Source organism: Phoxinus phoxinus, assembly GCF_949152265.1.
Source record: "Phoxinus phoxinus genome assembly, chromosome: 16".
Lineage (NCBI taxonomy): Eukaryota > Metazoa > Chordata > Actinopteri > Cypriniformes > Leuciscidae > Phoxinus > Phoxinus phoxinus.
In genome coordinates this window covers 31,083,766-31,227,944 of record NC_136891.1, presented here as the reverse complement: position 1 = coordinate 31,227,944, position 144,179 = coordinate 31,083,766, and the positions used below count along the sequence as shown (strand labels likewise).

Below are 144,179 nucleotides of genomic sequence, written 5' to 3'. Positions count from 1 at the left end.
ATTAATATTTCACTAAACAGAATCAGTCATGTGACTGATGTTGCCTTCAAGTTGGAAACATAACACAGAAGCAGCCTAAACAACAAAAATTAATCAAATTGTGAAAAATAAACGGAAATCGTCTCTCTCTATACAGAGATAAATATATTATTATAGTTCAGTGTTTCCACCATGTATCCCATGACGCCACTTACGACGCGCAACTCATGTACTGTATCATCTAGAGTTATCCACTGTCATAGATTTGCTTGGAACTCATAATTATGATACAGTATCTCACTTGAAGAGCACAGGAGTTAAAACAGAAACGAGCTTCCCAGTCAAGAATGTGTTTTTGTTTGGTAATATTGCAACCATGTACGTTCCTTCATGAGGTGTGCTATTAATCAATTAGGACAGTTCAGCCTTGATAATGAGCAAATTACCATCCCTAATGCAATAATTGGTTTTAAACACATAGATGGCCTAGCATTTTTCATATTGTTACATCTGAAATGAGCCATAATGGTTGGTTTGCCCTTATCCAACTTTTTTTTAAAAATGAGGTGCAGTGCAGCATCATGAACATTTGCCAGAAATTGACTGAATTAATATCGTCTCCCCATTACAATTGAAAATAGTCCAATCTGAAAGCCCCTGATAATATGCAGCTGTGCTGGCATTAGTGTAAAAGAGCTCCGTTTGTCAGTTTCCTAGCAACCAAAAGCACTATATTTCCACTGCATGTTTTTCCTCTTTCCCCGTGATGTATTTACATGATATTTATAGTGTTGGCCGGACTACATATGGTATCTGCAAACCAAGCATTGCTGTTGTCAGACCCTTCTATACAAAAAGCCTTTCACTGCAAACAGCCTACATGCTGTATATACAAAAAGGTTTTTTCCTTGTTTTCATCAAATATAATAAGACAAATTATGCATGCTGTGAACAAAAAACTCACAATAAATATAACAAATAAAAGAGGAAATTTGTCAAAAATCCCATTTTGTGGACTGTTCATTAGTTTGAAAACTGCAGCACCTCACAGATTTCAGCATGACCTTTTGTCTATATTACTCAACAAGCAATCAGTTCCTTTTATTTCAGAGGCTCTTGAATGAGCCTTTGTCAGTGTGTTAGATGTTTGCTGATGAGCCTCCATTTATCATACAATACCTCCATAACGACTGAGGTCACATAGAAAACCCATTCAATCTGTTACGAATAAATTAAACCAAACTTTTGTTACGATATGTATAAATGTGCATTTATTATGTTATGCACATGTATCATGATCTCTAAAGTCGATCATGTGGTGGTTCGAACTCATCTGATCTGATTCAGCTTGAGATTGATGGATCCCCATGCAGTCACATTCGTCATGATGGCAGTAATGGAGGAAAGGGTCAGTCAACCCGTCTCAGGCGAGTCTGTCATCATCTTCATAACGTGGCTGTCCTCTACATCTCTTTAAAGCCACCGGGCAGCATGGCTGTACTTCACCAAATGCTTCCGTTTAGCACCTCATCATGGTTCACAGCCATCATGTAGCAAACCCGCTGGCTATTTCTGCTCCATCTGCCTTCTTCCGCCAACAGAACAGCTGACTCTTCAGCAACTCTATGACAGGGGGCGCATATCAAAATGTCAGATTTGTGTTTGGGTCTAGTATGCTAGTTTGACACATGTGTGGAACAAAGACAGTAAAACGGTCACCCTGCAGCCAGTAGCTAGTGATCACATTTATAGCATTGGCCTGATTATTTACTCAGCTCTAGCTTAGGGGGAGGGCATTGTGCGGAGGATAAATTTGACTTCTCCAGCAGGTGCTTGAGGTGAACTGACCTAAATCTGCTCCGCGAAGAGGCATTGGCTTACAATGAAATCACAACAAGCCCTCTTCAACTACCTCTTTGACTAAATCATCCTCAGCAATGTCAAGGGCTACACTGTGAACATGCACAAGTATGACAGCATCATGCAAATGAACCTCCACATAGAGCGGATACCAGTCTGGAGGCTGAAGTTTTGCTGAGTTGGTGCAACGCTGAATATCTTTTAGAAATGGCTACAATGGTAGAAATATTGAGAATTGGCTATTGATGCACTATTGGGAAACAACTAAAAGCTAACTACAGTGCATGACAGTTGCTCCGCTGTTTTCAAAAGTGTAGCATCTCCAGTAAAACCTATTCAATGATAAAAAAAAGGTTATTCAATAAAAGCTATTCATATACAATTATACAAAAGGTTATACAATAAGTCAGTGTTTTATTTGTCAAATGTGTAACATCACAGCAAACAGCGGTATTGATGACAAAATCTTTTCGCGCACATAGTCTTTCAACAGCAAGCTGAAGCAATTATTAAACACTCTCTTAACATTTCTTTCTGTCTTTCTCTCAAACAGCTTTAATCATTTTAGCACGGAAATCCCTAAAACGTATTGTACAAGAGATATTATAAGTTATATTGTTTACTCTTGAAAGCGCATAAGCACTATAATTAAAGAGTTTGTAAATGATTTCACTAAATATGACTTTTGCCTTCCCTTCTCCAAAACCCAGCTCTCCAAAGACATGTCACCTAACATGAAAACGTAAAGTTTTTTCTTAAAAAAATATGACTATTGTTTTGTGTAATTTATAGAGTTTAACAGTGTAAAATATATTATTTCTCAGTAAAGCTATTTATGTTCCAAAAAAATGAAATTATGCATTAATTTACCATTTAAAAGTTTGGTATCAAATCAGTTAAATTTTTTATAGTAACATGAACATTTTTAAAAAGACATCTCTTATGCTCAACAAGGCTGCATACATTTGATCAAAAATACAGTAATAAGTAATATTGAGAAATAGTATTACAATCTAAAATAACTGATTTATATTTAAATAGATTTAAATGTAATGTAATGTATTCATATGTAATCATTACTCAAGTCTTTAGTGTCACATAATCCTTCAGAAATCATTTTAATGCTATTTTTTTACTAAAAACTAATTTATTTTTTAAGATTTTTTTGATGAATAGAAAGTTTATATAAATAGATTTTAATTAGAAACATTATAAATGTGTTTAATGACATTTTTAATCAATTTTATTTACCTTAAATTGTTCAAATTCTAACTTTTAAAATGTCTTCATGTACTTGCTCCCGATTATTTATCTGAACTTCTGCACTATTATTCACCTCCTCGCTCTCTCCGGTCATCTGACTTATAACTGCTTACTGTACTTGGTTTTTACTTGTTCTTACAACAATGGGTGGATGATTCAATGCTGAGGCTCCGAAGCTCTGGAATTCTCTTCCTCTAACTCTAGTGACACTTCTACTATATCCTCATTCAAATCTCAACTATAAACCTATCTTTTCTTACAGTATGTCCAACCCTCCTCTGTTTAGTGTTCTACTGTTTTGTATTTGTATGTAGGCTACTATGTGATGCATACTAATGCGTGATGCTGTGTTTTTGTTATCTTCTTGTACAGCGACGTTGAGCTTGGGAAAGGCGCTTTAAATAAAACGTATTATTATTAATATAAATGTCTTAAAAATAAAATCTTACTGACCACCAACTTTTGAATGGTTGAATGATATAATTAAATATATTTTCTACTGAATTAGCCTAAGTCTCTTTTTGACATAGTTGATCTTTTTAAATTGTCAGTATAGCTTGTAGATACAGTGCAAGCTACAGCTTCCCGAACAATCTGTTGTGCTGGAACAGCATTGTGGGGGAAATTAGGTGTGTAAAGCGTTCCTGTCCATGTGTTAGGGACACAAAGGGTGCCAGGGGGTTAATTAAAACCACTAACCCACTGAGGAGGAAGAGGTAAGGGGCTCTTGGCATCAGGGCTGACCTGTGCAAATGACGCTCCGCCTGCCATGTTCAGAGGCAATTTACATTCCTTTCGAAACTATGCAGCTGTCATGAAACATCCCCGAGGCCCCTGCTGTCGCTTCAATTATCACAACCTAAGGTGCAGAGAAGCGCCCTCCCATTCCTGTCCCATCTGGACTGCTCCGGAGTAAGACATTGTACTGATGAACTCAGTCAGCAGAAGGAGAAGGACAGGAGAACGTCAGAGAGACAGGAGAGGATTTAGAGGAAAACAGACAGTATGTGGGCACAAATGTGACCACAGGGGGAAAGACGCTGCTCCAAATGATCACTGGCAATATTTAACTGTACCGCATCGCCTGTATGTTTTCTTAAGAATACAACACTATTACTGACAGTTACAGTATTTGAACAACTTGGCTTGATCTATTGGCCTCAGTATTTTCATTAAATAACCACAGAACATCCACTTGGGTTTATAAAATAGAATACTCTTTTTTTTTAAATAGCCACAGGAAAATAGCAAATATCATTTTAAAATCTCGTCTTGCTTGAAGCAAAATCATTTTGAACCATTAAACCATTTCATTTAAAAAAAGGTTTTCTTTAAATGGCTACAGGAAAAGTTCAAATGCCATCTTAAAATCTCCTGTTGGTTTCATAATTAAAGCAAAATCATGCAAACAAAAATGCGGTGGTAAAATTAAAAAGTACTTATTATAAATACATGCAAAAAATGATATAAAAAGCCGCGTGAATTATCTTTTTAAAGTTATTAAAACTTGAAACTATGTCATTGGTTGCAAATTATTCTAACTAATGATAATGTTGAGATTGTAAAGTATTTAAAGGGATTTCAATATATCAAGCGAAAAGAGGAGCTCATAATGTGAGTGGCCACCTCATGGGAAGGGGTCAAGGATGGATTTGATTGCAATCACAACTCATCTAGTTTTTCCTCATGCTTAGATATTTGTATTGCCATTCAAACTTCAAATGAAGTAACACACACTGACATGTGTTGAGGAGAGTCCTCGTGGGTTGTGCTGGTAAACATGCATATGGTTTTGTGGAGAGGAGGGACATGACCTAAGGGTCGAGCAGAAACCTTCTGAAGGGGGGGCAGTGGGTCAAGATGTACTTCACGAGTCTCCTCAAAATGAGTGTCGAATGAGTGATGCGGTCTCATTCAAAAAGAGTAAGTTGAGCAGAGAGAAGCACAGAGAATGAGAGATTTACAGCTTTTCATTTATCTGACATGGTTCATTTGTGATCTTATGATGGATCATTTGCACCTTCTGTTTTCGCCCCCTGGGCAGCGATTGAAGTGCGCAGTGAGATTTGCTGTGTGTCTGAATCAATACGCTTTGACATATCGTGATTCAACATTGAAGAGTCAATCTCTGGTTGGATCTGCCACTTTTGAAGCACAGACTCAATATGTAGAATCCACAATCCATCAATATATGATATGCGCTTGATTTATCTGATTCTTTATATTACACATTAGCTGTTGAGGGTATTGATCAAAATGCAAAGTGAAGTAAAAAATAGTATCTGTGTATATGTCTGCTGATCAAAGCTCTGCCAGACCAGCTGATGCCCTTCATTTATCCCGCTAGCTAAAAGGATAGATGCTTTGTAAGAGGAACAAACAGGATCTCTATCTCCAACACCATAGAACAAAACACAATTAAAATGGCCGGGGGGGGGGGGGGGGGGGGGGGGGGGGGGGGCTAGGGGCGACGACACAGGGCTTGTTCTTATGTGTTAGGGTAAAGACTAATAAATGAGAGATTATGCGGAGACAAACTTCACCCTAAGGAGAGCAGAGGCTGATGAATATTTTTCAGTTTTTGGTTATTTTTACACAAAAGTTTACAGCTACAATTATAACTTGAATTCAACATTTACTTCTTTTTATCACCTCTAGTGTTTGGTGGTAAAGTGTTTTCTCAATAGCAGCTCATCTGTGAGGAAAAACAAACCCTTGATTGTATACAGTACCTCAGTGGAAGCACTTCATGTTCTCATTTCCATGACAATAGAATGCCTACTTTGTCTCTTCTGTGTTATCAGAGGATTACAACGACTGGAGATTAAAATGTGCCTGTTTTTCAATTTTAGATAGTGCTTGATATGCATGTCTTAAAGTATTCATTTACTATGGATAATTAGAGTTATACGAAACTTTAAAAGCTTCTTAAAAAACACAAATCCATGATTTCTCGACATGTTTTTGAACATCCACTCATTCTACAGTTGTTTGCCATTTTATATGACCAAACAGTGTCAATTTCTGTTACTGTTTTTCTCCTCACATTTAAACATTCAAGGTACTGCTTACATTCTGCAGAGATGTTTTCAAGGGTATTGTGAAAGATAAACACGGTAACACTTTACAATAAGGTTCATTTATTAAACATTATTTAATGTATTAACTAACATGAACAATACATTTGTTACAGTATTTATGAATCTTTGTTAATGTTAGTTAATATGAATAAAGCTGTTCATTGTTTGTTCATGTTAGTTCACAGTGCATTAACTCATGTTAACAAGATTTTAATAAAGTATTAGTAAATGTCGAAATTAACATTAACAAAGATGAATAAATGCTGTGTAAGTGCAGTTCATTATTAGTTAACGTTAACTAATGTAGTTAACTAATGTTAACTAATGAACCTTATTGTAAAGTGTTACCATAAACACTATTTTTTACAGATTTATATTGCATTTCAGTATGATATTCATATAATCCACTGAAAGTGTAGATCAAATGAGACTTGTTGATGCCACACAGTTGTGCAGACAAACGATACTGTAATTCAAGCGTTTCATGCACTGGTGAGAGATCAAAGGCTTGCAGGCAATGGATTTATACTGTAGTAACAGAGTCCCTGCCCACTCACAGTGCAGTCTGAGCTGCTGTGGAATCCATTAGCACATTACACTGTGATCTGCAGAAGACGACCAGAAAAACCCATCTCACCAACTCCCATCTTTTCTGCCCTAATACAACAATAATAAATAATTCTGCTCAGATCAAGCCAATGTGAGGAGGGGGAGTAGAGGAGAATACGGAGAACAAGAGATCATTTTCCCTTGTAATGTGTCAACTACATGATTTACAGTAAGGCTTATACTAGACGCTTAATACAAGGAAGAGTGCTGCAGGGGGAATAACTGACCTATCCGCACACATATTTAATTGATTGTGGAGTTTAGATGAAGGTCAGGGTCTTTAAATCATTCATTGACAATTATCAAACTATAGATATCTTCTCTCTTATGTAGGCCTATCTGTGTATTTATAGATGTATATTGTGTTGTGTATATAGTAACAAGAAAAAAAAAAGATAAACTTGTTATCCATAAGCTCTTATTAAGCAGGCAGTGTCTACATTCATGCAATACATCATGAAGACAACCAAGATGAAAGGTCATCCCTGATTAATAATGACCCCGTTTCTGAGCTATTAGGCATTGGTGAATGATGACATCAGAGCAGGTAGGCGTTTCATCTCCCAGTGGAGACTATGCTTAACTTCTTCCCCTGTATAAATGAGTGGCCCTCCCTCTCCGCACCTGAAGATGAATGTGCCTTAGCCTACGTTTAGAATTAATAACAAGCTGCAAAGCACCGCAAAGACCCATTGTGCATGATGAAGACTTCAAAATGACTTTTAAATGAATGCCTTATCCATCAATGTGAGATCTCCCTAATACAGGATGTTTTCTGTCTTTCTTATTCTCTCACCCTTTCACAGATGGTTATTTGCTCCAAATTTGCAGAAGAGTGCTTTGCATGGCTATGAGGAAGGTTTATGCGCTTGATGCACCAAAGTAGGGTAATAAAATGGTGGAAAATTTTCCACTCCAGGGGGTGCCTTATACTTGAATTTCAAATATTTCATGCCTGAATGATGACTCCTGAATGATGATCCAATTTTATTAAATATATATATATATATATATATATTATGATATTGGTACTGCACCAAGTATAATTGTATTGTATTGTTGTTGTATTTTAATTATTAATAATAACAATAATGACAATAATATAAAATTAAGTCAGGTACAGTAATCTTTTTATAATTTTACAGAAAAACACCTGTGAACCGTATAGAATTTTACTGTCCAATACCTTCAAAGCTATGAATTACAATATCATTAATTCAAATTCTGACAGTTAAACAAAAGAAAGTATGCACGTTCATACTGTAACGTTTGTGTTCAGTTTTGGTTTCGTTTTCACTGTGTTTTGTTCCTATTTGTCTGTGTTCCCTTTGCTAGTTTGTCTCCATGGTTTTTGAGTTCACATGTGTTTCTGGTAATGTTAATTATTCCTGTATGCATTTAAGCCATGCTTTTTCCTATTTCATTTGTCTTTGTTCTACATGGTTGTGTTTTTCCGTATCTTGAAGAGTTATTATTAAAGACTGTTGTTAGATGACCTCCTTCATTGTGCCCAGCATTACAGGTACCCAATCGTGACAGAATACTGCACCTGGAGTATATTTCTTTTGCTGAGTTTTTCTTTATGTTTTCCCTCTCCCCCCTCTGGCCCGCGGAGAACATCACCAGCCCCACTCTGGACCTAGACCCCAGACAGCAATCACTATTCTGCACGGACATGACCCCAGAGCCCACAGCAGACAGAGACTTCTGTTTATTCAGCTACAGCGATGATGCCTGATAGGGATTTTCTGGAATGATGCGCGTTATTGTACTTCTGCGGTGGGGCATATTTGGCGTGTCTGCTTGAGAGCGCCATCTGGCGTTCAGATGGATCAACATTTACTACCGATCAGCCGCACTGCACTGACAAGCTGCGCATAAAATAATCGTAGCCTTTGACAAACAGCGTGAGGTTTCTTTACGATTAATTGTCAAGCCTTAATCCTCATTGGCACCATCCAGCACGAAGTCTCCGGTCTCCCTGCTGGTTCTGCCCAGCTTGAAGTCTCCCACATCCTCTGCCCTACCTCCACTGGTTTCCATCAGCCCCCCGACTGCTCTTATACCACTTGATTGTGTTGATTTTTCCAGCTCCGCCTAGTAAAGAGGATCCCTTGGCTCGACCTCCATCCGTTGATCTCCACCTCGGCCCATCAACCTGTCGGCTCGGCTTTAGCTTATTGCTCCCTCATCCCTCTGGTCAGATGTCACCTTGCCTGTGCCACTGAGTTACGGGCTTTCAGCTATGCTTCGTCCCTCCACCCCTTCGGCAGCGTCGAGCTCTGCCTTCCCTCCGGCACCGTCTTGGTCCTCAGTCCCACCGGCTTCCCCTCAGTCATCTGGCACCCTGGTTCCAACTTGGACGTTCATCACTGTGGATCCGCTTTGGCCTCCAGGACCATCGGTGGTGCCCGGTCTTGCTGGCTCTCCATGTGCACCCTGGTTTCCTCTGCCATCGGCTCAATCTCCATCAGTCGTCCCCTGGTGTCATCAGTCAAGTCTCCACCATGGCTCCTCTCACCATTGACTCCTGCTCCTGGCTCCTCCCACAATCATCATTGGTCTTGTTTTCTCCCGCCACCATCTCTTCTTATTCCCTGCTCTTCGTCAGCCCCTCGTCCTCCTCCAGAGGCCCCATTACCCCTGCTCAGTTGGACTGTTAATGACGCGAGGACACACCTTCCCTGGGATGTGGGGAGCATACAGTAACATGTGTGTTTGTGTTTTGTTTTCACTGTTACAGGCACTCAAACGTGGCACTTCCTAGGAGATGGTTTCTGTTAAAGATGATTTCTTTGTGACCAAAAATAGATTGTAGCACAAAGCACAGAAGCAGCACAGCTCTATTTTATCCCCTTCCATCTCTTGCAAGTAACTGAGGCTTGAAGCAGGAGAGTCTTTTGTAAGAGGAGCGGTGGGATTCATTAAAAATGATTTGTGGTTGAAGTCAAATTTCAAGTATCTTCGCTCTGGCAGCATATTGGACATTGGGGATGTTGCAGCCAAACTGAAGATGGTGCTGATGTACCGAATGAGAATGGCTGTGATACAGAAAGGTAAAGGGGGTCCCAAGTATACGTTTTATCCTTGATGGGATCTTGTTTGAGGCAGGTCCCATAAAATAAACCAGATGCATATATTGCAAAAATGATGTTTATATATGTGTGAGCAGTTTTGCCATGCTTAAGTGTTTTCGCCAATCTTGTTAATATATTGTTCTCTATATAATTGTTTGTAAGGAATTGAAGGAATATTCTGGGTTTAGTACGAGTTAAAGGTATAGTGGCGCATGCGCACTTTCAGGTGTATGTGTGGTGAGCTACGGTTTCAGCCATTCATTGAAGCTCGCCATTCTGACCGGGTTTTTTCAAAATGTCTGAGGGTCGCAAGAGAAAAAGTGTCTACGAATTGTATAACAAGAAGAGAAAGGCCTCTGAAGAAAGAAACAAGACCAGAGTGTTTTTGGGAGAATATTTCACACGCTGGCGTGCGTTAAAAGCAGAGGTTGGGCTTCCCACTGATGCCTCAGTCGCGAAGTTTATACTTGACAGGTAAAGTTTGGCATGCTATTTGGAGAAATCCGATTAAAATTACTGCTAGTAAAAGTTAATGTAAGCTATGATTAGCGATGCTAGCCCTGGCACAAGTCACGCACCGCGCAGACACGGTAAACATCTAAATTTGTCTAAAGTAGCCTTATGACCAAATGGTAAAAGGTATCACGCTGAAATGTTATAAAACCGTGTGTGTTCATTTTTGATAATTACAATGTGTGACATAGTGGAAAAAATGCAAATCTTCTTTTTGAAAGTAGGCTTGTATGAGCCATGCTGACAGCAACTTGTAAACAGAGCGTGCACGAGGAGAACTAGGCTCGTGCATGCTCTCTCGTGCACACGTTTAATAGGCGTTCCCTCTCGGGAGCAGGTAGAGTGTTGCGTATGTGCATTTTTTCAAAAAGTGGAGAGGGCGGTTCTTTTCTAAAATTCGGGAAAATCTTCCACAATACCTTTAAGGTTAATTGAGAGCATTTGTGGCATAATGTTGATTACCACAAAAATTAATTTCCACTTTATTTAAGAAGAACCAAATCTGAGTTATAATGAGGCACTTACAATGGAAGTGAATGGGGCCAATTCCTAAACGATACCATATTAATAGTAAAGCACCACCACACAAACGATGTTAACACGACTTTAAAAACAGTAAAAACTAATGCTTACAAATAATTTCTGTGTAAAGTTATATCCAAATTATATATATTATATCCTAAACCCAGAATATCCTCTCCACCTGTATCTGGTGTGTGGTGAGTGCACTGGCGCCGTTGTTCTGTGGCTGTCGTCATCCAAGTGGATGCTGCACACTGCTGGTGGTTGAGGAGAGATCCCCTGATATCATTGTAAAGCACTTTGGGTGTACAGTACATATGAAAGCGCATTCATTCATTCGATCAGATTAACTTCGTTGCCATAACATATTGACTAAACCCTCGTACAACAGCTTAAAAACAGCTCAAATCAATTAATAAGCCTCACATTTGATAATATTGTCACAAATGCTACTGGATGAACTTGAACTTGCACTGTCCTTCGACTAACCTCAATGGAACTTGCTACGTTCTTGTTTTTATGCCAAAAGTGTAAAGCCTACCTGGACTCAGATGGAAGTAATAATAATAGCACGCTTTGAAAATTATTAAACTAATACAGTTTCTGAACTAGATTTACAATGCATTCAGTTCTTCAAGGACAAATCTTTACAAACACATGGTGGAAGTGGTAAAATAGCCTACATACTTGACGTCACTCAAGAGCCACACAAAGAAAACAGCTTGAATTGGACAGACAATTTACACACCTCCTAAAATGTCTATTTACGGCACTTCAGCTACAGGGCCTCAAATTCACAACCCAAAGACACCTTGAATTTTCAAACAATGCAAAACTGTTTAAGTAACCTCACAAATAACCCCAGCTGTGGCATCCTGAAGTGTTTACCAAATGATGGCATGTCACCTTTCTAAAACACCCTGTTTTCAAACATCCACAGCAGGAAGAACAATCTCAATTGGCCCTCAGAAACTTCAGCCATGCTTCTGACTGATTTGAGCTTTAGTGTCGGGGTGTTACTGTGCCCTGGCTTCTCAAGGCAGGTCACTCACATCCATCTGTCTGAATGATGGTTAAGGGCTCTGTTCCTGCCACCGGCCCTTCATTTTCTCGTCTCCTCTCAACCTCTAAAACTCACAGTGGAGTGGAACAGCAGACACTTTATTTGAGCTGACATTTAAGGTCCCAAATTTAGCAGGTGAGCTTCGGGTTTCTCCTACACGCGGTGCAGAGCAACACAACCTGAGCTTTGTGCCTGAAGTACCTGTCTGAGTGAATCAATGGATTTCAATTGATTGGTTTGAAATTTGTGGTCACCATGAGCAGAAGGTGAGAATGAGAGTGTTTCTGTCTCTCTCCAGGACAGGTTTCAGATTTTTGGGTGAGCTGGAAACAAGCTAAAGCCTGTTGCTTGCAACACAATCTGCAGATACAATGAGTAAAACAAATGTGTTTCGAATAGGGGATTGGGGTGGTTGCAATATGGGTTAAGTTGTAACAACATCAGTTTGACCACTTAAGTAAATCTGACCAGACTACAAAAATAGAAAACAATTATCTAACATTGTAATATTATTCCACAGTGTTTTTCTATATTTTTAATTAAATAAATTTAGCCTCGGTGCGTATAAGAGACCTTTTTAAAAACATCAATACATTTGAATGTTTTCAAACTTTTGACAGGTACTGTAAATTAATAAACCTCCAATTTGTATAAATGTGGGGACATTTATATCTGTTCACCCAAAAATGTAAATTCTGTCATCATTTACTCACCCTCATGTTGTTTTTAAAAATGTCTTTCTTTCTTCTGCAAAAATTATTTAATGACCTATCATTTTAAGATAAACAACAGGATAAAAACTGTTAGAGATGAAAAAAAAACTGAGTTAGAGATGTTAAAGCAACAATTGTTACAACTGCCCAACAAATCTCCCATTCTCAAAGTAGAGGGGATGAAAAAGCAGGAACATTAAATGAAGTAGTACAATCTGAAATGGGCTTTGAGTTTTTGCAGTCTCATTTAAGGAAATGATCCCTTATGAATCTCCTCCATTTTCATCCAAATGTACTGTGCTTCCATGGCTCTGATGATAAATTCTCTCGTGAAAATATGTCTCCCTTTAGCATGGAATACAAGATGACAGAGTTTATGAACTATATGTTCTTTATTTCTTTCATTTGCATTATTCACTGAGGCTATAATATCGAATAAACGAGTGCTCCACTGATTTAATAATCTCAACAGGTGGTTGTTGTTGCTTCCAGAATGCACAGTGATCCCATTTATAACTCTTTCTATATCATATAAACTACGGCCTGCATATTGCAACTGATAGCGTTATTATTTATTTAGGATTTAGTCGGTCAGAAAAAAGTGACAGTGTATTCGCTCTTTTCTTTTTGGCCTTACGGAAATAGATGCAGTGTATATCCCTCAACACTGTAGCTGTGCGCTGTGGTCATAGCCTTAATCTCCTTGTGTTTGCTTCTTCTCAAAACGGATTAAAGGAACGGATCAATACAGAGCTGTTAACAGACTGAGAGGAGAAGAGAAAAACAGTATTAACAGCTTAGAAGTAAATATGCAGGATCACTGTGACCACCATGACGACTGGAATTGGGAGAAAGTAATGACCATCTTACTCTAAGACACACACACATTTCAGTCAGTCCTCGATTTTCTCTGATTAACAATAATAATTTGTTACATTTATATAGCGCTTTTCTCTGTACTCAAATCGCTTTACAAATGGAAGGGGAGATGTGCAGCATCCACCTGGATAACGTGACGGCAGCCATATTGTGCCAGAACGCCCACCACACACCAGCTTACTGGTGGAGAAAAGACCAGGTGATTGAGCCAATCAGTATACATGGAGATGATTAGGAGGCCATGATTATGGACCGAGACCAAGAGGCAAATTTGGCCAGGATGCCAGGGTTAAACCACTATTTTTTTCGATTTTTCACTAAACCATCTTTTTTTCGATGGACATCCTGGGATTTTTTTATGACCACAGTCAGGACTTCGATTTAACGTCTCATCTGAAAGGCATTGCTTTTTGACAGTAAAGTGTCCCAATCTCTATACTGGAGCGTTAAGACCCACACAGACCACAGGGAGCAACCCCTACTGGCCTTACTAACACCTCTTCCAGTAGCAAGCTAGTTTTCCCAGGAAGTCTCCCATCCAGATACTGACCAGGCTCAACCCTGCTTAGCTTCAGTGGCCAACCAGTCTTAAGCTACAGGGTGATAGCTTATGATCTGATCATATATTTGGGACTATTAAAGGACTATTAAAGGAGGCTATTTATATGTTTTCTAAATGCCACATTGAATTGCTTGCTGATGATCACCAAAATAAAATTATAGAGAACTGAAGGATATTTACTTTGATTATTTTTTCTCATTCTTAGCATGTGCTTTTAGATAAAAGTATACAAAAGACAAAGATGATAATCTTCTGAAAAGGTCATACAATAGAGAAGAAACCAATGTGAATCATTCTACTGTATTTCTTATTTTATTTTACAAGGAACAAATAGCTATTTTTGGTGAGGACAGCCCTTTTGTTTTGTTCTTTGGTCTCATAGTTTGAATATCTAACTTTTTCCATTCCCAGCACAAAGTGATTTGTATAATTTGCAGATGTATAGGGGCCGCCAAAGCAAATAAGCAGGACACTTACTGGGTGAAAAGGAGAGGACCATTTCCTATTGTGCTTCTGTCACAACTTAAACTATAGGGAGCCTCTGCGTACATTTAAATGAGAAATTTGAAGATAATATTCTTCGTCAAATGTCCATACCAGAACCTCTTCACATACCCTGTTGATTAAAACATGTAAACAGTAAGGTTATTTTTAACCTTTGCATTTAAAAGGTGCAGTAAGTAATTTCTGGTAAACACTGTTGATATTTGAAATTACCAAAACAAACACGCCTCTACCCAAAAGGATCACACTCCTGTTTTGATGCCTCCATTCCCACATTCACGCACACTATGCAACCCAGGCAACAAGTATGCCGGAATCTCATCAATAAGCGAAAGCAATTTGTGTTACCATGATAATTCAGGTCGAATGTCTAATTGTCATTTAGCTCCTCTACTCCTTCGATGGCAAAGTCATCCCTTCCATCCCAAAAAAACAAACAGTTTGCATGATGAAAAGCTCTCTACATAACACGACAGTCCAAGTAACTAATACCGGTGTATTACAAAAGTGAAAAGATTAAGGGGGTATACAGCTATCCCTAAAAGGGGAATCAAAAGAAAAAAAACATATTAGGAGTATGTTATCTCACGTTTCGGACACACTATCGGAGATGATGCTTGAAACGGGCGGTGGAGGAGGTTTAGACGTTCCAGGCTTACAATAATAATAATAATAATAATAATGAACAAACAACTGAAGAATATTTGTATTTGTGACATGAGTATATTCAAGCAAAAGACAGAATGTCTTGGTTCTGTAAAACACAGCAAAACCTAAGTTACTCATGTATCGAGAAGAAATAAAGCAACCTCTGCATCCGTTTTCAGGCCTTCCTGCTCCTTAAGGTCTCTCCAGCGCTGGAAAGCCTCTCTTGCCTCTTTCCTGATTGTAACCCTTCTTTTTAATTGGCATAATCCAATTCCAATATTTCATATTCCAATGGCATTTTCCTGTAATGTCCTATAGCCTATATTTTCTCTGCCATCTCTCTCTTTCAATAGTTTTTCTGCTAATGTCTGTCTTGTGCACTGAGCTCTCTCTCTCTTCTCCCCTATCACGAGTATATACACACCTTCATGCTGATTGGCTACAAGTGTATTTTGGTGCTCGGTCTAAACCATTTTTCAATGGCGTTTTTCAAAAATCGCTTATGCTCATTTAAGGATTACAGGCTCTCTGAAATATAACAATAAAGGGAAGGAAGTGGTCGAGGGAAGACAAAGGGACGAGTGCAACTTGATAGAAAACACTCAGATATCAAAGCTGACAGTCATTCTCTTTTCGCACTTCAGTAAATTCTTTAAGTCACATCTATTGATGATAAAAAAAAAAAACTGCATTGGGCTTCATAGAAACTAGGTGGAACACCTGAATCTGAGTTCTCATGAGTCTAGGTCCATAAAAACCTTCAACATCACAGATCTAGAGATCAAGACTGTTTTCTATTTAAAGCTGATACTTCCATTCAAATCACATACAGCCTTCCAGGATCAATAAAAGTTAGGACCATTAGAGAGGTGGTATAGCATTGATTACCAAAAAATAAATCTCTTTTTTTCTTAAAAGAAAAAGAAAAAACATGAAGTCAATATTATAAAAAAAAAAAAACGTGGGTATTATTTGATCTTTAACGTTGTTCCCAACTTCTACAGTCGTTTTACAGTTTTAGGTTTTACAGGTTCGCAACAACATTGTAAAATTGGATATAACTTAGGTTAGTAAAGTTAGTGGTAAGTTTATTTAATAAGTATTTACTTTAAAATAATGTTAATCAAAGACTTTAGATATATCAAGACGATACACTCATTACTATGAATGGGAGAAAGTGCATCACGAAATATTGCAGAAGTCCCACCTTCTAAAAAAAGAAAAGAAAAGCCAACCGCCAATTGGAAGTCATTAATAATCAATAATGGCAGCTGCTGTTAGAACAGGGATGTCCAGTCCTGCTCCTGGAGGGTCACTGTTCTGGAGAGTTTAGCCAAACAGGTTTGAACACGCTGGAGTAGTGCACGCGACAGGCATGCATAACCGCAGCAAAAGTTATGCATTTTAAAACGCAAACGCACTATTATAAACGGTGCCTTAGAGTTTGGAGAGCAGGTGTCTAAGAAGTGTACGTTTCACCATCATGTCACATCAGTATTTGCTCCTGACATGAGCTGGGTTGCAAGAAGTCTCAGGGAAACAGATTACCCAGTGTATTTCTTCTTTTAGAAACGGAGCTGAGAAAGCTATGAGCAAACATTACTCTTTGACAGCTGTAATGAGCCAACAACCAAACTCATCAATGCTGGATGAATCCATGGGGCAGAAATCCATAACTCCCAGCTACTGTGAGTTATTTGAATCCCAAAGAGAAGAGTGTGTAATATGGAGGAAATGACTATTGATTCGGCTCGGCTAGTGTGCATACCACTCCCTTCTGCAACACACAATCATTTATTGTGATGTTTTAGAAGTATAATAATACAGGACATTGACCCCTCTTGTATTTTGGACTTTAACGGTATAGTGAGACCTCAGGCTATTCTATCAATGCCTGGACCATTAAATTCTTCTTGAATTGATTGAAAAAAAAAAAAGTGTTTATATATATATATATATATATATATATATATATATATATATATATATATAGGACCCTAACACTTTGGAGTACTGTGAGTCTTTGGCCTATTGGTTAGCACAAGCAAGCAGAAAGTCGCCTACTTCAAATTACATTAAGACACTCTGAAACACAAGACTCTAAGCTATTTTGAAGTAGGATACAGTACATCTTATTACAAGGCACATTGCAAGAGCAACCATCTGATAAATATAAGTTAAAAAAACTAAAAAAAACATATGACAACATTACCTCTCCCATATATATATATATATATATATATATATATATATATATTATATATATATATATATATATAAGTACCTTGGTATGCGTGGACATGCAACATCAAACCTGAGTTTTTGAATTTGATAAACTTCCAGAGGCCAGATACATGAAGTAAAATAAAGAAATTAAAGAAGAGATTGTCAGTCTTATGTCAGCTCAGATATGATCTAAACAGCTTGCAAGCGTTTTTTTGCCCTTGTGTGTTGAAAGAAACCTTGATGATATCTTTTGAACTCAAATAGGTCTCCAATAAAATACCTCATATCTTACAAAAACACAGACATCTTTACAGGAAAACCTGCTCACATTTTGCTTTTAATCACAATAGATGTCACTTTTCCACATTGTGATATAACCACTCAAATGGAACTGTATTTCAAAAGTAATTTCAAAGTTCAAAGGGTCTAAAACAAGTACATAATCAAGCGATTCAGTCAAGTGCAACTCAATAACTACAATGTTTTGACATTTAATTTGACTTTCTCAGGCAGAAATCTTAGTTTTTCAAGAAAGAACAAGAAATTAAGAACAAGAATGATAATAATATACAGGCAATGATATACAGGTATTGCTATTGATCAACGTATAGGCTATAATCAAGCATTCAAGAGAGATGTGTAATAAATACAAGGTCTACACATATAGAAATATTTTATATTTTATAAAAATATAAAATATACTGTCTGAAATATAATGAAATATACTGTAGTGTGTACCTTAAAACATTCACAAAACAACAATGATTCCTTTGTATGTCAGTGGAACATTGGAAAAGTAAAGTCCTTTATGATGGCCTTGACAAAGACATTGGCAGTAACCCAAACTCAATGTCCTGACAACCACTGTGAGTTTATACACTCCCAGGTCATTGCTTCTGGCCTTGATTTCTTGTTTCTCTTTGAAAAAAAACCCATACAGACAGACCCAGAGACCCTTATTTAAAATTCAGCAGCATCTGAACATCAGAGTTCAACTTAACTTCAACTGTGAGAATATGATTAAGGTCAGTCCAATAACAATTGTTGAAAAAGATGGCACAGAAAAAAAGAAGAGTTAAGGAGGTGCAGCCAACAAATATGCAACAACTGTGTGATGCTATCATGTCAATATGGACCAAAATCTCTGAGGAATATTTCCAACACCTTGTTGAATCTATGCCATGAAGAATTAAGGCAGCTCTGAAGGCAAACGCGAGTCCAACCCGGTACTAGCAAAGTGTACCAAATAAAGTGGCCGGGAGTGTATACGTATACATAATCAATTATTTAAAATATTATTATTAGTATTATCGTAATAATAAGCCAATAACACATTACAGATGTGTGGTCTGCACAAACCATGCACATCTTCATTGCAAGTGAACAAGCATTTAAAGCAGTCTGGCAGTCTGGGTCATAATCGTTTCATGGTTTTCAAGGACGAGTAAGGCTAGTTTGACTTATTGATGGATTTACACTAAAATACAGAGTCTGATAGGATGCACTGCTTCTGATGTTAACAACAAAAGATGGGAATACTTGTCTGCTTCCTATTGATAAACTTGATTTACCAGACAGAAATAAATAAAGCTGAACAAGACTGCAGGTCTGAGCAGGTCAAACCACATAACACACACCATATATGTGCTGTCAAAGCTAAAATATTGATTTAGACCTTCATTTGTGACACTGTGACAACTTATTGCATGGAAAAAAACCTTGTGAATGGAGATATTACAAGGCTGTAAGACATTACAAGATTACTTTATTAGTAATCTTACTGTGATTCAGTGGCTTGAAGCTCTGATCATCACAAAACGAAGACTGACGAGAGAGAGATGTTAATTGACTTCAGCAATTTCAATATCATTGTAAAGCTCATTTTTTAAAAGGTCGACAAAACCAAAGAGACGTCATTTGTGTTTTGGCTTGATAAAGCTCAGTGGGTGTGAATTGGCATTCAAGTCTAATTCTTGCTTAGAGTTAATGCTGCAGTCAAAGAATTAACTTTGAAAAAGACAGTCATTTAAAAGGCCCATTATTATAATAAAACACTTTGTTCTACACATTCGCTCTTTGCATTACACTTTTCTTTTCTCGGACTTTAAGTACACAGACATGGTAAGCTGGATGATTCAGTTATGTTATGTCTAACTTCTTGTTTTGTAACTTGACGAATATGCTGGTCTTTGTACTGTAGTCCTTTCATGTTTCTCTTTTCCATTTTTTCCTTGTGCTTTTCTGGATATTTTTTTGTCCAACCTCAAATCCAATTGTTCTATTGTCACTGTAGATATAGAAACAATTTAGGTATACGATAACAATCCTCCCTATCGGCAATATACACTTATAATAATAATAAGATAATAATCATGTCCCTTTCATTTTAGATTGAGCTTTCATTTCTACAGCTAATAATATTAATTACTATTATTGATCTAGTTTCGATGTCTGCTCAGATCTAAACTATTCAGATTCTAACTTCAATTTTATTTGACTGAAATGGAAAAGTCTTAACCACCCACCCTTGTCAGAAAGATTGTCATTTCTGCAATTGGAAAATGTAATTGCTCACTGATTATCATACCAGCTACTTTTTCATCAGGAGCTCTCTATTTCCTTTGGTAATTCACTGACAGGATAATGTACAACAAAAAACTATTTGATTATTAATTAAAGTGCCCCTATTTTGTTTTTTCGAATATTCCCTTTCATGCAGTGTGTAATGTAGCCGTTTGTAAATGTAAACGTTCTGCAAAGTTGTGAAGTCAAAAGTGCATGATAAATAAAGTTATTGTCTCCCAAAAGAAAGAATCGAATATGAACCGCCTTTACGAGTAATTTGTAATTCAAATCCCACTGTGTGATGGTTCCATATCACTAGAAAATACATTTGCATATGCCTTGGCCCACCCTCAAACATAATTTTACTGAGGACTACTTAAAAATAACCCTTTCTTTGATGCATGTAAACCTGTTGTAGGAGACCTCCAAAACAAAACTAGGAGCCTTTAAAGCTGCAGTCCTGCAAGTTGCAAAGCTGCAAGTTTTTTTGTTTTTTTTTTATTTAAAAAAAATTATATAATGAGCGAGTACATCATGAGCGTTCATTCTGAAGTCTGTACAGAGACGCAAACGAGCTGTTTAAACTGGACGCGTCAAAGCGAACCTTTCATTTGTCCTCTTGTCGGCAGACTCAGTGAACGGGCATGTATCCAGCGTAAAGTAATGATCTTTCGGTGCTACTGTATATCCTCTAATATTTTTATCTAGAGCAAAACGAGCTTCATACAAGCCCTATTCGTTTCTTGTGTGTTGCTTCTATCTCCCGCTAAAGACGCTAAATCGCCCCATTAAGAGCTGCAAATGACAATTATTTAAAGCTAGAGTAGGTAATGTTGGAGAGCTAGCCAGATTTGAAAGTGGCACCTCTTCTAAGCTCCGCCCCCTCCTGTCAGTGCTCCGTCCAAAGCTACGCCCCCCCACAAACATGAACGCGCATCCACATTTGGAGTCAGCTGCATGTACCTACCAGTGATGCGCGGGTTGATCCAAAATGAGCGGGTGCCTGCGCCCGCGGTTACGAGTCATCCAAAAATATTTTTAATGATATTCGGGTCGCGGTCGGTCGGGTCGTTTACCTTTGTAATTTATATAGTACTAGACACAATGTTCTATGAAATACATAGGTCTACACTTTATTGTCTGAATGCGCGAGGATGACGCACGAGCAGTCTGAAGATGAAAGTGGGAAATCCTTATTTACCTTTTGAATGTTGAGCGCGTTATTAACTTTTGAATAAAAGCTGACGCCGGACAAAATGCCCGATTTCCCAACGCGTTGAACTGAGCAATGCCATTGTGCCATTTTAATAGGCTACTTTTAAACGCATATAGCTCAGTAATGTCAGTTTTATGTAGCCTATTTGCTGAGAGGGGGCGGGAAAGTCCGGGGAGAGACGCACACGTCGATTAGACTGGATAAACACATGCAGCATCTTAATTGTTAAGAAAATGAAACGAAGTAAATGAATAAATCAAGCCTTTATTACAAAACATTAGGCGATATCATACAGCATTCAGAAAAATGCGCACCCCTAGTTCCTCCGTCTATGGCCCATGACGCGATGAGCATTTACTATAGCTACTTTAAAAAACGAGGGTCGGGTACAATATTTTCTTTCTTTTTTTTGCGGTCCGAGTTGCGGGCGGGTTAGTTGAAAACGTCGGTCGGGTGCGGGTTGTTTATACATTGACCCGCGCATCACTGCTGTGCACGCAGTGGTGCTCGGGCACGATACATGAAGGCATCTGATTGGTTCTTTACATTCGCACCGAATGGCAGTGATTGGTCAGAGTTTTTACTGTCCTACAGCTGCTACAGAGGTCAGATTTGTTTCATTCCTTTTTCTGAACACATAATGTATTGACTACTATCAGAATGGAAGGACCATTTCACCCAGTATAAAAAAAAATGTTTCTGAACAGGATTACCAACCCTACCTTTAAGCAGTATCAAGGTGAGCTGTAAAATACAGATTGATGCTTTCACTGAAACACTGCAGAAAATAAGAATGCTGGAAATATAGTTATTTTTATTGGTCATACATGTATGACTCTGACTGTTCAAACCTTTGTGACAAGACATTTAACATTATTAATCAGCGTGTTAAGAGTATTCCATAATTAACAATGTTTTAAATGAGAAAATAATTTGTAGTGCAAGGAAAGACAACTTAAACTTTTAGCTACTACTCTAGGTATACATCCCACAATATTTAAGAAACAAATTGTGCACAAAAAGGGGGAACTGCAGACATAAGTCTGTTGTGTTTGAGCTGTACCTCAAAAGGATCTGGGCATTTAAGTTTCACTTTTATTGCTAGAACAGTATGTATATCTATTTATTTTAGTGTACTAGGACTGTTGCTACCCTTGGGAGATATCATTAGGAAGCATGGTGTTAGTTTTCACTGTTATGCTCATGATACTCATCTCTATTTTTCTTTGTGGCCTGAAGAAACATACCAATTCACAAAATTAAACTGCCCTTATTATGCTATTTTAAAGTTTCCTAATGTTGTTTTGGAGTCTCCTAAAACAGGTTTACATGCATCAAAGGTAAAAAAAAACTTAATTTCATTAACTGTTTCATTTCCAATTTAGTGAATTATTCATTAAATAATTGTGCACCAGTGCAGCAACTGTAAATAAACCAATAGCTTCACTAGCTTGGTAGACATGCAAAATAAACAGGAGTCTGACTCCTTCATTCATAGTCAAAAAACCATAGAATTATCTACAGCTCTATAATAATTGGGAACATTGAATCATCTTGGAGAGAGTTTCATCGTGTTGACTGTCGTAACCGAGCGCTGTTTGAATGCTGAATGACTGATAGCAGCAGCGGAGGGAAGCACTTACGTGAACTTGAATTTAACGACGGCCTACCTCACATTAAACTATGGAATGGCTTCAGAAAACGTGGAATATAGTGCACGAAAACATTATGGTGCTTTATAATGTTTTTGTGCCTTTTGTGTGGTACAACAATAACATATGCACAATATCGGATTTGAATCGGTCTCTCTGGCCGATACCCCATCCGACAAAAATAGGCAGTATAGGAACAATACCGATACGGAGTATCAGATTGTATTGTGTAAAGCGCTATATAAATAAAGGTGACTTGACTTGACAATGCAGTATCATAGTTTCAAAGCCAGTATTTACTTGAATTTGAGGTCCTTGGACTCTTGTTAAAGCAGCAACACAATGGAAGCACAGGGCCCTCCTTCCCATGTGGTGCACTCAAATGCATCCAGCAGAAACTTGCCTTTGAGCCGGTACTGTCCATCACCTCATCCACAGAGAAGCACCTCTAATCTGCCTCACCACATCTGTTTTGAAGAAAAATTCCTGCTATGCCTGAAAGCCCTCACCACTGTGGGTTCCTCTAGGGTGACCCGTGTCAAATTCCACCTCATACCACCTCTTCTGCTGGAAGCCTCCATGGAGCAGGGGGCAGAGCAAGCGGCAGAGATGCTACATGTATTTTTAACCACGCCATGAATATGGAAGATTTTAGGGAGCAAATGAAGAACAGGAGTTGGTGATAACACCTAGTACTCTAATGTGAACTGATTTCACACAAGATCTCAGAGAGGCCTACTGTCTGTTCATTTTATACAAAATCAAAGTTGTAAAACAATTAATTTAATCTGCTTATGTTTTATACTGTATATAGCACATCCTCCCAAGTGCATGTGAATGAGAAGTAAATAATTTAATGTTTTCAAGGTTTCAAGTCTTTTCATACAAATAGGTATCAAAATCTAAACACAGCAACATGATGGCAGACTAGGTTGCTGTTTATCAAAAGGGAAACAAATAATTTAATATCACAGAAAAAAAAAACTTATATTATTTTAAATATCTGAATATTTCCATGGGCATAAAAATATTAGAGTATTACTGGATTGGTTTGTTGATCTTAAAGGGATATTTCACCTCCCCCCCCCGTAAGCCGTTTTTGTCGATACAATGAAAGTAACAACACTGGACCTCACTGACTTTCATTGTATGGACACTTTTTTTGTCTTTCATGTTCCACAGAATAAAGAAAATCATACAGGTTTGGAGCGACATCGGCAAATGATGACAATTTTATTTTAATTTTTAATTTAATTTTAAACAACTTGAAAATAATGAGCATGTTATGGGCTTGTCAAATGAGCAAAAGTGCCCGTTTTTCTGCACCACGTCTACCAGTGAACCAGAAGCAGTTTGGTCACAGCTGGGAATTGGAGATATGCAGGAAAACACTTTCTGGTGTGACAGCTTCAAACCACTCTTACTTAAACCATGAGGTCTTTTTATCCTTTAGCACATGCACATGTTTGCCACCTTCAAACAGGGATTCTAGGACAGAAGTCCAAGGTATTTGTTGACTTTCAGTTCCTTGGTATGTTTCTTTTGATTGAATTCTTTTGTGGTTTATCTTTAAAATGTTTCATTTAGGGAGTAAAATAAATATAAAAAAAATAGTTTGAGGGAATATGAAAGAACAGTCTATATAGAAGCTAAAGTAAATCTCTCTACATGGAGATATTAATACACTTTTTTATTTTAGTGGAAGTTTTTTTATTACAATATTCCCAGTTTAAACCCAAAGAAAGTTATCTATTTTCTTTTCACACCATAAAGGTACTAGCTAATGAAGCACAATTTATGGCCAGCTGACTACACTGCCCTTCACCTGTGCTTCAATTATTGCGCTTGTTGCATTTCTTGATGCTACGGCGGATTTTCTGTTGGCCAAAACCAATGCACAATGCACCACATTTTGTGTTATGTGGAGGTCACTACAAATGTTTCACTTTCTGCTATTCTATCTTGAGTTCTTCCAAGCCCAAGGCAAACCATTCTAACCACTATCCTGTTAATACAATAGGTTATACAATGTGAATGTCAACAGCAGTCTTGTTCAGGACTCTTAAAGAGTTTGTCCAACTGTAATGGCCACTTCAATGCTGAATCTTTAGCTGTGTCCCAATTCAGAGCCTGCATCCTTCAAAGGCCACGAAGGTCGGACCGAGCTTTGTTAAATGGTCTAGCCTACAGAGGATTGTTCTTGTCACGTTGCAACTGTGACAGCTGCCGTTGATGAGTGGCAGTAACGTTTGTACTGGACTTTTTTTGAAAGTTATATTAAACTGTCTGAAAACAAAACAGGGTTCACAAACTGCCTAAATATGTTCACCACATTCCATTTCTGAATGTAAAGAGTATAAACTATATTTAATCGCATTTTAGTAGGATATAGCCTGTCAACATTTGAACCGCTTCAACGTTTTTTATTTTTTTACTTTTAAAGTCATTTAGATATTTGAGCTGAAACCAAATACTTGCGTTATAAAGTGTAATTCGGCAATTTCTCTCTCAAAAAAATCCTGTCATCCCTGGCGCGCAATGAATTCTGGGGTATGCAAGGCCGTGAAGTATCCTGTTGTATCCTTAATTCCACAGGAAACGAAGGATGCATTTAGAGGCCTTCGAAGGATGCAGACTATGAATTGGGACGCAGCTGTGTCCACAAGTTCCTGTTGAGGCACAACTGACCATTTTTCTCAAAGATTCTCTATCTGTCTTCTAGCCATCTCCAGATGGACCCCAAAGAAGTGTACCCCAAGGATATTAATTTGCAGCTCTAATGTTCTGTGGCAAAAGGACTGAAGTAATTTCATCTGAAATAAATTGAATCTCAAAGCTCATCGGAACCTTAAGTTAAGCCCGCAGGTACAACAGCCTCTTTACGAGCAAAATTGACAAAAAGAGAAGGTCTGAAATCACATATAAATGATAACGTAAACAGTGGCAGAAGGAAAAAGTGAAATGAGGCTTTGCCTCACTCTGTGCAAGTCGAATGTGCTGTGGGAGATGTTGTGATGGATTTCGGTTTAGAGCGTGTAGAGCAGCTGTTTGCTCGGAGCCTGTTTGTGAAGAGAAAAGCAAAGTGTGGACACATGCCACCACAAAAGGCAGCAGTCTATTAAATGGCATGCTTTCACCCAGGGCTTACTGCTTCCAACCACTGAATCAGAAAAGTCAGGTTTTATAACGCACATGGACATATTCTCCTTTGCACTTTTAATTACAGTCCTCTCTGCAATCTATTTCCCCCATGTTCTTGTTTCCTCCAGAAATGATTTACTGAGCAATGACATCAGCTGTTCAGCCGGCATCTACGTGTCACCACTTTTTTTGCCCTCCCCCTTTTACAGATCCGACGGAGCACATGAAAGGGGATTTTGAGGCACATCAATTCTGCACTCAGACACGGACACATCGGAGCATTTCCCTCCTGCTGTATCCCCATCAGACTCTTACTTTTTATAGAAACGCCACCTCCTCCTATTTTCTATTACATTATGTACATTATTTAGACAGCTGAGAATAGAAACTCTCTTAGAATTCTAGGAATAAAATGTAGTTTATTTTTTTATTTGAATTGATCCTTTTTAGTGAGATTACAAGAGCAATGATATTTATGTCTTCAGCCTTATCTTACACAATTGGGTCATTCCAAGAAATGGGTGGCGAGGCGTATCCGTTTTTAAAAGGTGATTTTTTTAAAGCAAATGTCTTTATAATGATAAACATTCAATCAGATGAAGAATGTTAATAAATTGCATTTTGCCATCTTAAGCCAAATTAAAAATAGTCCTAAATTTGCTATACTCAAGGTTAATCATTTAGGGTTGGAAACCTAACAAAATATAGGCTGATGAAAAATATAATAAAGTAAAAAAATAAAATAAAAAAACATATTGAAAGTATGGTGTCATCATCAATAAAATGTAAAGTAAAACATAGTTATCTATGTATACCATCTAATCTCTCTATAATATATACTTTTTTATATATTCTCATAGCTTCTCATTGTTGAAGTCATTGTTTACACATATTCATGAGCGACAGAAGTATCCTTTTTCATAGAATAACCAAATCCTTTTTGTTCCTCTACAATTATTTTCCATGGACACTCCAACTAGTGAAATAAATACATAAATAGATAAAATAAATACTTTGCAGTAAATCTTATCGTCAATATCCCCAGCAGAGCTTCCCTCACAAGATGTGAAATCAATACGCTTTAGAGCTCTAAGATCCTCGTCCCACGCAAACCTGCCGTATTATGTGTTTGTTTCGGCTAGAGGAGAGTCGACGGAAACGCATCGACGCACACAAGACTCATGGTACATGTTTCGTGTCCTTTTTGGAGAGACGCACAACGGAGAGTCCGTTCACTCTGTCACTGACAGCATTCTTACATTGTTCTCTCAGAACCAAACATATTGCCTTCTATTGAACGGGAATTTACAGCTTCACACAGCAATATTAGGTGACTTTATGAATCCATACAGTAGGCTAAAATCAAAGGGACAGCGACATATTTTGTAGCAGATATTGTGTTTTAAAAGCTGCGCGCGGAGATTCGGACAAGAAAGTTCGCGCGGTCCCGAACAGCTCATGATTCAACTGAAAGATGCGCGCAGACTCGTGCTACTATGAGGTGCGGTGTACAGTAAGACTGTTTTAAAGCTGTGCTGTGTTACTCTCAGTCATTTTACCGGCTTTCATCAGATATATTCTGCATTAGTCAAGTTGGATATCTGTTGCTCGGAAAAAATGACTCACGTTTAAGCAGGTTCATTGTTTCGTTGCTCGTGTTCATCCTTGGAAATCAGAGGTATTGTTGTTCGCCGAGTTTACCGGCGCCTCACGGGCTATTGCAATGGAGACAAGGATTCAAACCGTTTGACATTTCTGTGGAGAGCCAGTCGAATGCCAACTTGTCACTGAATCAAATCGAATGAGCCGGACACCTGGATTACTGGGTCGCAAGGTAAGACATGGACATTTCCGAATTTCAGGCTGAAATTTGTCATAAATATAGGTGCTTATAAACTGAATACTGGAATAAACAGATATTCTGACACTAAATAAGCTTAATTGCTACTATGAGGTATACTGTAGCCTACATAAATTATAAGGCACCATTTGGTCAGAGTGTATTACAGTTTGAAAACCTTTAAACACAAAAGTGCATTTTATGCTTTTGTCTGAGGCTGAGCCCTTAAGTGAAAAGTACACATATGTACTGTTACAGATATGCCATATGGATTTACTTATTTTATGTTGCATTAATGGGGCTAATTATAGTTATTGACACATCATGGATCTGATAAAATTGTTTTATGCACGTTTCTTAGTGTATAGTACCTAATCTGTGGAGTATACACTACACTGTCCAGTACAGTTTACAATCATACAGATGTATTATGCAATCAAAGCTATATATATATATATATATATATATATAGCTTTATATATATATATTCAGCTCTCATTCTCTTTTTGTTGATCTGTAAATTCGCACCAATTTTCCCTTCATCCACAAGGGTGCATGAGTCACAACCAGCTTGTATGACTATGAGTGAACAACATCAACAGATAATTAAATATGCAAATCAAATTAATACTAGAGTACAAATAGCCTCTTTATATTACAAGTCCACATTACTTCGTTCTTCCGGCCCTCTCTTGTATACCAGCATTGTGCACAGGGAGATTAAAGTGCATACATGAGTAGCAAAAGTTTCCATTATCCATTTTACCCAACACATTAACACTGCTGAAGTGTTTTCAGCCTCTATCCTATTAGAATTCAGAAGGGCCGAGACTCATAAGGCTTAATTGACTAAGGCAGGGGGATTTGATTGCACCTTAGCACAAGGAGAAAGGTGCTATAATCAATGAGGAAGGAATGGAAGCATGTTGCACCTCTCTCTGTTTTGGTTGCCTTGCTGTTATTGAAATGGAGGAGAACAGTTATTCACAAATTGTTAAGGACTGAAAATGTACTCATTTAAAGCTGCTTTGAAACAATTTTGCTGCAATGGACTGATCGATTCTAGTACCACACAAGGAAAGTCTATGAAATGGTTCTTCGTTTGTTCTAAATCACCGTGTCACCCATATGCATTAGTTATATTTGTCTTGCATGAAGAAAGATAATAATTTGCATATTCATACTAATAACTGAGGAAAACAGTGTTGTGACCCTCCTCATCAGCGACTTTTATAATCACTTGAACCCTGTTAAATAAGGGACACCTAACAAATCTGCTTTATTGTCTATTTATTTACCAATTATATGCTTACCTAGATGGATAAAAGGTCTGTGTTTCTGTATGTTGGTCTGATGGATATTTAATTTAACCACAATCATTTCAGTTTTGCTGGTTCTTGGAAGCTAAACAGCCTTTAAAAAAATGGATGCTATTTATTTAGACTCTCATTTAGATCTGACATTGACAAAAGATATTTGAACACTTAACTTAAATTAAACACTTAATGTAAATGCACAACTGTACACACCATAGTCATAATGAATAGCTAAATAGTGTTTGCCGTGATCACCATTTTAAAACAATGTTTCCCGTTTGAATTTCTTCTGGAAGGGGCTTTAATATTAATATTTCAAACTTCCTGTGATAAGGTTCCACACAAAACACATTCAAGGATCTAAAAAATAAGATAGAAGAGAAATACAGGTCTAAAAGCTTTAGTAGTTAAATGTGAATGTATGATTTGATGGACTCTCTGACTCAGCAGACAGTTATTTGTCCTTTAGAAGACACTTTTAATCCTAAGCTGAATTGCTTCCGCCTAAATGATGAAATGAATCATGAGCAATTCTACTGTTCAATTGTTTCAACATAACTGTTAAAAGTCCGTGCCCTGACATAGACTACGTTACCCATAATGCATGTGTTCGTTTGTAGTTTGATCGATCGCGGTTGCGCTAGGCACTTTCACTTTGGGGTGATCCAGTGACATGAGAGCATCATTAACAGTGCAGAAAATTGCCATCCTTTATTAATCCTGCGCTAATCTTGTGTGTATGAGTGCTGTGTGCGTCCTTAAGATGTAAGTATGTTTTTTTGCATAATTGACGCGTTTATTGCAGAGTTATTAGCTCTGTGGCGAAGTTGTCATACTCGTGTTATTCCCTAGTACTGTTATACTGCTGCGGCCCACTACAGCGCTCTACATGCACTTCTAAAGTAGCCATCTACTGTATATCCTTTAGTTATTGCCTTGGAAATAACTGTAAATATTATATTTCATTTATAGTTCGCCTGTTTCTGGCACTTTTTCACTATTTGGAGATGTATGGCATTTATGCAAGTTCATTTATAGCGTTAGAGCTCCACCTAGTGGATTTTGGTTGTACTGCGGGTGATTTCTTTATGCATCTGTATGTAACTATAGCATACATGTTTATTAATATACATTTTATTGTATTTTATGTTTCAGATAACCACACACACACACACACACACACCCACAAACACACCTATTTGTTACCTTTAAACCATCATCATCTCCATGTACCTGACTCTTCATTAATAAATTCTCAAAACTGCAACATGGGATTTGCCTATTCCTTCTGACCGAGGAAGACTCAGTTGATGAGCAATTCATAATCAGCCGCAGACGCACACGGTCTCTTACAAGTGGTCCTTCGAGCCGGATGTTTATTGGCTGAGTCAACAAGATGGCAACTCCACAAGATGAAGTTCCTCAGGAGGAAAGTCCAAATCATAGTTCCCGTCCAAGAAGGAGCAGAAAGCTTCCGGGACATCTGGCGGAGTATGAGCATGACCTACCTGATCCAGAGGAGACAGAGTCTTCAAGCAGCAGCAGTTCAGAGGAATGTGATAAGGAGAAGAAGAAGGAGAGGAGAAAATGGAAGAGAATGGAGGCAGCTTGGGGCAGTGTACTGAAAACGATGAATGAGATGCAAATCACTATGAAGGAGACCAGTGGTGCAATAACCAAGCGTGTGGAACGACTGGAGCGAGCATGTGAATCATCCAGTCCTCTCCCTACTCAGAGTGATGCTCAACAACAAGATAGAGCCGATTTGCTTCCTGCTCTACTCCAAACACCACAGCATAGCAGTGTGGGCATAAGCAGCATCCATACTACTGATCAGCTACACATCCTGGCACCAGCAGTGAGGCAGGACATTAGAACGCCTGTGAACCTGTTCAGGCCAGTAGAACCTATTGCATCTTCACCACTGCGAAATGCAAACCCCATTCTCCATTCAGCACCAAAGTCAGCTCCACTACCTTTAAGCACTATTATTCAACCTACTTCAAATATTCAGACAGTGCCGCTGTCACCGAACCCTGTAGCTCAACCTGCACAGCAGCCAGGAGCATTGCTAGTACCTCAACCTGTGCTTCAGCAGCCGCCAGCGACACCGCCTGTACTGCAGCCCAGGGTGAATACTGCATTTCAGCCCGCAGGTCAGTCTGCATCTTGGCCCGCGCCACAGCCGGCCCACCAGCTGAGGATCCCTGTGGCCCATCCAGGTATTCAGCCGGCAACGCTACCTGCTCCGCCCCCCAGAATGAGTCATGTGATTCAGCCTGCTCTACAACCTGTCAGTCAAGTAGCCCAATCAGTACAGTTTGAGAGGCTTGAACCACGTCAGGCTGAGCCCCTATACAGTCAGAGGTACCAACACCCGCAGCCTCCAGGCAGCTCCACCCAGGTACTCTCTGCACATTCCCACGACTTATCTGCAGTCTCAGCGTCACTGTATCAGCCACCACCGGGGGTATCAGCGCCGCAGAATTATAGCCAGCTTTATGCAGCTCCACCTCCTGATTCAGCCCGCTACTACTCTGCTGCATATCCATCAGTCTCTGCCTACCCCTCACTGCCTGCTGCATTTACTGCACAAGACGCAGTACGTCCTGCAGCTGAAGTCACCCAGCCAAACCTGATGGAGATGATCTTAGCATCTGCATATGGCATCCCGAAGCCTAGACTGGTGACATTCAAATCAGGTAGAGAGTGTGACTTTGTATTACTGAAGAAAGGACTGGACAGCCTACTTGGGCCACATGCTCATCTCACAGAGGAGTATAAATATCACATTCTGATAGATCAGTTAGAGCATCCATGTGCGTTACAAGTGGCCAGACGCTATATTCATGACCGCACTCCTTACACTAGTGCAATGAGAGCTTTGGAGCAGAGATATGGGCAACCTAGGCAATTAGTCCAGAGTGAACTGAGTGCTATACTTAACTGCTCTCCTATTAAGGCAGGTGACCCACAAGCCTTTGAAGATTTCTCCCTGGCGGTGTCCAGCCTAGTGGGCCTCCTCAGTACTATGGACGATGTAGCAGCCAGTGAGCTCCAGTGTGGGTCACACGTAGACAGGTTACTCACTAAGCTTCCGCCTAGCTACAGAGACAGTTTCATTGAGTACTGCATCACACGTGGTATCATACGCACTGGCAGCAGTTGCACCTACAATATGTACGACTTCTCCGGGTGGCTCGAGCACAAGTCTCAAGTTCTACAGTTATCACGGCAAGCCAGTCAGCCACAGCTCTCAGACAGACCACGCCCAGAGAGGGGCAACCCTAGAGCCTCTGCCGGGTACAGGGCACAGAGTAAGTCTACATCCATCTATTATGGCTCAGATCCCGATCGATCACAGCCAAAGATAGACACTAAGGCACACATTACTAATCCTTCTTCCTCCTCTAAGAAGAAGCAGTTTAAGCCATACTGCCCATATTGTGAAGGGACAGAGCACTACCTCAGTGGCTGTGTAGATTTTAAGAAGCTAGACCTTAAAGCTGTAGCTTCATGGATAAAGGAAAAATCCAGATGCTGGCGCTGTGGCCGTAAACATACCCCCGAGCAGTGCACTCTTAAGAAGATGTGTAGCACCTGTGGAGAACAGCACTTATTAGTGCTTCATGACCTGGCTGAAGCGAAGAGGAGGGACCCAAATATCCTGACAGTGAGCACCAGCCGAGTGTTTTTGGCTCCTATCAGTCACTCTGGCCGTGTAATGCTGAAGGTTGTGCCCATCCAGTTACACTATCAAAGTAAATCTCTGGACACATATGCTCTTCTTGATGATGGCTCAGAGAAAACCATTATACTCCCTGCTGCTGTCAAGTCGTTAGGCTTAATCCAGGAGGAGGAAACTCTGTCTCTGCGTACTATTCGTCAAGATGTGATCCATATCAAAGGAGGTTATGTCTCTTTCCAGATGTCCCCAAAGGCCAAGCCGAAAATACGTTACAAGATAACGCGTGCCTTTACCGCCCAACAGCTCAGCCTAGCTGAACAGTCATGCCCAGTGGAGCTCTTAAAGGAGAAGTATCATCACCTACAGCGAGTGCAGCTTGAAGGATTCAATCAAATACAGCCACTTGTGTTAATCGGCTCCGACAATGCTCACCTCATAACTCCTGTCCGTGCTATCCTGCGAGGTTCAGCCCAAGGACCTGTCGCCGTCTGCACCAAGCTCGGTTGGGCTATCCAGGGTCCGAGCTGCAGTATGCCTACACAGCAGAGGGAGGCTCACTGCCTGAACATATCATGCCTTTCTCCTGCCATTGCCCTTCAGCAGGATGTACAGCGTCTGTGGCAACTAGATGCTCCCATCCATAGACCTGGGAAGGAGGTCACGCGCTCAAAGGAGGACAGAGAGGCCATAGCCATGTTAGAAGCAAAGACCATCAGAGTACCTGTGGATGGTGTAGAGCGATATGCCACTCCTCTGCTCAGGAAGAAGGACTTCCCACAGATGCAGGTCTCTTCTGAAGTAGTTAAAGGCCTTCTGAGGTCCACTGAGCGTAAGCTAGCTAAGAATCCTGACCTGGCACTCACATACAACCAGGAGATCAAGAGGTTGATAGATTCTGGTTATGTTGTAAAGCTGACTCCCGAAGAGATCCATAGCTCTGCTGAATCTTGGTATGTACCACACCACATTGTGCATCACAACAACAAAGCTCGTGTGGTCTTTAACTGCTCCTTTGAGTTCCAGGGGACCGTTCTTAACCACTACCTCCTGCCAGGACCTCCCCTGGGGCCTACACTGCTGGGTGTACTCCTGCGTTTCCGCCAGTATCCTGTAGCAGTGAGTGGAGACATAAAGGCCATGTTTCACCAGATCCGCCTGCTCCCTGAAGACTGCCCGCTGCTGCGGTTCTTATGGAGGGACTGTGAAACAGAGAGGCCCCCAGATGTATATGAGTGGAGAGTCCTGCCCTTTGGGACAACATGTAGCCCCTGCTGTGCTACCTTTGCTCTTCAGAGCCACGTAAGGGAGCACAGAGACACCTATAAAGACATCTACGACTCTGTACACACAGCGTTCTACGTAGACAACTGCCTGCAGTCCTTTTTTGACCCACAAGAGGCCAAATCGCTCATCGACAGAATGAGAGAGCTGCTTATCCAAGGTGGATTTGAGATACGCCAGTGGGCTAGCAACATCCCTGAGGTGGTCGCTCATCTGCCAGGTACGGCCAGGTCAGATAGCTGTGAACTGTGGTTAAACCTTAAAAACCTTGATCCTCAGGAGTCAACACTGGGTCTCAGCTGGCACTGCACTACTGACGTCCTGGGATACAAGCACCGCCCTGTAACCTACACAACTGTGACACTGCGCAATGTTTACAAAGTACTGGCCAGTCAGTATGACCCATTGGGTTATATCTGCCCCTACACTACAAGAGCAAAGCTCATTGTGCAGGCCCTGTGGAACACAGAGAGAGGATGGGATGAGCCCATAGAAGGAAACCTGCTTCAGTTCTGGCTCGAATGGGAAAAGGAATTGTCTTATCTCCAGTATATCACCATTCCCCGATGTTACGCTCCTCCTCACAACAGCAACTGTGCGACATATGAGGCTCACATCTTCTGTGACGCCTCAGAGAAGGCGTATGGAGCTGTGGCCTATCTCAGAGTCACAGAGCAGCAGGCTCACATCTCCACCTCCTTCATCATGGCACGTTCCAGAGTAGCGCCCCGCAAGCAGGTGTCGATACCCCGACTGGAGCTGTGTGCTGCGCTCACTGGAGCCCAACTGGCCAAGGCACTCCAAACTGAGCTCTCACTACCCCTTCACTCAGTCTACCTGTGGACAGATTCCACTACAGTGCTTCAGTGGATCCAGTCCAGCTCCTGCAGGTACAAAGTTTTTGTGGGGACTCGGATCTGTGAGATACAGGAGCTGACCTCTCCAGAACAGTGGGGGTATGTGAACTCTGATGATAATCCAGCCGATGACATCACAAGAGGGAAACCACTGTCAGAGCTCACAGTTTCCAGCCGATGGTCACAAGGCCCACAGTTTCTCACACAGACTCCTGACACCTGGCCGAAGCCCCCGACAGAGTTCCCAGAATCTGGCAGTGAAGAACTCAGAAAGACCGCCTTCTGTGGCCTTACAAATGTATCACCAAGTCTGCCAGATCCAGCACACTACACATCTTTAGATGATTTGATTCTGGCCACTCACCAATCCCTGCAGGGGGCGGCTACCACCCCCTACACTGCAAGTGAGCGCCTGGAGGCAGAGACCCAGCTGCTTCAATCTGCGCAGAAGGACAGCTTCCCAGAGGAGGTCCAAGCCTTACAAGCAGGTAACCCTGTTCGCCCGAGCAGTCGTCTCAGTGCCCTTTCCCCTGAGTATGACAGCCCCAGTGGACTAGTCAGAGTGGGAGGCCGCCTGCGTCAAGCTACAGATGTAGACCCTGACAGCATCCACCCAGTTGTGTTATCACCTGATCACCCTCTGACTCAGCTTATCATAAAGCACTATGATGTTCAGCTGTTTCACCCTGGTGCAGAGAGACTCTATGCAGAGTTACGCCGCACCTACTGGATCCTCAGAGGTCGCCAGGCCATTAAGAAACATCAGTACCGGTGTGTGGACTGCAGGAGATGGCGCGCCTCACCCTCCACACCAATGATGGCTGACCTTCCCTCATCTCGGCTGAGACTCTACAAACCGCCCTTCTGGTCTACAGGCGTAGACTGTTTCGGACCATACCTGATTAAGATTGGGCGTAGGAGAGAGAAACGCTGGGGAATCATCTACAAATGCCTCACCACTAGATGCGTCCACTTAGATCTCATCCCTAGCCTTGATACTGACTCTTTCTTAATGTCATTACGCAGGTTTATTGCACGCCGGGGGAAGCCTTACGAGTTATGGTCCGACCGGGGCACCAATTTCAGGGGCGGTCATAAAGAACTACAGAGCGCTTTTGAGAGCATGGCACCAGAGTTGCAGCAGCAACTGGCTAAGCAGACTATCAACTTCCACTTCAACCCACCATACTCTCCTCATTTCGGGGGAGCCTGGGAGAGGGAAATCCGTTCTGTTAAGTCAGCCCTGCAAATCGTCCTGAAAGACCAAGTTGTGGCAGAGGAAGTGCTCCTAACAGCTCTCATAGAAGTTGAAGGGCTTCTTAATTCTAAACCACTCGGATATGCCTCCTCTGATGTGGCTGACCCGGACCCCATCACGCCAAACCTGCTGCTAATGGGGCGGCGCGACGCTACATTACCACAGGCAGTATACGGCCCTCATGATGCCCTTTCCAACAGAAGATGGAAACACAGTCAGGTGATCAGTGATCATTTCTGGAAACGCTTTGTCCAGAACTACCTCCCAGGGCTTCAGCTAAGACATAAATGGAGGAAATCCACTGATAATGCTACTGTGGGACAAATTGTGATGATCATTGACTCCAACCTTCCCAGAGGACTTTGGCCTGTTGGGACCATCACCAAGGTTTTCCCAGGGACAGATGGTGTTGTTAGAGCTGCTGAGGTGAAGGTTAAAGACAGTATCTACATTCGCCCGGTAACCAAACTGGTGGAGCTCCCTGAAATGCCTGAGGATTCAAGCGGCACTTCTTCAAACTAGTTGACTTTTGAATGAGTGTATTTGCCAGGCAAATACAGGGGCGGCTGTTAAAAGTCCGTGCCCTGACATAGACTACGTTACCCATAATGCATGTGTTCGTTTGTAGTTTGATCGATCGCGGTTGCGCTAGGCACTTTCACTTTGGGGTGATCCAGTGACATGAGAGCATCATTAACAGTGCAGAAAATTGCCATCCTTTATTAATCCTGCGCTAATCTTGTGTGTATGAGTGCTGTGTGCGTCCTTAAGATGTAAGTATGTTTTTTTGCATAATTGACGCGTTTATTGCAGAGTTATTAGCTCTGTGGCGAAGTTGTCATACTCGTGTTATTCCCTAGTACTGTTATACTGCTGCGGCCCACTACAGCGCTCTACATGCACTTCTAAAGTAGCCATCTACTGTATATCCTTTAGTTATTGCCTTGGAAATAACTGTAAATATTATATTTCATTTATAGTTCGCCTGTTTCTGGCACTTTTTCACTATTTGGAGATGTATGGCATTTATGCAAGTTCATTTATAGCGTTAGAGCTCCACCTAGTGGATTTTGGTTGTACTGCGGGTGATTTCTTTATGCATCTGTATGTAACTATAGCATACATGTTTATTAATATACATTTTATTGTATTTTATGTTTCAGATAACCACACACACACACACACACACACCCACAAACACACCTATTTGTTACCTTTAAACCATCATCATCTCCATGTACCTGACTCTTCATTAATAAATTCTCAAAACTGCAACATGGGATTTGCCTATTCCTTCTGACCGAGGAAGACTCAGTTGATGAGCAATTCATAATCAGCCGCAGACGCACACGGTCTCTTACAATAACAATTCTGACAAATTATATATCGGATAGCTCTCTCAAATGAATCTAAAGTAACATAACTATGATATCGTCTACAATAATATTGTCATGTGAAATTATGTAAAGATCTACTACAGTATAGGCTACCATTAAAAACAGAATCTGTTATTTTATTTCATCTTTGCTCTGCAAAGTAACAGTTTATTGCTGTGTCAGTTGCATTACAAGTAGTCCTTTTCATTCAATGTAAAATTCAGCAAAAAACAAGTGAACACTCTTAACTAGGGATGTGCGTAAGGACTCATTTCATAAACGTTTGAATGGAAATTTTGCAACCGACTAGTCTGCTTGCTAAGCGTTCACTTAAGCAACATTAGTTATTCTAGATATTTATTCACATCAACTGAATCAAGACCAATAAGTTCAAACCTAAAAGCCTATTATAAATGGATTTTCTCAAACAAAAGTTAGTCCACATAAGTCAGCATATTAAGGTATTGTTGTTCGTTACCATGGCAACCGTGTCCGTGTATTTTCACGTATGAAAAGTATCTGTACACATGACAGGTGGCAAAATCACAAGAAAAGCTTGAAGTGTATTGACAACTACATTATTTAAGCGTATTCTCTTCGTTGGGATGTTGATATAGCAACTGTTCAAGTGTCAAGTTTCATTCATAAAGTTTCTCTTGACTGTCTCCGATATAACATTTCGTTAACACTATTTCGATAGTACACCTTACACATTCTACTAACTATGAGTAACTTTGCAGCTACATGTCAACTACCTCTCATTAGAGTATTATAGAATGCATGCTTAATGTTTGCTAACACTTTTTTATGTTGGTAACTTGGCAACTACAAGTCCACTTATTCTCCAAACCCAAACCCTAACAGTCTACTGACAGTCTACTAATACTCAAATGAGAGTTAGTTGACATGTACAGTAGTTGAAAAGTTACTTATAATATGTAAAGTGGACCATCGAAATAAAGTGTAACCAAAATTTCATATCATATTGTCCCTCTCAACCGTGAGTATAACAAGCCTATAAGCAAGCTTTACTGTTATACTAGTTTGATATGACAGAAGAAAATTAAGTTTTGTATAGGCTTTCAAAATACTGGTGGTGTATCTCTGAACGCCACCATGAGTGACACAGAGAAAACCAATGCATGCACAGGAATGGAATGAGAATTAAAATTCCACAATGATTTTCCACCAATGAAAGAGTCCTATACAAACAAATTCTAAAACTATCTATATCTGTAACACAGTTTCTGACCCCTCAGCTACAAAAAAACAGCATATGCTTGCATGTTTCACAGGCCAAGGCTTGTCTCTTTTTGACAAGAAAGGCTTTAAGGCCATGTGAAATTTCACATTTCCAAGATCCCAATGGCAGTTAGAACCTGGGGGATTTTTTCTTTTCTGTTTTCAATTGCCAGAGTGGTGCAGCCTACAAGCATAGAGTAGCAGAAATGGAAATTAGGTCTGCTGTGACATCCTACTGGCACTTGGAGTTTAGGCAATTTTAGCATGGCCTCATTTTAATTACGAAAAACAACACTAATTAATGCTTTTAGATGATTAATGACAAAAAAAAAAAAGAATAGCATTTTTATTAGAAAACAAAAGACCATAAATAATAAAAACAGATTAATTGATTTTTAAATATATTTTATTTAAAGATTATTTAATATATTTAAAAATTTATAAAAAATTAATAAAAGCCACAGCTGTTTTTGTTGTTCTTTTTGACACTATACAACTTAATTGCTATAGTTAGGACCAGCCTTACATAAGCCACTAATGCACACACTCTTCATCCGCTACCACTAGTCTCTTTCATTACAAATAGAACCTTGTTTTAAATAGGCGGTTTGAGAAATGATGATAGGAGAGGAAGCTAATGTGAGGAATGGATCTGCAGCAGGACACGTTGTTGGAGATGCAGGTCGAAACGGTCCAGGAATCAATGCAGCGAGAGCGAAAGAGAGAGATTGACATTCAAACTGGGAAGGCTCGTAGAATAACTAATCATCAATCTATTCCCTAATTCATAATTTGATCCCGACAGCATCTTTTCATTAGTTAGCTCGGATGGTGTAGTATTATTGCACTGGGAGAATGTGCTCAGATGCTGACTGTGTTGAAATGCGTATTGAGAATTGGTGGAGCTCAAACAATCTGTCAAGCATGAAGTCAGCATTCCTTGACGCATGATCCTACATTTGACGATCCCCAGAGGCACCGGCACAATCAAATCAAAAGCTCTGAAATATCACAGATTAATGAGGAGAAGGTAGGAGAGGGCACACACACCACTGTGGCCACATTTCATTTTCTCCAATCAAAGGAGAGTTTTGACAGGATTTAGATCCGAGTACAATTGATGTGCTCAGTTAAAGAGCATCAATAACCTGCTAGACTATTTAACTTCACATCAGTCGAACATTAAAGAAACTGATACATATTATTCTCAGCCTCAGACAGCACACCTACAGACCACCCACTGATCGTCTGATGCACACGGCACACAAAACTGGAAAGCAGTTTCTAGATCTGACAAGGGCTAATCTGATTGGCTGAATTTACACCGCTTCCCGGAGTAAGGACACGCAAGTATGTTTTAATCCGTTCACTATTATTCCAAGTCATAATGCAATGAGCACATTTGAGGAAAAACAAATCATTAGTGATATCAAAACTTGAAAGATACCGTTTAAACAAGATTTCGGTCAAACACTTGGGTTTGCAGTAAAGATATTTATGATTAGTCACTAATAATTTATTGATTAAATCCATCTATTTAAGCACAAATGTGTTTAGTAATCAGGAGCAGATGGTGAAAACACTGCCTTATTATCATAAATAACGTCATCGGAAGCTAGAATCCAGAACACGTTGCATGTCATGACACAAACGTCCACTAAAGAAACTAATAAAAAAAAGAAAAGAAATGTGTTTTGTGGTAATACTATTAACAATTGATTGATAGATAATTGACTCTATGCACACTGACTGCCTACATGTTCCACAAAAATAAGGTTTAGTAGTTTCAGAAACTTATTTTAGTGTGAAGGTACTGGTAGATTGTATCAATATTGCTTTGTCCTGTCACATAACAGGCTAAATGTGGAAGCAATCATGCATAATTCAAAGTCCATATAATTGCAATCGAATATATAATATAATAAAAATTGACAATGCTAGTTTTCTGAGATATGGCTGAGAAATAATTTCGATTTATTAGTGTTTTCTGTACAACCACCGTCCCATTATTATTTTTCATGCCAGTCTATTATTGTGAGATAAATATTTTCAGACACAAAATGACATAAAAGAAAAGATAATGACAAAAGAAAAGAAAAACTACACTGTGGTGGACCAGAATGCCATTTAGTCAAAGGTCTGCCTATGTAAGACTAACTACATATTTCCCCTTCAATTTAATTCTGGATGGCCAGTTAGGCATTAGGATGGGTCATTGGGCATGTTTTGCCTTTTTAACAAAGATCAAAGTCTACTTTACCTTCATGGGCATTTGAGGCAAGCCCATTCGGCAGGGTTATCAGTGAGTGTCATGGGGCAGAAGAATAAAGTTAATTAAAATCTGTCTGATAACCACATTTGATCAGTTAAGTGGAGAGGAATGGGACATGATGACTTTTTTGTAATCTGAGAGAAAAAAGCTCTCTCTCAGACTGACAATGTACAGTCACTCACTACTTAGTTGCAAAACTCTTCAATCTATACTTTTTAACTCATAGCCCCCACTAAGAGTCTTCACAGATCAACTGTAGCTTAAGCCACTCTTGGTGCCACAGACCTCATTGTGTTATCTGCATGGATGCCTTTCCATTGCCCAGCACCTGTCCATCGTGGCAGTTCGGTCTTATTAAACTTTTCCTCTGCATGTGCTCAATAGTCCATGTCTTTTCCTCTCTCTCTCCCTCACTTCTCTCTCCTCTCACTCCTCCTACAGCTCACGGCCTATTGAACACATTAGCACCTGTCACATCAGTCCAGGCAAGGTCATCGCTCCTTCCCTTCATTCTCCATCCGGCTGTTAAACACAGAGTCCCGGCGCTCTGCTCTTCAACAATGGAGAGCCTAAGTGAGCTTCAGAACCCTCTTCTAGATAAAAACAGCAAGCATATGGTTATGGCCGACTATGGTTATGGTGGCGACTTCCACAGCAACCAGTATCAGGAGAACATTATAAACTACTTTGTGACTGGTGGAGGAGGTGGAGGAGGAGGTGGCGGCGGAGGTGGCGTTGCGGTCACAGGAGGAAACGGCAAGGCTAAAGCCCAGCTATTGGACGCCACCTCGCTTCACCTGGCGGTGGAGGCCTTTTACAAGCCTAACTTCATCCTTTACAAGGACGACGTGAGCAGCAAGGGCAAGGATTACAAAAACGAGTGCTGCGAGACCACCTTCATGGAGAAGAAAGACAAGGACGTAGCGGTGGAGACCCCCAGTACGGAGGACCCGCAGGCTAAACTGCTGGACGAAAACGAGGTGAAAATCCAGACTGTGTCTTATGAGGTGGAGGAAGAGGAATATGTTGAATATGAGGTAAGTTTGCATTTTAAAAGTTCCTTTGAAGACGCTGAGCCGAACTCATGTGGTTTTGTATGGCTGGATTAATTCATCAGGTCCTTGACAGGTGGCCTTAAAGCATCGCAGCTCAATTCTCCCAGGGAACACCAGTTTCTAGTTATAGCCTACACTACAATATAAGACCCTTTTTGGAAAGGCTTCACATTTCAAAAAGCTGTCCTCCAAAGGTTTAATTTTCTATTTGGAGGTTGAAATTGCTGTAAAACATCACTTTATGCTCTAGCAACATCTGCTGGCTCTACTGGATCATGTGTGACAACCACCACTTCAATTTCTCAGCAGATAGGCAAGGGCTAATGAGAGGGGCTGGGCAATGATCAGTGCTGCTGATAGGATGTAATGGTGCTGGATGGGGGTCCGTCACCCTCAAAGCTCAGTGAGAGGAATATGTATTCTGGTCATGTCCTGGATTCTGAGCCTTTCAGCGTCTCACAATGGATGTAGCTCCATGCTGGGCTGCACCGGTACTCGCTGCGGTTGTCTGATGATATTAAAGACATCCTCCGTGTGTGGGGCTCTGGACCTCTGCGGCCCATATGGTGTGGTCTGTCTTCATGATATGTTCTGTGGCTTACAGTACATTAGAAAACCTACAGATTAATTAACTCCCCAAAATGTAATACATATATCTGCATATAATGTGAACAGAACCAAACTGAGTGACTAAATAAATAAATAAAAATACAATATTAAAACCAAATATCCATTGTTTTTAGATGCTATAAGTATAGACATCGCAGCAATACAGAATATTTTAAAGTTTATAAAACAAAATAGAAGAAATGAGCATGCACAGGTAAATATAAAGTATCGACTGATGCCGGTAAATTTTCTGCAAAATTATACAGATTTTCCCTCAAAAAGTGTGAATGTAAATAAACGATCTGGGCGTGAGTTATGTCAAGTAAAAGTCATTGCAGTGAGCATGTGTGAAATCAGAACGATTCATGTGAATGCCTAATGATTCATCCGGTTCACAGTCTTTATATCTGATAATGGGATATTCATGAGCATCCTTTGAGAGATATTTCTACAGTGCATTAGTAACATCCCTGTGACATTGAGGCTTGTGTTTCTCATTTGTATTCTATAGCTTTAAGATCCCTCTTTTCTTCCTCTGTGGCAATGATAAAGTGAACGCGGGAGCTTGCCTCTAGAGACACCTCTGTTGTTCCCATTCTTGTTCTTTATTCTGAGTGTTGTGAAATATATTTTGTGTGTAACAGAAAAGTGTGAACTGTGCCTTCCCACTCTTGGAGAGTGCACACACACACACACACACACACACACACACATCTGTCAGAGCTTCTCGTTTGAAGGGGGATTGACGGCAGATCTTGGTTAGCCAACATCCTCTAGTAGAAAAGAGCCACTAATGGTCCTAGTGTTTTTGTTTGGAAGTCACAGGATGTCATGAAAGCAGTATTTGATGGCTTTAAAGCCAATTTAGTTCCTTCTCAGATTGAATCGTCTGTTAGAAAGAACGCACAAAGGATAAATTATCCAGAAAGGATTAAAAAAGAAATCGTTGCATCGCCTTGAATGGCGAAGTGCCTAAATGTCTTAATTGAGATTTTAAGAGATTCTCGTCAGTGGATAATAACTTAAGAATCCTCAATGAGCCTCCTTTAAATGAAAAGATGATGACAATGATTATGTTGATGGAGATTGTCATGCTCATTATCCCTGTTGGTTTTTGAGAAGCTGAACTTAAATGGTATAGGAATATTTGTAATGGTGATGTAATCTTTTATAAATATCAAAATGAATATCCATTTTTTTTTATAGATATTATACACATAGCATTTCATACATTTTCGTACAATGTACAATATGTAATATTGGCCATAACATGAAAATAATTGTCAGCTTATCAGTGTTGGGCAGAATTTTAATATTGGTTTTAATATTGGCTTTAATTGCATATTAAGCCACATGCTGAGACCAATGGAATGCTGTGATGAAAAATGTCACTCACATATCATAGAAATACAGATACTCCAATATTAAACTTCTGTCTGTCTGATACTGGCCAATATTTATTTAACATTAATGGATAACTGATAAATGACACTAAAAACTCAAATTAAGTGAATTTGGGCAACATTATAATGTACCGTATGAAAATAATAATGAATAATATAATAATAATGGATATTTATTTTAGAATACATTTAACAGTGTTTTAACTGTACGTGAGCATTGGATGACAGCAATCTAAATATAAAAATAAGGAAAATTAGCATTAACAATGAAATGTCCAATATAATCGGACATACTAATAAAATAAAAAAATAAAATAAACAGCCAATAACCAATATTATACCAATATATTGTGCATCCCAGTGAGGAAACACCTTATTTTATAATTATTTGTATCAAGGTATTGTAAAAGTTATGTGTATCTGTGGATTTATTTACATCATTGGGGCTTTTTATTCAAATTTAGTATATGTTTTCTTTTCAATATGATCAATTGTAGATGGCCTAAAGCTGGAGTGTTCTTAATGACTGGAAATATGTACTGTTGAACTTTATAGTCAATAATGTAATTTGTTTTCTTTTTCCACCCATTTGATAACATCTGCCATCATCACACACGATGTGTTTACTGTGCTGTCAAATAAAAAAACATCTTCCAGCTGTCAGTGCATTATGTATGGGCAAAAGTTTTCAGAGAATGTCCATATGTCCAATTGATCAAACTTATAGAACATCATCCAATAATTAGTTTATCTCTCAAATTCGAGAACATTACTGTTCCGAGAGCTGTTTACCACTAAGTGCCACAGGGACACATTTCTGTCAGTTGTGGAGATGTTTAAATTGAATTTACTAGGCATAGAAAACTTGGATGATTGACTGCAAAAAAAAAAAGCAGAAAAGGCACTGGGTTTTTTTCTGTGTACAGTTGTCTACTGTCAAACTGTCTTAATTTCTCTCCTTCTCCCTTGCTAACAAACTCTCACAGCTGAAATGTGGCTTCACAAATATGTCCTTTATGACAGAAAGAAAGACGAATAAGTTCTTCAACCCCTAATCATATTCCGCTGAAGCTGTGATGCACCTGCAGTTTCCAGCATGCCGGATGCCAGTCTTAAGTTGAATTTCTCAGGGCCATGCCAAAACATCAGCCGCCTATTTACTGTTTATAAAGCTGCTAAAAGACACGATAAAGCACACTTCAGGGAGCACGCTGAAATCAGAAGGAAAAATTCCTTGCTAAATTCATTTCAAAAACATAATGCAAAATATAACTTTGTGATTATTTTCGAGCTAAAAGGCTGGATATCAGCTAAAAAAAAATCTAAAATAATAATTATAAATTCAAATACTGCTATCAGTTATTTAAATTCAACAAAATTTTCTAACAATTTGATCATTTAATATATTAAATCAATTACCAAAAGCATAAAAAATGTAAGATCACAGCTGGATTATAAAGGCTGCATTTGACAACATTTTTTGATTTACTGAAACCAACATGTTTTGATGTGGAAAATAAAATCTGGTTGTACTGGTTCTACTCATGTTTCTACTCAGAGCCAAGCGCAACCATTGAATGGTGTTTCTCTTATGCCGCTCCGTAGCCTAAATAAAAAGCTCTGGCATCGGGCAATTAATTAGTCTTTAAATTATTAAGACCCACAGAACTCTCTCAACACTAACCCATTCTTAATCTCATTACTGCTACATTGTGGGCGAGAGGGTGCGCCGAGTTCCCAGGTGATCAAAGGCTATTTACACAGATTGAAGATAAATGAGCTTGCTGTGTATTCCACAGAAAAGTAATTTATCATAACTGCTGATGGATAGGTAAGCAAGAGTAAACATCGCAAAATGTATTACTTTACTAATGTATCTCTGTTATGAGGTTGCAGATATCAATTACAAGAGCTTAACCCAAGCTTCGATAACAAATCGAGCCCAATACCCATAAATTACTGATACAGCCTTGAGCTTTTAAAAAAGTATATTCTTTTAGCCTCTGTCAACAAGCATTTGAAACAGAAACAGAAAAGTAATGCATTTGAAAATATAGTTTGGTAAAAATACAGAATTATTATTCTTTTCACTATTATCATGCACACGTCATCCTGAATATTTGCTCAGTGATTGAGAATCCCATTGTGGTCCTTGAACGCGGGTCATGCCATACGCAAGTGTGGTCCTGGGGTCTATAAATCAGCCGGGCTTATTAACAGCTCAGTAAGTCAGTATTTTTTATTTGTCTGGCGTGCGCTAGACGTTAATCAAACCCCCTGATGAATTATATCCTCATGACCCGTGCCTGAAATGCTGCCAGCACCTGGCAGGACACAACTTAACTACTCTCTGCCATGAGACTACCGCTTATAATCTCTGAACAGTCCCATTAAAAATGCATGCGGCTGTTTTCAGCAACGCCATGACACCTGCCGGGACAATGACCTCCCAATGACATCTCTGATGCAGTTACTTGCCCCTTTGTAGGAATATAATTGCCTCGGAGAGCTTTTCACCTGACAGCTCTTTTATTCCATGACCCCCACCACCACCCTCTAGTTCCATCAGTTTACTGGTTGCTGTTTAGATCGCCTCATTCGCTTTCCATCCTCAACATCAGATTCCATTACAGACTGCTCGAAGTCAGAGCGATGTGGAGGGAGACTGCGGCAAAGGAAGCATTCATAAATCCTATGTTTGTCCAAGTTGAACTGCATCTCGGAATAAAACCCCACAAGTTGCGTTTAGCTTTATGAAGGGACAAAAACAAAGCCTGCACTAATTTCAGTTTAGTCTTGCGGCGGAAAGTATGGTCTTTTATTGTAAGACTGCCTGAACTCAGAAAAAAAACAGAAAATATAGCTTTGTTCATGGTTATCTAGTTTATTTGAAATGAAATGCCTCGAATTAAATTATGATGCTACTAGCCTATACAACAAATACAACAGTTATTTATTCATTAAATGCACTCGTTATATAAACCCGCTACCTCCTTGTTTTCAGGCGGACTTGGATACAAATAATTAGCCAGCTCTCCGACATATTAATAGCCACAAACAACAATTATGTAAATTCAAGGAGTTTAGAAAAGTGGAGTTAAGTAACTAAATTGCCAAATTTGAAAGAATGTAATTTTATAAAAAACACTTTAAAAAAGAAGAAGAAATTATTACTTTTGAGCCAGGATCCACAAAATTGATAAAAATTGACAGTAAAGACATATATATTAATGACATTACCACCCGCCAACCTGCCAAATGCGGGTGGATTTCAGCATTGGCATGTAACGCAGGCCCTCCTACTCGCCACTTTGGCTGAGTTTGGTTGAATTTGATATATAATCAATATTTTTTTCCCAAATGTCTTTTAAAAAGCCATCTGAAAAGTGCAATGTAGTGTGTCAAAAATATAGATTTTTCGATATATATCGATTACTAATATTCCGTTAAATAGATGCAAGACACCAGCTGCATTTTTTTGCTCTCTCAAACAGCGAGTTGACACACAAACCCGCCTCCCCTCACTCACTCGTTTCATTTGCGCATCATTTTACTCATTCCCGCAGATTGTGTGCGGACATAAAGTGCGCAAACTAAGCCGACTCTCAGTACCGAACTGAGTTCTTTTCACTGCTTATTGCACTTAAACAGTCAAATACACACAACATAATGTCAAAATGCAGGCCTTGGCGTGTATTCACGTCAACAGTCAGTTATGTTTTAAGTGAACGTAAACAGTTGAGGAAGAGCCTAATACACCTGCTGCCAAATTCTGAGATCATTTTGAAGGTAGTTCCCCATGGCATCAATGTCTAAATTGTGGCCAGTGACTTTGGAAAACCACTAGCCACTGTGGCTGGTGAGCAAAAAAGTTCATGCCAAGCCCTTTGTGTAATATTTCTAAAGATTTATATTTGGAATAAACTGTGTTCTTTTGGATTTTCTATTAATCAAAGAATCCTAAAAAATATGCATCACAGTTTCCACAAAAATATTCTCTTCTTTTAACATTGATAATAATTATAAATGTTTCTTATAAGCACTAAATCAGCAAACTAGAAAGATTTCTAAAGGATCATGTGAAACTTAAGACTTTTAACTATTTTAATTGTAAAATTAACAACAACATAATATTAAAATAGAACATTTATTATAATTGTTAATATATTTCTAAATATTTTTTATTGCATTTTTATCAAATAAATGCAGCCTTGGTGAACATACTTAAGAGGCTTCTTTCAAAAACATTTGAAAGATAGTGTATAATTATAAAATAATAGAAAAATCTGTACAAATACAATAGGTTTCCTGCACCATTCCTTGCCATTATTTTGTGTGTTCAATTTGCATCAGATGTTCAGCGAACAGACTTTGGGAGGTCTGTGGGGCATTGCCATCTGAGGCTAATTTCAGTTTGACATGAAGCTATTTTACTCCTGTTGCATTGCGATGAAATCGTGTCGGATAGAGTAACTGGAATTTTGATAAATATGATTAAGCAGCTAATCACAAATGTATATGGATTCAATTTCCTCTCCGCCAAAGGAGGGCACTCATCCAGAGCCCTCACATGACACATACATAATAAGTTTGAAAGTGTTGACATCGATCACCTTGAAATCGAGATGAAGTTCTATTAGCGGAGCGATGGATCGCATAAGAACAGAAAAGACCAAAAGGGGAGAAGGAAGAAGGACAGGGCTCATCGTGCTCATGCTGGGGGAGGCATTTTGGTAACATAAATTACACGCTTTCCTTCCTGTGCCTCCTGCCACCCTGAAAGGATAAAACCATCCATTAATCTGTCATTACCTGTCAGGAAGCTGGCAGGCCGGCAGTGACAGCATCTGCCGTCGCCCCCCCGCACACCTGAGAAGCAGAAGCAGGGGTGGAGGAGGGCTTATCGGGGGCCAAGCTGTGGGTCTCTGGCTCTGGGGCTTAACCATTTGACACTGCTGGCAGATTATTCACATACAGCTTAGATCAGTAATAACATAATGCACAAATTTCATGCCTTTCAGCTAAATGTGGAGATGATGAGATTGTTTTTGGCTTATCTGTTTTTATTCCATTTTTTGGACAGTTCAATGCATTAGGCATTTGAATCCATGCAGGATATTGGCGGAAAGATGTTTGTACATGTTCTGTTGCATGATGCTTCTGCGTTTTTTTCTAAACATGTTGGGGAAAAAAAAAATCAGGTGCTGTCGTTTTGAATTTGTTAAGCGTATGCAGATGCTCAACAAGTTAAAAAGTATGAAAATTCATGCGATTGCCATTGGATTCGCCAGATTGTACAGTCATGTACCACTATTACTGTACAATATTCAGGAATACAGATTCCTAATTTGATCAGATCCATCTGGCCTAAATTAGTTTTAGCTATACTACCTTTTTATTGGTGACAAGAAAGTCACGAACACTATTTACTAACTACCCCAATTCAGCTTAATTCGCAAACACGCCTAAATCTGATCAAACAGTGCTGCAACTTATTCACTATTACAAATTATTTTTGATTTATTATGACCGATACTCTCAAATTGGGCAATATCCAAATTATTCTGTACTATTTTGTGTACATTTTTTAATAAAAAACAATACAACAATAATTCTCACATTGTCATGGAAATAATAATGTGCCCCCTGAAAAAATAGTGCACGACACCCCTGACCAATATAACCAATATATACACAATATTAATTAATACAGATGAAACACAACAAATAATAGTTTCCAAAAATCAACCGATATAGTCATAATATATTGTGCATAGTCACTATCATTTATTTAATGCTGCAGATGCTGTACAGTTTTAAAAAAACAATGCCATATGGCGCATCCTCTAAAACATATAGCACTGATTTTGTGTGCGCATTTGCACAGTTACGCAATAATGCCACTAGCCTTGCAAAGTGAATCGGGTGCGAACACGCATACAAATGATGCCATCAACTGGTGCAGTTCATGTGTAAGTGTTTCAGTTTAAAGCACTAAACTGCTAGTCCACAGCACACAGCAGAATGGCTAACAGACACCCAATGAAAATATTTATATCCTCTTATGTAACGTCAAGGTGTTCAGATATAAGCAATGAGAAAGAGTGTTGGTGTGACGATTTGTTATGGACTGAAACTCACCAGGTTTCTTTAGCATTAATGACAAGGTAAACTGAATTTTGGTTTTTGCCAAGAGATGTACTTCACCATATAGCAGAAACATGACAATATCCATGTGCACAAGCCACTTCACCCCGTCCTTACAGAGAAATCCAATCTAACACCTCGTGTTATTTTACAGAGAGGTAGGCCTATTATTTGCACAGATAAAATCCCGGTGACAGAACTATCCTTCACCACTGATGATTGCAGCTTATTGCCGGGAATCAGTACAGAAATATTTTCCTAACAGCTTTCCTCTTGGCACACTCTACAGGCGGAGTTATTTTTAGTAACTCCAGTGAATCACTGGAATCAAAGGAGAGAACTGACAAACAATGCAAAATTCACAAATTGTTGTAGAAATGCTGCACAGATTCAATAAAAGTTGTCATTATAAGCCCTATGAACAGTATGTGATGCTTAATGTTCATTATCACAGAAAAGAATTTTGACTTGCCCATCCTAAAAAAAATGAAAGTAAACTGGACCAGTGTAGTGTAGTAGTAATGTGGGGTTTCAGATGTGTTCATAATGGATAAGTATATATTATATATACTGGATTATTATTAGTTATTTTATATTTTGTTTTTCATCATTTTAATTTACAATACAATTCAAAGGTTTGGGGCCTGTAAGATGTTTTTTTATATATATATATTTTTAATATATATATATATATATATATATATATATATATATATATATATATATATATATATATATATATATATTAGAAATTAATATTTTTATTCAGCAAGGACGCATTAAAGTGATTAAAATGGACAGTAAAGACTTAAATGCTGTTCTTTTGAACCTTGAATTATGTGACATTGAAGACACAGTAATTTACATTTTAAAATATATTAAATTATTTATTTAAATTTATACTAATATTTCTCAATATTACTTAGTCTCTGTGTTATTATTTGCATGATTTTTATTATTATTTCTTATTATCACCTGTTAACAAACTGCAGTGATTTTAATGAATCTTCTCTCTCCCTATAGACAGATTGCTCCAGTGACAGTGAGAGCGAGGACAACTTTATCGTCATCCCTCCTCGTGATCACCTAGGCCTCGCTATCTTCTCCATGCTCTGTTGCTTCTGGCCTCTGGGCATTGCTGCTTTCTACTTTTCTCAGGGGGTAAGTGCAGAGCCCACCAACCAAATCCATTAAGCCTGCTAAAAATCTGCTACGACACAAGAGAAAGAAGAGATGAATTCTTCAACACTTTTTTTTTTATCTGTGCCCTCCAAACAAGCCGGTAGTCTCCTGAGAGAAAAGTGTTTGTGATCTCTATCAGCTCCCTCTAATAATACAGAACAGCTTCATTATAAAACCCATCATACGAGCAAACAGCTCTGCTTGCGTGACTGCAAAGATGACCAGGCACTCCTCTAATATGAATGGTGTAAACATGAATGCACTGATCAAATGGGTGTGACTATGATGATGTGTTATGATTTCAGCTCCAATTTCTCATCCAGCACAGTACACATCAATTTTTCTACCTCAGAATGAGCCTTTTTATTCTTATCTATAGTTTCGTTCGTGGCAGACACGGGCAGAGTGAATTATTTTGTCAGGAGCTAAGTGAATTCTCCCAGAGTAATTATGATGATGGTGGTGTTGTTCAGAAAAGGTTCTCCAGTGTGTGTGTGTGTGTGTGTGTGCGTGTGTGTGTGTGTGTGTGTGTGTGTGTGTATGGAAATGAGATCTGGTGAAAATGTGAATGTTTTTGCCCTGTCTCCTGGCTGGGAATATTCCTCGGAGAACATCCTGAACGGATTTTCTCACCTTCCCCGCGGCATAAGGTTGAATGTTCATGAGAAGTGTCGCCAACCATTTGTCTCCTTCCTCCCAGCTTCCACCTCTGGTTTACTCTTACTTACAACTAATTAAGCACTTTGGATTGTATAGGACTTAGAGTATGTTAAAATCAATATCAATATTAGTTCTACACAGGCCATACAGAGCCCATGGATCTAGAGCTGGGCGATATGACAATATTTTTCGGCTGTATTTTTTTTTTCACTCTAAAATGACTGAAAGGGGATCCATCATTCTTTAGGTGCTACTTTACAATCAAAGTACTTTACAGTCTACTTTACAATCACAGTTAAAATTAATCAGTTTTTCACATTCAATCATTTTAATTTAAAAGCATCAATATAACAATTACATAGAAATAAAAGCAATATTTAGTGCATTTAAACGTGCATTTTTGAGTGAGGAATATAGAGAATACATAATAGAGGTGTAAAGTGTACCTGAAAATCATATTTAAGTACAAATACCTTACAGCGAAAATGACTAATAAGTCTAAGAGGATCTTAGAGTAAGTATTTTACTCACACTCGTCCTCAACACCTAAGAGACATGCCAGTGAAAAACAAGAGACAGTTGATTTGTGCAATCACGTTTATTTTCTTAAGTCGAAATAAAACACCTCAATACTGCAACCGACAGAACCTCTTAAACGTCTAGACACGCAAGTCTCAGTTATGCTCAAGTGCACAAAAAGGATATAAGTAAACAAATATCTTTGAAGTCTAAAGGTCTAATGTTAACTATAATTAAAGCCTAAAAAGAAAATTTCACATGTGGTTTCGGAAACTTAGAGCGACGAGGATTTGATGATTTTGAGTCTCGGCTCGATTGGACTATTGGCGTATCAAAAGTGATAAGACTTCTCGGTTTTATGGACGTCTCCATCTTTGATATTACTTTGGCCACTGTCGCTTTGCTGACTGGTAACTTAAGAGAATATGATCATTTTAATATACGGGCTTGACTCCCGTTGCACGTTTATACAGACAGTATTCGAGAAGCTGCGGTTTGAACGGGACATTTTAAGACTCACAACTGTAAGTAAATGCGGTTGTCAATCCCAAAAATCGACAGTATGAACGTATTCTGTGTTTTCCAAAATGTCTTGAAATCCTTAGAGACATCTTTATCGTTTTGTTGCTGAAGTAATCCTGTGTTTGTGTGTGTCTCATATTTACTTCTACATTACATGCGCAAATCGGTGTGCGGGCTAAAGAGGCAATGATGTAGAAGTAGGCGTTGATCTTCTGCAGAGGCTGTCTTTTGTCACACTATTATGTAATGTGACAATCCGAAACGAGTTGTTTTTTTAACTTGGTTCCAATAAAAGCTGCTTTTGGACTAATAAGGATGTTTTGAGTTCTGAAACTTACAGGATGTTTTTTTACAATGACCTCTTAAATGCTAAAAATTCATTTCTAAATTCATGACCCCTTTAATATATCTCCCAGCCTTACAGGAAATGTTTGTATAAGAAGATGTCTTTAAATTAGGGCTGAACGATATTCGATTTTAACATCGACATCGCGATGTGCGAGTGAGCGATAGTCACATCGTCGGAACATGCGATGTGAAGGGTAGTAGCACAGTAGCACCAGCGGGAGATATTACGCGCTTCATGAGGCACGCGCGGGGTCTCTTGCTTTCTCTTCCTCTCTGCCTCTCTGCCGTGCACGCGCTGCGCGGTTTGGAGCACAGTCTCTGTCTCGCGGGCGCGCTCGCTCTAGATTCCGGGGATTTTAACTAATTCGCGGGCCATCAGTGAGCCGCTATCAATATGCGGGAGACTCCCGGAACTTCCGGTAGACTTGGGAGGTCTGTATCTATAATAATATCGGCATTAGATTTATTGATTTTTCATTAGGCTATTTTTTTGGTGCTCCCTCAGCTCTTGATGCGCGTGGTGGGAGTGGTGACGCTGACAGAGGCGGTAAAGCTGCTGTTTAAATGTGTTCGGCTTTTCTGTTTACAGAAACATGTTCTCTAATCTGTTTAGAAGATTTAATACAAAATATATTAAAGTTTTATATCATTTTGTTTATTTCATATGATTATGATGACCAACACCAACACTGTTTTACTTTGGCTAAGAAAAGTTGACTTAAAAGATTGTGAACCAAAATGCTTAAGTTGTTTTATAAAAAATATATTTATTTTAAGTTATATTGTTGTAAACCAATCAGGGGGTTGGTGTAAAGCTGCTGTTTTATTTAAAAATGTGTTCTGCTTTGTGTTTACAGAAATGTTCTAATTTTGGAATAAAATATTAAGTGACCTTTTTGTCACTTGTAATGAAGCTTGCTTATTAGTGAAATTATTAATATCATGGAATGGTAATTATTGTCTTTAGACTGGAGTTATGGCTCTCAATATCGCAATATATATCGTTGGGGGAAAAAATATCGCAATGTAATTTTTTTCCAATATCGTGCAGCCCTACTTTAAATGTAAAGAAAAAAAACATGTTAACATGGCAACTCAGCTGGTGTGTCCAAGCAACCCATTATTGACTGTCACGAAGCGTAGGAGTGAAAATCAATAGTGTTTTTCCCTGGACAACCGGGTCGGATGCAGTGACAAAGAGAGCAAGACACCTCCCACAGTGACAGCCATGTGTGACTGGCAACTCTTTCCACTTTCTCATGAGGATACTAAAATAGACACCAGATTCGGAGGGGTCATGAGACAATCACAAAAAGCAATTGTTTAAAGTATATTTGCTTGCTTACACATTGCGGACACCACGCTGTGGGGAAATAGAATGTTATGCATAATTGTGTCGGTTTAGTTATATGCACGTTCTACAACCCCCCCCCCCCCCCCCCTCCCCCCCCTCCTCTCTAAATTCATCCAGCCCTTGAGCCATGTTCTTGGTAAATGAGCATCATAGTAGGACTTAATTATTAATTTGAACTAGGAAATGGATTGATTAAACTATTACACATGGGGCTCCATAGGGCTTGCTATTAAAGAAATTAAAGCAGTGTGATGTTCCCTTTTTCAGTCTAATAGCTCTCAGCACAGCGTACTTCCAGCATGGGGTTGTATGGAAAGTGAAACATTAGAGAGGGCCATTCATTGCCATTTCAAGTCACATGTCATTCCTTTAAAACGCTCAGTTGGTAATAGTATAAGATTGGGTGTTTTACTCCATCAAGCAACCGTGTTGTTGTTTGAGAATGTCGAGAGAACAACAGATGAAAATGTATTTTCTTCTGATCTCTGCTTCACATTTGGCTCATCTCTCCTGACACTGGCCATTATAACAATAAAGAAACAATGCAAGAAGTTAGTTGCTGACAAACAGAACGCCCTGTGCAATGCTGGCTTTCCCTTGTATCTCTGTTGCATCATTGATCGTGGCTGAAACCTCATGTGTTTTTTAGGAAGGTTTACAAGGTAAAACCAATAGGGACAAAGCAAGTGACAATTATATACAGTACAGTATATAGATAACACTATATAACTGACTGCTCACAATTCATGCATACAAAAATTATAATTATTTATAAACTAGTATTAGTTAAATGCTTATTTTTAAAAGATTTGATACACGATTTTGCAACAAAACAAAAATAGAGAAAAATGAATGAGTTGCGATTAAGGCTAAACAATAAAGGTCTTTTTTAGCCTTCAGTGGTATTCTTAGATTAATTAAAAGGGTGATTATTTTTTCAGTGGCAGTTTGCATATCAGCATGGCATTAATCATTAAAAAGCAATACAGAATCTGAATCAGTGTAGAATCAGTGTACCGAGAAGCACAGTCACAGAATCACATTTTAAACGTTGACTATTAACTTTCATGGACAAATAATAAAACAAAACCAACTGAAAGATGAAAAGGTGATAATTCTTTCTTTCGTCAACAATGACTAACCTAAAGACGGAACAACAGAACCTTAAATGTCTTTGTTCGTCCTTTGTTTCCCGTCAGATAAACTTGACTTTTTATGTCCTTCGTTTTTTTAAATGTGATTGAAGAAATTGTAATATTTTTTTAAGGATCTACGGACACCCTTGCGTCCTGAATGTGTCCAGAATTTTATTTTTCGTTCTAGATGCATTCAGCACATCAAATGTGGCCGTCCACATTTCTACCTAAAAGGTTGCTTGAATTTTTTATACATTTAAAAAGGTACCATTCTTTGTGACACTGCCCTGCAAAGTGGGTCGAATGGATTTTTAAAATGTCACGTGACTAAGCGTAAGATGTCTTGCCGACGTGCGTTAGAACACATCTAATATTCCATTGAGCCCTCAGCATCATCAAGGAAACACTATATAGTTCAAAGCAATTTATCCTTGAATGGAAAACAGGTCAATGTGTCCTTTGATCTTGTTCTTTCTCACCATTCCCCTTTTTTTGTTCCAGACCAGCAAAGCCGTGACTAAGGGAGACTTCCCAATGGCAAGCATTGCATCTAGACGAGCCTTGTTCTTGGCCGCCCTCTCCATCACCATTGGGACGGGGGTCTACGTGGGCGTGGTGGTGGCCCTCATCGCGTATCTGTCCAAACCAGGCCACATTTAGCACTGGTCAGGGGAGGACTACAGAACTCCACGATACTACACAGCCACCTCTGAACGTCTTTTTTCTAAATGTCTCATTCTCACCCCTCCCCGTGGACCGCCTGTCCGCCCAAATCAGAGACAGGGATGAACCAGAAGAGGATGAACCAGAACAACTGGGGACTTTATCACCCCAGTCATAATATATAAATGTAAGTTTCACCTCGTGTCACACCACACTGGATAAAACTTAACTAAGTCTGAGAGCAGTTCAGGTGAAGAATATAAACCACAGTCAAATAAGCAATCCAATTAACCGAACCCAAAGGGAAGCTATTCCAAAGGACACCCGTAAGGATCAAAAGGACCAAGAGCCCTTGGATTTGTTTTTCCCTTTATAACTGTGCTTCGTTCGGAACCTGAAAGAGAAGTCAAGCTGCTCTCCGTTTCTCTCTCGTTACTTGCGTAGTCTGGTAAACCCTGTATGTGCGTGTGGCCCAATTAAACCAGCACCGCTGAATACACCAACTGCAGTCTGTAAGCTCTTTTAAAAAGGATAGAATGTTGTCCACCCTATTTAGGAAAAATAACACAGCTTTGTATGTTATAAGCAAATGTGGAGTTCAGATGATACAGAACTACAGGACAAGAAATAGCTATCAAAGACATTTCATCTCTAAGAATTGAAATGCATCTGTGAAATTCTGCTTATACACAACCTCTATGTAGTTCCCACTTCTTTAGGGCTCTATGCTTTGTGTTGTAAATTCTTTGTCTTTTGTTTTGTCCAAAGTCTAAATCTTCATTTTTGACTCAACGAAGGCTGCAAGGTTTACGTGGACGCAGAAGATAGCAAGTAAACACGGATGGAAAACAAGGAAAATAAGCGTTCATTTTATATCGGTAATGATTTGCTTGACTTTAACAGATTCTCTTTTACACCAGGATGTCTGAACTGAATATAAATGAAACAACCGTGCACGTGGATGATATGGTGGTGTGTCCTCTTATTCCCCAAATGCATCACTTAATGTCTCATATGACTGGAAAAATTCAGAGGTGGCAAAACTCGGCAGATGGTGAAAAAAAAATTACAATATACTTTCCTCAAATCCTAAGACGGATGTTTGAACAAAAAGGCAGGCTTTGTTTTCAGGTGAAAGGGCCTCAGATTGAATCGATTAATAATGTATTGGATGTCTGTACGCTCACGAGCATGAGAACGAACACATGGGATGTTGAGTTAAAGGTCGACCGGTCTATTTCAACAACAATGGAGCCTGAATCTGGTTCACACAAGAACTTCAAAACATGAAAACAATGGGTTCCTTGATGGCTAGTGATTCGAGGCTTGATTTGAATTCCTATGATTATGAAACAGAACTTAGTTGGAAGCTGGTAGAAGTGAAATTGGCCACATATTGAAGTATGTTAGCCAATTGTGCGTAGCCTCCTAATTGCTTCCCATGGTGATTTGAAATACCCAATAGTATTCAATAGTATTAACATTTGCATTATAATGCCTTTCAGGGGCTGGACTGACAAAACATTCATAAGTATAAGTTCTTTGTGCTATTTTCCTTTGTTAAAGGGATAGTTCACCCAAAAATAAGGAGGAGGAGGGGAGGGGGGGGGGGGGGGGGATAAATCGGAGTCAGTATTTTAACATTTCTGCGTACCTTCTGTAAAATTACAGTCCCGAAAAAATTAGAAAAAATACTGGTTACATTTTTTTTCTATATATACTTTGTACCAGAGTTTAAATATAACTATACCAAATAGCTTTATACTAGAGCTTGTGAATAAACCTCGTAACTCCAGTGGATCCTCAAACTGTCGGCAAAACCTCATACAGTATACTGTATATCTCCACCCGCCTCAATCGTGAATGAAGTGCTGCATACATTTTGGAGACCGTCTCTGCTTCTTTCTGCTGAACACAAAAGAAGATATTTTGAAGAATGTTGGTAACCAAACAGTTGATGGACACTATTGACCTACATAGTATTTGTTTTTCTCCATACTATGGAAGTCAATGGGGTCCATCAACTGTTTGGTTACCAACATTCTTCAACATATCTTATTTTGTGTTCAGCACAAGAAAGAAATCCATACAGGTTTGGAACAACTTGACGGTGAGTAAATTATGACAATTTTATTTTTTTTGTGGGGTGAACTATCCCTTTAGGATTGTTCATAGGACACAACTTCTTTCATCATAAATCATCATACGTAACTTCTTTAAGTTAGGATAACCTTCAACCTCCATTAGACAAGTCAACCTCATGAACATGATACAATCAGACAGCATCAAGTATCATTTTACTAATATGCTCTTGAGAAAATTCTTAACGCACATTTTCTTAAACGTCTTAAGAACCTTCTTTTTCCTAAGTAGATTTTCATGAGTCCTGCCCCAAAACATAATAGCTGACATGATGGTACCTACAGGTTGCAGATGCTTTTTGAATTCTGGAGAAACTAATTCACAGGGACTTAAAGTGTGTGGAGATGAGAACTGTTCATTGTGAAAAGAGCACTATGGTAAAGGTCATGCTTTATGTCTTTATGTTAAAGAGTGAGTACTGAGATACAGTAAGGAACAAGTTTGACTTGAGTTCTGTTGTGAAGAAGCCTGGAGTTACGCATTATTGTTATTATACTGATGAATTATATGAATGTGTAAAAAGTGTTACCAGATACAAATAATTACAATACAATAATTATATCTCAAATAAAAGTCAGGGGGATTAGGATTTTTTTTTCCAGGAGGACAAGTTTCTGTTGGTGGTGCTTTTGTCAAGGTTAGCAGATTTACTCATTGCCAGCACTGTAATTGGAAAGACAACGTTTGTGAGAATTAATTCACTGAATCACCAAGCTTTTATTAGACAAGAATGAGCTCAAATGAAAAACGAGCGTACAGTATGGATGAAGATTTTACAGTTAATTCACTGTTCATATCTGTGCCGTAAGAACTAATTACCCTTAATGTTTAGTATATGGCACCAAAATGAGATTTCACTCCGCAATTAAGCGCCTGATAATAAAAATGAATTTGCATACCAGTCATATTAGAACTTTTGGAGGTTTTTTATGCAAACACACCACCCTACATTCACATAATTGAAGTAGTATGTAGCAGAATGCACAACAGGGAAGAATGATGCTTGGATGGCTAAACACAAACGTCTGCTGCTTTCTCAGAGCCATGATGCACAGCACACACTCAAGACCCTGCTGGTTTTGTTGCGGTCTTCTGCAAATGCATTTTCACTGCAACCACCAGAGCGTTGAAAGCCAACATGGGACACTTGCAGTCTCTCAGCGCAGGTCATGCATTAGTCATACCTGACATTTACGGTTCACAATTAGCTTCCCATAATGGCTTTTTCTGAGGAAGTGTCTAGTCTCCAGAGCATAGCTGGAAATAACAAAACTGAATTGTTTTTACAAATAACACTCTATGCTACTTTGCAGTCACTGAAGCTTGACCGAGCAAATATTTGCTATTTTGAAGTGCAGCGAACATACAACTACAAATGAGGGTATAACACTTGCAAAAACTAAAATTGGCTGTGATGAAAATGGATTTCAGTCAAGGTCTCAAGCCGTTCACGTTTTTCCTCATGTGTTTGCGTCATTAATTTCTGAATGAATGTCTGAACAGTGTCAGTGTCTGCCCTCCCTTGATTATGTCAGCCTGGTCCCCCCCGGTCCGTCCGTCCCCCCCCCCGGTCGTTTTCTGACATTCATTTTATGCCAGTGCTCGCAGTGTTTTGCTGTTAGTGTTTTGTTAATATTGTGATATTTGAGTTTTTCTCATTCATGATTAGAATGTGCTTGTAAGACAGTGACAATGTAAATACTGCAAATGAAAGACAAGCAGCAGCGGTATAAAATAAATAATTTGAGACAAAAATGATCTTGTATCTATTATTGCAAATGCTGGATGTGTTTTTGCCTCTTGTGAAAATATGATACACTGTGGTCCTTATGTGTGAATCTTTCTTCTCAGGAACAAAACACTAGTCAGACTAAACAGATGGATGAGTCATATTTGAGCATAGCAGAGGAGCGTGTATGGAGGTGTAAGTATGGAGCTTCACCACCCCCCCTCCTTATTTCCATATATCAACACCCACAAAATCCTTTAGAGGAAATAAAAAGAGCAATGTTGACATATTTGATGTATCTGCAATTTGGTTTGATACTGTATTTGCTCAAATGCATTTGTAACGATGGTATAGAGACCAGGAAGCCAGTCTGACAAATACAAAAGGTTTGTTTTCTGAATCACTTGTGGTTTTGTAGGCAATACAGCAACATTCATTTACAAAGTTGGATGAATTGATTATTAAATGAATGGTCCGCCTCAAGAGCAGTATCATCTACAGACCACATGCAGGAACGCATTTCATTGTTTGATTACAAATGCAATCAGCCAAACAGAAGCTGTTATGACAAATGGGATTACTGTATAGCATTCATGATAAAATGTGCTGGAGCAAAACATTTAAAAAAAAAAAGTATTACAATGGAAGGGAAAGTGATGGTTCATCAGTGTCATTGATCTACATCATTAGTTCTCATACCTGGTACTGCAGCTCTCAAACCCCTACACCAGATGTCTTTTGTATCCCATTTACACCTGGTATTAATATCTATCTGCAATAGAGCCTGGCACAACTGAACTGATATCTGTGATATCAAATGCATCTTGTAAAGAGGAACCGGAAATTAATTGCATTATTCTGGTTGTAGAAGATTTTTTCAACGCTATATCATGACCAATTCGTATGAATTAGTACGAGTGATTAAAAGGTGGCTAATTTGTCTAAACCCACGTGATGGGTAGGTTTAGGGGCGGGGTCAGGGGTAGGTCATTCGTACGAATTTGGCAACTCGTAAAATATGTAGGATTTACCAAAAATCGTACAAATTCGTACGAGTGAGGTCGTATGAATTGGTACAAATTAGCCACCCCATAAAATTCGTACGAATTGCCGTGAGATCGGGTTGGAGTTTTATCACTACTGCGTATGGGCATGTGTAAACATTGCAACAATACATACAAATATATACTTTTTTTTTTTACATTTGTGATTTATAGATTTAGAATGCATTTTAGGTGGTAGGTGGGATAACATACTCATAGCTTGAGGTGAAAGCAGCAGCAGGTACTGTATATCAGCTCCTTTTTTTTTTTTGCAGATGCCTGAGATGCAGTTGGAAGTTAGTGCTGCTGTTAGCAAGTTACACTTCTACAATCTCTGCAATACACGTTTATGTTATATAAATAAATAAAAATACACCCACCAATACACAATTACATCTTACGTCATTTATATGAATTGGCTTAAAGTGGAATAAATTGGTTCAAATGAAAATCCGTCCTGTAATTTAAAATTGTTATAAAACAAACAAACATGTAACCTCTAACAAAAAATTTGTGATTTTTCCATCATAATTCCTAAATTATTTTATATGATGCTTCATTAGAGGTACGTACGCACAAGAAACTTATTATACTGCTGCATTAAAAAAAATAAAACGTTTATTTTTTTGCTCATGCTTTTAGTTTCACTAGCAAACATAAATAGACTGAAACTTATTTCCGATTTCTCTAAAGAGAGTGCATATTTTACGGTGAACAATGTGATTTCACCAAGTACAACGTGTTCCTAGATCAACATCTTATCAACCAATCAGATTTGAAGGACAAGTTTACAGTTTAAGGCTTATAACCATGGTTAGGTGCTTCTAGATACGTGTTATTCACCTATCATTTTCCTTCTGATTTCAGAGATAACTTATGGGTAGGGTTTGGTTTACAGTAGATGTAGGGATAGGGTTAGGACTACATTTTCAGACAGGATTGTTGTTCCAGGTTCAACAAAATATGTTAATACAGGAACATGTCTTGCCTGGCAAAATCACGGCGACCCAATGACTCGGATCATGTAAAAGCGCACACACCTGAGTTCAGTTACCGGTAATACAAGTATTTGACTAAAATATGCATTCTTCTAAAAAAAATGTTGTGTAGACAATAAAAAATAAGTATTAAAATAAGCAGCCACAAAAAACTTTCACAACTGGTCACATGAGATTGGCACTTGAGATGCATGTAAACACCAGGTGTAAATGGGTCCTAACACACTTTAATTTATACTTCAACAAAACAGTAGAATACATTTATGAACTGGGCGTGTTAAAGCTAAAGTGTGTCATTTCTAAAGTCACCAAACAGAATTGCTAAAATAATGATAGTTTTCAGGTTTCCCCAACAATTCCCCATCTGCCAATGGTCAGACAAACAGATATTCCAGGCCCAGTAGTTAAATTCACATTTTAACTTTAAATAGGAGAGACATTCATAATCCACAGTGTCACGAGGCCTCCAGACTAAGACACGGCGGTCTATGATGAACGGTGCATTCTATGATGCCTTCGGATTTCAGGAAACTATTTAGTTTTCTGCCTTTGTACCACCAGACTCTTACTTTTCTGCAGAGATTAGCATGCCGTCTAACATCTGTCTAATTATGTTCATATCTAAGTATCAATTTGCCTTTTCCCATTTTGCCAATTCGAGCTCGCTACAACAGGAGGCTGCATGACAGGAATGGCTAATTGTGCCAAGAGAATATTGGGCAGAGGTAAAAGGCAGATGGGTTTCAAAGCAGATCCGCCTCTCGAACGGCATTTTCAGAGACACCTTCAGGGCTCCTCCCAGCAATCTCACAGAGCGGCTGAAGTTGATGAGAAAATCTGAAACATGAGGAGTGTGGGTGCAGAAGAGTGTCTCTTCCACTCCCACTCAGGTCAATATGCACCACAGTAGTTCATATCTGCTCAATATGAAACTATGCAAATCGTTGTGCATATTTCCCTAAAGCACCAGTTTCACTGATTATGTGCATATATTGGGATTGTTTCATTTCTTTGCACCAACATTTGTTTTTCAACTTCTATTGTGGAATAATAACTGCAAGTTTGGTTTTGCGCTTAAAGCAGGAAGTGTTTCTGTTACGAGGCGCTGTAGACATGCTATTCAGTCCTCATGAAATTATAATCAGAGATAGAGTATGGAAATCAGCGAGTGCTGTTTTCATGGATGAAGCATGAACCGGTCAGGTAAAACGATGCCAACCCTAGGGGAATACGAAGAGACCCAGAGTCACATAGGTGTGTGAATCCTCAGGAAGTGAGATGCCTGCTGCTGACAGCTCTGCCTGGATAGCTGTACTTCCATAGATTGCCCCTGTAACCCTAATCCATTAGAGTTCCCATAGTGCTCTAATGATGAGAGTGGCCCCTCAGGCTCTCAGTCTCTGGAGCAGCGTAAAGTCCCTTGAGGCAACAGATCCACTCAGTTGACATACACTGCTCTTCAAAAGTTTGGAAACGCCCCCTAGATTTCAGATAATCTTTTCTTAATAAAAGAATTATCTTTTCTTAATTTCTTAATAAATGCATTAAAATAACTTGCAATTATGATTGAAGAAGAGCGATAATGTTTTTTTCATTATATATATACAGTTTATTTTTTGAAGATAACTGCACACCTTAGATTAGTACACAACAGAACACTTAATATACAGTTGGAGTCGTTTATGATTACCTTTAGTACTTCCCAGCTGAAAAAAATATGCATAAACTAATCTAAGCTGGTTTGTTAGTTTTAGCTGGTTTAAGTTGATTGGAGATTGTCTAGCCTGCCTAAACTGGTGTTAAGCTGGGCTTTTAGATGGTCTCCCAACCAGAAAAAAACAGAAAACCAGCTTTATTTTCAGCAGGGTTTCCATGTTCTGAAATCAGTTTTATATTTGTTTTATTTGTGTTGCCACTCATCAATGTAAAAGCATTACAAAATGATAAGAATTTATGCTGATATTATCCAAAACCAGACTTTGCTAACAGTGTTTCCAAACTTTCAGAGACACTGTCTCATGAAAAAATGGTGAAAGTTGAAAAAATATGTCATTACTGGTAGACCTACAAATTATATTTTTGAAAAGATTGTAACATCCACAGAAATATGTTTGAGTTGCCCTTTACATTATATAGATTGTAATTGCAATGCACAGTAAGTCATTTTGAACATGATTTCATAATTGCTTCTTGATTACATCGTTTAATTAACGACAACCTTCATCGTGGTAAATTAAACCTCCTACACTGTTGCATTTCATTAAAAAGGGATTTTTTTTTAAGCAAAATTTTTTATCTCTTCCTGAGGCGAGTGGCTCTGACAAGCTGTCCTTGTCTCATTGTTTACACCGAAAGAGGCAAAAAAATTTAAAATAACAACTAAGGATCACTAGAAGCTTTTGTTCTCACACCTTTTTTTCCTTCAGCCTTTTCTTCACTCTGGTATGCACATTTCCTGAGAGAGACAGCCATGAAAGAGTCAGATGTCTATCTCCTAAAGCCTCTCATGTGGCCCTGCTATGTCTATGAGGATTTTGTATCGACTTTAAATCGTATGAAAAGGGAAGAGCAAAACTGGAAGAAAGAGAAAGTTACACCATGTACCCTGGTACACAAGAACATTTACAAGCTGACTCGAATGCAAAATGGCACCTTCTGGAAAATGATACACTGCCTTTTTCAGCACATTCGGGTGACCAAATGGACAATCTTTCCATGTCAACAAAGCAGAAATCAGTTGAAACTAAATGCCTTAAACATCAATGATACCATTAGAGAATTATGCATTTTGAACAAAATGTAATAGCAACTTTTATTAGAAAAAAATAAAAGATGAGTAAGATGAAATCTAAAGAGCACAGACAATATCTTACCTAAGAAATATCAGGCCTCGCTTTGGAACGATATAAAAACTGCATTGATGAAGCATCTGCCACACTGTCAATATCCATGTCTACTGACAGAAATCAAAGCAAATGTTTGAATGCCGATTTTTGGGTAACTGCCTAAAACAGAGCTTATATGTAGTAATTTCAAAACATTTCTGGAACATACAACCCCTGTTGCCATGGTGCAAAATCAATTATAATAATATAATTAAAATATATAAATAATATAATTTAGAGAGAAAGAAATTGAGTCTCCATTTCACAGTTTCTTTTTTTCCCCCTTTTTTTTTCAAAGTTAAACAGCACAACTAGCTGGTGGTGGGTTTTAATTTCATACTCTGGTTGTTTCTATAAAGGCTGTTTTTGAAATAAAACAAAGCAAATACATGTATTTGCCAAAACAAATCATTAATACTTCCATGATTCAAGTTTGCAAATGGCAAGAAATCAAAAAATAGGATTAAAATGATCCCTGCACACAAATTCTTTCTGTTCTGTTGAACATGAAATAAACACTAGTAGCTCACAAAGCTCACTTCCCTCTCAGTCCTCAACCTAATAGCTTTCTCCAGGCCCAAAATCTCGTCGACAGGTAACATCACAGACTCTGGTCATTAAAAGCAGCACTCTCACCTGCGTCCTTTTCAGGGTCACAATTGCGAGCCAGCTTCCCAGACAGTCTAATGAGGCTATTCCTCTCTTCCTCCCTTTCTCGTGTAATGACATATCTATCTTTGGCCCTTTCTATCTGTATGTTTCATTATTTCTGTTATAACAACACCAATGTTCCAACTGTGAGGACAATATATTTTTGCCTTAAAAAAAACTGCTATCATTTACTCGCATGCATGCCTTTTCCAGACCTGTGTGGCTTCTGAAAAAAAGTCAGTGGGGTCCAATGTTTTTTTTTTGAACCCCCTTGACTTTTACTGTATTGACAAGATCAGTTAAACATCAAAATATCTTCTTTTGTGTTCCATATACTGGATGTTTGGATTGGAACAACATGATGGTGAGTACACGATGTCAGAATTGTTATTTTTGGGTAAACTGGTATTCCTATTTGTATTTGACAGTGTAAAGCTTTTACATAATGGGTTTGTTCATATTCTGTAAATCAATATAAATGTGACTCAGAGCATGAATGTAGGAGATGACTGGCACATGTAAGAAGTAATATGTTCTAACAGGATTAGCCATTAAATCTGGAACATTTCTTGATTAATGCAGGTGGCTAGAGCACCTCTCCGTAATTCAGCAAAGTAATTAACTTTCGAGACGTGTCTAAACCAAAGCAACGGTATTAATTCCAACTCAGAGAAAGAGATAGAGCAGTTGAGCTGTGACATTTTGCCACCAAAACCAACTGGAATAACAAAGTCTGAGAGGAACAGATGATCCTGGTTTGACAATTGACAGTGAATTATCACCATGACAGCAAAATCCAATGCCGTGGTGAAGCTTTCCTGACATCCCTGTAGAGGAGGTAGGTTTAGGCATGTCCACTAGCAACAAATTCATCTCACCTGTAACTTCTCTTTCAAAGAGCCCAGTATAGGAAACTGTGTAAAGAATGATGAAAGAACAGAGACTGGAATCAAAGACAGACAATTTGGTGACAACAGATGGACAAGTTCATGATGGTGGAGTATTGATTCCACTCAAAGACTGAGGATAATCTAAAAGATAGAGGCTGTTTTTGGTGTGATGAATGACGATTGAGGTCTTACCTCTGTATTTGTCACTATTTTTCTGATCTTTCTCAATCCTAGTAGGTCTGAATGTGACTATGCAGAGATGAAATGGCTCAGGTGGGGATTCAAAAAGGACCTGTGAGGTATTCACAGCCTGATCAATTCTTAATTAGACAGCACCAGCCAGCTGTCAGGGTATTTATAGAAAAACACTTTCCATCAGGTCAGAAGGTGGTGCTGACAACAAGAGTTGCAGCAGAAGCAAAACAGAGTTATATGCAAGCTTGATAGTGAGATGAGTGTTGTGGTTTCTTGAGTTTGAAGGCCAAAGAGGTGCGTCATACCTGGAGAAATCGATCTGCTGGTATTCCCGTTTAGTTAATGGCATGTGACTAAAGGTGCAGTCACATTAGCGATTCCAATGTCTGTTGTCAGTAGTGTAGAGATGTGAATCACAGCTTAATGGTGCATTCAATTCAACAACAACAAAAAAATCAGGCAACTTAGAAGTTTAAGCAGAAAAATCCCCATTTTTTGATGGGATGCAGAATTAATCCTCTAGTCTAGAGCCACAGGAAAATTACATTATGTCAAAGGTGATTGGCTGATGGCTCGCATACTGTACAGAACAGTCCCAAACTGCACTAGCAACTATCCTGAACCACATCCTGTTTTTGTATTACATTTATGATAGCTGTGACCTTGGTTCTTTGAAGAGGAAGAAATCCAGTAGTATGAGGGATTATCGTGCTCGTTTTGTTTTTGACCAGTGCTGTATGACAAGGGTATGATGTAAAACAACTTTACAAAGTAACTAAATCAACCTTCTCAGGCAGCAAAATGCATTAAGCCTTCTTAAACTTTGAGTCTTTGTGGGATGAGTGAGAGAGCTGTAATTGACTTTTATTTGTTCCTTCTCTTATCATTGTCTTGCTTTCATGGATAACTTCAAACTAATTAATCATGAGGATGATGGAAACGGTCATTGTACCCTCTTCCCTTGTCTTTTTCTCTGAACATATCTTGTGCTGACAAAGGCCTTTTGAAAGACACTGTGTTATGAGCAGATAAACTGTAGGGGGAAAAATGTGAATATTCAATAAATATATCTTTATTAAAGATATTTAGTGTGTTTCTTTCCACAAACGCAGTTACATTAATGTTGTCTTGCACTGATTTTGTTTTTGTATTATCTCCTCCAGGCCTCAAGCTGTCTAATTTTAAAGCACATTTTCAAAGTGTTTGATTTCCTTATCACAAAATTAAAATAAATGAATAAATGAGCCTCAATTTGCACATCAATCAGCATTTAATGTTTAATTCTGTGAATTTAATTTGATCATATTGTGCAGTGCAAATGCAGGGAAACAAAACATTATGATTTGGCCTCTCTAACTCAAAAAAAAAAAGAAAAAGCCTCATTCGACTGGAGAACATAAGAGCGATTAAAAAACATGCAACCCAATTAAACCGCCTTAGAGATGAGATTTGCTCTCCTCAATCAGCCACTCTGTTAAGAAAACATCAATGTAATATGCATGTTTGACACAAATATAATGCCAAGGGATTCACATTCAGATGTTAAGTACCCTAAATGACCAAAAGTAAGTGGACACCCTCTAATAAACAGATTTGGCTATGTCAGTAATTCCAGTAGCAGAACTTCAATGGCAAGAAGTGTCTTTCTATTGAGTTGTCCTCACTCGCTGCACAAAACATACAACACGACCAGTATATTACGATTTACAAATGAATGACTCTCTTATAAACCAATTATTTTTAAAGAATATAAAACATACAGCAAAAACAGTATAGCTTGATTCCTGAAACAAATTACTCTTGTGTGCTGATTCAGAGAGAGAATTTCTTTTAGGTGTCCAAAATATACATTATGACGACGGAAATAACCACGGTTGTTACTGATGACGAATGATAAGATAAAACTGGGTGTTTGTTCACACTCCTTACAAGTGTGACTGATGCAATGCAAGCAGTGAGAATGCGCACCTTCAGCAGAAATGCACTCCCGTGTTCTTTAGAACATTTGCAGTACATTTGCGGCAGATATACACAAGTGCTGTTATGTGCCAACGCTTTTTTAAACGAAACCAAAAGTTAAAAAAACATTACCGAGCAACAAGCTACTGCTTTGATGATGCAAACGTACCGCAGTCCAGTCCAGGGGGGCAGGGGTTAGGGCTGAACGATATGGACAAAATTTCATATCTCGATATCGATACAATACGATAGGACTACGGGGTTCGGTGAAAACCAAGCATTTCTCAGAAAAATAAAAAGATCATAATACAAAAAAATGTGGAAAGTATAGTTTTATTTTTAATAATAATAATCCTTTCCATTATTATTCGACACGTTTTATTCATATCAGATACACATTGTGTAAGTAACTTCAGTGTTTACTCTATTCTATTCCCAGTTCACCAGCCACTTACTTTTAAGTATTTCGGGAGAAGTGGATGAATTCCCGTGTTGTAAACATAGAGGTTGTAAATCCAACAGATCCGATTCTCTGAACTGCGTCTGCGGCACAAACTAACACGGCGGCGCCCATCGCGCATACAGCTCAACTAACGCGATCGTTATAAAGGTGTTTAAACAACAATATACTTCCACTTGTATGTATTTGACAATCGGAATATCAGATATTTCATGCCATAGCTAACACATTTGTGAATATTCTGAATAAAAAAGGAAAAATGTCATAAAAGCAGATCATCATTCATTCAGCGCTGTTGCTGCTGCGGTGTGTCACGTGACAAGCAATGACGCATATTACAATATAGTTCCCACATCCCTGGTAGTGTGCGCGCGCTGCCAGAGTTGTATGCAGGGCGAGCGCGGAGAGGGGGAATCTATATTGTCGATATCGTTGCTTTTTTCGATAGTAGGCTAATATCTTGAAAGTTCATATTGAGATATAGATACGATAACAATATATCGTTCAGCCCTAGCAGGGGTGAAGACTCAAACTTGGGTTCGGACCAGGCAATGGAATCAAGTGTGAAAGAACCCTAAATGTCACCGCAATTAAAAACTGTGAGGATCTAAAAGTATTTAGCCCTAAAAAATATTATAAAAAGACATTTAGATTTCTCTGATCTGAGTGTGTGGTGGTCTCTTAAATGAGGCCTGCTTGCTGTCAAACTCTTAAGTGGATCTACGTGGGCTAACTTCAATGATTTAAAAATCCCAGACAAAAGTTGTCATTATCACAGCATAAATCTCTCATTTGATGCAGTCACAGCAGGCTTTGAGACATAATGACTGCTGCTGGATTTACTGCCACTGCATGCTGCCCCTGTAAAGTGGCTTAACTGCTGGCTGCTTTTATAGCCCCAGTGGTTTATTTTAGCAGGATATTAAGGTAGCAAGAAAGGCACACAGGTCTAAAGCAATAACTCTTAAGTTTATAGCAGTGGACCATGACCACATAACCTAACAAAAGCTAGGACAGGTCTTCCACAAATCCACTGAGGAAAGAAAAGGCCATTTCATTGTGCCCTCTACAGTTATTGAGTTCTCCTATTCATTTTACACATCAGGGATACTGACTAAAAAAGAATAGCAAATATTCACATGACAATTTGATTTAAATAAAAAAAAACAAGAAGGGCAAAATCACAAGAATGGATGTCACAATCTCAGACAACTAAGGCAAGTCAGGTGTTCATCTGCAAAAAAATCTCTACAAATTCTCGGAGAGAGCATCTGTGAGGACTAACTCATTTGTTATGCTGTCTGAAATAACCAGGAGGTAAGTGATAACCTGGAACAGACTGCATGTGAAAGCAGCTTTCTCTGGTTTCCCCGAGCTTAAATTTAGTAAACATCAGAGTGACTAAACGAGCAGCTTTTTACAGAGCTTTGCTTTCTCAATGGGGCTAAGAGTAGCAATGCTTGCAAGACCTCAGCAAAATGTCTGGATTTCTTGCTAGAAATAGCAGTATTCGATTCCAGAGGGTATAGTGCAGCTCATGTGCCCACTGACAAATGGCAAAAAACCCACACACATTACAGACGGAAACGAAAAGCGAATATGGAGGACTCCACATACCATTTGTATGTTGTTTTTACATTCAATTAATATACTTAAAAATATGACATGAGGCAATACAAGACATGACATGCACAATAGTTTTCACCAACTGCATGCATGATTAATCAATGTTTTTTTTTTTCTGCTGAAGTTAATATTCAACAATCAAATTAGTATTTAGATCAGTATTTAGTATCAATCAGTATTTTGAGATACACCAATATACAAATTCTGGCTGATACCGATAAGCAAAATTATTATTTTCATGTTATGGCTGAAATTAAAATTGCATATTTTTTCTGTAAATTAAAAATAAAACACTTCAAACTAAAATTGCTAGAAGTGAATTCAGGCATCATCATTCTAATGTACGTTATGAAAAATGGATATTCATTTAGAAATTTGCTAAATATTAGAACTAACAGTGATATTGCATTATTAAAAACTATAAAGAGTTTAATTGATTAAGCATCGATTGTTAAATAATAGATGTATTCAACACAAATGTATTCAATAATCAATAATCATACATTTTAAAGGTTAATTTTGAGTGTTAGATAACCGAAAGGGAATCTAAATGTAAAAACAAAGAAAATGACCGTGCACAATTAAATATCAAATATAGACAAATAATTGTAATTTTTTTTTTACAATTAATCAATCATTGATAAATAATACATTTCTGTAGTGCACAAATGGCTCCAAAACATTCATTACAGAAGTTAATCAAGAACGCCGCATATAAAACAGGGGCTTGTTCTGTGTAAATAAGCATTACAATTATTATTCTCTGTGTGATCAGACAGGATAACTAATCAAGAAGGCCGGTCTTGTTTAATCTTTTAACTACATTTCAGCTGCTTAGTTCAGTGGTCTATAAAGCCTGTGTTTCCCCAAATAATAAAGCAAAAAGGAATAAGGAACAACAAACATGAGAGTGATTTCACACTTCTTATCGATATGGGCCCAGAATTGGTGATGTATCCTAAATTTCAACATTTAGTCGACAGCAGGGATGGGGAATGTCAGTTCTAAAGGACCGCTATACTGCAGAGTTTAGCTCCAACCCTGAAAAAAAACCCTCACCTGCCTGTAGCCTTAGGCTGAATCCCAATTCGCCTACTTATACTACGCCCTAAAAGTATGTACCGGTACTCTTTTTGTGAAGAAAAAGTACATACTTTTGAGTGTGTAGCAAAAGAGTAGGCAAGCTTTGGGACCTCATCTTTAACGAACAGATCTGTGTGCATCCTGTCACCGTAAACTGCCCTGTCAATCTTGTCACAGTTAAAATCCTCCATTCAATCTAATTTAATTTCCTACCGTTTCGGAGAGAAATGCACGTTCATCTGCCAGTCGCGGGTCTTTCATGCGGAGACTCTCCTCATGTGTTTGCAATTTGAATGTAATGATGCATTTATTCAAGTTAATGGCTAAACGTATCTTTACAAAAGTTCACAATGCTGCAGTGCAGATGCAATATAATGTAGACAACATTGATTAAATACATTTTCGTCAGGTTAGATACTGATAATTAATCACTCAAACCCCTTTATCTAAATCTCTCTACATAACCGCCGGACTCGCGCGTCCTCCATGTCTGTATTTTTTTTTAACACTTTACACTCGTGTTTGTAGTTCTAACCGAATCCTCGTCCAACGCGCGATGGGTTGTGGGCAATATTAGCCGTTAGAGTGCGCATCGATCTGCACTTCGGATTCTGACAGGAAATAGTAGACCATCCGGGTATCTTTGGAACACTCATTTCAACATACTACGATTTGGGACGTTCTAATTCTGCTTTCGAATACTATTTAGGACGGATAGTATGCGAATTGGGATGCAGCCTTAGTGATTCTGAAGACATTGATTAGCTGGTTCAGGTGTGTTTGATTAGGGTTGGAACTAAACTCTGCTGGACAGTGGCCCTCCACGACTGACGTTCCCCATCCCTGGTCTACAGTGTCTAGTGTTAAACCAGAAACATATAACAAAACTCCATTTAGAGCACAAGCTTCCACTATAAAATCTATGGGGAAATTATCCCAGGGGTCTCATTAGTTTGGGTTTGGTATCGAGAGCTGAATATATCTGGGAAGGTCTGTGCTTTAGCCCACTTATCATTGAGTCTCAGAGAAATTGAGGTCGGAGCCTGTGAGACGCAAGAAAATGCGCTTTATTATAGTGCTTATGAATGCTTGCCCATGCAAAAGCTGTAACCGTTTACAACGGCAAATCCGCATATCCTGAAATATGACTAAGCATGTGTGCATTTAGATGCTTTCTAAAAAACATTTCCCTCTCAATTTACTCCCCTTTGTTCATCAGTGATTCCTGTGGCCAAACCTCAGGGGACAATTAGTGCTAGGCTAACATTAAAATGTAATTATCACGGCAATAAATTATGATTAACTGCAGGGCTGTCATATTCTCAATAGACCTGCTACCATCTCAGAGCGGTGCTGGAGGTGCACAGTCGTCCCTCAGGGGCTGCAGTCAGCAGTGCAGAGCTGAGGGCACAAAAGCTTGAACAGCATTCATCCAACATCAGCCAAGCACTTCCTGTGTGAAAAGGACTGCAAAGTTTTTCAGTTTATTTTCAATCTAGCAATTGATTCATAAAAATCACAGGATCTATGAGATCTATGTCACTTTTGATCAATTTAAATGTCCTTGCGGAATTTAAATTCTTCACAAAAATAAAATCTTACTGACTTTTAAAACTTTTTTTCTGAATTCAATACAATTTAGAGAGTTTGTGAAACTGAATCAAATCAGGAAATCTGTATCAATACCCAGTCCTTTCTTTTCTCGCATTCAAACACTCAAACATACACAGCCCTGGAACCATCCAGGAAATGGTGTCGATGTCAATGCTGCCTGTATCGTAATTACATACTGGATTAAATCCAATATAGTGGACGTGTGATTTCTTCCCAACGCAGTTAAGTTTAATGGTTAGTATTTGTTGTAGCATTGTGTAGGCCATCAGCACTGTGATTGACATCAGTAATGAAATCTTTTAAAATCAGATGTGGGGCAGAGATTGCACTGAACTGCTTTGGCGGGGGGAATTACACTATGTATTGGGTTGCATCTGCTTTGGCGATGCACAAACGGACTGTCGTGCTTTTATTTTTTTCTTCTTCCAATTAGCCTACCATAGCCTATCATGTAAAAAAATTTACTTGTACAATTAATAAACACTTTGTTTGATGACAAATCGCTAAAGATGAAATTGGCCTCCCTTTCTGTCATTGTGAGTGTGAGTTTTTTTTCCGAACGATATTTGACTTTTGCTCCTCGATTGTCGAATGGCATTTTTGGCAGAAATTCACATCCCTAATTGTAATTGTTTGACTTCCTAAAACTACAGTGTGAATGTAATGTAGACTGATATCACTGTATCACAAAAAAAAACATGGGTTGGAGATACGCTAGCTGTGGTAGTCGTTGTTACCGGTGTTACGCAGTTTTCGGCCGTTCACCGATTACATTACTTGCCCACTGTGGCATCGATCCCACTGTCAAAAAGCTTTTTTTATAGAAATTAAAACAATTTAGTTCAGATGCCACAAAAAGCGTCTGCTCTGCTCTATACAGCACGAGCTACACAATCGCAGCACAGTGCAGGAGTCAGATTTGACTTATTACGTGAATAGAGTAAGGAAGGAGAGAGAAAAACAAGATGATAGCGTGATTTTGTGCCAAACGAGTCATTGACAAACATCTTATGTTGTAAAATGTGCGTCAGATGCCCCCTACAGAGTATGCATGATTGCAATTGGAAAGCTATAAAAAGTGAGCACGTTTTTTAAGCGATTTCAATACCGCGCATATTGATACCGGCTCCCTGATGCCCGCAAATTATATACAATAACCCCAATCTCACCGAAAATTTCCTCACCGTGCTTTATGGCGTCGCCCTCCCCGAAAATGTTACGTTTTCCTAACCACTTCGAGGGCCCTGGCACCGACCCTATACTGGGGACCACCACCCACCCATAGTCTCACAAAATTATATTGATACTCTCCCAGACTAGCAAGTCCACCTGATAACAGCCCATGTCCACAACGGCCTTTCCTTAGACATGTAGTCCACCCTGACTTACTCCCTAAAGAAATGACTCTTGCTAAAATGTGCCATTCGTCCACAAGAATCAGATGCTGTATCGCCTGGCAGTGCTGCCAGCCATTGAAACTAGGGCTGAACGATATTCGATTTTAACATCGACATCGCGATGTGCGAGTGAGCGATAGTCACATCGTCGGAACATGCGATGTGAAGGGTAGTAGCACAGTAGCACCAGCGGGAGATATTACGCGCTTCATGAGGCACGCGCGGGGTCTCTTGCTTTCTCTTCCTCTCTGCCTCTCTGCCGTGCACGCGCTGCGCGGTTTGGAGCACAGTCTCTGTCTCGCGGGCGCGCTCGCTCTAGATTCCGGAGATTTTAACTAATTCGCGGGCCATCAGTGAGCCGCTATCAATATGCGGGAGACTCCCGGAACTTCCGGTAGACTTGGGAGGTCTGTATCTATAATAATATCGGCATTAGATTTATTGATTTTTCATTAGGCTATTTTTTTGGTGCTCCCTCAGCTCTTGATGCGCGTGGTGGGAGTGGTGACGCTGACAGAGGCGGTAAAGCTGCTGTTTAAATGTGTTCGGCTTTTCTGTTTACAGAAACATGTTCTCTAATCTGTTTAGAAGATTTAATACAAAATATATTAAAGTTTTATATCATTTTGTTTATTTCATATGATTATGATGACCAACACCAACACTGTTTTACTTTGGCTAAGAAAAGTTGACTTAAAAGATTGTGAACCAAAATGCTTAAGTTGTTTTATAAAAAATATATTTATTTTAAGTTATATTGTTGTAAACCAATCAGGGGGTTGGTGTAAAGCTGCTGTTTTATTTAAAAATGTGTTCTGCTTTGTGTTTACAGAAATGTTCTAATTTTGGAATAAAATATTAAGTGACCTTTTTGTCACTTGTAATGAAGCTTGCTTATTAGTGAAATTATTAATATCATGGAATGGTAATTATTGTCTTTAGACTGGAGTTATGGCTCTCAATATCGCAATATATATCGTTGGGGGAAAAAATATCGCAATGTAATTTTTTTCCAATATCGTGCAGCCCTAATTGAAACCCAACTGCAGCTCCAAATGAAGATGTGAAAAGCCAATCTATGCTCCAGCAGGAGAGGGAAGTAATTTTCTCTTCCCGCCTCTCTATTGATCTCAGCATGGCTGATTCAGAGCCCTGCTGCTTTCTGGGCGCAGGAAGTAGAGAGAAAAGGCATCACTGGGAGGAGAGGGCAAACAATTGAAGAAAGACATTTTTGTCTTATCTTCAACGCACATTTAAAATCCCATAGATGACAAACAAGCCACAATAGGCACCAGATCATGAGGTATCCATTGTATTACATGCTTCCCCTCACTGAGAGACCACCTCAGTGGGCAATAGACTACAAGATTAATGGCTTAATGTCCGGATATATACTTAGAGCAAAATCAAAGAACAAACTGATGTGACGTCATTTCGTACAAAATCAGGCCAAAACGAACTTCGTTTGGAGTAACTTATAATCTTATGTAACTTCGAAACAGCTTGTAAAAGCGAACTTTCCAGAAAGGTTCGCAACGGCTGGTAAAGATCTTTGTACTACCTTTACTCCGTGGCGATTACGTAATAGATGCGATGCGTACATGTGGAAATCTTTACCGGTTTGTTTCTACTGTTCAGTCCGTCAAGGTCAGACATCCACGAGTGAAAACATGAACACACTGGAGAGCTGCTTTATAGTAGAAAATTAAGTTGTACTTCTGATGAAACAAGACACTGACACTGTTTTTCATGTTTAATACAGTAAAGCTGCTTGATTTTAAGCAATATATTGTATAAAGTGCTATAGAAAGTAATGTGATGTGACTTTACTAGAGTGGCGAATTCTAGTAACATAACAAGCTCGTGCAAACATATCCACGTTACTATGATCAGATATGCTTTATTAAAAAAGTGCTTGCTGTTTTCTCATTTTTGTTGTGCGTTTATTTTGTTATTGACAGGGAAGCACGCAGCACATATTTATATATTCATCTAAACGCCGATCTCAGCAGTGTGGGCGGCATAGGATCTTCACTAACAGTATATCGCTGGTCACGTATTTCGAACTTCGTTTAACCCCTAAGCAAAGAACAAAAAGCAGCTTTGCAGCTTTGATGCAAGTATATCAGGGCATTTATTGTCTCAGAGAATATCCTTGGTTGCTTTCTTAGGTATGTACAAAAGCCTTTGCTGTTTCCACAAAGCATAATGCGTTTTTATTACTTAAGGAAAGTAATTTTAACTGCTACAGTAATTTCTGACTTCTGTGCTGAACTCTTAATCACAATGCACACAATGCAAAAGAAAAAACCCCAAGGCTGGAGCAACAGGTATACAAATTAAGTAGTCACTTTTTTTAAAGTTTCGAAAGTAGCCTACTTACTAACTTTCCTCCCAGAGATGACTGGAAGCACACGCACAGTCTTCACGTATCAGTGTGTAGCAGTAAATCTTCAGCTCGCTGCCTGGGGGAAACTGCACCTTACCTCGGTGACAGATGTGTTGCTGAATAACTTTGGTAAAATGAGGCGTAAACAGCCAATGGGCTGGTGCCACATTAGAGACGAATTATCAAGGTGCCAAGCTGCAGGGAAGTTAGTCCCCGATGAGAAACTGTTGATCCAGTCATAAGGGGTCAGTCTACATGCTTGCAAATATAATCTAAAGTCTTTAGTTATTGCCACACAACCACAACAAACAACAAAGGTTGAAGTGCTTTGCTCAAAGGCACAAGGTTGATGACTCAGAGTCAGGATTGTTGACTCTGATTGTTGGAGTTTTACACTTCTTTATATTTCCATCAGGATAAACTCAGGATTACACACATTAAATATGATTATCACAGATCCCGTGCATCATGATCCGCAAACACCCTCTCTCCACCGGACAGAAGCGGCGCGACAGCGAGTCAAAAGCAAATAGTAACCCATTATCTTCCCTGCTGCCATAGCAGTTTCAAATAATGTAAAACTAACATGTTTGCAATGTTAACATTTTGCCAAATGACATCTGTTTTCTTACCTGCAGATATGAAGTGTCTGCATAATCTTCCTTATATTGATTAGTGCTACATGAAACTTCATAATTCGTGATACCGTCTACACTGGACGCGGCGCAACACGACACGATGATTGGCTGACAGTAAACAGATGCCCGTTCAACTTCTGGAGTAACGGCTACTACACGCAATTACACGGAGGACAAATTATTTGCACATTCGCTTTGCACGTGTTAGATACTATGTAAGAAATTGCAAAATAGATTTTTTTTTTTTAAGCCCAATCGCGGTGACAAATATCTATAGAACATAAATAAATATTATATAGAATACCAAATATGAGCCCAAATGACCATCAGTGATGTAACAGTATCCGCAACCGAGCATGTACTGGGGTTTTTGAGTGGACGATGCAATACTGAAAAATAGCCTACTGTACATCTTTGCATTTATTTTGGATGCCATAAGTAACTTTTACCATTATTCATATGAAATATTATTTGTGTGATCAAGTGTTTTAACGGATAAATAAATTCATATCGCTTGTCTGCTGGTGCTGGGCATTTCACATAGAAATGCATGATATCTCTTGGAATGCAACAATGTGTCACATGTTTAAAAAGAACCCACCTATATCTTCTATAAAAAAAAGAGGAATCGTTATACAGGTATTTAATGTTTAAAATACTATTTGTACTCTATAAATCATTAGATCCACGGACCTGCTGCATATTCATCATTTAAACTTGACTTAAGAAGTGGGAAAAGCTGTTGGCTGTTGTGACTGTATTTATCACGAAATTGAATCTAATTATTCATTAGTCAGCAACTTATTGAGGCTTTTCGGTTCTATCTTGAATAACGTGACGCTTCCATAACACGTTGTTCCCATAAAAGAGACGTAAGCACTGTTTCTCTGGCATTTTCAAAAGCTCACAATGTGGCTTGGCATGATACACAGTCTGATGGTCTAACTCTAACAAAATCCAAATTTTAAACATCTTTTACTAGTAATTTTATGGGCCTGCCTTAGCCTTATACTTCCTATTTGAGCCAATGCAGATGAATGTGCAAAGTTATTTCAGGGCAAGACCGCACTGATTGTAAAGCCAAATGTGATTGATTGGTTGTAGCAAGAATGTGCGAAGATGGGTCAGCTCGTGGCCATTATTTGATTGGCTTGAGTAAACGGTGGGTGGAGTCCACTAATTTGTGGATTTGTCTGTATGTCGACGCTAGAAGTGCTTCAAAATGCGTGAGGGGGATACAAATGCAAAAGAAGAGATTCACAAATGTGTGCAGCGATTTACAAATGCACAGAAAGTGGTTCACAAATAAATGCCAGGCAGAGTTGTGTTTGTGACATAAAACTAATTTGTAAATATATATATATTTTTGTGAGTTTTATCAATTTTTGTGAAACTCTTTACATTTATTTGTGGATCTTAATCTATTAATTTGTGAATTTGATACATTAGTTTGTGAATCTCTCTTTGTTTGTGAATCTCTTTTTGTTTGTGAAACCATTTTCAAAATCTAATTTTCAACAATAAAATATTTAGGGCTTGGCATTATAAGATTATATTTGTGTACATTATTTAATTTCGGTATAGAAATCTTATCACAAAATTAGGCTACCTCATCTATTCAGGTTTTTGCTGGGAAGTAGGGTGAATTAAAATGAGAAATATCTTGATTTTTGTTGTTTAAACTTATTTTAATGCTTGTTGAGACTTTTTTTAAATTAATTGTAAGTCATCACTGGAAAGTGTGCTGAGCCCCCCTAATGGGCCTTAGCCCTCTGGTTAAAAACCACTGAAAAATGGTACTGATATTGTGAATACCGTACCTTTTTTTTAACATGGAATAACATGAGGACTAATTTTAGGAAAAGATATTCTTAGCACAAGCAAACAGCTTCAATCAAGTACCAGATACTGAAGTACACATTTGACTCTGCGGTACTCTGCCATCCCACTCACTCTCTATAAGAATAAAAGTGTGTTGAAGAGGGCATTTGTATACATGATCCATTAAATGATACATGATGCCCCCCATCGAGCCAGGCAAAGTTAAGGTTTGTATATCCCTGCCTGAGGGTCTCTAGGATACTCTGATGGAGGTGAGGAAAGGGGTTATTTTGCCGCCTGGGGAACTGTGAGATAGACTGGACTCATTTGCAGCTACCCTTCAACGAACACTGTCGACTGCATTCCAAGTGGAGCTGTGCATCGGAGGTGTCAATGTGAGCTCCCATATGGCGACAGGCCTCTCTCTGTCCTGCCTCACATATTCAGAAACTCTCCCAACCCATGCTAAAGGAGCAAGTGTCAAACAGTGAAGCATGACCAACTGTGAAATTGTAACAGCTCATATTGATCTGAGAGTTGAGAGTGACCCAAAGTTGTGCAGGGCTCAGTGCTGACAACTAGTCTATCATTACGCTTTAATGGTGCCTTTGGGTTTCTTGTTGAACCTGCACTTTTAAGGAAAAATGTTCAGTGCTAACAAATACACCTGTACTGTGCTTGTCGAGATTTATTTAAACTTGAGTGTTTTCAAAGTGTAACCATCTCACTATAAAAGGTTACCAACAAACATGTATATTTTTGTCTCCTCTCCGTATAGCTTCGGACACGACAGCAGATAGGGACAAAAATATGCATCATTAAATTGATAATTTAGCCTAATAGAAAACAAAATGAAGTAGAACAGTAAAACAAAACTTTTAGAAGTAAAATGTAGAACATACAATATATATATTATATTTCAAATAAATTATGTTCTTTTAGACTTTCTATTCATCAAAGAAAACTAATAATATTTTATGATATTACTGTTTTTTTACTGTAGTGATCGAATAAATGCAGCCTTGGTGAGCATACAATAGCCTATTTTGAACAATATAAAATATATTGCTGCATATAAAGAACATTTTCTTCAAAAGACAAAAATTATGACTGAACCAGAAAACTAAAGATTGCATTTGTATTGTTACACAGATAGGGCTTGGCTTCTATCAGACTGCCCATAATAATAATGTACCTTGTCATTAGCATAAACAAAACCACCTGTAGGACACACTACAGTGAAAATATCCCACAGTATAGCATTACAGATTCAGCACAAGGCTTTGATGCTTTAAGAAGCTAAAGGCTCATTTAGATATCGCCGTGACCGTTTTGCTGCACTCAGTATTTTTAAAGATACAGTTCTATATCCTCCCACATCCCCTGCTCCCTCAGGCTAGCAGCACATAGATAGAAGAGGTTGTAGAAGTTGATTAAAAAGGCATAAACCCTGGGAGAGTAGTGTGACTGCACTGTGACCCCTAGAGCTCAAACATGGCAAATTGAAAGCTGATAAACTCTAGCAGAGCCCCTCCACAATAACCAGCAATGGAAAAAGAGGGTCAGCGGTTATGATGGTGCCTGAAGAGGAATTAACTCCAAGTCTGGGTGGGTGTACATCGAGGCATACGCATGAGATGCCACAGTTCACCTTACTCACCAATGAAAATGGATTCTGTTAAACCCAGATCCCAGTGGACCATTGACTGCCAGTATTACAATCAGAGGGATGGGAACTGAAACATGGAAAATGGCAAAATACTATTTCCTGAAATGACTTACTAAGATAATGGGTGATAATTAACTTACATTTGATATAAATAGCCTCAGTTGAATCAGTCAGTACAAAAAGGGTGGATATAAATAGTATAAAGCTTTAGGAAATTGATGACGGCATTACATGGCATTGCTGTCTCCAAGCAAGGTACCCTTCAACTGTAAAGCAAAGTGAAAGTTCAAATAAAAAGTTACAAGATTTGAAGGAGACCATGTAATTCCCTAGACAGAAAGTACAAGCTCGCCGAGTGCCAACTATTTTGGCAACAAACTGATTTAAAATGCGGCTGTACACTATGAAAGATGACAGGTGGAAAGGGAAGTGATAAGGAAATAATTCACCAAAGACATGGGGCAAATCCTGTATTTACCAGCACACTGTAAACAGTCTGGTTCTGTCCTAGTTCACTACACTGTATGCTAAAGTCACAATATAAGAGTATCAAATATGCATAATGTGAGGCTAACGGAGACTTAATTTACTCCTTCGGTAACTAATATGCATTTATAAAACAGTCTGACGTTTGATGGGTCACAATGCCCGTAAAGCTACTTTGAGATCATTAACGTTTGAACAGCTTAAGAAATAAGTCAACTGATATGAGTGAATAATAGAGGCGAAAGGTGACTAATGGACTTCAGTCACAGCTAATTCACCTGCTGTGGCCTTAATCATTATTACCATAGCTACCAGCTAAAAAACCTAATTTAACAGTCATTTGAAATCACCATTGGTGATTCCCAGTCATGTCTGGTGCAGAAATATAGTAGCATGTCACACCTAAGCCCACGACACATACTGTATGTTATATCATAAAGTATTTAAAGCTACAAGAAGACTAACCAAATGTCACTTTAAAGGTGACATATTATGCACCTTTTCACAAGATTAAATGTCTTTGGTTTCCCCAGAATGTGTCTGTGAAATTTCAGCTCAAAATACCCCCCAGATAATTTGTTATAGCTTGTCAAAGTTGCCCCTTTTTGGGTGTGAGCAAAAACGCGCCGTTTTTGTATTAGTCTCTTTAAATGCAAATGAGCTGTGAAGGTACAACAGGTTTACATGCACATTTTTCAATGATTCTCGAACAACAATTCAGTCTCTCTAATTCCCTCTTTTCCGAGAGCTACTCTGCTCTAAATGGCCAGACAGCCCGGTCTGTTGTGATTTTTTCTACCGCTTACAGCGCGTGTCGGAATCGAAATGCTCATTACCATAACTTAATTTCAGCTCCGGAGGCTTCCTAAAGATCAGCGATTGTAAAGACAGTAACAACTTTGCAGACCGTTTACATTCACATACAGCTATATTACACGCTGCATGAAAGGTAATGTTCGAAAAAGTTTATTATTTAATTTCCTCGCTCCCTCCAGCCCCTCTCTTTAGATGGGAAAATATGAAAAATAGAAATTCAGCATAAAAGAACAGGCTATCGATCTTTTTCAGTGGTGAAAAATGATGGTAATACATAATTTATTTAAAATGGGATTGTCCCGGTTTACGTAACATTTGGTTCTCGGGCCGGTGAAGATGTGCCAACATAGACAATTTATCCAATTTAATGAATTTATGCACCAAAAATGTATCATAAATTTCCGTGTTGTGGTGAAATACCTGCCAGCGATAAACTGACCACTTTCCTAGCGAGTGCTAACCAAGTTTGCTTTCCTGAAGAATGAATCAATCCGCAAACAGTCAGTTAATTATACATCAAAACCAGCAGATGCTGACAGGAATAGTGTCGAAAAGCTCCCACTAGTGCAAGTCTGCCTCAGTTACCTTGTTGCTCAAACCACAGAACAACTCTGTCAAAATTGACCCTACATACAGACCCAAGAAAATGCTACATTTCTTTTGCATTTGACTCCATAGATTCTCTACAATACAGTCTAGCTTGTGTAGAGAAATCTGCGAATGAGCTGAAAAAGCAAAGGACGTTGAAGTGCACAGTAACATTCTTCCTTTCAAAAATGGAAATAAGTCTACATTCTGTCATTTTTGGGGGGAAATACAATTTCTAATGAAGATAAGTTTTTTTTATAACAATTACATTTAAGTTACTATTTTATTCACATTTTAAATTTTAAAAAGAATAATTTATGTATTAGGCTATTTAATAATTATTTTCAAAATATTGAGAAAATCTAAAATCTCCAATATAGCTAACAATATACCATTAATATAATACAGGGAAAACACACACACACACACACACACACACACACACACACACACACTGTAAGCACTGTAAAATAATGGCATACATAGCAAAATGTTATTACTGATTGGTTTGTAGTGTTTAACCTGTTTTTACTTATGCTACCAAGACTAAAAACCTCACATGTAAGTCAGTTAGTTCATATATGATGAACCCAGCTCCTGAAGACCCACTTCCAAGTTCACTTCCAACCTGATTCAACACATCTGCTAGCAAGATTCGAGTCATCTTTCTGAACACCTTGATTAGCTGGTTTGGGCCTGTTTGATTTTGGTGCTAAACTCAGTGGGAAAGTGTTTCTCCAAGAGCAGGATTGAAGACATCGGAGTTAGATTATTTTATTTACTGACAAGCTAAAGCATTTTACAAGCAGAATTTAATTACAACTAAACGTTACCAAAAAAATAAAAAAATAAAACTGGCATGACATTAATGATCATGGCATGATGTAAGGTATAGCACTGGCTTTACAGCAAGAGACAGTTCCATCAGCTGGCCCAAAACTCTCTCACTAATGGTCTCCTGGCTATCCTCATTCACGCCCACTAAAATGTATTTAAAATAACTATCCATTTGGATTGCAGTTTTTCTTTATACCCTGTTATGGTTCTATGGTTAAACAAAACCACAAAATTATCCTTTGTCCTTCTCTTTCACCTCTTCTACGGCAGACAAAAGGCGACATGGCTTGTGACTGAGGATGTTTGCCTCTTAATCACAGAGGAGAGAGGCCATTAGGGAGGCGCAGCGGTGAGCAGGATTCCACAATGGAAGTCATTTGGTCATTATCAGGGATGAGGTTAAATGAGAGAGTTGGGTTTACTAATGAGGTGGTCTTATTACAGGAGAGACACGAGGCATTAGCATCCCATGGATGGAAAGAGGTTTGCCAATCTCCCTCTTTCTTTCTCATCCTCAATCTAACATGTATCCAGCCAAGACAGCCCATGTAGCCCCAAAGCAATCTCAGAGGTGTGCTGTCATATTTGCAATCTGATGGAAAAATCTGTTTAACGCCAGAAAACATTATATTTATGATATTTACAACCTTGCACAGAAGGCAAACAATTATTGCATTGGTAACGGAATGGTAAATTCAGCTCCAGTGCTGTCTGTTTAGGTTATTTCACCGTAAGTAAGTGCCTCTGAGTGGCATAAATGAAAGATGACAGCAAATTGACTATCAAACGAGTTAATTAGACACCTTAGTGATGAAAAATAACAAGTGCAGGGATCAGACAAATTTGTGCGAAAAGTTTGTCAATGCTTCTGAAAATCTCAGGGCATCTGTCAGGATTTTCTCACATATGCACATCACGCGTTATGAGCAGTACAACAAATTACTCAAAATGAGCAGGAGCAGAGCGCCATGTCTAATCTAGCAAAAGTGTGTACAATTAGTCAGAGCTGACTGATCACCTCACACAAATTAAACAATTGTATAACACATTAACAAAATCTCCAGTCATTCTGTTTGAATGCAGTGACATAATATGACCAAATCATTCAAGTGTTGGATGATGAATAAAAGGAATATCCAAAAGAAAAGATTATCTGGACTAGGATTATTCATGACCCCCCTCCACCCCCTTCTCTCTTTTACCACTTCTCTCTTTTGGCCTTACTAACTTCCAATTGCTGTCAGTGCAGTTTTGACTCTGCATTTACCTGAAGTATAAGGTAAATATAACTGATTTTTATATTTCTATAACGATTTTTTGCACTCATTATGTTTTTGTTCATGATTTTGGTGCCAGTGGTTTTGGACGATTTTGTGTAATTTTATTTTTGTAAAGTAAACATAGCCTCTTCTGAAAGCACTTTACTAATCCACAACCCACCATATACAACCATACCACGACTGTATAATATGTCAATTTAAAATCAAATAGGCCTACACACTGTGAGAACGTAAAAATAGCCTAAATGATTATGCTGACAAATTTTTTATGACACCATACCATTTTAAACAGGTATTTGAATATGTTCAGGTCAGATAAAACATTGCATCTTTCATGGAAAAACAGACATTAAGACGCTAGGCTAGGTAAACCTGAAAAATATCATGAAAATGTACCTTTAACATTTTGATCAATTTAAATATCAAAGGTCACAAAATTTCCCGAGGAATCAAAATAAAATAAGTACCTTACTTTCTTTTTAGTGAAGGCGTCTCTTTCTGAACTTCAGGCCTCAGCATCATCCGATCCGCGCTCATTTTTGCACTGACGTAACCTGCAGTTAGCCGAATAAGTTGATGTCAAACTAAAAGTCCCACCAAATGCTCCAAAACAAACAAAATATGAAAAAAAAATTATTTACACTAAATCACATAATCAATATAAAATAATAATTGAAGTAATTGCTTTCATGAGGTGTAGTTCATATCGGAACGCTATACCAAACAAAATTAATGATTTAATGTCATAATATAAGAATCAACTATTGAAAAAAACCATTTAGCCAACCACTACACTGAATACTAACTCTGAATGCAATTATAAAGACTAACCTTCATAGTGTGGATCTGTATCTAAAAACTGTATGTGCCATTAAAAATGTACATTTTGATTTAGAAGTAATAATATTAATTTAGAAGTAATAATATTAATTTAGAAGTAATAATATTAATTTATAACAAGCAATATAGGGAATTCCAGCAAGAGATTTCTGAAAGGAGAACTCTGTAGCTCTAAAAATAATAATGCTCCTAAAAAAGCCCTCCACTGCCATCTAGTGCATCTGTATATACATGTCTTCTCTTCTTCTGGATTTATTGCATGACGTGCAAAAACTGAAAAGAGGTTCACTGATACAATCATAAGTAAAAATGAAACTAGAAACAGAAAAATATTCCTTGATTTTAAAAGGTGAAAATTCAAAACAGACTGAGAGACGTGTTTATTTCTGCCATCCATAAAGAAAAACACTCCTTAATTCTGATGCATGTCCCTGAATGCTTGGCCCACCAGTCACTTATTGTCATGCTACTGTGAGGTAAACACTTCTAGTGTCGATATGGAAAAATCTGGCCGGAGAGTGCTCCAGAAACACAAGAGAGACATCACAATGTTGATGAATCACACCAGCACGCTCTCTCACTCTCATTTGCCATTTTTTTAACCAATTACACATTGAGAAAAATGTCAAGCTGATCATTGAAACATGCAAATGCAACTTTAACTGGGCCAGTTTAAACAACAGTTTCTTCTCAAAGGCTGTTGGACTAAATTATCTGCCTAATCTGAAGTCAACATTTTTATTTTCAGAATTAACACCAGAACATATTTGTTCTCAACTCTAATACAGATCTTTATTAACAAATTAACTCAAGTGGTAAAGTTTCTAATACTTCATAAACATTCACATACAGAGAGAACAGTGGGCATAAACCAGATTTTATTGCACAGAGCAATTGGTCTCATACATGAGATGCTCAACATGATGAACTGAACAACATTAGCATTGTACTCATCCAATTCAGCAAAATGATCCAAGGAGAACATTGTGGACTTGTGTCATTTTTTAGACAAGTTAAGTCAAAAGTTATAGAACACCATAAACGTGAAGCTGAAAAAAAAATAATAAGCTAGGTAGTTGAACACAACTTCAGTAAACAATTCAAGTAAACTTCAATTATCAAGTATCAAGTCAGATTGTCAAATACTTACACCTTTAGCAGCAAGAGAAAAAAAAAATACATGTGTGAACTGAATCATGGTCGAAAACAATGTGCAAAACAGCAACAATTCTATAACATTCAATTGTGAGAAATACATTTTAAATTGGCCACAAATTTTTCCCGAGCAGAGATCACATTCAATTGTCAGTATAAAAATATATATGTATAGAAAAAGAAATAAAGAACACTCCAATGTAAGAATTAAAATAATATACATTTTTGTTTAAGAAAATCCTCAACTGGAGCTTTTTCAACTGGAAAAAAGTATAAAACAAAATTTAAAAAATTAAAAAAAGACCCAAAACCAATTAAAAAGAAATAGACAAGAAAATAAAATGAACCTAATCAGACCTTCGAACTCATTTAAATTGTAAATATTTGGGGGTGGGGGTCAGAAGAGAGCCTGATAGTGTCTTTGAACTGCCTTTTGCCTGGGGGCCATCAGCACTTACTGTAGGTGGACACAAAGACTGTCTGATTTCACACACACGCAAATGTCCTTGAGCTAGAACCAAGTGGTCAAATAAAGGAAAAAGGACAAATAATTAAGATGCATGAACTGCAATTATGCGGGTGACTAAAAAAACAAAAACAAACAGTCAGTCTCAAAGAAACATTGCATAGTGAACTAAAAAAAAATGAGCAGTGTCAGTTTTGGATGTAATTACTGGACTTTACAGTGGTGAAGAAAACAGCAGCATTCAGCCATGAATTAATGGCACCCCGTGATGCAGAGCCCTTTTCCACATGTAGTAGGTGGAACGAGGAGTGAGAGGAAAGTAGGACCGGAACTCTTTGAATGTGGGAAAGGACTTCTCTTCGAAGCGTTGTTGCAAAAACAGCTTTGCTTGGGCCTTGAAATTAGCCAGTGCCACGACATCCATAACAAACATATGTTCATTATTGGACTGGTCAGGCAAAGTGTATTCAGGCAGTGTGAATTCAGATGGACGAACTGTCTGTCCATTCAGGCAATCGATGTTCCCATCAAAAGTAAACATTCCCGGAGTTTCTATCTTTTCAAAGACCTCTGGTAAGACAGACAAGCTCTGGGATTCCTCCGCCTCAGACATCATGACGGGCTTATTGGTTTTCCCTTTCAAAGGATCTCTCCAGAGCCAGTAGAAAGAGGACGACACTGAAGGGAACTTGAGTTTGAATTTAATGAAGGACATCTTTGACCTCCGGATGTGCATTTTGGCTTCTTCTCTTAACATTTTCCTCTGGTGGTACGCCAGCCTCAGGTTCCTTTGTTTGCGTCTGGAGATCTTCACTCTTGGTGAGAGTTTTTGTCTGTCAAACTTAGCAATGGACACTTGACTTCTGGGACTCTGGGTTTTATCAGCATCTGAGCTTTCCTCGCTGCTACCTGAGAGCTCTTTGAAAGGCGTGAAGAGCATGGCTTCCCTCCTCCAGTTGTAGTATGTGGATCTGGAGATGCCTGGAAACCTTCTTTTGAAAATCCTGTAGGGGAAGGAGGCGTTCGCAATGATACACTTCTGCAAGCTCTTCTTCGCCTCCTGCATCAAGGCCACATTTTGGGCACGTTCTCCTTCCAGTTTCTCGCACTTGAACGCCAACATGCTAGCAAAGCTCCCTTGGTTGGGCTTCTTTTTGACTTCTGGTGAGGACCAGTAGTCCTGTTCAGTGCTGTCTCCAGGACTCAGCTCCCCTGTGGAGCCGCCCGAGATGCTGCAAGTAGACACAAGCTCTTGCTTCCACGCGTAATACGTGGATCTTGGAATTTCTGGGAAAAGCCCTTTAAAGTGGCTGAGGGGAATCAGCTTCCCTTGCTTGTAGCATGTCAGGAAAAAGTGTTTGGCCTCATACCTGGCCACCGATTTCTTGTGGTACTCGATGCTTTGCCTCTTCCAGCGGTAAAAGGTGCTCTTAGTGATATTGAACTTGTCTTTGAGGTTGGAGTACGACAGATGGGCATCCTGATTCAGAAGCTCCAGGGACTTTACCGAGGGCATTCGCTGCTCGCTGTTGGGACTCCCGATTTTGAGGTCGCTAGCATGTATCAAAGCTACAAAGTTGAGGGGTTTGAAAACAGAGCCTGCCTCCAGGTCGCCCGACCACATGATGTGAAGGGTCAAGGGCTCAGAGTCTTTCAACCATGTCCTTGGGCGAATGAGTCGATTAAAATAGGGCCGAATCTTTAAATTGAACATGGGATAAACCGAATAAATGTTGCACTGCAGGACAGACGCCAGCGCATACACGTGCCACATGTTTGCAAACGAGCCAGGGAAGCAGGAGGCCTTGACATCTGCGTCGAAGATGGCCTCCAGCACCTGAATCGGCAGATTGAGCATGTCTTGAGACTCCTCGGTGCAGAGGGAAAACCTTACAGCCTGCAGCATCACCTTCGAGTCGATCATACCGCACAGGTAGTATCTCTTCCAGAGAAGCATCTCCACCACTGTCCTGACCTGCAGCTCCAGACTCAGGCACGTGGAGCCCACTAGAAGCATGCTAGCTGCCTCAAACAGCATGTTTCCTTCTCCTTTGCAGACCAGAGGAAGCAAACCCGCCGGGGCATCTGCCGGGTACAGTCTGTGAGCGAGTGCGTCGATGCCAAGCCATGAGGAGATCTCAGAGCAGAGTGCTGAAGGAAGACAGAAAGAGGCCAGGGCCTGTTCCACCTCCACAGCAACTTTAGTGAGGGCATCAAGACCCATGCACTCTGTGGCCTCCTGCAGCTCCCCCAAGACTGAGAGCACCACCTCCATCCTCTGAATCATGCCTACACAGAAAACACATGAAGAAATAACAAGATTAACATTAGCAGATCTATATTTTGAGGGGTTGCAAAATGTGCATAGATTTTTTTTTATAGACAGATGTAAAATATCTATGAAGAGAGATCTCTACTTCAGCACTGTGATGAGAAAAAAAACTGAAACATTTGTATGAAATTAATTTTGTTTTTTGGATAATACAAATAGTTGTGATAATTACAGGAGGACGGATAATATACGCTTCAATTTTATCAAATTACAAGTCATTGCATCTTCATTTTACATATTATTCATAGGCTATGATAATGCTGAGTATTATGTAAAATGACAGGATCATGTCAGTAGTCACAGTGCCCCGTTTTGATTAAGAAACTGGTTGATACACATTATAAAATGGCATATTAATGTTTTGTTATAAGTGAAAAAGTAAAAAGTAAATATGCATTTATTCTTGGTTTATCATCAATCCATTTTTCCACAGCTGTGTGATTTTTCATTATATTTAATTGTTACTTTATTTGCAACTTTCCAATTTTCCAACTTTCAAGTCTGATTTAAAAAAAAAATTTTATTCCCAACCATACTTTCCCTGACTTACATGAAACCCTTTTATAAATAGAATTAAAAAAAATATATAGGCTATATTTTTTTTTTTTCCTTTTGAGGCCATCAAAAGAGTACATCGATAGCTGAACATGTATTGAATGGAAACAAGAAACGGCAAGCCATTGCACAGAGATCAGTAACAGATACTTTTCACTAATAATACAGTGAAGCCAAAACGCAACAGAGACGAGCTACGTTGACAAGGCGAAAAAACACAATTCAGACGAAAACGTAGCACTTTCGTTACTTTTTAGCATGCACGGTTATGCATTCATTTTGTCCATTTCATTTAACAATGCCAATTAAGTGGACCTAACACAATTAAGCAAATGAGAAAATAAGATAAAATAGGCCTACGCTTGAGAAAATAAAAGTGGACTAATAGCCTATAGGCTATGTAAAACTGAATCATTCCGAACAATTACAAACAATTTCGTTCAGAGTAAACTATTCAAACGGAAAAATTGATCGCGCAAATAGGCAACCTTACCTAGCTTTTTAATGTTTCCCTCCCTTGAGGTTTAAATCAGTTCGGAAACCAGTCAGGAATTGCAAAACTGTGACCTTCTCACTACTCCAAGTTTAATCCATTGTGTGAGGTGGACAACGTGCTCATCATAGGTGACAACGAGCGCAATCTGAACCCAAGCAGTGGAAATTTCACATGATAAGGGAGGGACCTCCCTCCAGGAAATTGTCAATCACTGAGTTGCGTTGTACACACACACACACACACACACACACACACACACATATAATATAATGAGGACTTCTCTCTGACACAATGGTTTTTATACTAATGTGTATTATACCCTACATATAGTCTTCACAAAACGGTTAACAGTAGCTAGTAGATTTAAAGTGAAACACAATTTGACTCATTAAGTGCTGCCTTACAAGTGACGTCCATTTCGACATACTTCGCTATATCTGTGAGGATGTTTTCCAAATAATTTTGCACTTACTGACAAACCTGTCCACACACACAGGCCCCTGGAAGTTATGTGATGTAAATGTGATGTAAAAAAAAAAAAAAAAAAAAAAAAAAAAAGATTGTGTTAAAAATATATATATGGTAAAGCTGCATAGCTTGCAAATGCTGTCACATGTGTTAACTGTATTCATTGTTTGTACAATGTTATTTTAGAAAAGGCTTATACTAAAAATGACCAGTCTCTCTACACAAAGTTTGAATGAAAAGTTTGTTGCAAAGTTCAGCCTTGTATGTTTGAATTTTTAAATTAGCAATAACACTTCAAAAATGAAAACGATTTTAAATGGACAACAAAGTTTGAATAGGGTCTATTGCTTCCTTAGTAATTAAAGTGAAGCTTCACTGCGCTTTTGGAGTTAGCCAATTATCATTGAGGAATGCTGGAAATTTCCATTTCCATAGCTCAAAGTGAACTCCCTCAGACAATGGCTTTGAAGTGTTTTCTTTCCATGCCAAAAGCCTGGGGTCCAGTTTCAATCAGATGTAGATAGATTTTTCTGTATACCCGGGGATGTGTTTAGTAGTGCTCTCTTTTAATGGATTAGAAAGACCTTGTTTTCCATTTGAACCCCCCGAACACAATCTCAGGATTCCATAAATTCAGCAGGTATGCAATTTTCTAAAACCATTTCCCTTTTAGACATAGTGCTGCTCATGCTCCAGTTATCTCACTAAAAGACAAGTCAGACCAGCTGGACACACAAGGTCAAGCTCACAAATTTGTTGATTGGAGTTGTGCTAGAGCAGACAGTATGTGCAAATGGCAGAGAGAGAGAGAGAGAGATCTGGGAAGGTGTATATCTGCCTCTTGTTTCTTCAGGGTATCACTTTTAACACTTCTGCCTGTCCACCTTTTGCAGCCTTTCACAGAACCTTTTGTTTCAGCCACTCCCCCCCTCCACATCAGACCTCATCTGACCACTAACCTACATCTCTCCCGCTGAATTCATCCTCTCCAGTCTAGTTATTTTAGAGAGATTGGTGCCAGGCTTAAAACACTGTGGAAGATCCCTGTAGCGTGTATTTATTTATTCTTATGCCAAAATTGGTTCAGTTGTCTTAAACGGCCAGTCCGAAAGTTGCAAGTCAAACAAACTTGAACTCTTGCTGTTATGGTATGGGTGAACCGTGCCTGTGAGGAGCTGTAATGTAAAAACTCACTGAAATGCTGAAATGTTGATGAGCCGTTGTGTGCTACAACACCTCAATGTTCTCTTTCCATCCTGTGCTTAAAATGCAAATGGAGCAACATTGGGTCGGCTCCGGTAGTCTGCCACATGCTGAGGTTGTATGTATGTGCTGGGGTATGGGCCGTGCTTGTGTATGTTGGGGGGTTGAGGGGGGTCGTCAAAGATCTGTGGGACACAGACAAGGAGAGTCTTGCAACCCTTTGTTCTTGAGCTTGGCCGTGTGGACTCAGGCACAGTCAAGAGCAGGCCCTTGACACCTATTGGGGCATCTCAACATGGGTTCTGCTTTCGTGAAAGTCAGTCAGAGTTTGCTTCTAAACAGCGTTTCACCTCATTAACTGACAAATACAAACTAAAGGTGCGTAGAGATAAGGGAGCATTTTTAGATGCCATTTTTCCATATTTTCTAACAATCTGGTTAAGAATTTAAGTTTGCTCTGACAATATTAAAATGTATTTATTTATTTATTTATTTGCATTTCAATGTGATTTTTTTTCAAGGAATTAAACTGTTAAGATTTTTTTATTTTATGACAATGTATCTGCACTTTCTTTACTTTTTTTTTTAGCAAATATGGTTATGATTCATTATTGAAAACGGCAATTAAAGTTCACACAAAAATGAAAATGCTGTCATCATTGACTCAGTTGTCAATGTTGTTCCAAACCTGTATGAGTTTCTTTCTTCTGTTCTGTTGAACACAAAAGAAGATATTTTGAAGAACAATGGTAACCACACAAATGATGGACCCCATTGGAAGAAAAATACAATGAAAATAAATGATGGCAGAATTTTAATTTTTGGGTGAACTATCCCTTTACGAGACTTAATATCAATTAAGTTATTTGATAAAATAAAAAAATACACACTAAAGAAAATAAATGTACCCTCGTGCTAATAATGAATAAATATAGTGCAAAGTAAACTATTCAAACAAATAAACGAAACTAAATTAAAATATCAATTGTTTTACTGTTTTATTTGTTGTCCTCGGATTTACACTTTTTGTCTATGATGTTAGTGTCTTTAAAACTTTTTTTTGGTATCACAACTTCACCCTGACCAAGACAGAAAGGCACACTTGCTAATAAGGAATACAATAGATCTCCAAGGTGAGTTCATGCTCGAGGAATTGCATAACCACTTTAGTCCTTATAGCAACTTTTTAACAACTTACATAAAAAAAAAAAAACAGCTTCAAACTTCACATTTCCCCCCAAAAAAATTCCCTATAGGAAAATTAGGAAGGAACCCACATTTTTGCTCTTTTGGGTTAGCCTGCAATTTGACTTCATGACTGAATGGCTTTTGGGAAGTATGACACACTGCTGTTGTGAAAAGTTTAATGGTTGTGGTTACAAGGGTGTAGCTTCTAGCAAACTGAAAAATGGGTAATGTGACTCCGTCTTCAGATTTGGTCCCACACATAGTGGGTTGCAACTCGGCATTTAAGGTTTTTTTCCATCAATAATAATGTCATTCCACATGTAACATTCATGTATTGTGTTTCTATCTGTGCCGCTCATTCTTATATTCCTTTTATTCCACTGATTTGTTTTTCGGTTCATATTTTAGTGTCCATAAACATGACTGCACGTGTTCCCGATTTATCTTCTGACATCTAATTATGTGAACTTTAAATGTTTTACATAAAACATAAAACTAAATCAGAATTTAAAAAAAGATTAATCAATTGATATGCTGCATAAAATATTTTTTTAATAGACAAATTCTAACAAAACCGTTAGAGTTACTCATTAAATGCACACCTAAAGAGATTTAAATGATAAAGATATAATGTGCTGAAAAAACACTATTTGAATTAATTTGCCTATATTACATGTCCCATTTGTTGGATTGTGATTTAAAAAGTCTAGAATGAGGCAGAAAATTGTTTAATAAAGCAGATAAAGAGAAGCTATAAGAATAAAGAAACAAACAAATGGAAAAATAATTATGATGGAAAATGGAAAAAACCAGAGTTGACGTAACCATTGACTTCCATAGTATTTAATTTTTCCTATGGAAGTCAATGGCTACCGTTAACTTTTTAATTACCAACATTCTTTAACATATCTTCTTTTGTAGAAGAAAGAAACTCCTATAGGTTTGGAACAACTTGATGGTGAACCTGTAAAGGTATACAGAAGAGAATCACATGCCAGCTCATGACTTAAAAACTTTTATATGATCATTGATCTTGAGTCGCCATTTGCCTACAGGCATCCAGATTCATTTTTTTACCCATTATAGGCTGCATATCCAGCACCCTTAGCAGAGTCCATGTTACGGAGGTTAAAGTCCTGAATACTTGTACAACACGTCACTAACTAAAAAAAAAATAAGTCTGTTATTGTTCTGCATTGCTAAAAGTCAAGCCATCTAGTTGCAACACTTGTCCTCAGAAAAAAAAATGCTGTGTGAGAAACATGTTGAGAGGTGTCAAACGGACAGTAAGTAAAAATGACAAGCTTGCTTTGGGAGTGCACAGAATGAGACATCTTCTCTCCAAACATCTTTAAATAGGCTATCTTCTTCAGACAATCAGATATATTGTCATCACAATAACCAACAACAATAGTGTAGGCTACCTTGTTTGACCAATAAATAAAACGTTGACTTGTAAAAGAAAAAATCAGTAGCTAATAGTGCAGTGTAGCTGTTTGCCCAGCTGGTGGCATCAGTTCATTGAGGAATATCCATGAATAATGTGTCAAATGTCACTCAGCACGACAAAAGCAATATTTGACAAAAGTCATAAACCATTCTACATCTGAAATGGCCAAAAATGTAACGTCCTTTAGACAGATCCGGTAAAATCATTGACTAGTTTCTAAAAAAAAATGTATAAATCTTCAATAGCCTACATAATATAGCCTATATTTTTTAATATAGCCGATATGAAAACAACTGTTCTGCGCCAGGGTTAAAACAGGATAGAAAACTACGAATCGAATCAAGACCGGTGACAAAGAACTGAAATTTGTAAAAAATTCTATTTGTGTAGGCTAGTTGTTTAATGGTTTATAAAGTTGCTATAAATGTGTGGTTGACATTAAGTTTCAACTGTGTCCTGCAAAAAAAGAAGAAGAAAAAAAAAGAATTTCCCAACCTATTTTATAATTATTTAAGCGATTTGATAAACGCAATACTGTTCAAATTAATACTGGCCAAATATGATACAGTTTCCCTTTAAATGTAACCGTGTCCTATGTTATTGGTCAGCTACCCAACACAGTCAGGGGGATTCTGACAGGATGACGTTCAGCTGTGGGCAGCGACGTGTTAGTGCGCACTAGTAAGACCCACCTCCGTTCATTTTAGCTGTAGCACAGGTCCCCTCACTGCACAAACACAGAGGCTGTCTGTTTGTCAGTTCTCATGTCATTTAGCAGATGAATCCCATCTATGCTCTGGTTTAGACAGAGTTAGATTGGTTGAGCTGCCGGTCATCTCTGCATGGAATAACGACCACACGCTGTAGCCTACTGTCATGCTGGGGACATCTCGCTATTGGATCGGATTTGCAAGATTGGAGGAATGATGAATGAATAAAAAACAGCGACGTGGATAATCGACAAGCGCTGTGTTTTAAACCGTCTCTTGAATTAGTCGTCAATAACAAGCGTGCAACACGGACGGCGTGCTGGAGGCTGGAGCACAGAGGGAGAATCCGCGCGAACATGAGGGAACGGGACTTTATGCCCAACATAGAACGGGGCAAACCGGCTACATACACGGGAGATAAAAAAGCTAAAATGGCTGCTAAAACCAATAAAAAGTGGGTGAGACTGGCTACTGTATTCGCATATGTTTTGTCAGTGTCTTTGGCTGCTATAATACTGGCAATTTATTACAGTTTGATATGGAAACCGACGTCTGCCTCTGCGTCTGGACGCCGGTCAGATGTGTTGGTGACGGCCGCAATGATGCCCATAAACACAAGTAATATCACAACAAGTGATGTACAAACAATTAACAAGATGAATAATACACCACCGGTGAGCTTGAGATCAACACAGACTCCCACCTACGCCCACTCCACTTCTCCACAGGGACAACTGCACTTGGTTGACAGCAAAGGTCATGAAGGCCTTCCAAATATCCCCACAACAAAAACAGAGAAACCTGACCAAATAGGAACATTTAACCCAGTACACATTCAAGAAAAACCAGGACGTGTCAGTACAGCAGAAGTTAGCGATGACTCGGAAACTATTCCAGTAGCAGGTGCATCAATCGAACCTCCTTCAGCGCATGGAGCCACATCTTCGACTAAACAAAACGCCTATGGCCGTTCTGGGATCGGCTTCCCTGAGAACAAGCCAGATATTTGGGATTCAGCCTCTCCCACAACTGACCAAGCATCTTGGACAAGCTACAGTGCAAGACCTGACGTCTTGTCTTTGACAGAACATGATCTAGAATTAATGGAGGGTTCATCGTCACCTTCGCAAGAGGAGTTGGTTACCAAGGACACCGAGAATGCAGCTATTGGAGTGTGACACCAGATTATTTGTGTGGCATGTAATTATATGACACTATCGGCGATGACTGTGCAGTGAGAGAAATAACAACTGTGAACGTCCTACAGTTTCTATTCATTTTTGTTTCTTTTTCAAGGACAGAAACTGTGTTGACCTCCCTGTTTTGGAAAGCTCTTGTAAAGGTTGAGTCAGGTTCCAGAAGTAAAAATGTCATTTATTTTCTCCAAAGGGGAATTCATTTTGAATGGTTATAAACATCTATAGGCTATAAAGACAGACATACTGTGAGCTACGAGATTGTAAATTAATGTGTTTTTATGTGTTTTAAGCTAGCCCACATTATTTCTGATCGCATATTTTAAATAATCGTGTTAAACAGCAGAATTCCTGTTGAAAAAACAACATTACCACCAATCTGATAATTGCGACAAGCAAATTGCGCAAAAAGAGCTCTTGAGCACTGTGAATGATGTGTAGAGTTAGTTTTCTTGCATTCCAAAACTACTTAAGTATGTGTATATTTCTATATCAACACCCTTAAATAAATTCGGCCTATATTTATCCATCAATTTTAATTCAATGATGTAATTAGCAGTGTTGTATGAGATTGTATAGTTCTAAAAGCCATTAAGAACACATCATGTACCTTGATCTTTTTTTTCTGATTTTTAAATCATATTTAGCTTAAAATCAAAGTTTGTAATATGGTTATCTCATACCTGGTTTGGTTCATGGCTTACAACTCTTTAATTTAGTTTTATTTATTTAAATCCTATGTGAAAAATACATCCAGAACCATCCAGGCGTTAAGTGCTCTATAATACATTTGCAGGTAATCACAGCCACGATGATATTCAGAACAACAGAAGGATTATATTGCTTTTATACAACAGTTCTATACACATGGAAATGAATATCCAGTAACTTACATGTTAGACAGACATTTACCAGTTAGTTTGTATATTTCTTTTCAATTAAAATAGTTCCAAGAGAAGTCAAAGCATCAAATCTTTGCATGTGCAACAGACATAGGCCAGTAAGAGCTGTGTGTAGGCCAGTAAGAGCCCGCCTCCCACGCCGGAGACCCTGGTTTGAATCCCGCTCAGAGCGGGTCGAGTAGGACCAGTTACATTTGGTGCCGTGACGCGGATGGAAGTGAGATTTAAGGTGTAAACCTCACTCCCCAGACCTCAAGAGATTACGGTCTTTAGCGTCCTTGTTAGCGCGCACGCCTCCCAAGCCTGAGACCCCGGTTCGAATTTCGCTTGGAGCGGGTCGAGTAGGACCGGTAACACATGTCATGAAGCATTACAGAATAAACGCCGGTCTGGAGCAGCATATGTGAGTGAAGCGAAGCAAAGCTACAGAGATTTCCTAGCCCCGCTCCATATTCACTTCAGGTTTTACAAACATAGACAAATTAAGTTAAATCATTTGAGAACAAGAACTAACTGTTGTATAGTGGATTATAGATTATAATAACAGCCTTTACATACAAAGAGCGACAGGAATGTCCTTTGGAACAACAGAAGGATGAGCCATTCACATCACCAACATTGGACACACTCACACACACCCTTCAGTAGCATCTCTTTCATTGTGTGGTAATTGTGAGAAACACTGTTTAAAGCAAGTTAAGACACTTTGCCAATAGAGTTCAGGAATGCTCAGGAATGAAATATATCTGAATGCAAAATACCTGAAGAATACACTGTGGAAACTCACCCATGTTGAAAAGGGTGTTTTATAAATCAGCGTGGGTTGAACAAGATATAAGATGCAAAATATGATGTATGAATAAACACATATTTTTCTTCAGTGCACTGTTATTCATAAATGTGTCCACCTTACGAACTATAAAGTGATTAATTATCATAAACAAACTGGTCCTGCTTAAACACCAGATAACATTTAAATACCAGTTACACTGTTTATAATATAGCCTAAAGCAGTTTTTTTTTAAAAAGTGGAGTGGTTATGAGGCCCTTGTTTTAAACTGGCAATGTTTGGGAATTAAGCCCTTCCTGTAATTGTATTATTTTTTATTTAATAACATGATTAAAAAAATAAAAAAATAGCAAAGTCATCTTTATTGAATAAAACACATTACATTTAAATCTAGTAGTACTAGTATTAAATTACTTTTTGGTCCATGTTTTATACCAATATTTTTTATAATTTATATAAACAATAAAACCAACTAGTCAGGATGTATTTCTCTTAATTAGACTCTTAGCTTATAATTATTTAGTTTATATGTATTTCATAATTTTGGCTAGATTTAACCCAGATAACTCTAATTTTGAAATATGTTAGACTTTAAAAACGTCAGATTTATGTGTCGAACCATTCCGTTTAAAGCACTTGAAGATCGCAGCAGGACACTCACAGGGACAGTAACCAGATGTCTGCACAAGTGCCCATGCTCAAAACTGATAAAGCTTATTGCCATCTCTGAATCATCAATCTCTCTGAGAATGCATGAAATGTAAACCAAACCCCATAGGAGTCTCAGATAATAATATATGATTAGTCTACTCTGTACAAATACAAATAAGTTCATGCTAAGATGTCATATTGTATATGGGGAATTCACGTTTGTTACTGGAAATGAATGGATCGAGGGATAGTGCATTAGGGACATGATGCATTTAATCAGTGCAGTTCTGTCTAAAGGGAATCGTTTGCCTAATTAACACAGACTTTAACATCATCACTCAACTATTTGGCATCAAACCAAAGTAGTCCAATAAACAAAAATATAGAAACAGTTCTAGAAACAAATTCTTGACCTCCTGTTGGACAAGCCATACGGATAATACAAATTGTATGAGTTGCTGCTGGTTTTAAAGTGACCTGACGTATCTCTCGCCTCCAGCCATCAGTTGTCCATGGGGACTTCTTCATCACATTAAACCTCCAGTCGACCAAACAAATAGCACTGCCTCTCAGCAGATTCCCATTAGCTTTAGATGAGCAAAGAGTGTTTACACCATGGCAATATCAACTTAAAATAGGACCTCACTATTTGTTTCACATTTTGGCCCATTTAAAGCACAAGGAACTGGACATTCCCTGCATTTATAAAGATGGTCCTGTGGGTAGTACTTAATAAATGGAAACATGTACACTGAAACCATTAATGGAACACTTAAGATACAATTATTTCAAAAGTTTATGGTGGATTTTGACAGTCTTTATCAAAAATATGAGTGGAGGAAATCTACCACTATTTATAAAAGCTAAATACAATTGGCATTTTTAAATAGACTTAACAACTGAACAAAGATCATCTAACTACAGTGGTTAAAACTGACGCAAAAGTATAAATTGGGCTTCAGGCAGATCCATAGACCACAATGCAACATGATTGTGATGTCACAGCAGATGGTGCTTAATTTACCCCGACCCCACACAATCTAGAGTATTATATTAGAGTTATTTTGACATTTGACAACATAATACTTGTAGCTACCTTAAGCTGACTGTTATATGCCTAGTCTATTCCAGGCCTATATATATTATTTTCGTTTGTGTAATTTTTTACATTTTGTCCAACAACCCAATCATGCATACAGCCCTATAGAATGGTGTGTAAAACAAATTCATATTTTTTTTATTTAAAAATCAAGTAAGAATTCAGCTTCCTTGCGGATTTCACGTCATCAAGGGTTTGGGACGTTCCATTTAAAAACATTGCAAGGGTTCCGCCTGTAGTGGGCAGTCGTGCAACATAAGCAATGACGTACATCCAAGTGAGATGAAGGGAAGTTAGCGAGGGAAGGGCAAAAAAAATGGGCACGGACACCGACGTCTCCAGCACGGCATGGACACCAACGTCTCCGGCACGGCACGGACACCAACCTCTCCGGCAGGGACACCAACTACTCCGGCACGGTCACCAACCACTCCGGCACGGACACCACCGTCTCCGACACGGCACGGACACTGACGTCTCCGGCACGGCACGGACCGTCTCCGGTCACCGTCACGGACCGTCTCCGGTCTCCGTCACCACCGTCTCCGACACGGCACGGACACCGACGTCTCCGGCACGGCACGGACACCGACACCACCGTCTCCGGCACGGACACCACTGTCTCCCCAGGTGGTCCCTGAACAGCTGGACCACCTGGGGCTGGACTCTCCACTTTTGCCTGGGCCCTTGGCTGTCGTGAGGCCCAGTTGGCGGCACGATTGAGCAGGCCGGAAAATTAAGTGGAATGAAGCGACCTCAGAAGTTTCTGACTCCAAGGAGGAGGTGGCGGGCGAGTTGCGACATGCGAGGGAACCGTAGCACAATGGTCGCAGTGTTTGTACAGACCAGTACAAGCTTGCTGAGCGGCAATGTCTCAAAACAAGCTGTACGTGTTGCTCTTTCAGGAAGTTTGGGACTCTCACCAGTGCTGGAGCACACAGGGGAATGATCGCGGCAACACTGACAGGAATGGTGCAGCCTGTACCAGTGAGGCACTCACTGTCTTCGCCCTCAACCGACCGTCAGACAAACAAACACAACAAGGAATGGTGTTAAAACAGCAGTTGAGAGCTCAGAAGGCTCCCTCCTGGAGAAACACCAGCACCGGGAGAGACTTTCAGAAGAAGCACAGACACACTCGCTCGTTGAAAATATCAAGTCTCTTCAGAGACATCGACGGTTGGCTCTGAAGCGAAAGACTAATAGTGCGTGCATCCACTTCCGTATTTATAAACCTGCGCTGCAGGGCGGAGCGTGAGATGTAAAGCTTGCACGCAAATGTGCATTGTCTCGTTTTATTAATACTCGAAGATGACAGGCTCCCTAAAGGCTGATTTATACTTCTGCGCCGTAGCCTCTACGCAATAGACTACGCATTGGTTTTCATTTATACTTCTGCGTCCTTGTCCGCGTTGACGCGCAATTACACATGCAGAGTGAGTATGTGAAACCCGAGGGAGGGGTTCTAGCAGACCAATCACAGCGCTTGCATCCGCGTACAATTGACGCGTTGTTAAATTTTTGGAGAGGTGCACGTCACGGTACTGATCCACTTGTCCGACACGAATGTCGTGTGATGTCGCGACGCCTCCCCAAATGTGTACGTTGATGGGCGTTCCTCTAGTTTACCGCTATGGGCGTGGTTTGAGCCAGCGGCCAGTCTAGATCAAAGGACCCACGAGAGACTTCCCCCCGTCTCCATGTGCATGCTTCTATTGGATAGCCGCGTCGCGTTCAACGGAATTCATTTGCATAAAGATGGGCATCGGCCAGCTTTTTGACGCGCGGCATTTTTTTTCAAATGAAGTGCCGCCTTCCCGGAATGCTTTGCGGGCACGTCAAAGTCGCTTGACGTCACCCATAGGAATATAGTGGAGTGCAGCGCGACAGAAGTGTCGCACAGACAAGTGGATCACCGCCGTGACAAATGAAATTCCGTTGAACGCGAGGCGTCTATCCAATAGAAGCACGCACATGGAGACGGAGGAAAGTCTCTCGAGGGTCCTTTGTTTTTGACTGGCCGCTGGCTCAAAACCACGCCCATAGCGGTAAACTAGAAGAACCATCAACGTTCACATGTGGGGAGGCGTTGCGACACCACATGACATTCGTGTCGGACAAGTGGATCACCGCCGTCAGGGTACGCCGAAGGGTACGCGCGCTACACACAGCCTACGATGTAGCTACGGCGTGAGTTCGACGCAGAAGTATAAATTGGGCTTAAATAAGCGTGATCCCAATCAGTCGACACATCGAACATAAGCGACTGAAAGGGAACCCATTTTAGCCATTTTGGTTAGTTTCATCTCTCTACATGTATATATCTTTCAAAAAAAAAAAAAAATACATCCACCTTACCATTCAAAGGTTTTGAAACACTTGGAAACTTGTGTCCCAATCTGACCTTAAAGGGTTTAACCTTAAACTAACCCTTTAAATCATACAGAGATTGGGAAATATAGACAGAACTGTGCATGTCACATAACCAGGATTTGCAGGATCCAATCTGCATTTGGTGATCAAAAGTAATTGTGTTAACAATTTTTAGTCAAGGTTATTCACAAAGGAGAGGAATTGATTTGGTGACGCACACATTTAATCTTATCAAATACCATCAAGAGCCAACCTTGATTAATATCTACACTCGTCAATCAGGCCAAAATACAGATTTGACACTGTTTCCTCTGTCAAAAACTGATACAGTGGATGAAGATGTCATTAAATAAATACACAGCCAAATGTGCTGTCTTTTTCCCTACATCATTACGGAATAAATTTATAGCCCACGTTTTTTTCATCATGTATATGGTTTCCCCAGCAGCCGAGGTTCTTGGCAAATGATGTCAGCCACACTTTGTGTTATGCCATAGACAGATGGGTCAGTTGTCATTTTGAAATATTTCAAGAATTGTTTATGTCCTTTTAAGGCATGAGGCTCTAAAAGCTATGTCTCACATATACAATAGCACATATCTGTAAACATTCACGGTCAAGAAAAAAAAAAAGACAATTTAACAGGATTTACTGTTGGCTATATTTTTATTTTATTTGATCTAAAGGCGCTTGAGTACATGCCTCAGCTACATAAGTCTAGTCACAGCTTTTCACTCTAAGTATTTTCAACGGCCTCTTGTGTGAAAGGACAGATGGTGGGAGTAACAGAGAAGGAGAAAGTGGAAAAAGCCAAATAAAAAGTGTGAACCTATTTTGGGGTTTTCTAGCATCACATGCATGCAATTGGTGTAAATAAATCAATAAAACATTGTGTTTTTCCTTAGGCATTTGACATGATGACCAGGGTGCCTGTCTTAAATATATCCACACATGCCACATTCGAGTGTGGATGGACTGGAATAAGGAATCAGCAAGAAAACGAAAGATTTTATAAGGTCAGCCAGATCGAACAAACCATAGTCGATGAACTCATCAAAGTTCAATCTTAAGCCACTCTGGACAGAGGCATCTGTTGAATGCCTAACAAAATGGCTAACTAGAAGTGTCTTGTGGTTTATCTGAGCCTACTCATGAAAGATTAATTTGGTAAAGAGGAGTGACAGTCAATGTCTGTGCTAAATGACAAGTAATGAAGCAACTACAAAAGGACCAGGTGGCTGTGAAGTGGTGTAAAGTGCACCTTCAAGAGGACCGAGCCTGTAAACATATGACTGGAGTGGGTGGATGATGTGTTATGGAAACTCTCCATTACTGAAGTCGGCGTGACCAGCTCCCATGAGGACCAGACTCCCACAGTCGTGACAAACAGACCTGCCTTAAAAGGACATCATGAAAACCAGACTAAATCAGAGGGGCATAAAATGAGAGACGGGCTCTCTGGGTCTGTGATCCAAGACAGAACGCTGCTGTTTTGGAACATATAATTATGGATAATGGAGAAGAAATTCAATTAGCTGGGTGTAACGGAAACAGACTGCGGCGTCAAAGATAAGGCCATTTTTTGAGAAGTCATTTCTGATTTTAAGCAATTCTAAAGAAAGTTTTCTGAAGAAATTCTTCATGTTATAAGGGTTGAAATATATTTTACGCAAGTACGTGAATTAAAACCAGTAATCATTTATTTGTCATTCTGTCATTAATCTGGATTTTCTTAGGTAAGTTGCAATATACATACTGTACTAACTTTAGCAGCAAGGTTCTCTTCAACCTGTTGCTCTGCCATGTTTACCTGATGCTAGAAAAACTCAGTGGCAGCATCCGAAATCACATACTTCCCTATAAAATAGTCGACAAAAACTTGACAAAAGATGTCCGAACTCCGAATTCACAGTAGCCTACTCATAAAAAAGTAGGCAAAAAACTACCCGGATGACATATAGCCTACTTCTTCCGACGAGATTCTGAAGTGTGCATACGATGGACACTTTATGAGGCCACGGGAGGGGATTTGTTAATGGCAGTGAAGCGATGCAACTGACGCTGATAGGCAGGGTTGGGGGGGTTACTCATTACAGAAACTTGAGTTACTTAATCAGATTACTTTTTCAATTTACAACACAATATCTAAGTTATTTTTTAAAATAAGTAACACTAGTTTTACTCATTTATTGGCAATAAAGTGAGGAGGTGCTGTGGGCGCTGTGGTTATTTAAGTTCTAGACTAGGCCTAAATGTGAACATTCATTTACTCATCTCACTTGCACGAAAACATTCAGTATTCCTCAAAATGAATAAAAACAGTAACATGCAATCTCAGAATTTTATGCAAAACTTTTATAATTTTAAATGTCTCACTTTATGTCTGCGTTTATGTAGGCTATGTTCACGTAGCCTATAGTGAATAGCCTACCGCTGTGACCCGGTAAAATATTAAAGATAGTTTTGCCTGCCAATAAAGAGATTATAGTAAACCGACCTGAAAATCGTTTATAGATTTAAATAGAAAAATTATATGTCAGCAATCATGTATGATTCGTTGATTTCTAGTTCAGAATCAAAATAAGATTCATTCGGACAGTTCACTCACGGACTGAATCGTTTGCAGCGGCACTCCGAAATCGTAGGCTACGGGTTTCTTTGACAGAAAACAAAACTAACATTGCCGAGGTGAACCTATGTAGGAAACAAACTTGTTTGACAACGATGAAGTAGCTCTTAATTGCGCATGCAGCTTGTGAACGAGTCTGAATTGCAGCAGTTCTATGATAGCATAAAAAAGAATATTAAATATTTAAACACTTTTTTTTTTTTTTTTTGGATGGAGGGCTAGACTTTGTGCCCTAGACTGTAGCCTATTGTTGAAAGGCTAGAAATGGAGGCTGTAGGCTTTAGGCTAGATACTTTAAATCACTCACAATATATAATGTGATCTGAGAATACGTAGCCAAGACTTGTAATATATTACTTATTTAGTAGTAGACTGAATTTTGTCAGCCAAGCAGACACAATAAGCTTCTTAAATGCACTGGGGCACCTCATACATAACCTGTAATGTGGTATAAAAGTTACAAACGCATTGATAAGAATAAACAGTGCCACCAAGTGGATAATAATAGAATAACATGAAAACACATAAACAAAAGCAGGCAGCGTGTGCTTTGTGCTTCCACTAAACAAACATGCTGAGGAAATACAAGCTAAGCTACATGATGACAGGGACAAAATACATTAGGTTCACTTGCCACTTGCCAAAAATGTCTCTTAATTAAGAATTTCAAGGTATAATACAAAGAGTTAATAGAAAAGTAGCACATTACATTAATTTACATTAAATACGAAAGGCAATATACTTTAAATCCGTCACATTTGTTTGGTCTGAAATATAGAATAATTCCACATCTCTAATCAAGGGTCTTTTTATTAAACACATTCTAGTCAGGTATTTCCCCAAAGAGAACCAAAAGTTCCTTTCCATGCTAAACTAATTTGGTTGGACAAATACAGAGTTTGTATGCGTCACAGTGAGCACCGCAAGGCATCTAGAGATCGTTTCCAAAACCACAAGCTCATTGGCTGTAAAGGCAGTCAAGCTGTTGGGGGAACATGTAGGCATTAAAAGGCTTTTAACCAGACATAAACTCATTTGAAAGCCTGATAGGGCCTGTTTTTATGCAGATAATTATAGCAAAACACAGGCTATTCATGCGAGGGATGGTTTTGTGCTGATATCTAGAGTTTGGGATAGAAGTGGCCTAATAACATTTAGGGATACAACACTCCAAAAGGAGATGTCTGATGAGTTTAAAAGATCATTTAAAAGCATTTTAATGCCTATATGTTCTAACAGCTTGACTGCCTTTGCAGCCAATGAGCTTGTGGTTTTGGAAACAATCTCTAGACTGCCAAAAAATACTGTAATTCAGCTGTATAAATCCCTAAGATCATCTCCCCTAAACCTAACCTGTAGATTGTGGTATATAAAAAAGCACCTCTAGAACTTCAGGCCGAATATTATGACAGAAATGTCACCATCTAGAGGTTAGTGATGGCACTACCCTGGAAACAAACAAACACTGTCAATGCTCGTTCAATTTGACCCGTGTGTTTGATTAGTTCACTATGTTTTTACTTTCCTACAGATCTACACAGATCACTCCTTGTTCCAACTTTGCACCTTATTTTCAAAATAAGAGTCGTGGCTTTCTACTTTTCTTTTGCAAACACTTTTAGAGGGCACAGGTAGGATGATTGGTATCAATGCTAATGCACATGAGCTAATACACGACTTATAATAATATATTCCATTACCACAGCAGACAATGCAGCCAAAAGGAATCAGCAAAGCAAGCCATTGACATACACACTCCAGAAAAGTGATATGTAATCGAAAATGCATGTTGTTGTTAAATTTGACAAATGAAGCTCGCAGTTGTAAACAAAGTTACATAAATCTCACAGCAAATAATGCACCAAATTATAATTCGAACCCTTTAAAAATAATTTTGTGGATTTATCTTAGCAAGTTATTGTGTTTGATATGGTTGGTTAAATAAAGGGATAAAATATCCCAGATGGGTTTGGAGTGATCATTTGCATGGCAAATATTACACTGCCATTGTCCAACAGTCAGATGGCTATAATAATTCAGCAGTCAGCCTGCATCTGACTTCAGAAAATAATTAATATGATAAATGAATCATTGTCAAATTAAACAGTAAATACATCCGATACAATATGTTTTGCATTCCTGTTTGCTAGAATTTCATGTCAATTACATCAAACAAATCACCCATTTTTAAACTTTTATTTAAATCCATCCTTTTTAAATCCAAGAAAGTATGAAACACTGAAGGAATTTTTTTAAAATATGAACAAAACCTAGTATTTGCATATATTCCTTTTAATATTTCTACCACATTTTTTCACGATAGGTTTAGATCACAACACAACTCAAATACGTTTGAGCTGTTTGTCTGTAAATTTATATTACTCGCTTGCTTTGGTCCTTATATACTCTATTTGTTTGATAACCCTTCACAAATGTGACTACTGATGAAGAATAGATGTAAAACCCCACTGTAACACAGTCTTGATATACTTTTACAAAATCAATACATTACGTCATTAAGTTACCTTAGCCTGAATAGGCCAGTTGACTTGAATGTGGCAACTTCTTTCAAACAGAAGCATAGAGCACCAACTCTCCAAAGTTTAGCAGACTGCCTGCTCTTAATCCAACCATTTACTGCACCTAGATGAATCTGTATGATCTCATGGCCACGTTGATGGCTCTTATTGATCGCAGCTCCAAAAATCTGCTCTGTGGCCTGTATGAACACCATGTAATTCAACTTTTAAAAACACAAAAACAAACCAACCTGGTAAATTTCACAGGACAAGATAACAATTGCAGAAGTGCTTTTTTATTAATAAAAACATGTAATAATTTACCCTACACCCTTGTGCAAGCATTATTTGCATTTTCACATACTTCACATCAAGCCACAATAACTCTACATGGTGTGAAATATTTGAAATGTTAAGACCTCTTATAAGCCGATTTAAGTTTTATCTGGATCCTAAACAAAAACACATAGCTCAATTGCTCTGAATAATAGTCACATGGTCCTTATTAGAAACAGATACTGTAGTTTGCGTAAAAACTGAGACATTATAAATCTGTTTATATGAATATTACATGAATATCTTTGGGATACTGAAATAACTACACACAATAAATGTTGATTTACTCCATTAAACTCTGTTCACATCAACTCTGTGAATGCACAATAAATTAGGGTTGAATTTACAACAGTTTGCATAGATTCCTGGGTTTTGTATGAGTGACGGTTAAGCATGGACAGCTAGCTGAAAGGCATCAACAAGAGTGTTTTTCTTTGCTTTTTACAGTATTTTTAGTGTTCTGGTGCAAGGAAGGAAAAGTGCCCGCATACTATTAGCAATCTATTCTCCTTATTATATCTGTGCTTTAAAGGGATAGTTAGCCTAAAAGTAAAATTCTGTGATCATTTACTCACCCTTGTGTTGTTCTGACTTCTTTCTTTTGCAGAACACAGAAGATGTTCTTAACAATGTTTTCATCTACACAATGAAATTCAATGGGGTCCAAAACAAGATTAGACCCTGTGGACAAAAGCCGTCTTTAAAAAGCAGACATTTAAAAAAAAAAAAAAAGTTGTGAAACCAGTCCACAGAAAAAGAGTCACATAGGTTTGTAAAACATGAGGGTGAGTAAATTACGACAGCATTTTCACTTGGCTAAACTATATTTTTAAGGGAAATTGTATATGGAGCATTATGACAGGTAATGGCACCAGAGCTATTTGAAATAATGATGAAATTGTAGCAGTATGTGCTTGAATCTATGCGTTCACAAAAAAAGAAAGAGCACCACCAATAACATTAAAAAAAACAAATAACCCCTTTGACAAAATGTATCTTAAATACTAAAGTTAAAATGTTGGTAAAACTTTCAACTTAAACAATCCAATTTGCACCATTATTAAAGCTTTATGAACAGATATTATTAATTGGATGTAAAACTAATAGCCATGGGTCAGTTTCCTAACTACAAACCTATATAGCATTTTCAACTGAAACACCACTGATAGTGTGATTTAGTCGATATCTAGACTTAACTAGTGTCTGGATATCCATCTTTAAGTATAAGAAAATGAAATCAAAAGCTTGAGGCACTATATCCCACCAAAAACATTGAGTAAGACATCCAGAATTTGCATACACATAGAAAGTGCAGTTGTAAAGGTTACAATTGGTGTCTAAGTGCATAGATTTGTTCTCACATTTACAGTATGGCTTATTTCAAAGATTCAAAGGTTGCAGAGAGAGGCCTCTCATTGTCTCTTGGTGTGCTTGGAGTTGTAGTGGCTCCGCATGTCTTTCCGGAGGCGGAACTTCTCTCCGCAAACGCCACAGATGTACAGATGCACATCCATGTGCTTTTCCAGATGCTCTGCGCTTGGGAAAATCTGGAAACACACCTGGCAGATAGTCTCTCCGGCGGATAGGTGAGAGATCATGTGTCGCACATGATCATGTTTAAGGAACGTACCTTGATCGCACACAGGGCAGACGTACCGCGCCATTCCCTTGTGCATGTCAGTGTGCAACCGAAGCTGTCGTTCGCGCAGAAACTGTTTCCCGCAGGTCTGACAGGTGAACTGCTTTTCCTTGGTGTGCACGGTGTAGTGCTCTCGTAGGTGACACCTTTGGTAAAAGCCTTTGCCACAAATTGCACAGAAATGCTTGCGCCGATGGTCTGGCTCGCCGCTGTCTTCCAACAGAACGGGCCGGAAGGGCTCCTGTTCCGGACAAGACAACGTATGCTCCACTGCAAGACTTTCACTTTCAAATATCAACCCACAGAGCGGACACCGAAAGCCCAGGTCGGCTCCTTCCAGCAAGCTTTCATCCATAGCCTCGGCATCTTCAAGTAGAAGCGAATCCTCACCTGGGGAGTCCGTCTCGGCTCCTTGGGGTTCACCACAGCGCTCTGCGTGCTCCTGCAGCTGCCTGCCTTTAATGAGCACTTGGCCGCACCTTCCGCAGGCGCAGATATGTCCCATGTGGCTGGAGATGTAATGAGCAGACTGATTCTCCTCCGTCAACAGGGTTCCGCACAACTCGCATGGAATGCACGCACCATCTTGCTTTTCCTCTTTGATCCGGTGCACCTTTGGATCCGTCTCTAACCCTGTGCTTTGGCCCTCCAAAGCATCCATGGCGGATACTCCAGCCTCTTCCTCGCTGTCTGCAAGATTGTCTTTGTACGCCCTGGTACGAAATTTGCAGCTCCCTATGTTATGGTTCCCTACCTTCACGACTTTTATAGTTTCCAAATCGCTCTCGGAGTCATTGTCTCGTTCCACTTTAATGGTTATATTCCTGGAGAAGGCAGCTTCAGTGTCCATGCCAGTGGCGACGGACCTGATCACAGTCTCTGCATCCAGCTTGTGGTCTGACCAGTCCTCTTCGCCCTTGCAAACTGCTCTGTGTTCATCTGTACCCTCGGAGTTCGAACTCTCGGCTTTGCCAGCATCACCGTTACCCTCTTTGCCGGCTTTGGGCGTCTGGAAAGCTTTGCGATTGGTGCATGTGAGGATGTGTTCGATGAGCAGCTTTTCACAGCTGAACACAAAGCCGCAATCGTCGCATGTGTATGTACGTCCAAACCGAGGGCGTTCTTTCATGGCAGAGCTTCGGCCTGAAGTTCTCTTCCTCAAGTCACACGGCTGGTCTACAACAGTCTCTGAGTGTGGCTGAGGGTGTGGAATGACCACATCTTCAGAAGGCCTGACAGTTGAGATGTTAATGGTTTGACGAGCAGTTGTGGTTGAGGCTTTTGCTGTGCGTTCATTCTCAGAAGGGCTTGGTCGCTGCTGCTCAAACATTCGAACGCCAAACATCATCTTGCCTCCAACCACGCTGGATGAGGACAAGGAACTGGACGATGAAGAGGACGACGCAGATGACGAGGGTGTCAAATTGGACGTTCGGATGTCTCGGAGGTCCTCGAGTGAGTCTGGGATGTAGTACATTTGTAGGTAGGTCATAGATGATTTCAGCTCCTCAAACTCATAGTGATCCACAACGATTCGGCCAAGGTACATGAGCTGCAGGATGAGATCGAAGCACTCTGCGCTGATCTGCATGTTGCTGAGATCAAACCGTGCAGTCCCCTGCTGATCCCGGATGAACATCATTCTGAAGTAAGAGCTGCAGGCTGCCAGCACGGCCTTGTGGGCCCTGAAATAAATGTCCCCTATGGCAATGCAGCAGTCACAGAGGAAACCCCATTCCCTTTGGTTGTTGAGCTGCTGCAGGACATGCTCACTGTGGCTTGGCCTTGCCATTACCCTGTGAACAATCATAAAGAAACACATAGTATTAGTAAGACCCAAGTTTGAGGAATCTTCTTTTTCACAGGTGCCCTTTGGCCATTACCATCATGATAATGTATTGATTTGGAAACTAATTGTAGATGTTCAAATGAATGAAACAATGGAGTTCTGGTGTCTCTACGTTTTTAAAAGTTTAACTATTTTTAACTTGAAATGTCGTGGTGTCAAAAAATTATAACACTCACCATGACAAGATACACAAAAACAGCAAAGACAAGTGAATGCATATGCCTGCTTAAAAACAGGTTGGAAAATAGAAAACAACTATGAGAGGGTTTTATTATGCAAATTTTCAGCTGAGGAACAGCACACTAATTCAAAACATTTTAAATTGTGAATAATTCTTGCAATTTAAGATAACTGTTTTGATTTCAATACATGAAAGCTGAATTTTTCCAGCATCATAACTCTTTAGTGTCACATGATCCTTTAGAAACTATTCTAGTATGCTGATTTCGTACTGATCCCTAACTTTTGGACAGTAGTGTATTGTGTAAAAATATAGATAAAATAGTAGCCTAAAACTCATTAATAAACTAGATACATAGTCAGTATACACCTAGTCGACATAAGTCATTCACACCTAGATGTAAAACTAAGTAATTTGGCAACATTAAACAAATATTTGCACTAGGCTATATTGTAACCAAATGGGCAACTCATCAAGTAAAAATTTACTCAAAGGAGCAAACTTGGTCAATAAACTCAATTGATATGGCTATAATAATTAATGGAATCTACAATAGCCTATAATTAATTAGCTTCAAATTTAGCTCGTTTCCGTCGTTCACTTCCATCATAAAGCCAACGGAGAGGTTTACATCCCGCCCCCGCGTTCTCATTGGCCCATTTCAGAGACAGAATCATGCGGGCGTTGTGGCTGTCAATCACACACCGCACTTAAAAGTAAAATCAAACTACTTGGACAACACACAACAGATCTGACCACACGATCGCCCATAGTGTCAACATTAAGTTTTAAAAGCATCTGTTACTCAAGAGACAGCAGAACAGAATATATCTGACCGTTGTCGTAGGGAGATCTCTCACGCAAGCATGCAGTGCCACCCCCGCGCAGCTTCCCGCACATACGCTATGAGCTTCACATTACTGCAGCTCGTGTTTACACGCAAAACACACGGAAAATACTCACCGACGGTAATGGGCGCTAACTTGTAGCGAACGACAGAATTCGAGTTAAAACACAGAGCGAAGAAGTTCCACCTCTTTTGCCTTCGTCCAAGCGAAAACTTGGGACGAGAATAGCTAATCTCGAGGGCGAAGCCCCTTCTGTGTAGCGCGGATGAAAGAACTTCCGCACAGTCGCTCTGCGAGCTCTATCACCGCACTGAGATCCGGCCCCGCTCACGCAAATCCAGCCCGCCCCAGCACGCGCAGCACAGTGAAAATGCAACCAAACCATGTATGAAAATATGCTCTTCAGGACGAATGCGGTAACACTTGTGTTGAAAACGAAATACAAATGTAATATATATCTTACATTTTGCAATTCATTCAGCAAGAACTGGCCTACTTATTTCGTAGTAGTTTTATAGGCTAATGTAATTCTTATATAAATAATAAAAATCGCTACCACCATGACAAACATTGTGGGGAACTGAATTTCTCCAAAATAAGTAATTGAAATTAGAAATATTACTATTTTTGTAGGCCTACATTCATTTTACATCAGCTTTTTAGGTAATTAATACATGTTGTTTACATTTTTACATTTGATATAATTACAATTCTCAAACATTACAAAAATATAGGCTAACTTAATACAAATATTTGTACATTCAGTCAATTGACTGCTATAGCTATTGTTTTAAGTCTATAATAATCTGTGATAGGCTATGTTTTACAGATGAGTTTAAAGATGTAGGCTATCATTTGTCAAGTAGGCTATTTAAGTTGTTAGAAGTGTCCCTATGTTTCTGTGATAAACTAAAACAATTTCATGAGCGCCTCGGGTGGTCTGTCAGACTCTTTTGCAAACCTGGATTTGCTCTCTCGTTCATGCAAGTTTTCAAATGTTCTTTGATAATTTTCGTCTAGCGAGTTTACCACACTAGATAGAGATTGCATTGTCTATAGCCTACTATATTATACTGGGCCTGATTTCGACATAAAATAACAAACACGAACGAGCATTTAAATACAGGCATAGCGTCTGCAAATATGTTTTCACTATGCATGCGTCTGGATCAGCTAATGTACAGTACGGTCACGTGACGGATAACAAGCTAAGCCGTCAATCGCATGAAGAACCGCGAGACCATAAAAGAGAATTTTCCTGCTGCAACAAACACGAAATTATTATCCGTTTCTCTCATATAGTTGGTAAGATTGCATTTTTTGACCGCGTGAATGCATTATGTCTGTGCTTTGGTTAATGCATGTTTTGTTGGCCAAGGTGCATGAAAGCGGACACCTTTTCTTCGACAACACTTGATCGGTGTAGACTAGACGTGTACAAATGATTATGATTCTGTCGCGGGCAAATCTGCTGGGAGTCAGACCACGCATGTTACAGAAGCATGAACTAAATAGCGCCTACACGATATTTTGTGTAATATCCATTCGTTGACATCTTCCTATGCGACGCTTGCTGTTTGTAGCTAAATGTCCTTTTGTGTAATGAAATATAAGAATCACTGTCAGGTATTGTCTGGTTAGGTCTGCATGCAAAGATTTTAAAATGTTGCATTAGTCTGTAACCATTAAATACAATCCAGTCGTCGCTGCTTATCCGTAGGTATTACGTAGGCTATAATTGATACAATGATTCAAGATGTCATTCTTTGATTAAGTTATAGCGTATTATAAGAAGAACGTGCCGCTTCAGAAGAAAATTATTCCTATAAAATCCCCAAATAGTAGCCTACCTGTAAATAATGTAAGAATGTAATTTACACTTGCGTTTCAATGTAAAGCAAAAACAAAAAAGGCAATCCTCTCCAGATGTAAACATCTGGTATGTCTCAAAATTTGTTGTATGTATTTATAATATTATGGCCATTTTGATCGCTAGAGGTCGCCAGTTACACAGTTAACTTCATTGGTTGGTTCTTTCACTGGTCTATCATGTATAACTATGCATCTGCGGGACAAGGACACAATTGTATGTCCGAGAAGATAAGAAAAAGAGAAATATAGTTCAAAAGTATGTGCTAAGTCCTTTCACATGTAATATTTGTATTTCTGTTAGACTCATGCATAAAAAAAAATATAAAAAAATGTCATGCCTATAAAAAAAAATATTTGTAATATTTTTTTTACATTTTTCAAATATTTTTTATGATATTCGTTAATATATATATAAAAAAATTCTTAAGGTTGCTGTATTTGATATGAAAAAACAACAGCTTTTCATAAAATTTAAAAATAAGTGGATTTAAATAAAAAATGTAGAAAAAAAAATCATACTGACAGAAAAGAGATGTAAAATATGTTTATCATATAAGAGGATGATTTTTAAATAACTCAGTAAATACAAAAGATACAACATTTCTTTTGCTATAATGTTGACTAAATACACTACACTGTATTAATATAGGTAAACGCCATTATTACTGATACCATCATTCAAGGTATGCATAGGAATTTATTTGGTTGAAATCTGTCTTCTACCTATGTATGTTCTATGTAACAGGTTGAGATGGACGTGTCTGGTCATAGTCTGTTCCTCCTGCAGCAGCTGAACGTCCAAAGGGAGTTTGGCTTTCTGTGTGACTGCACTGTTGCCATTGGCAATGTATACTTCAAGGCTCATCGTGCAGTCCTCGCTGCCTTCTCAAACTACTTCAAAATGATCTTTATCCACCAGTCCAGGTTAACTAAAGCTCTAAAACTACCACCTGTTGACCTTATCTTGAACATAATAGTACTGAATTGAAGGGTGCTTAATAGTCTGATAATCAAATAAGAATGTGGAGGAAGTGATTGATAAACAATAAAAGTTGTTGCATGTTAATAATAATATTAAATATAGACCAAATTACAATTATTAAACACAATTAGTAGAAAATGAATACATTGCATATTGTGTTTTTAATGGACTGTCTTGCTTTTTTCAGTGAGTGCATCAAGATCCAGCCCACAGATATTCAACCAGACGTCTTCAGCTACCTGTTACACATCATGTACACAGGCATGGGTCCCAAACAACCTGTAGACCAGGGCAGACTTCAGGAAGGCATTAAGTTCCTCCATGCATACCAGCTCTGCCGTAAAACAGGCGAGGGTGGCCCCGATGCATCCTCTGACCCCATCCGTATGTCCAATCTGTACGGCATCCAAATCTCTTCGCAGCTGGCCAATAAAGAGAGCTCGGGCCTGAAGGCTGGTGGTTCACGGGACCCTGAGGACAGCTGCTCCAGCACTAGGGCTGATCGCACACATGGCCGTTTAGCTCTCGCTGTAGGGCTGGAGGGCATCGCATCTGAGCGACAGCCTCAAAGCTTCCGTGCCGCGTCCTCGGTCGCCTCGGGGGATGAATCTGACATTTCGGCACGGATCAAACAGGAACGGGTAGAGGAGGAAGAACAACAGGAAGGCGACAAGGAGCTTTGCTCTCTCTCCCCAGCCCAGGTGAGCCCATGTCAAGCCAGTCTATTCAAAGACGGTCCTCTAGCGCTTTTGTGTCCCCGGTGTGGTGAACGATGTCTGTCACCCGAAGGCCTACAAGAGCACCTTTTTACCCATACAGCCTGTGCCCTCGAGCCTAGCGGTCAGATGGAAGGCCCTTCAGAGGACAAAACTGGGGAGCACACGTCCCTGGAGGAGAGGCGGCTTCATAAGGAGCGCATAGACTCTGGTAGTCTGGAGGAGGCCCTACGGCAGAGCCAGGCCCTGGCAGATGAGCTGGCTGTGGAGCTCAGGCGAGGCGGCGGGACCGGACGGAGCGGCAGCCCATTGGCAGCCTTCACGCGAAAGCGCAAGATGGCCTGTGCCGTCTGCAATCTTCGTTTCTCGCAGAAGAGCCAGCTGCAGGAGCACATGTTCTCCCATGTGGGCAAGCCACTACGATACCATCGCTACAGCCGCTTCTGCGGGCAGCTGCTCCACGGCTGCGAGGGCCAGCCTGATATTACCGCAGCCACGGGAGAGGACGCAGCCAAAGACACTCAGGATAATGGCAGCTCCTGCTACTCACTGGACTCTGAGGTCTCTCAGGAGAGCGTGGACGCAGTGACTGTGGAATGACGTCGTGTTTGACATATATTCATGTGAACACACAATGTAAGGTAAAGGAACGTTCTGGGTTCAGTAAGTTAAGCTCAATTGACAACACTTGTGGCATCATTTTGATGAACACAAAAATACATTTCCACCTGTCTCAAAAACAAAAGAGCAAAAATCTGGGTTAGAGTGAGACACTTTGAAAGTGAATGGGGTAAATCAATAGTACAGCCTCAAGACGTAAAAAAATTACGTTACCACGATTTTAGTTTGAAAATTAAATCACTTACTATCCCTTTCTGTGTAAAGTTATACTATATCTATGCCATTTGTTTTAAAGTCAACAACAACAGGCACATGTTGACGAGCGCTTGTGTGGGGTTAAGAAATACCTGCAACCCAAATTTAAAAAATTGATCGGTCATAACTTCTGGAAAGAAATCGCGTAGACTTTGGAAGGATAACATTTATCCTTAGAAAGGCTGTGTTCAGCTGTACTCTAATGAAAAAACCTATACCAAAATGTATTTAAAATACATTTATTTCACACTTAGTACAAACCATTAACATATTTACTGACTGACATATCACTTGATTGCTGATATAAATATTATAATGAAATTTTATTTGGAGTACTTCTTTATTGCACAATGCACATTTCTTAATACTAAGCCTAAAATGTGTTTTAACATCACTATTAGTAAGGATAGTATGATCTCTGTATAATATCAGTCTAAATGCAAGTTACAGTGTACTTAAAGTATGCAATAGTTCCACTTTAGCACAATCAAATATACTTAAGAATAGGTACGATATATACTTAAATATACTTAAGACTTTAGTTGGACGTGTTTCCAGATAACTGAAGTGTATTAAGTACAAAATTAGTTGTTCCAATTTAGCAAACCATAAGTATATCAATTTAGTAGACCAACAGTACGTACATAAATATGTAAATGTATTTGTAGTATACTTAGCAAAAATACAGTTTGGTGTATTTACTTTTCACTAGGCTGTATTTTGTGCTTAATGCTGCAAACCCTAAAACTTTCAAACAACTTTTAAGTTTCATTCCAAGTGCCTTACCATAATGTCGATTTTTGCTTTTTTAAACATACAAGTCGAAATTATGTCTTGTGCAAAATGCCAAAAATGCTGTCGATTGAGTTGAACTTGTATTGAACACAGAATATTCCTTGACTGAATTTTGTTTTTTGACTCAGCACTTCTGTCCTGTCCCAAAAGTCTCTGCCAGTGTTAAAACATAAAATATAATTTTGTTTAAAACTTAGTGTTGATGATTGTAGTGTTGATATATAATGATGTTGCTGACTCTTGGATGACTGAACACTGTTGGATCAATTATATATACAAAGTATTAAATCGACAAGCACATGCGCAGGAAACTCAAATAGCATTATAAAGTGGCAAATTTGACAAATCAATTGTAATATTTGTTTTTAGAGGCCAGTTTAAGCTAATATAATGTTATTATTTTTTTGTTCATTTTTGGGTTGTGGCCTAATGAGTGAAACTGACTGTGCAAAGAGTCTAAATGATTTCTTCCCTAAATCGAATTTCCTACAAAACGGGTTCAGTGCCTTAGAATATATTTTGCCAAACATCTCTGTAAAGAAAAGCACTTAAACTATTGCTCAGCCTGTTGAACCAAATCCAGTTGTTTTTCATTTTCAAGTTAACAGTGAACAGTGCCTATTTGTGCAAAGTTGTCCAAGACTTCTACACAACCAGAATAATCTATCAAATGAATGTGAGCAACTGGTGCTTTTCTAAAAGCTTTTTGATGTTGAAGGACTTTCATGATTATATTGTGTATGAAACTGGGGCAGTGCATAACTAAGATGGGACAATGCCACTGTAAATGTCTAACAACAATTCTGGACAAAAACAGCAATGGCACATACTGTAGTTTCCAGTCATGTTTCAAACACTGAGACATGACAAAACGTTTTATTTACAATGATTGATCAACTTTAAGACATCACTGATGGTAGACATGGTTTCTTTGTGCTGTATTTGAACTGTCAAATCACCACTTTTTGAATACTCAAATTGAGGCTGGTGTACTGTGATGAGTATTTTAAATCAGCAAAACTTGCGTTGTGTTATTTATGTGACTTGTGTTGTGCATTTAAACAGTCCCATTTAGTTTTATTCATCACCAGCACTCAGTGCCATTGTGTGATAATGTGTTTGGTTATTTATTTATTTATTTTTTTAAATAAATGGCACATTGAATAAACTGCGATTTATAATGTATCTGCTTTGTTTGTATACTTGTCATTGGTTTTAATGGTTCACCCCTAACATTAAGATTCTATCATCACTTGCTCATCCTCAAACCCAAACCTCCTGCATGACTTTATTCCATTACTTTTAACACAAAAGCAGCGATTCCGATGAAATTACCCGGAACAATTTGTCCCAGGAACTTTTCCCCCCAGACCTGTTGCTGTCTGCGGTTCAGTACCGTTAAGATTAGGCAAATTAGTCTGGTGACGTAGTATGACTGCGGGCGACTTTCCAGTTCCTGCTGGATACAGCGCCCAAGTCCCAACCCCCGAAAGTTCCTGAAATTTGAAAAAGTAGGGCACTACATTTGGAGCAGGGACTTTTTTTTTACCCAAAACTTCATTTTAGACCCTGGTCCTTGAGGTCGAAACACACGAGTACCATCCCAAAGTCCCTAGAGGGAAAGTTCCTGCAGAGGAAATGCGGCTAAAACATTTTATACAATGAAAGTCAATTTGGACCCCATGGACCTTCATTGCATGGAGAAAACAGTTGAAACATTCTTCAAAATATTATTTTTTGGTGTTTCGCAGATGAAAGAAAGTCATACAGGTGTGCAACAACATGAGGGTGAGTAAATGATGACATAATTACAATTTTCAGGTGAACTATCCTAAAACGGACCATCTTGTAGTAGCATCTTAGTGCCACAAGAGAGTAGCATGTAGTCACAAAAGCAAACCTCTTCCCTGCTGCCAACTCTGGCATCCTTATCTTCAAGCATTACTCCCAAGTTTGTCATACAGTCACTTCACATAACATCTAACAACTTCACTGTAGGCTTCAGGGTCTCATTTAAATATGAATTGACTAACCGATACACACACCTGGGTTCTCAGACGAATTATTATCATAAAAACCGTTGCCTTAACTTTTACACAGCATAAGCATGTGGCTCGGTGGCTTCTTGGAATCATGTGTGAGATATTCATTGCTATAGAAACTAGACTGCAGTAACATCGGAAATAATATTGCAGTATAAAAAATATGAACAATAAAAGGTAGATTAAATACAAAGTGTAAATAATCATAAAAAGAGGTCAATCATGCAAACAAAATTACAGCATTTAAATCACACAGTGAAAACAAACTTTTCCACAATCTGACATCAATCACATTTCCAAATGTGTTTATACATGCGTCATCTTACATTTAATGAAATTCCTCTCCTTTTTTTATGCAACTTTAAATATGAAATTCACCCGCTAAATAAAGCATGTGAATATGTGTGGTTACGCATGGTCCAAACGTATCTGATTTTGCTGCTGCTCGACTGTGAGCTGTTCCACAGCACCGCGGATGGCTGCTCGCACCATTGAAATTGCCGTCTGAATCAGTAAGGTCTCATTACATCGACCGTGGTCATGTTCAGTAGACACATTTAGGTCAGAAGGATGTAGTGTGTTTGTTATTTTTAAATGTTGCCAGGACCCATTCATTGTAAGACCATCGAACTGTGGTGCCACATACATGTTCTCTTCCTCTAAGTATGCATGCTCTATAGTAATCACTGGCCTGCATTTTGTATCATTCTCTACAGTCTCCTTATTTAAGACTAGCAGATCACTACCTGATGTTGTGGCCGGAAACTCAGAGTCGAAACTACAGCCACTGCAACATGACAGAGGAACCGCAGAAGTTTGTAACACCTGGTTTTCTTCTTTTATACTCACATCTTGGTCAGGACACATTTCCTGCTCAATATTTATGTTAATGCTCACATCTGCACTGAATGTAAATGTCTCTGGAATGCTTTCTGCTTGTATTTCTTGTTCTTCCTTTTGGTTCTCTTCTTTCTTGATACCGGGAACGTCCATAACAGCTGCAGGGGATTGATTCAGTTGAGCAGCTGCTTCTTTTTGTGTTGGATTGTGAGCACTACACTCAAACTGATCAATAGGAGGTGCTTTCTTCCTTCTTGGAAAGATGCGATAGATCTTTTTAAATGTCAGATATTTTGGTGCTGTTATCTCCTGAAACACCATGTCACCGCCTTGCTCTTTACATACCCTTCCTAGACTGACATTGGATGTGGCCGATCTCTTAGAAATGGGCCACACTGTGAAGAAAACTCTCTTTTTACTTTTTCCATTATTATTGTTTGCATTACTCAATTTATTCTCACACACAGAGTTGCACGTGTTGTGTTGAGAATTGTTTTTGTTTTCTGTTCCGTCTGATTCCTTCCTCCTGCCACACCTGAGGAGTGAGGAAAATGTCCTCTTAATGGATGTTTTTGAAGTGCTTCTGGTCATGTCCGTTCTACTTTCCATATTTTTATCTTTGCTTTCACTCTCCTCCAGTGTTACAAGAATTCCTGAGGTATCTCCTGGAGCATCTGGTTTGGTTTCCATCTCCTCCGAGGCTTTTTGAGGGCTGTGGTGGCTAATAAGTGAGGATTCATGGTCTTTGCCATCACTGTTCTCTTGATCATTATTCTCCACTGTGCCATCACAACATTTCACTTGTCTTTGCCTCCTCTGTGATTTACCTTCAATCTCCTTTGATTTTGACTTCCCCAGCAAAAGCCTGGGTGGACCCGTGAGTTTTCTCTTCAAGCCCACCTTCTCCTGACAGTCTGGTAATTCAGTCTCTTGTGTGGACATGGTTAATCAAACAGGACTACAGTCAATAATAGTTCTCACTGGCAATATTGGATCAATTACATGAGCGGGTGTTTTCTCCACTTACATATTGTCTGCTTAAAGATGTGGAAATGCTGCAAACCAACAGAAAAACATTGTATTACTGAAGTTAAAGGCTGCATTTCACTTGTTGGTTGAATCATATTCAGTGACTTATTTGTCTTTTTATATATCACGCATTTAAAATGTGTATCTTTGAGTAACGTTATATCTTTTTTTATTCAGAGACGACACACGGTGCAATGTTTACAGCACAAACAACAAACTCGCATGGGTGTGACACCAATGCGAAGTCTCTTTATATGAAAACATCTTAAATAATTCAGGCTAACTTATTCGTTTTGCTAACCGGTTCTAACAGTAAAAGTTAACTATAAAAATACTATTATGGCAAATAACAACTTCATCTCTTTAAATTAGAGGCGACATGAATAAATAAAGATATTTCAGACTCAACTCTGTCACAACTCGACGACTAAAACGTTACTCCAATTAAAAACGTAGGCTATTTTTGTTTGTGACAAATGTAAACGGTCATTACTTTTGCATCTTACTCTATGGTGATGCCAAAAATAGGCTAACTCGTGCGAAGAACAACATGGGCTAACTTAGATTTAAAAAGTGGCACAACAACGTACTCATTAATGTTAAGTTAAAACACCTACCTGTAAAGTGAAGAGCACGACTTAAACTTGTCACTGTTGTGGCGAAGAGATTCATGAGCGTTTATTAATCCTCTCGCAGAGTCTGCTGATCTGCCGCGCGCAGAGACTTGCGCTGACACTCTAGGTTACACGCCTATCGGTTTCCATGACGACCAGCTGATTGACGCTTTATGTGAGCGTGCCCGTCATCCATCCAATCAACACGGCGGAGGCTCGGCTAATGTGAAGATTGATATCCATCATTCCGACCACATACACAATTTCCTGAAACGATTACTATTTTGCCATTTTTGTCCACACTTAAACGTCGAGAATGCACTAAACTGTACATTTATTCAACTACGTTTGGCCCTTGAAACACTTTTCACACGTTCATTAGTTTAATATATCTACTAACAATGGCAATGACAGTTGACATTGTTTTAACACTTTTTGATTATCTGATAAAATGACAACTTCATTGGAAATGATCAATTTAATATTTATTATTATTATTAATGTGATAATCACCTTGTTTTTTCACACATCCTGTCTTTATTTAATCTGATCAATTTTGTCTCCTTGGTAACCAAGTAGCCTACCAAGATTTGATTAGGCTACTTATTTTATGGGCAAAATTGTTGGTCTTGATTAGATGAGATGATTGTAAAACTGAGGGACAGTTCTCTCTCTCTCTGATTTATGCTATTTGTAGGTTAATAATGACCTTGGCTCACCTTGGACTGTTAAAAATAGGTAATATTCACTTTATCAGTTCAGTCACCCTCAAATGATCACAAACAAAAATCTTTAATCTGGCATTTAAATGAGACGTCCATGATGAGCAGATGGCACACAGAAATTAATTCTTATTTGGAAGCTCGCTTGATGTTTGCAAAAGACATATGTGCAAATACGACCTGTTATCTCATTTCCCCTGCAGGGTCTTCTTTATATGTCTGTAGCAGACATTTCCTTTTTTTTTATTTTTTTTATCATTCGGGCATGTTTTAAACTTTGTTCAGAAGAGGGATTGCCTCTTTTATTCAGGATATACGACACAAATCTTGATATCTCATTCATGAAATGTTATTTCAGACTCAAAACCACCAATACAGTGACTTGAGGTCCCAGAGGTCTGAGGAAAATATGCCCTTGGAAGCCAGTGTATGTATGTCGTTTTCCATGAAACCAAACATTTTAAAACATTAAAACAAGAAGGCAACAATTTGTTAAAATGAGCCCATACAATTTTGGGTTTATCTTTATTAGCTCATTTATTCAACAGTTTCAACACAGCAATTAATACAACTGTTTTTTTGGCTGTTAATGGGCAGATACAACGCATGGAATGTATATACTGCACACACACACACACACACACACACACACACACACACACACACACACACACACACACACACACACACACACACACACACACACACACACACACACACACACACACACACACACACACCTAGGTGGTAACTGATTACATGTAATTAAGTAATCAGATCCCTTTGTATTTTAATATTCAATGTGGTAAACCAGTTAGGTCAAAAATAGACAAAAAGTAGTCAGATTATATTACCTTAAAATGTGTAATGTAATGGATTACATTACTAACTACAATTTTTGTCATGTCATTTGGAATCGGTAACAACTACCCAGCACACTACCGTTCAAATGTTTGGGGTCAGTAAGATTTTTTTTGGACAGAAATTAATAATTATTTTCAGAAAGGATGAATTAAATTAATCAAAAGTGACAGTAAAGCCACTGATAATGTTACAAAAGCTTTCGATTTCAAACAAATGCTTTTCTTTTGAACGTTTTATTTTTCAAAGAATCAAAATGTAATCACAGTTTCCACAAAAATATTAAGCAGCAGAACAGCTATTGATAATAATAAACTATATAATAATAGTTTCTTGAGCCCCAAATCAGCATGTTGGAATGATTTATGAAGGACCGTGTGACACTGACGACTGGACTAATGAGTTTTTACCATTTTAGGAATAAATTACATTATAAAATAGATTAAAATAGATAGATATTTCACAATATTACAGTTTCTACTGTATTTTTTTTAGCAAATAAATGCAGCCTTGGTGAGAATAAGAGACTTTTTTCAAAAAATATTTAAAAGTATCATATACCGACCTCAAACTTTTGAATGGTACAGTCTGGTTTCATCCAATGAAAACTGAATGCTTTGCTAGCCACACGGCACCAGATAACTGGAGACATGTACGTGATCCTTGACTACTGGACAGCAGCAATGGCTGCTGGGAAACATGTATTGAAAAAAAGGCTAAAAATAAACTGGACTAACAAGCTGGACAAATATACACTATACAGTATATATAGTTTACAATCAGGCGGTCAGCTTAATATATGGAAACTTCATTAAGCCAAGACTTTATTTGAGTCATATAAGATAACAATGTGTATGGAAGCTACCTCATAAAATCAATGCGTCACCTATAAAATCAAATGGGACTTTTAATAATACTGGCAAACTGCAGGGTAAGAAAAATACTGACAGACTGGTTCTGTGCTGCTAAAGCTCAGTCATGGCTAAACAGCGTAATAACTGTGAAATCTGGAGTGAATTAAAATACTGTACACAGCAATATCATTTGTCAGTTTATAAATAATATAGTGACAAAGATATTGATAAATAGCTGTTTTTTTGTTTGTTTTGTTTTTTACATAGGATGTTTTATAGCAAATTACAGTAAAACAACGGTCTACATTTTGACCATTTGGGGCTCGAATTTAATGCAATGATTTGACTGTAGGTTTTAAAAATCATTTAGCCATGTTAAAAATAAAAGTGTCTCTTTCCAGTTGCTAAAAGTTTGATTTACCATTAATTAAACCAATTTCAGCTTTCCCACCTTAGCAAGAAACCATTGAGCTACTTGCTGTCATGGTAAAGGTTGTTGCCATGGAAACAGGGCCACGTGGGATCATCCATTTCTGTATTTGTCTGTTGGAGAGTTTGAAGAAATTAGTCAATCTGGTGTTATCATGAAGGAGACTATCTTAATAACACACCCCATTATGTTTTGTTTTCCAGAGATGAAAAAAGAAAAGAAAAGCTAGCTCTGACAAGCAATGAACAGAAAAATAAATAAAAACTGTCTGACAATCCTGAGCCAAGTTAACCAAAAATGGATATGGATATGGCTGCTCCCCTGAAGAGCAGTTCAACAAATTGACTTGCATTTTGTAATCTGTAATAAACATAAACGTTGGATAAGGTCACTTGGACCACCAGTGGATTTTGTTGAACAGCTCATGTTCAGCACAGCATGCAGCCTAGCAACGTGTCTGGATAAAAATATCCACAACAAGTGTGACCAAATATTCTCTCTTTCTTTTCTGCAATGTAGACTCACCCGATAAGCGACTGACTAAAGGGGACAGAAATGAGTCAATGACATCATCCGACTAGAGGTTAACCACCCTAGTGTTCATGTAATCTCATCATTTAATCTTCCACTAGTATGTTCAGCCAGTTATCATGAACACGGTTGATGACAACAATCTCTTTACTGTTGTGTTTTTTCCTTCTTCAGGCATGGGAAGATAGTTTAACGTGACCGGGCTCATTTGATGTAGAGTTTCAATGTACACCACCAAGGTGTGAGAAATATAGTCTTTACGTAAATTACCATTCAAAAGTTGGGGATTGTTACGATTTTTTACTCCAGTCTTCAGTGTCACGTGATCCTTCAGAAATCATTCTAATATGCAGATTTGGTGCTCAAGAAACATTTCTTATTATCAATGTTGAAAACATTTGTACTACTTAGGAAACTGATGTATATTTATAGGAATCTTTGATGAATAGAAAGTTCAAAAATATATATTTTTTTGTAACATTATAATTAATACATGTCTTTAGTGTCACTTTTGAGGAATGTAATGTGTCCTTGCTGAATAAAAGTATTAATTTCTTGAAGGGGTGGTAAAATGCCATTTTCACAAGATGCAAAATAAATCTCTGATGTCCCCAGAGTGTGTGTGTGTGTGTGTGAAGTATATATATAGACAGATACACCACAGATATATAGCATGTTAAAGTTGTCCCTTTTTGAGGGTTTGCAAAAACGCACCGTTTTGTGCCTGGCCCTTTAAATGCAAATGAGCTGCTGCAGAGGGTGGGCGATTACCTCACGCAGACACACTAAAATGACAGAAACTATTCTGCCTTTAATGTTAAAACGGAGTCAGACAAAGATGGAGAGACTCAAGAAGAAGTGACAACATGTAGAATGCAACAGGACGTCTCTGAATGGTGAATTTAAGTTGCTGATGTGGAGTTAACTATCTTCAATTAGGATATTATTAAAAGATGGATGCCAAAGTTTGAGCTGACTCACAAATGTACTCTTATACAACAACTTTTCCTCTTCTCAACATGGACTGCGTGTTCCCGGGGGCGGGGTTTATGCACATTTTAGGGTTGCTGATGTCACTAACCCGGGAAGAATGTTGTGTAATTCCTACCAGCCGTTTGTTGTAGTCCTTTTCTTTAAAAGCAAATATCTTCATTTGCTTTTAGCTTTGAGCGTTGTAAATTTACAGATGTTGTTTATGCTCAAACAGCAACATTACACACTAACTAAAGTTAGAAAAGTGATATCATACTTTACCAACCCTTTAAGAAAAAGAAAAAAAACCTTGCGGACCCCAACCTTTTGAACAGTAGTGTATATATATATATATTATACAATATATAAGATAAAGTACTATAAAGCTCACCGAGTTACTCAGACAAGAGAGGAAGCCTGCTCCAGCATTGGCCCTGATATCGGTTATGGGCAGTATGAAGTTGGTGGGTTCTTCCTTCATCATGGGGTCATTACTCAAGGACGGGTGTGCTTTAGTTATGCAAACAGGCAGATTTCCAAAGCCCTTTAAGAGAGATTTAAGAGAGAATGTTACACTCCCTCATGCAGACAGGGATACATTAAATACTGTAGTGCAAGTTTAGAGCTTCTGGAAGCAGAATGAGTATGTGTTAAACAACACATTGAAATTTCCCAGAAGTCCAATCATTTCTCAAAATAACAAGAACCCTTCTTTTTATACACACAAAATACAACACACACAAATTCACAATGGTCAAACCTATCTCTTCAACAATCTGGTACACAACATTTTCTACTTAAAGTATGCACAATATGTCATACCATATGTTTTTAAACCTCTCATTAACTTTCAACAGCTGCTTCCACTAATTATAACCAACCCAAATTAATTAACCAACAGACAGTATTCATATTTATTGAATATATTGCATTTGATGGAGAACTTCTCATTAATCCAGTTCATTCTATAATTAAGCAAATCTCTTAGAAATGCATGTGAATCACTGCATGTATATGTAATTAAACAGCCTTTTTTGCTCTGAAAAATGTGAGAATGTACAAAACTCACCTGTTTTGTATAAAGTGCAAGCTTTTCCTTTGCTTTTGGTGAGAGCTCGATATCGTTCGCACCGTACATCTTCTGTGCCACAGTCCTTAACTTATCAGCAGCTGGAATCTGGAGGAAAAACAACAACATTTATTTGTGTTTAATAATGCATTAGTTTGAGTAATGGATTTTGGCTTTCTTCCATCAGTGGAATCTTTCTGTACTTAATACACACAGGCGTCGTCCTAGCCTTAATTGGTGTAATGTGTGATGAACAGTTTTTATACTGGTTATATTTGTCAATTAAAAAGATTTCATGCATGATAAAGTCATTGTCTGGTAATGAAACAGCTCTATATATAAAGTGTTAATTGATCTCAGAATATGTGTGGGAAAGAACAGCACAAGGACCTTGGGTAATGTAAAAAAAAAAAAATCCTGTATGCCTTGTATAAGGCATTTAATGATGCCGCTAACAGATATCATTTCATTGGTAAAATTAGTGGATGTTCCCTTGTTGGATTTAAACCCTGGTTACCTTATTAGTACTTTATGTTCTTCTTTTGTAAGTCGCTTTGGATAAAAGTGCCTGCTAAATGCATAAATGAAGATGTATCAGAGCAAATTTGACCCACTCTGCCACTTCTTACCTGCGAGTCGTACAGGAACCTAAACCGTCCAGGTAGTTTTGCTGCTCTCTGAACAGCTTCGGCCAGAGCCAACGCTCCAGCGCCACCCTTAGACCAGTTAGTGCACTTCACTGCATCAAAGGCACCAGCCTGCCTTGCCTGGCCACACACCAGCTCCAGCTCAGCGTCAGTATCAGAGCTGCGCCAAATACAATCACAGCCCATATTCACACACATTCACTCAGAGTGGGAGGGCTGTGTGTGTGGTTCAGATTGGCTCGTGAGCATACGATTAGTGTACAATGGATAAAAACCTAAGAGACTATTTGAATATAATTAGTGAGACTAGCGATAAAATGGTACATATTTATAATGTATGAATAGTTGCAAATAGCTTGATGAGAAGAGGCACAGACAACACTTTCTGTCGGCTGCTTGATGTCGTACCTGAATTTGTTGACAGCTACGATCACTGGCAAACCAAAAGCTTGTGCGTTTTCCACCTGTCTCCTCAAGTGACAACAGCCTCTCTCCAGCAGCTTGAGGTTCTGCGTTGGAGAAAACACCTCAAGTCATGTGGTATATAAACTCCTCTACTCATAGGCATGCATGTAATTATAATTTCCCCTAATTGTCTTGCAGTAATATGGCTTCCACCTGACTGACGATCATCAAAATGTAGAACTGAACATTAAATGGTTGTCAGTAAATTATAGGTTATAAACATATTTGAAATATTAAGAGATTCAAAATATGCCAAAAAGTGGCAGCTGAGAGATTGCGCTACCTCCTGTGAATACTCTTTTGGAAGGGGCAAACCTGCTTGGACCTATAAACAAGAATGAATAGAAGCATAAAGACAATGTGAGCTATTGCCTCTGTCACAAGCACAAGATTGATCATTTAATAAACAGTTGATGCGTTATTGGTTCAATTGAACCCACAATGGAAATCTATCTGTAGATTTGTGGCTCTGACTCACAGGTGGGGCGCCGCCATGCATCTTCAAGGTACGAACAGTGGCCACCATCACTACCACATCTGGCTGCAGGCCCGAGTAGCGGCATTTAATGTTGAAGAACTTCTCCAAGCCAATGTTAGCCCCATGACCAGACTCAGAAACTGACAAGACAGGAAAGTAGCTTCAGAATAGCCAGAGTTTGAATATCGTGACAGTTTTATATGTGTTTGCCATTTACTTTCCAGAAACCTATACCATGTGAATTTTTGTACATTATCGTTGAAAGACGTCTCTTATCCTCACCAAAGCTGCATTTATAGGATGATAAATTCAGTAAAAACAGTGATATTGTGAAATATTATTACAATTTAAAATAACTGTTTTCTAATTTTAAAAATATATTAAATTATATTTTAAAATGAAATTTATTTTGGTGATGGCAAAGCTGATAATGAAGCCATTATTCCATTATTCCATGAACCTTCAGAATTCAGTCTTGGTGCTCAAGAAACATTTATTATTGTTATTAATGTTGAAAACAGATTTTTTGTGGAAAACAAACGTGATGTATTTTTTTCAGGATTCTTTGTTGAATAGAAAATTGAACAGCATTTAAATAGAAATCCTTTGAACATTATACATTTATTTTTTGATAAATTGTATGAGTTCTTATTGGAAAAAAAAAAAAACGTATACTAACCCAAACTTTTGAATGGTAGTGTATTTGTGCAGTATTTTTTCTAACATGAGTGCACAGCATTTAAAAAGTAAGAATGATAAAAAAACTTTTGAATGAATAATTTTTTATAAAAAAAATATATAAAGTGTATTTCTTCTTCACCTACAAATCCTTTGGATCCGACAATTTTTAAAGCCATTTTGTCTGCCAGAATGGAAGGACTGCCTTGGGCAATGTCAACTAATGGGCTGGTGTGAAGAAACACCGGCGTACCCTAGAGAGAAAGATGTGCTGAGACAGAATCTGACAGAGCTGAAATAAATAAGAATGATTCTGTGTGCAGTGATTCTAAAATATTTATTCTGAAAAATGACAATGACATTTTTAGTGGTCATGCAACATTTTTCACCATTAAATCTTACCTCTACAGTTTGCATCAAGACAGGTTTAAGGGCATCTCTCAATAGCATGGCCAATGGACCACTGACATTCTGTGATGACAAAGTTGTGTGCATTAGATCACACGCATTATACAGACACACACAAACACATGAACACATACTGACTAAATCCTCTGTGGTGACAGGATCTCCAGATTTGTTTGTAGCCACTACTATCTTGGCCAGCCTCTGCTGCATCTCCTCTTCACTGCTGCTGAGTGACAGTATAGCCATGATCTCGTTTTCCAAAGAGTCAGAATCCTGAACAGCACAGATACTACAAGTAAACAAATCACCCTAAAAAAAAACGTTATGTGTACAAAAATACACTGTATACACACACACGCACGCACGCACGCACACACACACACACACACACACACACACACACACACACACACACACACACACACACACACACACACACACACACACACACACACACACACACACACACACACACACACACACACACACACACACACACACACACACACACACACTGTGAATTACATTATCAAGAAATTAACTAGCTCAAATGTAGTGACAAAATGACAGTGTGATACTGATACATACTGCTGTAGTTTCTGGGTCAATGTCCAATCGGACAAAACGTCTTATCTCGGTCCCTGTGAAGGTCAAGGGGTCAGATTTCTCAATGCCCAGTTTCTACAGGTCAAAAACGACACAGTGACCATGTCATCATACTTCTGCAGTGGTTTTGAAATTAATATTTGACTCTAGACTGTGTTTTCTATGACTTACCGTCAGCCGGCTAAGCTGGGCTGGGGAGACAGATCTTTGACCCTCTTTGAGAGGAACCAATAAGTCAAACAAAGCCTGTAAGATACAAGCACATGAGATCATAACAAATACAAGTCATTCAAACTCATGGTTATAACCTCACACATATCAAACACAAACCTGACCTTCTCAGAAAGCTTGGTCTCATAGTGAGCATGTGCTTTAATAGTGTCCATCACAACTCTACTGGCAGCAGAGATGAGCTCATTCTGGCCAGAAGGCTGAAGGCTGACCTGGGATCAATGTGGTAGAAGATATTCACGTTCCATTTGATGAAATATGCTATCAAATCTGCAATACAAGAGGAACTCAAACATACCTCCTCCAATGGGATAATCTGAGAGTATCCCCCTCCAACAGCAACCCCTGTAAACACAAAGCAACCAACAAATCATTTGAGCCACTTAAGTGTAAATTAAAATGGGTAATTGGGAGTTCCGTAAATTAAGAAAAGAAGTAAGCCACATTGTGAGACATTAAGTTGCCAAGAAATTGGCAGTAAAAGTTTACAAATGCTTGTTATCAATTTGCATTTGTGAGATATTAAGGGATATTGGTGACTTTTAATGTCATAATTATAACTTTTAGTTTTATTTTGTCAATTTCGACTTGAGTCATAGTTGACTTTATATTTAATAATTTCAACTTAGTATGACTTATTAGCTTTTGTCATAATTCTAATGTTTTATCTCAATTTCATCTATGACATAAGTAAAAATTAGTCAAAATAACATAAAAAGTCAAAATGATGTAATTATCATAATTATACATTTATTTAATAATTTCAACTTTTTTTTATTATTCAACTTATTCACATCTTAATTTCCCCCCCTGCATAAATATGATTTACCAAAGCATGATTTTTTTCTTATGTTGCAGAAATTAGCTTCTACAGTAGTCATCTTGAAAACTTGAGAAAAAACTGATGTTTGTCCCTCACCCCTAGCACCAAAACAGGATCCTGGGGAAGGCTCTTGCACACAAGCAAAAGCGTTGATATTCAGGAGGGCCCCGAAAGCCTGAGCCAGTCCGAGAGCGGTGGTGCGCTTTCCCTCGCCCAATGGAGTAGAAGTAATTCTGGTCACAGTAACACAGAATGGATTGACTTTGAAAGCAATGCAATCAGTTTGTTTGGCGAATTGCTCAGAGACGGAGCTTAAGCTGGATGTGAATGCATTGTGTGACCCAGGCTTAATGGAGTGTTGCGAGATCCCATTTGGTGCATGTGGAAAGTTACTACCCTATAAGATTATGCTAATGTACATAATTATATTTCAAGATGCATCTTACCCAGTGACAACCACATATTTCCCATCAGGCTGTTTCTCCATGCGTTTCAGGACATCCAATCGTATCTTAGCCCTACTTCTGCTATATGGCTCCACTTCCGCAGAAAACAGGCCCACCTCTCTTGCAAGCTGACCCACTGGTTTGCTTTGGCATGAACGTGAGATTGCAGCATCACTAGGAAATACAATAGGCATCACATGGGTCAGCAAGAGTCATGATCCACTTCACAGAATATGCTTAAATTAAACAATCTTTATAATAGCAAGCAAGCCACGACAGTACCTCGGCTGGGGCTCTTGGGGTTTCTTCTTTGTGAACACTATGTTCCACTTCCCTGGAGTGTATGTCTGCAGAAACCGCTTTGCACTTTCAACTGTATTCTGATCCAAATCCAAATGAGAATAACAAACATGTGTAGAAGCAAATAATATCAGTTATCAGCCGATATTATCTTTAAAAAAAAATTATTTCCATTAGTCAATATTTAACTCTTTAATTTTTAAATGTAAAAATTAATTTTTAAATGTAGATTTAATGTAGGCTTTAAAAATGTAACATTTAGCAAATCTCAAAATGTACATCCATTTTCATATTTTACACTACTGTTCAAAAGTTTGGGGTCATTAAGATTTAATGTTTTTGGAAGAAGCCTCTCAAGCAGTTACGGTATTACTCCTGTCTTCAGTGTCACATGACCCACAGAAATCATTCTAAAATGCTGATTTGGCGCTTAAAAACATTATAAATAAACATTATAAATGTCTATACTCAAACTTTTGATCCATTTAATGCTGCTAACATTTTGAACAGTAGTGCATTTTATAATTTTGTGATTCCATTGGATTTAATTTTTAGCTAATGGTTTTATTTTTTTACATTTATTTAGAAGAATTTCATTATCAGCCATAAAATGAAAATTTATTATAAGCTTATTTCTACTGGTCAGACTTTGAATAATGACCCATCTCTAATACAGTATCTACAGAGCCCCTAAAGGGCCATGTTGAAGAAAAATAACTAAAGAATTTGGCAACGGTTTTGTGTTCTCTCACAAATTTTCTGCGTTCCCTGAGAAACTTTGCGTTCGCTCGCAAAGAACAAAAAAAAGTTTTTGCGAGTGAATGCAAAAGTTTTTGCGAGGGAATGTAAAGGTTTTGCAAACTAACGCAAAGTTTCTGGGGGAACGCAAAACATTTCCGAAAGAAAAAGCAGTGACTTATTATTTTTCTTCCCATCTCATATTTTTTCCCACCACCATGTCCCCTAGGGGCTCCGGAAGCATCAACTATGACCAAAATAAACTTTTAATTTGTGACAAATAACATTGTTCAGTACTTTACAGAAAGCTTGTTCAAGGAAAGCAGGTCCAACTTTCCACCAATTTTAACAAGTGAGCATGAAATAAACAAGACTCAAAGTGACAGTCTTTGTCAGTTACATTACTCAGCTAATTGCAGTCAATACTCTCTCTAAAAATATCTCTAGTCTTTGCATTTGTTTGGGAAAATGCAGTGTAGGCCTACATATTACTACGTTTATTTGTCTGTACTAGTAATTGTTTTTGGTACAATTGCTGTTCACTTTACAAACAGAGTAATTTGCTCCTTAAATGATACCTTCATCAGCATAGCTACAGTCATGGGTCCGACTCCACCAGGCACTGGGGTGATGTATCCGGCTCGCTCTTTAGCTGAGGAGTAGTGTACATCCCCCACCACTCGTTTCCCACTGGCTTTACTGCGGTCTGTGTGTGAGTTAAATTTAAACACGTGAGCTAAAACCAGTAGCTACTTAATATTCCATAACTGCTTTAGACAAGTAGATACAGTTAAGCAGAGAGACCTGGTATATGATTGATACCGCAGTCTATGACCACTGCCCCCTCCTTCACCCACTCTCCTTTCACCATCTCAGCTCTGCCAGCACCCACAACCAAGATATCTGCTCTGCCCACCTAAAAACAACAAGACACTGAAAGTTACTCCAGCATTCACTCCTCCAGCACTCCATTCATTACACCAAACTGCACAACAAGTGAAGGTCTATACTCAACAACGCTGAAGCAAACGATAAATACATCTCACTATTTGAGTCATGAGCTCTTCTTTGTTGTATAATCTAGATGAAGAAAGTCTTAGGTTACGCATGTTACTATGGTTCCCTGAGAAGGGGAAGAAGACACTGCATCCTCTAGAGGACACTTTGGGGAATGCCTCTGGCGAGACTGGTGTCTGAAGCATGCGATTAAACGGGACAATGTCATTGGCCAGCAACAGTGTGTGATGTCACAACTGGTACAACCGTGAGTATATAAGGGCACCTGTAATAGACATCATCTTCTTTGTCTTAAGGAGAAGTAGACAGGCTGTCCCGGCGCATGGCAGAGAGATGCAGTGTCTCATTGCCCTTCCCAGGGCACCATGGTTACATGCGTAACCTGAGCCGTTCTCTTTTGAATGGGAACTCATCCTCCAGAAGACACTTTGGGGAACCAATGCCCACTCCGCCATGCTGAGGGTGTGACTGCCTAATTGGCTGTGACAAGCACACGCAAGGACTCAACAGACTTAGATGCCAGAGTCAGATTCACTCACTCAGGTCCTCGGAACTGTCAATGACACAATTCCTTATGGCAACCCCCCAAGCTCCAAGCCCTAAAACGAGCAGAGCTCAAGGTCTGGTAATGTCAGCCTGTATGCCAGATATTGGGCCCTATCATACACCCGGCGCAATGCGGCGCCAGGGGTCGCACGACACAATTGTTTTTTGCTGGTTTCAACCCAGCGCAGTTATCATTTTCACGTCCTGCACCACGTTGTTTAAATAGCAAATGCATTTGCGCCCATTTGTGTGTCCATGGGCGTGCTGGTCTGGAAACGATGTGTGTTCGAGCACATTGTCAACGCGTTGCTATTTTGAGGCAACTGAAATAGACCAGTTGCGTCATTGACCAACTGAAACCTGGTCTAAAGTTAAAAAAATATATATATTTAAAGAGCGCGTTAGTAATATGCACCTATAGGCAGATCCAACCTTTAACCTCGCGCACGAGATGATCCGTTTCCTCGCTAGAGAAGCGTTCAGTTTTTTCCACTTGCAAATTCCTCCATGTAAATAGCAAATCCGCCATGGCCCATGCGCTTAGATCGTTAAAATAGGGCCCAATCTTTAAGGGAAAACTGACACAGGAAAACAATAGTTTCCTTGCCTGTCACTAGGGGAACTGTCTACTTAATCAGGGGGAGGCAGCTTCAACCTTAGGCCGTGTGTCCACCAAAGCGTTTTTTCACGCGGCTGGCATGTTTTTTCAATTGTTTTCAATGGGAGCGCCGCGTTTTTAAAACGCCATGAGCGCAACGAGGCGCTGAGTGTTTTTTTCTTTACGGGTCGCCGGGAGTTGAAGAATGTTCAACTTTGGGTAAAACGCCGCGCTCATCACTGTCACTTTTTACCCAACCGACCAATCAAAGTGGAGGAGGGGCGGGACTAATACCACACCGACCAACGGATATTCTGTAAAATAGCAACGAAGCGTCTCAACTGAAGAAAAAAAAACTACGCTGCCAAAGGTGCACACAGCTAGGCGTTTTCAGCAGAGCGCCTAGCGTTTTCAGCTGGCTAAAAACGCTTTGGTGGACACACGGCCTTAGAGTTGACTCATGAAGGGGCCGTCTGCTTTTAAACCCTACCTGTTGGGAAATAAGGAAGCTGCCTACTTAGAAACCCGACATTAGGGGGGAGGCATGCCTTGAATATATATTGGGGGATCTGGTTCAACCCCTAAACACCACAGGGGAGCATTTTAGTAGAAAAATGTTCCACCCCGTCTGACCTAGAGTCCGCATCTCGCAAAGCCAGCACTCCTGAATTATGGGTGCTCAACCAGTGAGAAGGGATGCAAAAACCACTTCTTACCATGGCCCAGAGATAGGTTCTCTGGGGAGCTGAGGACTCAGCAGAAAGACCTCTGAGCCACCAGCTCAACCTGTGATCCCCACGATCTGAGTCTCTGCTCGGCCTTGGCTGTACCGAACTGCGGGGTGTAGACGCCAGTCCTTATTCCCTCAAAAAAGGGTACAGATGTGAACGGAGCTTCTTCATAGAGAAGCCCTTGCAATCAGCGCCTTCTGCACCCTCGAGAACAGAACGCGCGTGATCCTCTCCAAGACAAATGACGAGCGAGTCATGTGTATCGTCTGGTGGCACACACTTCCTGAAATGCTTGTCAGAGCATACATCCATTGTCGCCAAATGACGCTTTCAAAACAGTCTCCTGAAGACATAAAAGCTGATGACGTCACGAACTGTCGCCGGCCAATGGCATTGTTGCGTTTAAATACGTACTTCAGACACCAGTCACTCCGGAAGCGTCCCCCAAAGTGCCCTCTAGAGGATGCAGTGAGTGTTCCCATTCGAAAAGGAATTGCTCATATTCAAAACTGTAATGGGAAAAGGGATATAGAAGAGAGTGAGAGAAGCAGATGAAACCAACATGTTCAGCAAGGTCGAGGGTCTTTGAATGGCAGGTGGTCACTGTGGCGTGGTTCCATAAGAGCAGATCGTGCATTGGAGCTCCAACGATCTTACTGCGGCCGATCACGACAGCATTCTTTCCCATCACACTCACACCTGCACACATGAATCACACTAGCAGAGAGGCAGCATTTTCTGAACATTCGAAAAGCTCTTATCCTAGTTGTCCTGCTTTGTTTGAGTCAAATTATAAAGCAAAAACACATGTATGGTTTGTGGAGAAGGCAGAATGCATTGCTATATGTTCAGCTTTAAAAAAAGACAAGATGCTCGACAAGGTTATAGAAAATAAATATTGGTTGCGATTCGTGAATAAAAGTGTACACGACTGTTCAAACGTTTGAAGTCAGTTCGATTTTTTCAGCAATTAAGTGACAGTAAAAACATTTATTATGATTTCAGTTTCAAATAAATGCTGTTCATTTTCAACTTTCTATTTCTCAAAAAATTCCGAAAAAATGTATGTAGTGTGATTTCTGAAGGAACATGTGACACTGAAGACTGGGATAAGGGCTGCTGAAAATGCCATGCCATCGTAGGAATAAATTACATTTCAAAATATATTAAAAAAGAAAACGGCTATTTTAGTTTGTAATAACATTTCAGGACATTACCGGTTTTACTGTATATTTGATCAAGTAAACGCAGCCTTGTTGAGGATTAGACTCTTCTTTTAAAAACATTACAAAATTTTACCGACCCTAAACTTTTGAACGGTGGTGTATATTTTATTAAAGACTGCAAAACACCAATAAAAAAATAATTAAAATTGAATATTTAAATATTTTTGGTGTATTTTTAAGCTTATCAATGGAGATGCTGTCAGACAGTAGATAATAAGGAAGCTCACTAGGTTTTGGATCAGAGCTCCTTTCTGACTCATCTAGATGTGATGCAAAAAAAGATTGTGGATCCTTCGTTCCTTTCCTTAGGGTGACAGCTCATTTCACCACCCAGTCATCAGATGGCATTGCTCCTTGTGTGTGTGTGTGTGTGTGTGTGTATATATAGATCTCACACTTATCCAATGACACTGCACACTGATTGTGCTGTAGTATGAAGGCCCCTTAGACAATCATGCTAGGACTCTGACTGATGAGAGCTAGAGCTCATGGGTAAAGGTTCACAGGATTCCCACCCACCGGTCTGACTGATTAGCTCCATGCAGCCATTAGGAGTGCAAGGGATGAAACAGTCGCCCAGGTCTCCACGAGACAGCTTCCCCGCATTTATACTGGTCAAGCTGGGGGGGAAGACAAATCAAATAATATACAGTTACAATGTTCTGTGGAGGGTATGTTTTTTAAATATACCATGCATTAAGGAAGTTTTCCTGAAAATTGATATCGAGCAGGAATGAATATTTGCTGCGCAATGCATAAAAAATACACTATTTTACAGTATGATTTAATTTTTAAAAGAAAAACATTGTGAGCTTGTATTATTGATCTATTGATTATTATTGATCTAATAGATTATTGATCTATTGAACTATCTTTTTTAAACATAATCTTGGCAAACACTGTTGAAGATTTCTGTCTTACATCCCCTTTTCTCCCTCACCAAGGTATTAACATTACCAGCAGTTTTCAGCCCCAAAAGCTCAATATAGCTCAGTTCTCCTGTCAGTAATCACAATCACACTGTGAGGAACACATTTTAAAACACATACGGTAACACAACTGAGCTTGAGGCTGATGAAACTATCATGAGGATGTGTAAAGATACTGCAGGTGGATATTGCTTATTTATGCAGATTTAAGACTCAGCTGCCTCTCAAACTTTACTTCGAGATAACTCTTCTGAAATCAGTAAAAAAAAAGGCCAATATTCACAGACATCTACAGAGGACATTCGCTCTCTGACTTTGGGTGAAATAGATAAGAGAGCAAAGTGATTAGACCTGGAAACTAGAACTAGCAGTGGCTTAATGGATCAACTCTGCAGTCTGCCCTACCTGTCTATTCCAGTTAGTTTAACAATATAAAATCCACTATTTCCCCCATACTCTCGCTGTGCTCCTCAAACAAACATTTCAAGCATATAAGTTTGACAGCTGCACCGTATCTTCACCTACCCATCAACATCTTTCTCTGGGGCCACAGCATTGGTCACTTTCTCTGTGTTTATTGGGACGATGGAGTCAAGAGGTAGTTGTACGATGATACCATGAACCGCAGGGTTCTCATTCACTGCAACTATGCTTTGTAGGACCTTAAGAAAATCAGTGGGATCAGCCTTCAAACTACTTCTCACAATACAAAGTGTCATTTACTGTGTGCCACATTTTATAAATAGTTTAGAATGCTGTTGATCTATGACCAAAACAAGATGAGATTGAACTGCATGGCTCAAAGTTGATATGAACAGAAGCTTTCCCACAGCTCTAATTTTCATTATAATGAATTGTGAGCAATGGCGCATGTATATATGAAAGGAGAAAGGATAGAAAATGAGATGAGGTGAATCACACATTTGTTATTGTTTGAGGCCTGTTTCTCTTACTTCATCTTCTGTGGCTGTTTCGGGAAGCCTAATGTGGTTCGCATTGATTCCAATCTATGTAAGGGAGAGAGACAGTGTCAGCGAGAGGTTTATGTTAAAAATGATTTCTGTTTATTAAATCAGCTCACTGAACCTCAGCCGCTGCCTTGAGCTTCATGCTGATGTAGAGGTTTGAGTCATCTCTGTCCCCGACCTAGAACAAACCATAGGCTACATGAGAGTGCGCAGGGGATAGTATTATATATATATATATATATAGAAATATATGTGTATGTATATATATATATATATATTATTTTTTTTTTTTCATTTTTAAGTCCTGAAAAACAGAATCAGCAAACTCACTGATCTAATATGTCTAAAGTATCTATAATCTCACTTAATACTGGTAAAATTTTTGCTAAATAATGCTGTAATATCTGAGTATTTTTATATTTCTGAGATTTATTTTTTATCTTTTTCAGAGTATGCTTAATATTCTATACTAGTTTATTATACGAATATACAAATATTCAAATATATTAAAGTATAACTATTTTGAATGTTTTTTTTGCATTTATTAAATTGAATATTTGTTTTACTGTAATTACTGTATATGTATATTTAAAAAAAAAATACTTATAATATATTACATCTTGATACTGAAATGTAAATGCATTTTATTTATTTATTGTTTTAAATATAGTTATTTGTATGTAAAGGTCAAACGCATTTATCAAAACAGACCGTAAATATTTAAAAGAACAACAAAAAAAGCAGTGCGGTTATTATGAATCAAGACATGAGTCACACACCATATCAATTTTATCTTATCCCAAAGACCTTAAACTAACACACCTTTCTTTCACATTGCACACTTTAGCATTTATCAACGCATGACCATGAAGCCATAGAGAGATTATCTAGTTTACCAAAACACCCACAACCGTGAGAGAGAGAGAGAGAGAGAGAGAAGAAAATGGCACATTACCAAATGACCATCTGGAGTAGAGTGAGAGAAAAAGAAGAAAGATGAGTCAGAATATCAAGAGAGATGAAATTATAAAGCTCGCTATCACCACAAGGTGTATAATATGGACCAAAATAATGAGCAAGATGTGCAGAATGACCTGCAGCACAACCAGGCCGGGCCTGAAGCCTGGGAACTGAGTCTTCATCTCTGCTACCTCCTTCTTCAGGCGCTCCTTCACCTGTCTGGACACACAGAGAAGAAGGACATTTGATCTACATCTTTTTCAGCAGCATTACTCGTCTCCAGTCTTCAGTGTCTCATGATCCTTCAGAAATCCTTCTAATATGCTGATTTGATGCTCAAGAAACATTTCTTATTGTTATCAATGTTGTGATGCTTAATAATGTTGTAGAAACTGTGATAGGCCTACTTTTTTTTCAGGATTCTTTGGTGAATATAAATTTCAAAAGAACAAAATTGATTTGAAATATAATTTTTGTGTAATAATGTTGTATCACATTTCAACAATTTAATGCATCCATGCATTGAATCTCGCAAAATAAATCTTACTGACCCAAACTTTTCGAACGATTGTGTATATATCTATAAATAACAATAAATATATTAATTATTATATTACTTACTATTAATACCTGCATGTATTAATTCAATTATTAAATTATGAGCGTATGGCTAGACTTAAACTGCAATATGTGTATACATCTATAAATAACAATAAATAAATCTATGAATTATTATATTGCTTAATATTAACATCTGTATGTAATAATTCAATTATTATATTATGAGCGTATGGCCTGTCTTAAAATTCAATATATGTGTATATCTAAATAACAGGAAATAAATATATGAATTATTATATTACTTAATATTAATATCTGTATGTAATAATTCAATTATTATATTATGAGCGTATGGCCTGGCTTAAAATGCAATATATGGGTATATCTAAATAACAATAAATAAATACATCAATTATTATAGTACTTATTATTAATATACCTATGTAATAATTCAATTATTATATCATAAGCATATGGCCAGCCTTAACATGCAACTAAATTTTTTATAATATGTAACTTTTCTATGTCCAAAAAAGGAGGTATTTTGCCTGAAAATGATTAAAGACCTCTGATCTACCTGAAGGGTCCCTGAAACACACTCAAACTTACTGCGAGGTCTTGTTTCCGGACACAATGGTTGCCATGGTGCATTGGCTGTTCCGGTACCTCAAAGCTCCTCGCCGGAGCACAGAGGCAGTGAGGGCAAACATATCCAGCGGCTACTGAGCAAAACACAGAGGCAAAGTTAGTAGAAAAACACTATAGAGGGAAAAAAGCACCTAAAAATCGTGCTGCGGTATTCTACAGATATCAACACCTGTCCTGTGTGAAAACGGAGCTGCACACCCACTTCTGCGCGCTTCTCCTCTGCTGTCACGGGGACCTGTGCAGTGCGCAGCTCCCAAACCAGAGTGTTATCACTGGGTCCAGCTGCGGCATTCCACATCCACACTATTCCAGTATGAGTGGGGAAGTAAGCTGATAAAGGAGCTCTGTCAAGGCTGCAAAGCTTAGACAAGCTCAAACAAACAAACAATCACATGGTGTGCGGAAAAAGCTTGCACAGGGCCAAAGAGGTTAAAATACAACTGCTGGGCTGTAAAGGAAGTGGGATGTTTCACAGCAAAGAGCCAGGCAGCCAATCAGGGATCCTTTGAGCTGGGAGAGGAGCATTCTTGGGACTCTGAGCTCTGTCCCCTCCTCTTCTTTCTTGCCTGCGAAAGAACTCCAGCATGTGATCTCCAAATCTGAGCCCCCCCCCCCCCCGCTTCTCACGTCTCTGTAAGCTTGAAAACAGCTGTCAATCACACGGTGTCTGGGAGGAGTCTAACACTTGTTTTTTGTGTTTACAGTTTGTGCTTCCTGCAAACTCGTAAAAGTATTTGTTTGTTTTAAGACATTTCTGCCACGATGCTGAAAATGATATAGAAGAGGTGTGTCTTAAACTTTCACTTAGTAAGTTTGAAGTGCTACAGATTTCAAGGGTAGTCTTTAAAAAATGCATTTATGGCACAGCCAAAGAAAAAATAAACTGATTTAAAACATATGCATATGATAGCAGCACATTGACAACAGAAAACTTGAGAACATCATGACACGTTTCTTGGTTTGTTGTTGTTAACTATAGCGCCCACTTGTGATAAACTGTTGCATTGCTCTGTAGACTCAATTATTTATTTATTTTGACTCATTTTTTTAGACAGATTTTTTAGTCTAAGCATGTGGTATTCATTATTTGGTTGATTAT

General features: G+C 38.8%; 7 protein-coding genes across 14 annotated transcripts; 3 read left to right on the top strand and 4 right to left on the bottom strand.

Annotated features, from left to right (window-relative positions):
* The first annotated feature begins 27,190 nt into the window (after positions 1 to 27,190).
* On the top strand, positions 27,191 to 60,686 carry syndig1l (synapse differentiation inducing 1-like). Of its 2 annotated transcripts, none has more exons than XM_079583691.1 (4): positions 27,191 to 27,906; positions 41,644 to 42,239; positions 51,440 to 51,577; positions 56,639 to 60,686. In XM_079583691.1, exons 2-4 carry the CDS (start codon positions 41,763 to 41,765, stop codon positions 56,795 to 56,797), a joined length of 774 nt encoding a protein of 257 aa, XP_079439817.1. In that variant the 5' UTR covers positions 27,191 to 27,906; positions 41,644 to 41,762; the 3' UTR covers positions 56,798 to 60,686. The 2 variants fall into 2 exon arrangements, with proteins under 2 accessions (XP_079439817.1, XP_079439818.1); XM_079583692.1 differs by lacking the exon at positions 27,191 to 27,906 and adding an exon at positions 40,142 to 40,280 and having other exon boundaries at positions 56,639 to 58,371.
* A 26,826-nt stretch (positions 60,687 to 87,512) lies between these two features.
* Positions 87,513 to 92,077, bottom strand: vrtn (vertebrae development associated). The gene is made up of 2 exons (XM_079639179.1): positions 91,838 to 92,077; positions 87,513 to 90,746 (listed from the first exon to the last, which is right to left on the bottom strand). The coding sequence occupies exon 2, from the start codon at positions 90,742 to 90,744 to the stop codon at positions 88,699 to 88,701; it is 2,046 nt and encodes a 681-aa protein (XP_079495305.1). The 5' UTR covers positions 90,745 to 90,746; positions 91,838 to 92,077; the 3' UTR covers positions 87,513 to 88,698.
* A 4,699-nt stretch (positions 92,078 to 96,776) lies between these two features.
* Positions 96,777 to 99,838, top strand: LOC306983547 (uncharacterized protein). The gene is made up of 2 exons (XM_079584052.1): positions 96,777 to 97,313; positions 97,392 to 99,838. Exons 1-2 carry the CDS (start codon positions 97,216 to 97,218, stop codon positions 98,035 to 98,037), a joined length of 744 nt encoding a protein of 247 aa, XP_079440178.1. The 5' UTR covers positions 96,777 to 97,215; the 3' UTR covers positions 98,038 to 99,838.
* An 8,847-nt stretch (positions 99,839 to 108,685) lies between these two features.
* On the bottom strand, positions 108,686 to 114,277 carry zbtb1 (zinc finger and BTB domain containing 1). Its single transcript, XM_079639174.1, has 2 exons — positions 113,987 to 114,277; positions 108,686 to 112,789 (listed from the first exon to the last, which is right to left on the bottom strand). The coding sequence occupies exon 2, from the start codon at positions 112,783 to 112,785 to the stop codon at positions 110,767 to 110,769; it is 2,019 nt and encodes a 672-aa protein (XP_079495300.1). The 5' UTR covers positions 112,786 to 112,789; positions 113,987 to 114,277; the 3' UTR covers positions 108,686 to 110,766.
* Positions 114,218 to 118,915, top strand: zbtb25 (zinc finger and BTB domain containing 25). 3 transcript variants are annotated; one of them, XM_079639178.1, is made up of 3 exons: positions 114,218 to 114,256; positions 116,531 to 116,667; positions 116,913 to 118,915. In XM_079639178.1, exons 1-3 carry the CDS (start codon positions 114,242 to 114,244, stop codon positions 118,039 to 118,041), a joined length of 1,281 nt encoding a protein of 426 aa, XP_079495304.1. In that variant the 5' UTR covers positions 114,218 to 114,241; the 3' UTR covers positions 118,042 to 118,915. The 3 variants fall into 3 exon arrangements, with proteins under 3 accessions (XP_079495304.1, XP_079495303.1, XP_079495302.1); XM_079639177.1 differs by lacking the exon at positions 114,218 to 114,256 and adding an exon at positions 114,288 to 114,318 and having other exon boundaries at positions 116,489 to 116,667; XM_079639176.1 differs by lacking the exon at positions 114,218 to 114,256 and adding an exon at positions 114,967 to 115,176 and having other exon boundaries at positions 116,489 to 116,667.
* A 199-nt stretch (positions 118,916 to 119,114) lies between these two features.
* Positions 119,115 to 123,785, bottom strand: LOC307012473 (uncharacterized protein). Its single transcript, XM_079639175.1, has 2 exons — positions 123,641 to 123,785; positions 119,115 to 123,049 (listed from the first exon to the last, which is right to left on the bottom strand). The coding sequence occupies exon 2, from the start codon at positions 122,934 to 122,936 to the stop codon at positions 121,563 to 121,565; it is 1,374 nt and encodes a 457-aa protein (XP_079495301.1). The 5' UTR covers positions 122,937 to 123,049; positions 123,641 to 123,785; the 3' UTR covers positions 119,115 to 121,562.
* A 1,188-nt stretch (positions 123,786 to 124,973) lies between these two features.
* Positions 124,974 to 143,689, bottom strand: mthfd1a (methylenetetrahydrofolate dehydrogenase (NADP+ dependent) 1a, methenyltetrahydrofolate cyclohydrolase, formyltetrahydrofolate synthetase). 5 transcript variants are annotated; one of them, XM_079639401.1, is made up of 27 exons: positions 143,250 to 143,532; positions 143,042 to 143,151; positions 142,006 to 142,090; positions 141,030 to 141,089; positions 140,897 to 140,950; positions 140,469 to 140,605; positions 139,534 to 139,634; positions 138,351 to 138,487; positions 135,701 to 135,812; positions 135,475 to 135,602; positions 134,141 to 134,238; positions 133,859 to 134,032; positions 133,509 to 133,645; positions 132,888 to 132,934; positions 132,694 to 132,801; positions 132,530 to 132,604; positions 132,341 to 132,433; positions 131,891 to 132,025; positions 131,747 to 131,815; positions 131,487 to 131,598; positions 130,667 to 130,806; positions 130,472 to 130,513; positions 130,132 to 130,232; positions 129,706 to 129,883; positions 129,077 to 129,184; positions 128,399 to 128,551; positions 124,974 to 126,617 (listed from the first exon to the last, which is right to left on the bottom strand). In XM_079639401.1, the coding sequence occupies exons 1-27, from the start codon at positions 143,376 to 143,378 to the stop codon at positions 126,546 to 126,548; spliced, it is 2,895 nt and encodes a 964-aa protein (XP_079495527.1). In that variant the 5' UTR covers positions 143,379 to 143,532; the 3' UTR covers positions 124,974 to 126,545. The 5 variants fall into 5 exon arrangements, 4 of the variants coding, with proteins under 4 accessions (XP_079495527.1, XP_079495528.1, XP_079495529.1 ...); XM_079639402.1 differs by having other exon boundaries at positions 131,747 to 132,025; positions 143,042 to 143,154; positions 143,250 to 143,689; XM_079639403.1 differs by having other exon boundaries at positions 131,747 to 132,025; positions 143,042 to 143,154; positions 143,283 to 143,658.
* Positions 143,690 to 144,179: the final 490 nt, after the last annotated feature.

Excerpts from the sequence above, each read along its gene's own strand:
- zbtb25 (XM_079639177.1), top strand. The coding sequence starts at position 116,495 with ATGGACGTGTCTGGTCATAGTCTGTTCCTCCTGCAGCAGCTGAACGTC. Across the intron at positions 116,668-116,912 it reads ATCTTTATCCACCAGTCCAG|TGAGTGCATCAAGATCCAGC; the intron begins GTTAACTAAAGC and ends TGCTTTTTTCAG.
- mthfd1a (XM_079639400.1), bottom strand. The coding sequence starts at position 143,378 with ATGTGGAATGCCGCAGCTGGACCCAGTGATAACACTCTGGTTTGGGAG. Across the intron at positions 132,434-132,529 it reads CCCAGCTTAGCCGGCTGACG|AAACTGGGCATTGAGAAATC; the intron begins GTAAGTCATAGA and ends TTTGACCTGTAG. Across the intron at positions 126,618-128,398 it reads TCTCTTGTCTGAGTAACTCG|ACAAATACAGAAATGGATGA; the intron begins GTGAGCTTTATA and ends ACTCTCCAACAG.
- LOC307012473 (XM_079639175.1), bottom strand. The coding sequence starts at position 122,936 with ATGTCCACACAAGAGACTGAATTACCAGACTGTCAGGAGAAGGTGGGC.
- vrtn (XM_079639179.1), bottom strand. The coding sequence starts at position 90,744 with ATGATTCAGAGGATGGAGGTGGTGCTCTCAGTCTTGGGGGAGCTGCAG.
- syndig1l (XM_079583691.1), top strand. The coding sequence starts at position 41,763 with ATGGAGAGCCTAAGTGAGCTTCAGAACCCTCTTCTAGATAAAAACAGC. Across the intron at positions 42,240-51,439 it reads AGGAATATGTTGAATATGAG|ACAGATTGCTCCAGTGACAG; the intron begins GTAAGTTTGCAT and ends CTCTCCCTATAG. Across the intron at positions 51,578-56,638 it reads CTTTCTACTTTTCTCAGGGG|ACCAGCAAAGCCGTGACTAA; the intron begins GTAAGTGCAGAG and ends TTTTTGTTCCAG.
- LOC306983547 (XM_079584052.1), top strand. The coding sequence starts at position 97,216 with ATGAGGGAACGGGACTTTATGCCCAACATAGAACGGGGCAAACCGGCT. Across the intron at positions 97,314-97,391 it reads GCTGCTAAAACCAATAAAAA|TTTGATATGGAAACCGACGT; the intron begins GTGGGTGAGACT and ends AATTTATTACAG.
- zbtb1 (XM_079639174.1), bottom strand. The coding sequence starts at position 112,785 with ATGGCAAGGCCAAGCCACAGTGAGCATGTCCTGCAGCAGCTCAACAAC.